Raw genomic sequence first — 144,179 nt, 5'->3', positions numbered from 1 at the left:
ACGGTAGCAAGCTGAGGTGTGAACATAAAGTACACTTGCTGTTGTGCTTATGGTGCCATGCTGCTGCACAGCACCACTCCTTGCACCTACCTACTAATGAAAGTCATCATTGCATTGTTAATTTACTCTCAAGTTTATTGCATCCTAATTTCCCATCTACACAATCCCTAAAAACAAACAAACAAGCAAAGAAAAACATTTATTAACCATTTATTAACTAGAACTATCACATCTTCTCTAGCTACATATTTAAGATTTTCACAGAATACCAGAATCACAGAGTTATTAGGGCTGGAAGAGGCCTTTGGGTAGAGGGGAAAGATCACCTCTCTTGAACTGCTCGTGATACTTTGCCTAATGCAACCAAGAATACTCTGTCCTGGGTTTGGTTGGGACAGAGTTAATTTTCTCCATAGTAGCTGGTATGATGCTGTGTTGTGGACTTATGATGAAAATAGTGGTGATAACACATGGATGATTTCAGTCATTGCAGAGCAGGGCTTACACAGAGCCAAGGCCTTTCCTGCTTTTCATGATGCCCTGCCAGTGAGGAGGCCAGGGGTGGACAAAGTGCTGGGAGGAGACACAGCCAGGACAGGTGGCCCAAACAGACCAAAGGGATGTCCCATACTATATGGCGTCATGCTCAGTAATAAAAGCTGGGGGAAAGAAGCTGGGAGTAGGGACAACCTTTAAAGTGATGGCATTTGTCTTCCCAAGAATCTGTTATGCATGATGAATGGTGCTTTCCTTGAAGCGGCTGAATATGTCAATGGGAAGTAGCAAGTAAATTTCTTGTTTTGCTTTGCTTGTGTGCATCTTTTTCCTTACCTAATGAACAGTCTTTATCTCAAGCCAGGAGTTATCACACTTCTATCTTTCTGATTCTCTCCCCCATACCACTGTGGGGGAGTGAGCAAGCAGCTGTGTGGTGCTCAGCTGCCTGCCAGTGTTAACCCACAATATACTGTTAACTGTCTCAGCAGCAAGGGCACATTGCTCACTCATTTTGACTAAAACCTGATTTTTTTTTTTTTTTTGTTAAGTGAAAAATGTTAAAATACACACGGGAGACAAAATCATTTGGATTCAGGACATGAAAAATGTCACTAGATGAGAATTTTCGTGAATATCATTACACAGCAAGCAAACTGGGATTTTAGCTGGTGTTCCCCCTCTCTCCCCTCAACGTACTTATTTATTTATTTGTCTGGAAAGAGTGACCCTTTGTTCCTATCAGTGTGAAGGATCTGAAACTGCCGGAAGTTGCCCTGCTGGTGTCACAAACTCTGCTGGGGGGGGGGGGGGGGGGAGGTATGGCAGGGCAGGGTACAGGATGTAGGGACCCTCAGGGGGGTGCGAGGATCCACACTACTGCTCCTCACTTATTTTAAAGAAACAAATGGTTCCCAGCCCAGCTAGCGCAGGAGCTGGTCAATGCAGCTTTCTGCTTGGTTCTCATTTAGACTATTTATTACAGCAAGAGTTTGTAAAATTGCTGACTCGTTAGTAATCACTGAATTCATTGTTGTTGTACTATATATCCAGAGGAGAAATGAGTTAAGCACAAGTGCAGCCTATGAAGCTGAGTAAACATATTTTTGGGGTCATTACATGGTTTTACACAGAGGTAAACACTTTCAGAAAAGTAATGAGGTCAGATCAGGTCATACTCTGATGTCCTGTATTGTGCATATATATATATATATATATATATTTAACTTCAAGATAACACTTTTGTGTTGATTCAGACAGAAAGTTTTCTGCCCGTTAGAGTGCACTTGGCTGTTGTACAAGAAAGAAAAAAAAAAAAAGAAAAAAAAGATTTTTAATAAACACAGTGTATACACGTACAATTCTAGGTTGTATTATAGTCTGCTGAATGCCACGAATGGCAGTGTTTTCCTGTAGATCGCACATACCTTTGGTAGGTCGTAGATATTTTCAATAGGGTGGCTCCTCAGGTAGCCCAGCAAGGCTTTTTTCTCTGATCCTCTGTACACATCATCCTGACTTTTGAAAAACCAAATGCAGCCAGAGGCAGGTAGCCTCTTTTTTTTTATTGTTTCTGATGAGTGGTCTTTTGGGTGAGCTCCTTCCTGAAGGATAGTAGTCATCAAATTAATGTATTAACTAAGATTCACTCGTCGTTTTCAGTATTCTGTGTTTTACCTGTGCAGCATTAAATCTTTTCATTTGCTCATAACTTTTAGAAGAATGCTTGCTAAGAAAGGCTATCTCAGGACAAAGTCCCAAATCTGCAGCTCTGATTTGCAAGTTGCAAGTCCCTGCTGGGTGCCCAGGCAGAGCAGAAAATGAAGCTACCAGACTGAGAGCAGAGAGGGAAAATAATAGGAGCAAAAGGAGTAGAGAGACTCGAGGAACTGCACAGAGAATTAGAGAAATGGGAAATGAGCCTGGAATGGGAACCCTGGAGACTGGAGGAATTGGAGGCTGGTATAGGGTTGTTTTTTTTTTTTTAAGAAGATGGGGACTGGAAACTAAAATGGGGTAAAAATGAGACAGAGCACAAGTGAAACACAGAATGAGAGTCCCCAGGTAACTGAGGCTCTGGCATAGCGGGAGTTTATGACCACTAACTGCATGCAAACGAAAACAGTAATCACAGGCCAGAGACTCAAAAAATAAAGAAAAAAATAATGTCATTTAATCTGATCCTTAAATGATTTTCTTCATATCATACAGAAACCCTGTAGCTGCAGGAGGAAAAACATCCAGAATTGCAAGACTGCATTCATCTGCCCTCCTTTGGCTACTTTTCCCCAAACTCTTTTTTTTTTTTTTTTTCTGTACTTGTCTTCCAGCATTTGTGAAAGGCGAAACAAGAATATTGTAGAGAATAACTATATAATTGTGATTCTTCCCCAGAACTCCATTCTAAAGTGCACTAAAGTACAGAAAGCACTCTCTGTGCAAAACATAGTTTGTGATCTTGTAATGAAAGGATATATCCTGCTGTAGACAGTCTGCTGAGCAAATTAAGCTAAGAGAGGAATTTCATAATTTTCAGATCCTTTGTTTTGCAACCTCACTTAATTTTATTTTCTTCTCGGGTGGTTTCTTTTCTGAAGTTAAGTTCATGTTACTCCAATACCCAGAAACCCCAAAGCATTTACAACATAGGACAACTGCTAGTACAAGCGTGTAGTCATATGTTGTGTCACAAGACTAGAAGTTAAACAGATGCTGACAGTCCCTTTCTTCCCCACTTTTTAAGTATCAGCCACCTGGCAGCTGCCAGGGCAGCTTTGCAGGGCAATGGTTGTCTTACCAGGGTTACTGCTGACAGCGCAAAAAGGAGGCAGCAGATGATACCTCAGAGGCACAAGAAACTAAATTGTGAGGGGCAAGGCAGGCAAAGCAGTGGCTGTCTGTTAACTAATAAAAAATAAAAGGAATGCAATCCTAAAACAGTTGTGACAGGCCTTGCGGGTGAGGACAAAGGCTTTGACCTTGATGCAGTGAAACAGGAAAAGCAAGCGCTTAATCACCCATGCGGCATCTTAAGCAGCTGTTCTGGTCTTAACGCAGATATTCATACAGTCTGACAATTTGGTTAGCATTTTGATTAATAAAACATTTTATGAAGAATCAGTTGTACTTCCAGGTTCTCTTTTATGTAGGTTTAATTACTTATTAAACACTTGCAGCCTTGCTTGGATTATATATGCTGAACAAATAATTTGGTCTTTCTGATATTAATCATTTAAAAAATCTTTGCATGAAATTTCCTTTCCATTATTTCACTTCAGTGTTGACATTCTGGGGTAGGTTGAATTTTCATTTTACAAAGGTGCTAGTTTTCCCAATTTAAACATAGCTTTCATTCAAAAATGCTCGTGATATAAACAAAGCAAATTTCCTTCCAGAATTATCCAAGCATACAATTTCCTAAAAGTAGAAAGAGTTCCTTATCCCCTGGTGCTACCATATTGTTGACAGGAGGTAGGCATGCTTACAAGTCTCTTGCAGATAAGGACTTGTGCATGGTAGGATTCCTAGTAATCTCCAGAAAAACAAAACAAAACAAAACAAAACAAAACAAAAAAACCCACTACATCCAGACTCTACTTAGACCAACAGGTGGACACAGACTGAGTGTTTGTGATCAGCTGAAATGAATACTCACAAACTCAACACAATAGAATCAGCCTCTAGGCTACCAGTATGCCGGGAAATAGTGGGTTGCCCTTTGTTCCCAGGGTTATTACACACTGTGAAACAAACCCAAAGATTTATCGAACAGAAACCTCATGAAAAGAAGGATAATAGCTACAAGACTCAAAGTAGCTCTGAACCTTTAATGTTGAAGCAGTTGTATCAACACTGTGTTTCTGAAGTCTATTAGATTCTTACATTCTCATATTTATATTTGATAAAATATTTAACAGCAACATTGTAAAGATCTAGTTCTTACAGCTAAAATCAGACCTTCAGGGAATGTCACTACCATTTTATGGAAGCCTACATTTCAGGTAAAAAATTCTGATAAATGACATTATCCCCAGCAGAAACCTTTGAACACCTTCAGGATTTGGCTTTCAGTTGCTACTGGGGGTAGAAAGCATCATCAACATGTATTTAAACCAAATATATGCCTTTGTGCATAACTGATATAAAAATGTTTGACACATAGCAGTTTTATACTAAACTGCATTTTAAAAAAATAATAAACTCGTTAAGAAGAGCCTCATGTTGGTGCTGCAAGGTTAGAAGAACCCCACAAGGATGAGGCACACAGCTAGTGTCACCCTCGGGGTCCCCTGGCACACAGTAGAATACAGTGTGACAGTCCCCTGGCACACGTATAGTGATATATTTTCATTGGGCACATAAGTAACATGTTGAGCTTGCAAAGTGAGTAAAGCTTATGGATACAAGAAGATTAGATCAAGTCTTTGTAAATTTATGATTGCAAATCCACATGGATTATGGAAATAAATGCATAGTCTGCGACAAGAAATAAAAATTAAAATTTGGCGATCAGATTTCTGAAGACAAAATGAAAATGTTCATGGCCCAAATGTCATCTTCTGATCTATGTATAATATTGTAGTGATTTCTAGTTTACATCTGATTTCATTTAAAATCTTCAAGCATTCATACTCAGCAATGAAATTTCAAGCCAAAGCTGAAAATCAAAAAATGCAATGTAGACAAAAACACTATCTTTGTTTTATTTATTTATTTATTGTCAAATAAATCTTAGGGAAAACATTTTGAGAAATTTCAGCCAATATTTCATCAAATGTATTCATCAACATTTTGTCTAGTGTTTTTTATTTCACATTACTTTTCTGCCTAGCATACGAAAGTGCACTTCAGCTGATGTTGAATGGAAACATGATAAAATGTCCTTTCATTGACTGAAATTAGGATCCATATTTCTCAATAAACACTGTTATTCTAATCAAAGAGAATGCATATTCAAGACACCTTTCTTTTTTAAAATGTTCATCCACTGCTTTTTCTAGTGCCTGGCATTCAAAAATAAAAATAAAATAAAATAAAATAAAATAAAATAAAATAAAATAAAATAGAAAGATCCAAGGCTGCAGTATTCAGATATTTGTTCAGGCTTCACTTACAAGAACTACCAGTAGCATTTCAATAGAAGCTGTGTTTTCAGAACTAAAGTCTCTTTAATAGGCTCAGAACAAATACACCATTAGCCCGGAAATGAAAAATGTATTAGTAAAAGTACAGAATACCACCTTCTTTGATGCTAAACTAATAGTGGAAATGGTTGTGGAAATGAGGAACAGTAATACAGTTTTAATATTTTAGCATGCTGTCATCTCATTTAGTAAGTAATATATAAGCATTTTGTACCTTTTTTATTGTGATCAATCCAGCTTTTACAGAGATTCTGTTGTGGTCATCAACATTCTATTCCTTTCCACTGCAAAAATGCACTCCACGCTTTATTTCTTTTATAAATATTAACAGACACAATATAACTTTTCCAGAAATAATCTGATCACATTTTTTTCCTGTAAATCACAGTAATAACTTCAAGGGTACATTTTTTTTAGCAACAACAAACACACAGAAATTCAAGAACAACTTATTCTTCATACAGTATGTTGAAAAATGCAGCCCTCCCAACTCAGTAAAAATGATGTATACTAATAACTTACCTTATAATCAAACCAAAAAAAAACAAACATAATTGTACAAATCTTAAAAACACACATTACTGATTTTCTGAGCTGCTTTATCTTTGTTTCTCTGCTGAGTTGTTTCATTAATTATTAGATTTTTATTAACCATAATTTCTCATTAAAGTGTTATACAAAATTGTTTTAAACACATCAGATTTGTGTGTGTGTGTGTTTGCTGATATTTTTATTATTATTATTTTTTTCCTGCATCAGGAGATTAAATTTTTGACATGAAAATAAATCCAACTTCAGATGACTGCTAGAACAGGGTGCTTAACCTTTAATAGCTATATTAATTAAAGTTTACCTCTCAGTTCATGCATTGTTTGTAGCAGGTTGCAAAATGTATGTAAAACATACATCTGTTTTAAACTGTACAACCAATTTCTCTGAGTGTATTTTGTATGTGATTCATTTGTGAACAGATTGCTAAAAATATTTTAAGAAGCAGACAATGATGATCAATTCCTTCACAAGTAACATTTCTGTTTTTCTTTTGTCATTTGATTAATTTTTTAATGAAAATGCACTTTTTAAAATTCAAAAATGTTTTCTATGAATTTAGTCCACTAAATTTAAGATAATTTTTATCCAATTATATATATAAATAATGTATTTAGCCTTTTTTTGTTGTAGAATATCTATGAGCAGATTACATTTCATGAATCTTATTTTGTATGGAAAATGCTTTTTTTTGTGTGTGTGTGTGTGTGTGGTTTATAAATCTGTGGCTTTCTTGGAAAGCTTTCCATGTGATTGTTTAAATAGCAAACAGAAAAAATATAACTCTAATGACCAGCAAAGTAGATGTGCTTTCTAGCACACAATGTACTCCCACTGCCCTAGTGACTAGAGCAGATGTTAACTCTCATCTATCCATGCAGGTAGCTTTCCTTTTGAAACCAAGATGCAGAAGAGACAGTACAGTGTATGTCCCAGCATGGAGTTAGGGCTGGATCACTCATGAGAATTCAATTTAGAAAAGATTTCTAGGTTCATGACTGTAATATGTGATCTGTTGTATTTAGTAGTAATTGCTCAAGGTACTATTGTTTATTTTTGTGTAAGCACACATATTTCTGGTGTAAATACTCATGTTTAAAAACAGTATGCACTTTGTAAATATAAAGTTAAATTTACCCAAACACTTGAAGGAACAAATTAAGAAAAAACACAAGAAAACAAGGAGAAGAATGAGTATGAACAAAACAAATTCATTTAAAATATTATTACTAATATTTACTATTTATTTTTACATGATAATGCCTGTGAATCTCAGGAAATCCTGATTTTCAACTCAGTTGGGAACGATTGCTCCCCATAGGCCCTTATAAAGTTTGTCAGGGAGTTAGGGACATTTATTTAAAGTATGTTTTATTTAATATTTTGCCATTATCTATTATCTATTTGCATTATCTACCTATCAACCTTCATTAAAATAACCCTAATATTGGGGGGGGGGGGGGGGAAGTGTCATTTTAAGGCTTGCATTGTATAGGCCTTGTGAATGGACAGCAATTTTTAACTTTTATTTCATCCCGGAACTCATTTGCACCTCTGGACACACTCAGACATACTGCTGGATATTCAAAGTGTGGGGACGAGCACACCCTTGTTTCCCCCAGCCATGGTGAGGCCAAGGTGAGTGCTTCTCTTCTTAGCTGGGAATCAGCGCAGAGGCTTGTGGATAAACAGAAACATGGTGGAAATGGTGGCAGGGGTTCATGACAGATGGAAGCACCTATCTATCATCCTGTTGGATGCAGGACAGAGACCTCTGCATAAAGACCTCACATGGATAACAACCTTGGTGACATGATGTTGCTGTCCAGATATGCTACTGCAAAGTGATAGTCCTGGTTTTGTGTCTTTTGTCTTTTGTTTTGTGTCTTTTGTTTTCTCTTCTATTATTAGTTGAATTTATGGATTAAATTTGCTGGAATTAACTTAGCTGGAATCACCTGATCTGTCATATCTTATGAAAAGAACTGCACATTTGTATCAGGCTTATTATATCATTTCATGCACTGCACAGAAAATTCTGCATAAAAGTTCCTATGGGAAAGAGGAATGCCATGACCCTTTTACAAAGAGCATATTCAGATTATTTAATCAGTTATGCGGTTTTCCCATTGCTTTGACAGTTTGTCTGTTAGTATGCCTCTTGGTGTTGCCGGACAGACCTCAGAATGCCTCTCACAGACTCTGAAATTATTGTTCTGCCAGACCTTGCAAGGGATATTCCCCAGCAGGCAGTAGTAGCTTCATTTGTTTAATCTCCAGAGGTGGTAAAAATATCATACCATCCTGTGTCTTGAGAGCCCATGGATGTTAGTGCTATTTCCCAGTTACTCAGGTAACTGGGGAATCTTCTTTTGAGGGTTAAAAGTAGAAAGCCTAATTTCAGAGCAGAGATTATGTTCTCTTTCAAGAATATTTAATGTTTATACTATCAAAAATAAGAGAATTCCTCTTGTTCTTGTCTTCTTTTTTGCCATTTTGTTGTAATATACCACCCAAGTCCCAGCTACTATGTCTTCATCTATTTTATCTGACAAGTCATATATAAAGATTCAGTTCAGTGTTTATCACAGTACGAAAGTTATAAAACCCTGAAAAATGTGGTTTCAAATATAATAGAAATGGTGACATACTCTAACCTAGTGTGGCAGTAACAGCACTGCTATAATATAAAAGGTTACTAAGACATATTGGCAGTCAAGCCTGCTTGTACTCCTATGACTGCTCTTTTATAGACATGGTAATGCAGCTTAGTTCCTGAGTATCACCTGTCGGCAAATGAGGGTACTGTAGTCAGGAAATATTCTTTCACATAAAAAGACTTTTTTTTTTTTTTTTTTTTTTTGTATCTTAAAGCACTGATAATGACATTTTCTGCTGAAAGGCCAAGCTTAGGAGAAGCCACTAGTCCAATCAGTGTGTAGTTAGATCCCTCATCCCAGAAAGAAAAGTACTATTGGGGAGGACTGCTACAATGTCTCTGCAAAGACTAAAGACAATCAGGGGTGGACAGTGCCATTAGTACCCTAATGTCTTTTCTCCAGAATCAGAGAGGGAATTACTAGGCTATATGACACTGGCATACAAAATATATAAAATATGCTACACAGAAGAGGGAGGCGATAAAAAGGATGCTGTCAGCACTATGTTCACAGAACAGAACAGAATAAAAAATGCGTAGGTGGGAAAAAGGGGAATTTAAGAATCAGTTCTTATGTCTCTTGCTAGTGAAATGCAATATTCAAGGATGCTTACACTTAATGATTACCTAAGCTACATAAATAGGCATTCAACTACTGAAATGAAAAGACTGATAATAAAATAGTGTTACAACCCAGGTGCTGGAAGGAAATAGAGAAGATAAGAAAACTAACAAATGGTTTAGGGTTTCAATAAACATTTCAGCATGGGAATATATAAAGCCTCTAATACTATCCCCACACCCCACACTCTGCTATATAAAGGTCATGCTAAGAAGCCCAAAAAGCTACATTCATGTTGGCTCCTGGGTGCCCTTCAGGTCCATGCCAGAATCATCTGCATTGAATCATGGCTCACATTCCTGCTGTTTTCTCAAATTTAAAGGTCTGAAATATTTTAAAGGTTACTTTACAGCCCCTTATAGTAGTGTTTTAACAGTGTGAAACTGATAGTCCTTGATTTTGGTGTGCTGTATGTTTTTCCTCCACTAAACTATGGATTAAGAGAACACAGAGGTGTTTAAGAAACTCCTAGAACAGTTTAGTAGACCTGTCCTGAGAGGGAGGAAAACAAAACCACACTCAGGCTCATGCATATTGATTTTGGAAATAGTCCCTGATGCATAAAATACCCCAACCCATGCCCAGCCTTGTCTTAGAAAGTACTAGGTTGCCAGGGTTATTATCATGCCAGTAATGTGCTAGCTATTAGGCACCATGAATAAACATAGTCCAATACTCCAGCTTATTTCTTCTCCTTTTTTAGCAAAAGCCTGATGATGTGACTATGGTTCCAAAAATCGTATTAATGGAATAAATTGTGTGTGATGGATGAAAAAATATTTATTTCCTTCTGTGTAGACATTTATCTGGTTTTATGCAACATCTTGCCTCCTAGAAAGACCAAAGAAAACTTCACACTCCCAGGTTCCATTCTGTTACTACCTCCCCTTCGAGCTTTGGTTATCCTTCGAAGTCCCACTCATTAACTTTCAAGACTCTAATGAACGTTCATCAGTATTAGCTACATTAGCTCTTATGTGACAGTCCCAGAGAGGACTGCCATCCATCGATGTCAATATTATATCTTCCAGCAAACACAAAAGTTATCAAGAGTAGGAGGTCCTCAGAGGCAAGACTTCATTTGTGTCATTTCTATTATCATTGATGGGTCAGAGACTTTTTACTTTCTATGCTTCCTTATAATAAACAATAGTCACTCTCTCCAGGATGAGGACACAATAGCAGGGTGAACATGGGGTTAATTATTTAGCAAGTAATTTTATTTAAAAAAAAAAAGAGAGAGAGAGAAAAAAGAATGAATTTAAGCCCACAATGTAACACAGTTGAGAAGGAGCACTTACAGGCATTTAATGCGGAGCTATCAGTTCTTCTTCCAGCATTTGCCCAGATCCTATTGAAGCAAACCTGTGGAGCAAGGGATATTCCCTCTCTACAGCTCTAAAGCTCTGCCATGCTAAATCTGGTGTTAGCTCATTTTTAGTACTGTAAACACCTGTGAATTCATGAACCTGCAGTAATGAATTGTAAAATGGAGGTTACAGAGAATGATATTGGCAGTACAAGAGATGTCTAAAATCATTTGCAATGTCTCTTACACTTTCTCCATTTTCTCTCTGTTTCCTCCTTAAGGACAAAGCTATAAATCATGATATTTTTCTGCAAGGCAAAACTATTAGTTTTTTTTTTTTTAATAATAATTTTTATTTTTATCAAGCCTTCTAATCAAAAGCAGGCATAGCCAGATGGGGTGACTTGTGAAAAGAGGGTGTGTTTTACAGACTGTTACTGATTGCCCTTATGAGGTCTTTATGTCCTTACCCAAGGCCCATCTTTCAGAGAAAGTAACAAGTACAAACCTATGTTGTGTAACAGACAAAGACAAAAAACATGGACAGGTGTTAGCTGGAAAAGAAAATAAGCTTGCTAAAGGGCAAGACTAGAAAAAGCATTTTGTTGATGCAACATGGAAAGTAATCAAGGCTTGGTGAAAGGACAGCAGGAGAGCCAATATTTGAATAGTCAAAGTTGACAGAATAAAATAAAGCATTGTCAAACCCTGAAAAGCAAACAGCTGTTGATTACAGCAGAAAATTCTCACTCTGGAGCTGGGCGGTGTGAGGAGTCATGGAAGAGAGGGCAGCTCCTTCCAGATGTGCACAGCAGAGCTGTCAAACTGCTGCATGCACCAGAAACCCAGTGGGTTCCTGTGCAAAGCCTGCTCATGGCAGAAAAAACAACACTGAACCTCAAATGAATAGATCAAGTCCTTCTGAAATCACAAAACTGGAATTTACATTTAAGAGCTTAACTGAAAAACTTGTCATTAACGCTTCAAAATTTTAAAATGCTATTTCTCAGTCTCTGAAGACAACAAGCCTTTTCCCTCAAGAGAAACAACAATTACCAAACATCAAACTGAATGAGCTTCATTCCTTCTTTTGTACTTAGACTGATGAAAGACTTAAGGAGTTGAGGTCTGACAAGTGCTTTTTTTTGTTTGTTTGTTAGTTTCCCACTCAGATTCACTAATTGTCCTCCTCAGTTTTAATGTTTAAATATTTATATGGGTCTACATGCATACATGTTAACATATGTCTTTTTTTTCTTTTTTTTCTCACTTTCAAGATGTACATCTCTTTTGAACGTTCTTCTCTTTGCTTTCTTTTTATTTGCAATTAGCACCAACACAGTCTGCAGAAATAATTTGTTCTTAGCAATGTAATTATGTGGTAGGTACTGAAATGAAATTAAGTACTCTTATAATTTATGTTGAAGTCCTCTGACCATTCCTGTTTAATACTGATACTAGTGAAGTCAAAAGACTTTAATGAAAGCAAATCTGTCCTGTTATGTTCTGTTACAGATTTAGATCAAGTAGCTCCTTTGAAGTAAAAGATTTATAGCAGCATAAAATCAATATAAGAATCAAAATCCAAGCCTATAAAATGTAAACAGTGTCCAAAATTGGCATGTTATTTAACTCAATTGATTTCTTGGTAAAGAATCTGTGAGGTATGGATGGGAAACCTTTTTTCTACAGAAATAGTCTTGAAATGCTGCCTGCTTGTCTTGGCTTTTTTTTTTTTTTTAACTTTGGCAGCAAGTGAAACGTGGTTAATGTTGAGGTCAGCGTTGTGAACTATTGCCAAACTAGCACATCAGACCGTTATTTCACCTCATTATCCAATTAAAGCTTTATTCCAGGGAGAGGTTCAGTACTCTCAGATTTCTTACCTGCTTGTCATGTAAATCAGCCAACTGAAGTAACGTGACATCACTCCTGTACTGCATCTGTTTTAAAGCTCCTTCCACTGCCTCACCCACTGCAGTTATTTTGTGTGAAATTATGGGCACACTTTTGCGTAGTAAGGTAAGGTACTGGATTAGAATTTTCAACATAAAATGAAAGACAGTCCCCATCTTTTCATAGTGGTTAGGCCAGCTGTGCAACTACCTTTTCCATGGGAATGATGCACTGCAGAATGGGGCTCTGGCACATTATAAAGGTGTGTGATGTGTGACAGCTATGAGTGAACTGGATTCATCTTTAGCCACCCAATAATTAATATTAAGGCATCAACAACTCCTTTACTACTTAGGAAAAAATAACAAATGTTTCAGGTTTTATTTGGTTTCCCATGCACAGGTCTCTTAATGGCTCTTTAGAGGCCTTAGGCTATCCCTCTTGGATAGCCAGAATCTTTTGTGTTCGGGGTTACATCTGCCAGCCTCTTTTGAATGTCTCTCAGATATAAGAAGTTGCTTACCTCCAAAGGTAGTAAATTCTTACTTTTAAATGACTGGATCAGACCCATCCACTAAGGAATTAATGCCATGTCTTTCAGATACTTGTAACAGAGCAAGTAAATCATCCTTCTGATGTGACTGTTTCTTGTATTGACTGCAGCTGTTTTCCTTTTTTCTAGGTGACTTTCAGATAGCTTAGAAAGATAAGGTGATTCTTCTCAATTTTTTTAGGAGTTTTTTTTCCTAAATATTTATGTCACATGGAACTTGAGAAAAATAAATCGTAAGCTTCTACACCAAGTTGGACACGACATAAGGAAACAGAGAGAATCCTGACCCAGCCCATCTTCCTCACCTTTTCTCAGTTTCTCTACTAACAGTTCCTCAGCTTAAATGAGGAACCTACACCCATTCGTAAGATTTACCACTACAAAAAACATGCTGGAGCTAAGTATTGGTATTAGTACAGACTTGCTCAGACTTTGTAAGTAGATGTACTTACTATGAACAGTAACTCATTAAAACACACTAAAACAACTTGTAAATATCTGTCTCTGTACAAAGAATTTGACCAAGATTAAATATTTTGGCATAATTCCTTGTACAAAGACTATCCTGCATGTTACAGTGCCTTTAATTTTAGAATAGGATGCCTTTGTGCAGCAAAGTTCTTGCCATTGTCAAATAAAAAATAAATAAAAAGTAAAACAAATAAAAAAGGAAGAAAAAAAAAAGTGGCAGAAAGGGCAAAGAAGAGCAAAAGGACTTCAGCTCCTGTGTTGGTACCGGCATATTAAGTGCATAATTCTGAGTCATGTGGCATGGATATAGGTAAACATCTATATAGTTCCTTCTTTCCATAATTCAGATGAAGGCTGCATTTACCTTCATGAGTAGAAAATAACAGGATGCAGTACTCTGAAACACTGATTCTGAGCATTTCTCTGTGTAGAGAAGTTCTCATGGAGAAATTAATGAGTTCTGAATGCAGTCAAGATTTTTCAATTAAAAAAAAAATTTGTTCTCAAACGAAAGCTAATTATAAGGTAATAGTGAAGAGGAACCTTGACTACCAGCATCTTCTGGTAATGAATATTCCTAGGGAAAACAAATGACAGTTTCTTAGAGTTTACATAAGAGGATTGCATAAGCTCCTCTATTTCCCAGCAGCTAGTTCTGCTGAGCTCCAGGATGTCTCTTTCTGGCTATCTTGTGGAATAGCATTGAGCATGATGTCAGGAAGAGAGAAAGTAATGAAAAGTGTATAGAATCATAGAATGTCTTGGGTTGGAAGACACCTTAAAGATAATCTAGTTCCAATCCCCAGCCATGGGTAGGGATGCCACCCTCTAGATCAGGTTGCCTTAGGCCCCATCCAACCTGGCCTTGAACACCTCCAGGGATGTGGCATCCACAGCTTCTCTGGCCAACCTGCTATGGTTCCTCACCAAACTCTGACTGAAGAAATTCCTCCTGATATCAAATCTAAATCTCCTCTCTTCTAGTTTAGAATCATCCTCCCTTGCCATATGATCTACCTGAGTAAAAAGTAACTCTCCATCATTTTTATAAGACCCCTTTAGTTATTGAAAGGCTGCAATAAGGTCTCCCCAGAGAGCGTAAACCTCATGAAGTTCAACAAGGCCAAGGTCAAGGTCCTGCATCTGGGCTGGGGCAATCCCAAACACAATACAGGCTGGGCGAAGAATGGATTGAGAACAGCTGTGAAGAGAAAGACTTGGAAGTGTTGGTTAATGAGAAGCTCAACATGAGACAGCAATGTGCACTTGAAGCCCAGAAAGCCAACCATATGCTGGGCTGCGTAAAAAGAAGCATGGCCAGCAGGTCAAAGGAGGTGATTCTCCCCCTCTATTCTGCTCTCATAAGACTCCACCTGGAGTGCTGCATTCAGCTCTGGGGCCCTCAACATATGAAGGACGTGGAGGGCTGCAAAGTTGATCAGAGAGCTGGAGCAGCTCCCCTATGAAGACAGGCTGAGGGTGTTGGTGTTGTTCAGCCTGGAGAAGAGAAGGTTCCAGGGAGACCTCAAAGCAGCCTTCCAGTACCTAAAAGGGACCTACAAGAAAGTGGGACAGGGACCCATTATCAGGTAGTATAGTGATAGGACAAGGGGGAGTGGTTTTAAACTGAAAGAGGGTAGATTTAGATTAAATATTAAAAGAAATTCTTTACTATGAGGGCGGTGAGGCACTGGAACAGGTTGCCCTGAGCAGTTGTGGATACCCAATCTCTGGGTGTGTTTAAGGTCAGTTGGATGGGGCTTTGGGCAACCTAGTCTAGTGGAAAAGTGTCCCTGCCCACGTCAGGGTGTGGAACTTGATGGTCTTTAAGGTAAATTCAACCCAAATCATTCTACGATTCTATGATTCTCATTCTATGATTCTTTCTGAAAGAAGTTAATCTCTGCTATAAGAATGGTTCATATGCAGTGAGAATATGGGAGCATAAGGAACTTATAGTGTTAAGCCCCATCTCCTTCTATCACAGTTAGTCAGCTCATAAGACCTGATACATAAATCCATCAGTCAATGTCTTAAATGTAGACAGCAAATAATACCTAACATTAGCATGCTAAAGCTTCTAAAGGACTGGCGGCATATATTTACATTATGAATGAACTTTCTATTTGACATTTGAAAAAGCAAGGGGAAAAAAATCACAGCGTCCAAATTCTAAATAGCAGGTATCCTTTGTTTATCAGTCTTGGGGCTATAGGTACTGGTATGAAGGTATAGACTCACAACAGAGCTATATGTATTGCAGCTGTAACAGAAACACAGTGCCATGAGAAAGAGGTATTCACAGAATATTATGCCATTCTTAAACTATATAAGCAACTCAAGTTGAAGGAAGCTTTTGCTTCATTACATCAGCAGTTGTGTTCTGACCTTTTGGCTGCAGTTGGTAAAAAAATCTGTTGTACTTGTCACATACCGGGAATTAACATTTTTCTAAACTTCAACCTCTGTGAATACTTAGTAGTTTGCAAATAGTTTTTCAATGTCACATTTCTACAATGGTGTTATGGAACAAAACTAATTGGTGTCTGTAGTGGATGCAATTCTATTCACAGCAAGATAAATTGGATTTCTAAACTGTGATTTCCATTGTGTTACCTCCATGTATCATGAGAGTTATCCTGATGTGCACAGCGGTGGGCCTACTTACTTATACAGTGAGCTACAGTTTTATGCAGAATGCATCATCTTGTTTTGCTCTCAAAAAGACAGAGGGAATCTCAAAGCATAACTGTAGACTGCCATCTGTTGAAAGGGTTTAATGAGCATACTCGCCTCTAACCAGGCCCTACAAAGAGGAGTAGAAAGCATGACTTCTGCTCACATTCTTAATGACCATTTCCAACAATATGATTAGATTCTGTACCTGTATTTTGATTACGAGGATCAATGAGCTACCAGACCTCTTTCAATTTAGCTCTGTTACCTGGATGAACAATGTTTATTTTATTTTATTTTATTTTATTTTATTTAGAATTCTAACTCCTAGCATTAAAAAGATATATAAAGCACATTTTCAGTTTTGATTTTTCATAAGTCTATTCTGTATTTGAAATAAAAGAAGAAAAAAAAAAAAAAAGGAAGAAAGAAGGTTCTGCTGATCTAAGAATGCAAAGAAGAAAAGGAAAGGAATGAAACCTGCTGACATTGCAGGCCCAGAGAGTTGTAATCAGTGGCACAAAGTCCAACTGGAGGCCAGGCACCAATGATGTGCCCCAGAGGTACCAGCAACAGAGTTACTGGGAACAAGACTGTTTAACCTCTTCATTAACAACCCAGAAGACAGGAAGAAATGCATCCTCAAGTGGCTGATATACCACAGGTTTCTGCTGCTATTCAGAACAAGCTGGAGAAATGGGCCGAAAAACACCATCAAGTTCACAAAGGGAAATACTGATCCTGTACCTGGGGAGGATCACCCCAGGCACCAGTACAGGCTAGGGTCTGACCAGCTGGAAAGCAGCTTGGCAAAAAAGGCCCTGGTGATCCCGGCGGACACCAGGTTGTATGTGATCTTTCCCCTTTACTCAGCACTGGTGAGACACACCTGGATTGCTGAATCCAGTTCTGGGCTCCCTAGTACGAGAGAGACAGGAACATACTGGGATGATGTGCTGTGGTCCAGTGAAGGGTCACAGATATGTTAATGAGATTGGAGCATCTGTTGTATGAGGAAAGACTGAGGGAGATGGGACTTTTCAACCTGTAGAAGAGAAGGTTTAGATGTGTCTTACAAATATGGATAAATATTTGATGGAGTGCAGTAAAGAAGATGGAGTCAATCTCTTCTCAGTGGTGCCTAGTGAAAGGACAAGAGGCAATGGAAACATTAAAAATAAAATAATAATAATAAAAAGAAATGAAATTCCATCCGAACACAAGAAAATATTTTTACTGCAAGGAAGATTATAAACAGGGACTCCAGAGTCCCTGGAGTCTCCACTCACAGACATATTCAAAACCGCACCTGACAGAGACCTGTGCTAGCAGCCCCAGCTCTGAGCAGGGAATTGGACTAGGGACATCCAGAGGTCTCTTCTAATCTCAGCAATTCTGACATCCTATGAAAATGGCTGTAGTGAAAATCTGAATGGTTGTAGCTCTTTCCTTAGGAGAAAGCATTGTTTTGAAAGATTAAGGTCACGAGTCCTCTTTTCCAATTTCAGATGACTAGTTCAACACTGAACTAAAAAACTCAACAACCCATTATGTGTTGTAAGAGATATCTTAGAGATTTGAACTCAATCCTGTGGTCTGAAAAATTTATGTGAACAGTATAATTCAGACTATGATTTACAGTCAGACTCTAATGTACCGATGGACTGTGAGATTCCATTTCAATTTAAAACAAAATAGTCATGTATAATGCAGAAATGTTGTTTTGAGCCCTTGTATTAAGAATGAAATTGTTGGAGGATCAGGCGGCTCAAAGGATTATCAGCAAGGATAAGGACTCCTGTTTGTCCTGGATGACAAAGAACAAACTTGCTTATAATTTCAGACCTAGTTGTTAAAGTAGCAAATGGCTTCAAACTCTCACTCTGTGTGGACACTGGCCAATGCCTAAAAACCTCTCTAGTGTAATGTGTGAATATCAGAGCTGTTTCAAAACCTCTCTGCTATGTAGGCAGCATATTTCATGCAGATAATAAGAGATACACCGTCATTTTATTTTTCTTTAACATTAATGTCAAAAACTTTAATTTTGTCACACTGATAAAGGCAGGTAAAAGAAAGCAGGTAGACGTGGGAAGCTGTGATGGATCATCAGAGTTTCAAGGAGCAGCGGTAAGGGGCCAGGATCAGTCAGGGAGTGAGACAGAGAGAGTGGGATTAGCAGGTATTTGCAGATTTTCAGAATGGCAATGGCCGAGAGTTCTCTGCTACTCCTGGTGCTAGCGCAAGGCACAGGCACCAAGAACGTGCATGAGTAGCTAAATTTTGTCTTGCTGGGATTCTCTCCAGATTCCTCCATCTCCTCTCTGCTCTTTCTCCATAACACAGGATTTGCTTTTCCATCCTAGAACCCCCCAGGGATTTACCAAGCCTTTTGGGGTAGCAGTAGCTCTCACAAGGCTCAGCTTTTCTTTACCTGCAGCAGTCACCTCACCTCTGACAGCTCTGAGATCAGTCAGTGGAAAATGAGGGAACAGAAAGGAATCGGGTAGCCTTTAAACCCCCTTCAGCTGCTGCATATCAAGAGAAGATAGAAGATAGATTGTTCCCCTTTCTCTCTACCTGGAGGAGAAATCAGACCCATAGAGCGTCATAAGTCCAAAGGGACCTCTGCAGATCTCATGCCAGCAGCAAAGTCATGGCCAACCCATGCAGACAGCGTCCATCAGAAACCACGAGCTTTTCCCACACTCAAAACTAGCTCTTTTACATGGTATTATTATGGAATATATAGTATTTATGTTTGTTCATGAAAGAAAATTAACATCATCACACTTGATGGAAAAAGGTCCTTCCAACATCTGAAGGTTATGAACAGCTAGAGAAAATTGATGACCTTGCAAACAGTCCACTGCTTCTTTCTGGCAGTACACAAACACTTCAGGAAGATATTTCTTTATCTAACATCACAGTTTATAAAAAGTATGATAGAGGTGCATATGTATATAGGACATACAAAAAGGTCAGTAAATTTATAAATGAAATCAGCTGAAATTCTCTTTATGATAGATTAAACATGGCAGTCAATATCCTAAAAAATTTTCTTCATGTCATGTAAGGCCTAAGAACATTCATATCATTTACAATAGAAGTGATTCTCACTGACACCTCATTTGATGTGGCTTAAAGATATCGATGATACTGAAAATCTGCTCACTTAACTGCCACAGCATTTGCAATATGAAATCTTAGTACCCCTTCCATTATCATGTTTCTTCATGGCTTTTCTCCCTGCTCTATATGTTATTTTTCTTGTTTCTCTCTTTTACAATCTGTGTTCATAAACTGGCACCTTGCTTTTGATTGCTTGTCATCTTCTGTCCATGCCTCAAAAAATTTTGTTTCCTGTTAACCTATTGCAGAATATAATATCAAATATAACCTCATGACATATGATTTAGAAAGATAAATAGACACTAAAAATGGTAGAAAACCTTTATTTTTTGGTATCAAACATTAGATTTTTATCCATCATTTCTGTTTCAACAAGAATAATATTTTTATAATGCTTGTTAGTATTTATTGGTTAAAAAATAACAAAATAACAACAGCAACAAAAATAAAAAGCTGTCAAAGCATCAAAGACTAACTCCATTACGAATTTAACACCAAATCCACAAGATAACTCTATTCTGTCAAGCAGGAAAGAACTGATCAAGCATAAACACTTAAATCCAAGAAAGTGATTCTTCTAAATCTTGTTTTGTATCCAAACTCCACAGGTATACAGATTTGTAAGATGCTCCTGGACATTCAGGACTGAGGGCTTTTTTTTTGTTAGCATTCATAGTTATTTGTCCATAAAAGCACCTTCATAGAATCTGTATTTATTTTTTATTTTTTATTTTTTTGTGTGTGTCTCCTTTAATATAGTTGGTAATGCACCCACATTTAGAAAGAGGCTGTTTATGTCTTCTGGGGAAAAAAAAAAGCACTGAATGTTTTACAACAATTGTTTCCTGTAAAAGACAGACATAGTCTAGAAAGCAAGAACGGGGCCGGCTCCTCACCTCCAGACTGCAGTGCCACTCTTTGTTGCGCTGGTTCCCTGTCCATATGCATCTCAAATTAAATGCTGCAGAGCTGGGTGTAGGACTCTTTCTTGTCTGCACAGCTTTGTGTACATGAAGTCTTCCAGGGTGTGAAGAGACAGGTTCTGAATCCCTTCATGATATGAAAAAGCTAGAGTATATATATGTATATATATAATTATTATTATTTTTTTTTGCTCTGAGCAAAAGAAGTGTTTTAACCTATTCTGCTCTATTCTGACCTTTTAAAAATGGTAACATAAAATCAGTCACAGAGAAAATTTTTCTCTAAAGGCTATGAAGATTTGGCCACCCACTCACACTTCAGAAAAAGTTCCTGTGCAACAGATGTAAGGCTCATAGTAATGTCACATGGAAATTCAGTCTGCTGTTGCCCTTAAAATTAATTTTCTCCTTTGTATAAAACAAACACTTCACCTGTGAAAAAACCTGATACTGGACTCACTGAGTTACGTCTCACTTAATTCAGTCAAACTAAGCTTGTTTCATCTAAAGCCAACTATAATACAAAATCACAGGAGAAGAATTAACTCCAGTATTATTATCTTTGTTATTTACTATTCAGTTTGTTTACTTGTGCCAATTTTGTGGTGAGTTTCTTTTGTCTGCTTTTCTTATAAAAATTCTTCATAACTCCTTGAGATTATTGCAATAAAATTTGGCTTTAATAACTTGCAATTGAAAGGGCATGAGGTTCCACAGTGTTCATCCAGAATGTCATCTAGATTTATCTTCTTTAATTCATAACGTGGAAAACACGTCTCCCTGGTGTTCCTCACCATCATTTAGACACTTTACAGTTATCTGTGTCAGATACAGTTCCATACCTGTCTTATTTTCAGACAGGTATCTTTTCAAGACAAGTACCAGAGATATTATAAATTTAATAACTTTAATCTTGAATTTAAACTTTAAATTAAATTCTGTGTGGGGTAGAATTGTTGTTCAAATCAGGAATTATAATTAGAATGACTTTCTCTTGACAAAAAGAGTTCTAACAAGTCCAATTTCACAGGATACACTACTTAATCACATCACCAATCTGCTTTAGATTTTTGCATTCAACTTTTTTGTTAGGCATACAAATGTCACCTAAGAACTGTGACTGTTTTAGTCATGGCAGACTTTGCTAATACTGTTATATTTTATTGTTCTTTAAACATTTAACTCTGTCAAACCCAGAATTAATAAGCTACAATTTATACAAATCACATTAAAGACCAAAACTTGCTCCCAGATTCACATGGAGAAATGCTTCTGAAGTACATGCAAGCTGCATATTTGATGGAAAGTGGGTTACAAAACAGTTATAACTGATTATTATTATATATATTATAATATACATATAATATGCATATAACAATATAATATTCATATATATATATATATATATATATGTACCTAAAAGGCTACAGGAAGCATTGGTATCTCTTTGCTTTGAACAAGACACATGGGGGATGACAATGCCTCATAACTGAATTACAATATGTAGGGACTTATATGAAGGTCATAAGCTCGGTCTATCTTGAACACAGAGCGAAGGGCAATGAATTAGATTAGACTCCTTGGGGACTGCTGACAACCTTATTTTTTCTTAAGATGATCCTATAGGCTTGAGCACCTTCAGTGACAACAGTTATTGTATGACAGAGGTGATCTACCATGAAGAGATGGATTCCAAAACACTGATGGCAAAGCTAACAAAGTATATAAAGGGCCACCAAAACACAACATATGCATAGTCCATTAGAGATGTATTTGGAGACAAGTTTTATGAAATGATTTTCCACAGTTTAGAGATGCTGTAGTTTTAAGGCCTGTTTTCCAGACTTTTTGATCTGGAAAGTTTTTTTTTTTATTTCATTTTCTTTTTTTCCACATGTTCGCCAATGGAGACTTGTCTCACATAAAACTTTCTCTTCCTTGACCTCATAACTCCAGACCATTGTTTTTGCCATCATATTTCTCCTTTCCTCTGGATCTTAAGGAAAGTCAGCTTGGGGGAATTCAGGGCAGGATGAGTGAGGTCAAAATAGACTGCTAAATAGGACTTAGGGTATCTTTAACTGATGAATGATTTCTGGACTGTGATTGAGGCATACTGGGATAACTGTGAGATAGAGATAGTGAGTGATGCTGGGGTGAAGACGGGTAATAGTGAAACTGAGGAAGCTGATAGATGCAAGATCACCCACAGGCCTGATGGAAGGGTACTAGGAGAGTGTGGAGAATTTATCCTGGCCATCATATATTACTGTGACAACAGAAAAGCTACATATGTTCTTGCAATGAAGAAAATAGTATGAATCCATAAAATACATCTATCTCTGTGTGCCAGATTTTGAAAGAAAACATAACCTCTGAGATTTGCCTTTTTGTTATTATTTGACGAAAAAGTGTTTGATTTCTAGTCAAAGTAGAGCAGATATGTATAATATAATTCCTCTTTTAACGTTTTTTTTGATTTAGATATTCTTCCCTATGCTGCTTTGACCATACCAAACTTCATAATTTTAATTAATCTTTGCCAAAATTCTCTTAATTACCATTGTGGTTGAAGTGACATTTCCACTAGAAATTTCCGTTTTTGGTATATCAAAAATTTCCAGAACAAATGGACTTTTCAGGGATGGATTTTTTTAAGTTTCAATAAAATAAATGGAAGTAGGGTGTTCCAACAACACACAAATAAACAAATAAGTCCACTAAGGTTGTTGTTGTCATGACATGTATATTCATGTCATATATATGTCATAACATGTATATTCATCTCCTCATAATCTAATACAAACATATGGCTACATTATTCCTCCTTCCTGCCAAAAATAAAAAAATAAAAAAAAAAATCCCACAACAACCAAACAACACCAATCCTACACTGTTTCTTTTAAAAGTCTCCAAATGGAAAAAAATAAATTAGGAATTTCAAAGATAAATTTTATAGAGCATTTCTACACTTATTCTATGGTTCTTGATTATTGCCATTGCAATCTTTTATTATCATCCTAGTCATATTCATACTAAAATAAATGGAAGATTTTAGTTTAATTCCAGTCAGTGCTATATCAAGGTTTCACCAAGCATTCAAAATCTGTTTAATTCTTCTTTGAAGTGCCTTTGGCAGCAATAAGTAGCTATCTCTGTTTCTTTCTCCAAATTAAGTAAAGCAGTGCCTGAAGTTCACAGTCAGAATACCATTACTGGGTCCAGTTCAACCTAAATTTTGCTCTCTAAGAGAGGAGAAGATCCCCATAATTTACTTTTATCCACATGTAAAGGATGCGAGAGGTTGATTCGTACTGAGAGCATTGTGTGGACTGCCCAGTTCCTGGCCTCCTGAAGAAGAGGCAGACAAAGCAAGAGACTTTGGACATTTTGGTTTAGCAGAATGACAGCAACTGTATCCCCATCAGTCCCCTGGTTCAGCTGAGATGATCTTTGCGTGCCATATGAGCCCTTCATAAGAAGCACAGTGCAGTGTGGGCTGACAGACCAGAAGGTCATGTTCTTTATTATTCTCATCTTATCATACCCTTGATGTTAAACATTTCCATTAACAGTCTTTAATTTATAATGCCTGAACCTTTAGAGGGTTTGTCTCCTTGAGCATATTAATGTGTACAAATTTATCCACATAAATTTACTGGCAAGCAAACCATTCACACTCCACTATAGGTGCCTTTAGCCACACGTTATCAGAACTTTTCCATGACATATTTATTGGGCCTTTGGAATCACCTCACATTCACTACCTACTGGAAACTTGCCTGAAAAGCTAGTTGCGTGGTAAATTCACATTAATGTATCAGACAAAATCTCTTCAAATAGTTGTGCTGCTGAATAGAGTTAGCAGTTCCTACTGAGAGTCGATAGCACACTAATCTTCCCAGCATTTGTTTTATCACCTATTGTTATTTTAATACAAGTCTGAGACTGAAATCAGGATTTGTCTCCACTGGGTTGGACACTGCAGAGACATACACAAAAACACAATGCCTATAATCAAAAGCTTACATTCTTGTAACAAAACAAAATCACCACCACCACCAAACAACAACAAAAAATGAGAAACAAACACAAACAAAGTTTCAGGAAACTATATAACACACAATCAAATTTATCATGATAATGACTTTCACATGCAGTGTTACTTGGTGTGTGATTTTAGTCCCTCATCTGTGTTCTGAAGCACACTTCTCTGGGCTCGTTTTAGGACTAATGGCTGTTCAACAGGACAAAAAGACCCCATTTAATTTATTTCCCTCCTAGCTGAAAGATTCAGATTTCCTAGGCTATGACATTCATTTAATGTAAGGAGAAGGAAAAGATGGTTGCAATAAATGAAAGAAGAAAAGATAGTTACAGTAAAAGAAAGAAATAAAAATAAAAGTAAGATAATAAGAATCTGGATGGGAGGGACAGGCAAAGAACGTGAAGAGAGAAAATCTTTCATCTTATGGCCTTTTATGATAAGAAACTCCTAGTTTAACTTTTTTTTAAATAAAAAAAAAAAGAAAACCTTATCAAGGTGTAATGAGAAGGGAAAATTAAAAAAAATATATTACTTGACTGAATTAGAACTGGAATGACATATCAAATAGTGATTTTTTTTTTCAATTTGTACTTATCTTTCATTTAGTGATTATCTTCAAATTAATTGAATAGTTTGTATGCTACTAACATAATGTGTTATAGTTATATAGCCGTATCTATCCTTAAAATGATGAGTAGATTTTTAATTAGACCCTGAGCCAATACAAATTTCAGCAGATGGATAATCCTATTGTTAATTATCAAAGCACTTAACAAGTGAAATTAGTACCTTAATACTTATCCAGTAGAAATTTATGTACCTTTTACACTTGCTGTGATGTAACCAAATAGCACGGTCCAAGACTATGGCTTTATTTTTCAGTAGATTGGAGATGAATAAATGCCCAAAACAAAACAACAACCCCCCCCCCACACACAAACAAAACAAAACAAAACAAAAAACACACCACAATCACTGTTTAACTGGTAGGATCTAATACTACAAAGTGCACTGAGGTGAAATACAGAAGACATATAATACGAAAAACATCAGGTATATTTTTCCAACTGTGCCAAAAGGTAGAGTCTGGACTTTATAGTCATAATAGCACTTTTTCAGAGAACTAAGCTTTTTGAATAATATGTTTCATTAAATGCAATTAGTTCAATGACTCTCTAGTGAAACGTAAATATAATTCCACTGCAGCCCTGCTACCTTATTCCCTGAGCAATGGGAGTCAGGTTTTTATCACCTGTGATTCCTGAGTTCCACTAGGAAAAGGTGTGGGAACAAAAACACAAGCATTTTCAGGTATCTGTATATAAACTAAATACCTGAAAGCTCAACTGCAAGTGCGATGAAAGCAAAGGCATGCTCTCTCTTCTTGCCCTTCTCCTCACTTTCCCACAACACAAACACATTGGAAGAAGGAGCAGATATAGTCTTCACTACAGAATGAATATATAGTAGAAACATGATCTCGAGAACAGTTTTCATACATGAGTCCATGCGTCTCTTTATTGTCTTGTAGATCCAGCTTTACCTTATGTCCATAAGAATAAATATTCTGGTATTTGTTGGTGTACATTTATGTTATAATAGTACTGGAAACTAGAAATAGTTGATTTGGCTTTTGTCATTGTAAGCCACTCACTATTTCCTTTGTGTTCCTTTCCTTTTAATCAGGTTTGTTTTATAACACAAAACATTACTGGAATTAATATGAAATTCTGCCAGTTATTTCTCTACTTATTGTCTGTCAGATGAAACTAAAAGCCTTCTGAAGTAAGAGAACACACAAAAGACGACTGGAAAATACTTCTGGTGTTTGGGGTTAGTTTGTTGTTTTTGTTTTCTGATGGATTACTCTGCTATTAAGAGGAATGCTGTTTGCATATTGTTGGTCTCTAAGGATTGTTTCGTTACTTCTCCCATAAAAGGAAATAACTTTCATTAATCCTTACCTTATTTCCATTAGAATCTGTTCAGAGGAAACTGCATTTAAAATAACAAGGTATTAAGATCAGAAGTGAAGTTAATTTATTGCAGTTTTCATGAAAACACACAGAGAATTCCATAGAATTTGCATAGAAACATGATAAATGCTTTAATTCTTTATTCAAAATGATAGTAGAACTCTTTAAAGTTCACAAAACCAAGGCAGATTATCACAGTGGAACAATATGTATCATGGCCTAGGGCTAAATGACAACTCTTTTGATAGCTGGATGCATGAGAAGAAAACATTTTTTCCAAGGATGTGAAAGCACATGTGACTAATGGAAGCTAATAAACAGGTTCTGCTGGGAACTGGCTGGAAACTGGAAATCCTCTTTTAATGGAAATTTCAATTACATTTTAAAAAACTATGCTGAAACAAGCAAACAAAAACTATCTTTTATTCTCTCTTCCTCCATGGTAAAGGGATTTTGAAGGTTTTACTAGTTGTTCAAAAGCCATACAGACCACAAAGGTTGGAGGCAAGGAGTAAGTTTTTTTATAGAATTAGCAGAAAACTGGATGTCTTGTGGACCCTGTTTGTGTGTGCTTCCCTTCAGAGTATCCCAGGATCACTCAGCCCAGACAGCCTGTCTCCAGAAAGCATGGCAGCTATGGATTTGAGAAAAACTACCTGACTAAACAATATCTTATGGGGAAAAAAAAAAGGAATTTTGTACTTTATTTTTTTCCAATGTGTAGAAAATTAAATTTCCAACGCAAAGTCACTCTTACTCAAAGCCCATATTATCTCTGTTCTTGATATACTTCAAATGCTGAGTTTTACCTTATATACTGAAGATTCAGAATGATGACAATGCTCCTTTCCTAACAAAAGACATTTCTCATTGAATAAGCTCACCCTTGCTGGCTCCTTTATATAGTCTGTGAGCGTTTAACCGGTCAAGTTAGTTAGGATCCGCTGTGAAAAAACACATCTTAAAATATCTGATCCAAATTTAAATTACATATATACTAAATCTTTGCTGAGATCTGGCATAGATTCAGGAATAAATGTGAACATCAATTCCAGCTACTGACTGCATTGCAACAACATTTAGATGATTTCAGTGTTGGTATTACATGACACTTCCAAGTATCAAGAGGTTAAGGAAATATTTATGTTCTCTAAATCACCTTGACATCCAGTGCTCATTTATAGTCTTGTATTTCCTGTATCTTCCAATATTTCTTGTCTTCTGTGCAAAACCCCAACTGTCCACCTCCTGGAATTTACACCACCTCAGAAGGCCTCTAGCATAACCTCCTGCTCAAAGCGGAGTCACATCTGAGCTCAGACCAGGTTGCTGAGGGCTTTTCCATTTGGGTCTTGAAAACCTCCAGGGAAGGAGATTGCACAACCTCTCAGGGCAGCCTCTTCTACTGTCTGACTCTCTCCATACTGTTTTTTTTTTCTACTTACATCAAGTCAGAATCTTCTCTGTTACAATTTACAATCCCTGTCTCTCATCCACCTGCCATATGAAGAGATTTTTCCATCTTATCAATAACCTCCTCTTAGTTCACAGAACGGCTGAGGCTGGCAGGCCCTCAGGAGCCCACCTGCTCCAGCCCCTGCCCAAGCAGGGACACCCAGAGCAGGCTGCCCAGGGCCACGTCCAGGTGGTTTTTGAAGAACTCCAAGGAGGAGACCCCACAGCCTCTCTGGGCAGCCTGTGCCAGTGCTCATACACCTGGATAAGATCTCGCCTGAGCTTCCCCTTGTTGGAAGACTGCTCCTACACCCCTCCCAGACTTCCCTTCTCAGGTTGTTGTGGCTTAACCTGGCAGGCAGCTAAGCACCACACAGCTGTTCGTTACTCCCACCCGCCATGGGATGGGGGAGAGAATCGGTGAAAAAAAAGGAAAAAGCTTGTGGGTTGAGATAAAGGCAGTTTAATAGGATAGAAAAAGGAAGATTAATAATGATAATAATAGTAGTAGCAATACTACTACTAATAGTATGTACAAAGCAAGTGATGCACAATGCAATTGCTCACCACCTGCCCACTCCTGCCAGCCACCCCACATAATTGTTCAGCATGACTCCACATGGTATGGAATATCTCTTTGGCCAATTGGGGTCAGCTGTCCTGGTTCTGTGGCTTCCCAGCTGCTTGTGACCCCCAGCATCCTTGCTGACAGGGTGGTATGAGAAGCTGAAATGTCCCTGACATGTAAGCACAGCTCAGCAAAAATTAAAACATCAGTATGATATCAACATTATTCTCACCCTAAATCCAAAACACAGCACGCTACCAGCTACTATGAGGAAAAGTAACTCTACTCTAGATGAAACCAGGACACCAGTTTTCATGAGTCCTCGTATTTAGTAACTCTCCTACCAGACTTTTAACATCAACTACCTAATATAAAAATATTTTATTAATTCCACTGGCATCATAATGAGCCATCTGCTTTTCATAAATCCTTCAGATTTTACTGGATTATTTTTCCTGTAAAGTATTAGGAATAAGGAAAACCAAACAAGTACACCTCTAGGCTATTTTTTGTGCCAGAAGTTGTAAAATATGATGTGACAATGACAAAGCAAGAAATATCTGTGGGTTTGTTTCAATGATGTAAACATCATTTTCTCTTAGTAGACTTGTACACTATTTTTAGCATGAGAATATTTTTGTTTGTCACTATACTTCTGGTATTTGCTTCCACTAGGCAGATTCCAAGCATGAAATTTGGGTCCTTTAGATGCAAGTAGGAGTTCTGCTACTGATAAAAGGGAATCTCACAGTTGACTCCATGTGAATTTTTCAAAACTATTACATGCTTTTGTTCTTTTATCTTCTTTTGTATATCAGAATGTTTTTTTTTTTATTTTATTTTATTGAAGAATTTGAAATCCCTGCAGGAAAGGCCATACTTTAAAATGTTTAACTTAAAAAAATTACTATGCAGATAGAATTTAAGTATTATTTACGTGACCAATTGGGTTAAGTTTTCATCAGCATTTGCTTGAGTTTCCATGTTTTTTCTTCCAGATGGGGAGTTACCAGGAATTCATACTGTATTTCTTGAAATAGTTGCAAAAGATGTTGTGCCAATGTGAATTGTACTGATAGGAATTCTGGGGAATGGTGCTGCTGAATGGCATAGGAGACGCTGGTTTTGAAACAGAGTATGTGTGCACACAATGTGAGTACATTCTTAATTTGCAATCATTGTATAAAATACATAACTTTGGGGAAAGAAAACCTAGATGTGTACTTTAAGTGAAATAGGGCTGACCTAAATCACAATGCTTAATATAATGGAAGACACAGTATACTGCCATATCAATGAACTATTTTTCCAGATAATTAAAGTACTCCTTACAAGGAAATCCACTATTCTATTCTTCAAGGCCTTATTTTGAAAATCTTATTTCCTTAGTTATATTCTGTTACTTTTTTTCTTGTTCTTTTTACATTTTTTTTTGAGTAAAGCCGAATGTTTATCAAGAATAATTTATATTTCCTAGGTGTCAGCTGCATTACAAAGCTGATACTGAATCTTTCTTGCCACTTGATATGCAGTCATTCCTCTTCTCATTATTACATTGCTACCCTATCTGACTTGTTTATTGTCCATTCAAGTAATTTATAAAGATAAGAAATTGCAAAAGTCATTTGGATGCCTGCAGACATCCCACACGGTAAAGCCTCAAATGGATGCAGTCTTTTTCCTGTCAAATAAACTCATGCTATATGCTCACTGTTTCTTTTGCAATCCTTGATTTTATTTAGCCTCTAATTTATGGATGAGTCACTTGTGAAGATCTTCATCAATCAGCCAGTTATTCCATCATTGGTGATGTCCTTCTCTTCAAATGAGTATCTTCAGGCAAATAAAAATAAAATAAATCTGCAATTGCATCAGATCATAAAAAAAGAGACAATAAATAGGTAAAGTTTAAAATGTGATTAAGATAGTTTCAGTAGATGACCTAAAACCAAATGAGACAGACTTAATACAATGAACACACAACACAAATCATACCAGATCAAAGCTTATTAATGCCTCTGGGAACTGTGCTGGCCTCATTCTGCTTCCTGTTAAAACTTCCCATAATAAACTCCCCACTATCAACTGGTAATGCTTGTCAATGCTGCTTGCAAACTGAAGACCAATAAGAATGGGCCAAGCCTGAAAAAGATCCTTAAAGATGAGCTGAAATAGTTTGGCACGTCAGTAGATCCACACACAGCTTTGCTGTCTTAGAACAGGCTTTGCAGGACATAGCAAAACAATAATGAGTAACTGCTACCCTGCTAATTAGAAGTCAAGCTGGAGTTTAGAGCTCTAATCAGATTGTAAATAAGGAAAGAGACATGCAGAAGAGCCACCAATAGCTCTTGTGGTGACACTTGTACAGATGGTTTGGGCACTGAGCATGGCATACTTATACATATTTATGTGCATATTATCTTGATGTGAAGAATAAAATATTGCCTACACTTCAGTTTACCTGTGAGATATTATCTTGCCCAGAGGCTGTAGTGGGTTTACGTGGCAAGGTTTTGGTAGCAGGGGGCCATAGGGGTGGCTTCTGTGAGAAGGATCTAGAAGCTGCCCTGTGTTTGCTAAGGGCCCCACTGCTGACCAGAGCTGAGCCAATAAGTGAGGTTGTTTTGCACCTCTGTGAGAGTATATTTAAGACAGGGAAAAAAAAACACTGCGCCACACAGCAGCTGGGAGAGTGAGAGGAGTGAGGAACAGCCTTGCAGGCGCCAAGGTCAGTGAAGAAGGAGGGGGAGAGGTGCTCCGGGTGCTGGAGCGGAAGTCCCCTGCGGCCTGTGGTGAGGACCATGGTGAAGCAGGCTGTCCCCCTGCAGCCCATGGAGTACCACGGTGGAGCAGGGTTCCACGCTGCAGCCCGTGAAGGAGACCACGGTGGAGCAGGTGGACCTGCACCAATGGAGACTGTGGCCTGTGGAAGACCCCTGCCGGAGCAGATTCTGGGCTGGACCTGTAGCCCGTGGAGAGGAGACCATGCAGGAGCAGGTGACCTGGCAGGAACTGCTGCCCGTGGGGTATCCAGGTTGGAGCAGTTTGCTCCTGAGGGATGGACCCCGTGGTACGGACCCATATCTGGAGCAGTTCTTGAAGAGCTGCTGCCTGTGGGCAGCCCACGCCGGATCAGTTCAGCAAGGACTGCATCCCGTGGGAGGGACCCCACAGCACAGGGGACGAGAGTGACTGAGAAGGAGCGGTGGAGAAGCGCTATAGACTGACCAGAACCCCCATTCCCCCGTTCCCCTGCGCTGCTCGGGGGGAGGAGGTGGAAGATGGGGGGGAAGGTGCTCTTGGTTTCTTTCCTTTGTTTCTCACTTCTCTAGCTTGTTAGTAACAAGCAATAAATCTTACTATCTCCCTATGCTGGGTCTGTTTTGCCCGTTACAATAATTACTGCGTGATCTCCCTGTCCTTATCTCAACCCTTGAGCCCTTTTCAACATATTTTCTCCCCGTTCCTCTTTGAGGAGAGGGAGTGAGAGAGTGGTTGTGGTGGAGCTTGGCCACCCACCCGAGTAAAACCACCACAGAGGCAAAGAACGAAATCGGGGGATGCTGCTAGAGAAGACGATGAACAGAGATCTCTCTGTGGAATCTCCTAGTCAATGACTAGCAACCAGGCTATTCCATGTGAAGAAGTTACTGGCCTAATACCCAGCTATACTGGAGAATGTATTTTACGTGCTGGTTTAGAGAATGTGTGAAGGGGAGCATCAGACATAATTGTTCAAAACAAACCTCTGACAGAAAGAGGAGAGGCACGGGTTTTCTCTTTCAGTCCATTCATGGACCTAACCTGGATCTGCTGGGGCTGCAGAAAGAAACCAGGATGAGGAGACGGATGAGGAGTTCTACAGGCAGCTGGCAGAAGTTGCAAAATCATCAGCGCTTGTTCTCGTGGGGGACTTCAACTTCGCAGACATATCCTGGAAGCACAACACAGCCCAGAGAAAGCAGTCTAGGAGGTTTCTGGAGAGCGTGGAAGATAGCTTCCTAATGCAGCTGGTTAGAGAGCCTACCAGGGGAGGTGCCCCACTAGACCTTCTGTTCACAAACAGAGAAGGACTGGTGGGAGATGTGGTGGTCGGGAGCTGTCTTGGGCAGAGTGACCACGAAATGGTAGAGTTCTCTATTCTTGGCGAAGTCAGGAAGGGGACCAGTAAAACTGCTGTCTTGGACTTCCGGAGGGCTGACTTTGAGCTGTTCAGGACACTGGTTGGCAGAGTCCCTTGGGAGGTGATTCTGAAGGGCAGAGGAGTCCAGGAAGGCTGGGCACTCTTCAAGAAGGAAATCTTAATGGCTCAGGAGCGGTCTGTCCCCACGTGCCCAAAGACGAGCCGGCGCAGAAGAAGACTGGCCTGGCTGAACAGAGAGTTGTGGCTCGGACTTAGGAGAAAAAAGAGGGTTTATAATCTTTGGAAAAGAGGGCGCGCCATTCAGGAGGACTATAAGGATATTGCGAGGCTGTCCAGGGACAAAATTAGAAAGGCCAAAGCTCATCTGGAGCTCAATCTGGCTACTGCCGTTAAAGATAACAAAAAATGTTTTTACAAATACGTCAACACAAAAAGGAGGACTAAGGAGAATCTCCATCCTTTACTGCATGCGGGGGGAAACTTAGTTACAAAAGATGAGGAAAAGGTTGAGGTGCTTAATGTCTTCTTTGCCTCAGTCTTTAGCGGCAAAACCAGTTGTTCTCTGGATACCCAGTACCCTGAGCTGGTGGAAGGGGATGGGGAGCAGGATGTGGCCCTCACTATCCATGAGGAAATGGTTGGTGACCTGCTACGGCACTTAACATGTACACAAGTCAAAGGGGCCGGATGGGATCCACCCGAGGGTACTGAGAGAACTGGCGGAGGAGCTGGCCAAGCCCCTTTCTATCATGTATTGGCAGTCCTGGCTATCAGGGGAGGTCCCAGTCGACTGGTGGCTAGCAAACGTGACGCCCATCTACAAGAAGGGCCGAAGGGTAGACCTGGGGAACTATAGGCCTGTTAGTTTGACCTCAGTGCCAGGGAAGCTCATGGAGCAGATTATCTTGAGTGTCATCACGCGGCACTTGCAGGGCAACCAGGCGATCAGGCCCAGTCAGCATGGGTTTATGAAAGGCAGGTCCTGCTTAACGAACCTGATCTCCTTCTATGACAAAGTGACACGCTTAGTGGATGAGGGAAAGGCTGCGGATGTGGTCTACCTTGACTTCAGTGAGGCTTTTGATACCATTTACCACAACATTCTCCTCAAAAAACTGGCTGCTTGTGGCTTGGACTGGCGTACGCTTCATTGGGTTAAAAACTGGCTGGATGGCCGGGCCCAAAGAGTTGTGGTGAATGGAGTCAAATCCATTTGGAGGCCGGTCACTAGTGGAGTTCCCCAGGGCTCAGTACTGGGGCCAGTCCTCTTTAATATCTTTATCGATGATCTGGATGAGGGGATTGAGTGCACCCTCAGTAAGTTTTCAGATGACACCAAGTTAGGTGCGTGTGTCGATCTGCTCAAGGGTAGGAAGGCTCTGCAGGAGGATCTGGATAGGCTGGACCGATGGGCTGAGGTCAACTGCATGAAGTTCAACAAGGCCAAGTGCCGGCTCCTGCACGTGGGGCGCAACAACCCCAAGCAGCGCTACAGGCTGGGAGATGAGTGGTTGGAAAGCTGCCTGGCGGAGAAGGACCTGGGAGTACTGGTTGATAGTTGGCTGAATATGAGCCAGCAGTGTGCTCAGGTGGCCAAGAAGGCCAACAGCATCCTGGCTTGTATAAGAAACAGTGTGGCCAGCAGGTCTAGGGAAGTGATTGTCCCCCTGTACTCGGCTCTGGTGAGGCCGCACCTCGAGTACTGTGTTCAGTTTTGGGCCCCTCGCTACAAGAAGGACATGGAGGTGCTCGAGAGAGTCCAGAGAAGGGCAACGAAGCTGGTGAGGGGTCTGGAGAACAAGTCTTATGAGGAGCAGCTGAGGGAGCTGGGATTGTTCAGTCTGGAGAAGAGGAGGCTCAGGGGCCATCTTATCACTCTCTATATGTACCTTAAAGAAGGCTGTAGCGAGGTGGGGGTTGGTCTATTCTCCCACGTGCCTGGTGACAGGACAAGGGGGAATGGGCTAAAGTTGCGCCAGGGGAGGTTTAGGTTGGATATTAGGAGGAACTTCTTTACTGAAAGGGTTGTTAGGCATTGGAATAGGCTGCCCAGGGAAGTGGTTGAGTCACCATCCCTGGAGGTCTTTAAGAGATGTTTAGATGTTGAGCTTAGTGATATGGTTTAGTGGAGGACTTGTTAGTGTTAGGTCAGAGATTGGACTAGGTGATCTTGGAGGTCTCTTCCAACCTAGACGATTCTGTGATTCTGTGAAAGATGTGAAGGAAATTACACATTTTACTGTTTTAATTAACTTGTCAAGATGCCCTGTTCCAACTAAGACATTTTACCAACACATACTGGATTAACAGAATGGAGGAATTCTGGTACCAGCCCTGAACAAAAGCTCTTCTTGGTGACTGGGGAACCACAGTGAGACACCTTTACCATCCCACATGTACATCACTTACCAAGCACATGGCAACTCTGTAAGCAAAGAGTGATGCAATGAAATGTGGATGAAAGCAACCTGACAAGTGTTGATGACACTCGTGGAGGTCATATGCCTCTGAAGTACTAGGAAAGCCATCCCACATAATGGACACATTTCCTAAGAGTACTTTCATGTCCCATTTCCCTAAAATTCTGCAATTCCATTTGATATGCAAGATGTCAGGGACAGAACCCACAAACAGTGTCTTTGTTCCTCAGGACATAGCATGACACATGGCACTAAGTGACCTTCAGTCCTAGAAGCAATACTTTCTCCTTCTCAAGATTATACACCACTCAGCAGATGCATGCAAAGAAATTGTAGTATACTGTTAAGTATTCAGGGGCTGGCTGTGTTTTCACAGCATTGGTTAGAACCAGGAGTCTTACAATGTTGCTCTGTTTCAGAGGGAATTCTGGAAAACACAGGAATTTATATTGGTAAGAGAAATTTAATGGAAGATCAGAAAATGGCACCTCACCCATATATTTCTGCAGAAAGCAGGTATCTCTTTTATACAGTATTACAATCTTTTATGGTTCTAAGACCCTTCTCTTTCCCCCATTTCCTCCCATCTGGTGACCAAGCACACAGGGCACTGCTCACCAGACTGCTTCATTTCTATGCTGTGTCAGAACTCCTCCACCCTCAGTCTCTTTATCCAATGCAAACATTTAAATGCTTAATAATAGCTGGGGGAGAAAGAAGGGAATTTCCAATCAAAATTTAAGCTAAAGTCCTGGCTTCTTACCAACCACTCTAATTAATAATAAGGAAAAATATAAAAGATGGAATTTCTAAAGGCAGTATTTAAAGGAGTTAATATGTCTTTCCTAGCCAGCAATCATAGTGCCATATTAAGAGCCCAGACAGCTAAGAAAGTCACATAGAAGGGCAGATGAAATCTTATTAAAAAAAAATCATATTAATTTGCCATGTTAATGATGTGTATCTGAACAGTTTCTTCAGACTGGTAAGCCTGAGTCAGGGTTCTCTAAGTGTACAGAACATTTTTGTACATTTTTCTACAATGACATTTTTTTGCAATATGCCACACTGCCTTTGGATAAGTGTATATGCATGTCAGAGTCCTCTGAAATGAAGGTTTATGTTCACAAGCCATAGGCCTAGGAAATCTTTTTTCATTTGTAGGAAGCTAGTCAGGAAAACCTGCCTGATAAGAGAGACATAGATTTACATTTCATGTGGGTCTCTTTGTTGTAACCATGATGGACCATTAAAATCTGCTTTTATAAGGATGGGCACTGAGAAACATGGTTTCCTTAAGTGTGTGTATGCGTGTGTGTGTGTGTGTATACACTAATAAATACTAATCCAGTCGCAGGCACCATAAACTGCTTCTTGCTGTAGCTTTATCTATCACCCTGTAACAGGTGGTCTTCAGTATTTGGAACTTATTTACATCTATTTGAAATTCTTGTTTGAAAGCAAAACTAGTCCTGAGGGAAGGGTTTTGCCTGAGTGCTGTTTTTATGTGGCCATCCCCAGCTAGCACACTTGCCTCCTGGCCTATAAACCAGTTTTGGAATATTATTCACAGCAACTAGCTAAAAAAGTCAGTTTTTACTTTATCATTCATTGTTTGGTTCTATTAATGGATTTTAAGCTCATTTTACAGCACATTTTCAACACACATATTTACTAGTCACTAGACAATAACAATTGTTTAATAACATAATTAGTTCAGCTTCAATTTGCAAGACATATGACTTGAAACCATATGATTTCCAGGTTTTCAGAAATTATTTTAAATTCAGGCTGTAAAAACTCTATGCCATACTAAATGGCAAGGCTGGGAAAGAAGCCAAAGATGCAGTTTAACATTTTATGATTAAAAAAATAATAATCTTTTTCAAACTCTGTTCAAATCCTGTTTTAATAGACAAGTTTCTATGAAGATATTTTAGTATAAAATCTGTGAAGGCTAGTCAACACAGGATGAAAATGAAACAGAATCTGGTGAGTAATGTCCAGACTGTATCTTTCAAGGACCATCTGCTCTATGTATACAGTATGAGAAGGTTCAAAAGGCTCCAGCACTGGTGCAGCAACAGGAAGGACTCAGCAAAGCAAGTTATTGTAACCAGTGGGTTAGTGAAAGATGCTTTGAAAGAGTTGAGTGAATTCAGCAGACATCTACAAAACCAGGACTTGCTGCATTTCATGTTCTGCCCTGAAGGGTGCATGTGAATCGCTTTCTCAGCTAAAGCCCCCTTAGACTGATTGCATGGACACACCCATTTCACCAATGCTTATTGCTCTTATTGTTCTGACTGCTTCTCACCTTCAGCTTCCCCCATCTAAATACTTTTAAAAAATTGTTTACATGAATAGCATCTATCTTAGGGAAATACTCAAAACCTAAGAGTGAATTTTTGGTTGTCAATGGGCAACTCCTCCTATGTTCCCTCAGGATGTACATATAACAAAGTCAGTTTTCAGAGAGCATATTTCTCCTGTGCAAGAGAAATTTCATCTGTTGAGAGGACAGCTTCAAAGTCAGTACTCATTTTAAGCAACTACTTGCCCCAAAGAAGCAACTACTCTGGATCTGTAGTATTAGAATGATGGTGCTCAACTTGCTCTGTGGGTATTTTCAGCACTCAAAAGAATTTAAAGGATGACCCCAATTCCTTGTGTAGGAAGAAAGCACTGCTCTTTGATAGATACTCATTAATCAAACACATGGGGAAAAAAATAATAAAAATGTAAATACATTTTGAAATACGTCTAATTTTTTAGTGCTAAACTTGAAGAAAATTATATGCATATTCAATAAGCACTACGTGCATAGATGTATCCTGACCAAAAGCCTGGTGAATTCAGTTGGTTCATGTGGAATACATCCAAAGTTTTTGATTTGAAAGTTGAGCAGAATTCTACCTATGAATTCATGATTTCCATCCATGACCACACTACTCAGCTGCAATTTTTATGATTCCACTACATGGAACAGTTAACATGATAAAACTTAGTGTGAGAGAGTCTTGTTCTCAAGGAACAAAAGAATGTTTACTTCCAAAATCTTTAAGCAAGTTGATTTTATGTGCACGCTCATTCACTCATTTGCTCCTAGGTTTTATTCACTCACACACTCATATCCACTTATGCACAAGCACAATGCATGTACTCCCAGGTAGTTAGCCCACAGAAGAGCAGGGGATGATGGCTGTCAAGAAATGTCTGGGGCTCTTCTTGATTGGCAACGATGAGCTAGTCTTTGGACAGACCTTTCATTTCTTTCAGGAGCTGTCAGGTCTGATGGGGTCTTCCTTAGTTCAAATTTTTGCTTGTTCTTTAACTCTTGGAACATGTTGATTAGACCCATTGTCTGCTTTCCCTTGTCTGGAATGTAGGCCTGTAGTTTATTTTGATATTGGGGCAGAGGGAAAGGAAATTCTAAATGAGTTATGCTGCATACTTGGTGCCATCCTCCTGGTGTAAGGGTACAAGGCCTCCTGTTGGCAAGACTTCTGTACTGGGATCTTATCAGAGTGCAAGGCCTGTGATTTTGACATAAGCATCTCATTCCTCAATCTTATTGCTGGGAATGGGGTGCTGGCAATCGGGGCCTGGGGCCATATCAACACAGGCCATTCATTCAGCCTTTCTAATCTTTCCTTCTGGTGCTTGCACGCACTTTCCAACTCCCATTTACACTTCATTCATGCTAATCTTAATATATCTCTTAGAAATCTCTGCAGCTTAATAAAAGTTGTCAAATATGACATAAAAAAGGGAGGTTTTCTCATGTACATAAATTCTTTGAAATGCTGACCAACAGCTAAAATAGGAGTTTCTTGGTGGTTAATGGTGCATTTCTAATTCTTAGTATCTTGCTATAGGTGTACTTATTTTATTTATTTTACATCTTACTAGATCCTGCTTTTCAGTTCCTATTTAATTTAATAAATATCTTGTTTATTTAAGGTTGATCTCCCATGTTAGAATTTTACTTTTTAACTCATGCTAAACTCTTACCTTTTATAATCTGAAACACTGATTTATAACGCACTTTTCAGGAGTAAACACATTTTGAGTTTCCAACTCCATTTTCTTTTCTCCTAATTATTAACAGTGTAGGGGCAACACTATCAGAATGTGTGTAATCTGTTGTTAGGTGCTTTGAGTTTGCTTATGATTATAGGACACACCAAATCGCTTGGTAAATTTGCATGTTAAAGAACAGTACTGATACAAGTCTTGTTGATCAATAAGCTTCTCTTAAGTGTCAGTAAACTTTTCTGAATCACATAAACTTACAGTTTAAGAATTAAATAAACTAAAATCTTCCTTTACTCTTTCTGTAACAGAAAATTGAAAAATCTGTGTTAGGTAGACTTCGAACATGATATTTTCTGTCTTGCTTCCCTCAGCTCCAGACAACCTAACTTATCCTCTTTAATTTTTGCAAGTGTGGCAAAAATCTTCATTAAATCTCTCTCTTTTTTTCCCCAGTTTTAGACAGGAATTGCTTATCACTTTCTTACTTTATTTGCTGAGCAGAATGGAACAAACATACCTGACTTTATGCATAAAAATTCTGAAAATGCACTTTGTGATAAAGTGTGTTATGTTATTAAGAATTGTAAAAGTATTACTGCACATCAGTTTCATTATGTAGCTTATTTTAAATGGGGCAGAATATTTTAATAGTCCAAGAAAAGACATATTTTATAATCCAAAACTGGAGATATATCTGTAATTTTTTCCATAAAATATGCATGAATGATTTTCAGCTCCATTTAACTAAAGTGTTTTGGAAAGTCTTTGCAATAGCAAATGCAAAAAATCTCAGGCAAGATGGGAAGTAATATGTTAGTGTGGTTAAGAGTAACTTTTCATTTTGCCGTTCAAATTTTGGACCAAGTATTTCTTTAGATAGATAGAAACAGTATTGCTTTGGAATGTGACAGAATGATCAACAGGTATAAAATTGCAAACTGTAAGAAAATAAAAATGATGTTCAAACATCATAAATGACTCAAAAGTCATTTGTTAATAGAAAAAAAAAAAAAGAGAGAAGTATATCCACCCTTGAATTGACTACAGAGCCTCCAGGAACTATCAGTTGTTGTACAAGTGGATGCAAAAGAGAGTGTTGGTGTCCTGATCAAAGATCTACTGAACACTGAGTGAAAGATAACACAAGACACTAAGGCAAAGCAGGGATTAATGGGTAGTGCCTCGTGCAGATGAGAGTAGTCTATGGTATGCAAAGGTCTCAAAATCCATAAGGTATCAGCACCTGCAAGAGTGCATTGCCTTCTGCCCTCCTCTCACACACCTACTATACAAACTACATCACACTTTTCCTTTGATGTTATCCAGACACAAAGAAGCAGTGCTGAGGATGGCAGAGTTGACCACATGCTTTTTGAAATACGGGGAACAAGCCTGGTTCCAAAAATCGCACAAAGAGCTACAAATGTAAATAATTGATGAGACCCACCAAAGCACCTTACAGATGCTAATAGTAACTAACCTAGCTGAAACAGGGGAAGTTGTTACACCAGAAGCTGACGGTTAGGATCTCAAGCTGCAAGCAGAATTTCCAATTGTACAGTCATCCCACTTAACTCAGGAATGAGTGTCTCCAGTGTTTGCTATGATCACTAACTAGAGCTAATCACCTCCAGGGAGCTCTTCATCCTACCTAAAATCTTAATCTGTCAGGGCCGGGGCTCTTGGAAGAGAGATTATTTTTACAATAGACCAGGGATAGAAAATAACAGTCCTAGACAGAGTTCCCAGTTCTGCTCCATCCCTAATGAATTTGTGTAGTGGTTTCACACTGACGGGCAGCTAAACTCTACCGCAGCACTCTTTCACTCCCCCTCCTCAAAGGAACAGGGTGAGGAAATATGATGATACAGGGCTCAGGAATTGAGATAAGGACAGGGAGATCACTCAACAATTACCCTCATGGGCCAAACAGACTTAGGGAGATTAATATAATTTATTACCTATCACTAGCAGCCTAGAGAAGTGAGAACTAAAAGCAAACTAAAAACGCCTTCCCTCCAACAACCCTCCCCTACCTCCTACCCCCAGCAGCACAGGGGAACAGAATGGGAAATGGGGGCTGTGGTCAGTCCACAATGCTTCTTCAGTCTGTGCCGCTCCTTCACGGTCCCTCTCTGCCCCTGCTCCACGCGGGGTCCCTCCCACGGGATGCCGTCCTTCCCCAACTGAGCCTGCGGGGGCTGCCCACAGGCAGCAGCTCTTCAAGAACTGCTCCCACATGGCTCCGTACCACGGGGTCCATCCCCCAGGAGCAAACTGCTCCAGCACGGGTCCCCCACGGGCGGCAGCTCCCCCCAGACCCCCTGCTCCTGCGTGGGCTCCTCTCCACGGGCTGCAGCTCCGGCCCGGGGCCTGCTCCTGCGGGGGCTCTCCATGGGCCGCAGCCTCCTCCAGGCCACATCCACCTGCTCCACCGGGGGCTCCTCCACGGGCTGCAGCGTGGAGATCTGCTCCGTGTGGGACCCATGGGCTGCAGGGGGACAGCCTGCTCCACCAGGGGCCTCTCCACGGGCCGCAGGGGAACTGCTGCTGCGTGCCTGGAGCACCTCCTGCCCTCCTGCTGCACTGACCCTGGGGTCTGCAGGGCTGCTTCTCTCTCCCAGCTGCTGTTGCACAGCAGTTTTTTCCCCTTTCTCCAACCTGCTCTCCCAGAGGCCCAGCCAGCGTCGCTCACTGGCTTGGCTCTCGCCAATGGTGGGTCCCTTTTTGGAGCCGTCTGAAGCAGGCTCTACTCTGACATGGGACAGCTGCTGGGCTCTGCTCACAGAGGCTAGCCCTGCATCACTCCTCCAGCCACCATTGCTCCCCAAAACAGCCTCAAGACTTGCAAGGTTTAGTCCTCTGTATTTCAAACAGCAATGTTTTTGCTATCAAATGTTGTGTAGCTGCCTCACAAAATTTCTACATCTTAAAACGTTGTCAATATATAGATTTTTGTCAATGTTTGAAAGGCTACCTTGATATATTCTGTTTTCAGATGTTATAACAAGAAATGAAGAAACACCATGAGAAGCCTAACATTACACTTCACATGATTGGTAGTATTGAAGTGAAAACACAATTATACTGTCATCTTACTTCATTTTAAAAACCTGAGCAATACTATTCATGGAAAAGTGGGACTGAAAATACAGCAAGCTGAAATCCAGATAGTAGAAGAAATATAACACATGCATTGGCAATGCACTATTTATTACATGCTAAATTGCCTCATTAACATGACTTTTTTTCTGACCTTGAAATATCACAGTAAATACAGAAAGGTAGTTCTGCCTCAATGTTTGCTTGATTTTTGTGTTTTATGTGGAAATTGACAAGATATCTGTGATATCTGGCCATTTTAAGTGTCTCTGTTGCAACTCCTTGTCAAGAACATACATTCAGCTTAATCTTCAGATAAGTAATGTGTGAAAGAAAGGTGAACTAAACAATACTTGAGCAAATACAGACTAGACATTGATCTAAAATTCAATTTCCTAGGATGAGAAAAATATCTGAGGATTAAAAGACTATACATTTGGCATGCATTTTGCATGTGTCACCTCTGCGCATAACAGGTTTTACGATCCAAAAAGCGAAAGTCACCACTACCCTGAACATAGACCTAACATTTGCTTTCTTGTATAAGTGGCAGATCAAGGTAGTATGTATCACGACACCTGTTTGTTCCCCCCCCCCCCCAAAAAAAAAAATCAGAACACTTGTTTCTTTTTATACTTCTACTATAAATGGTGGTTTAGTTCCATTCTATCCACTATTTAATTGGTACAGTGCTAGCCACCTTGGATTCAGAATTTAGCTATTTTAGTGTATATAAATCAGGTGACTAAGAATTATGTCAACAATGCTAAATATTACAGTGTTATGACCATAAAGGAATGAATGGAATAAAATTATGGAAATATTTTGCAGCTAGTAATTAATTTTATTATTATGGATGATGGTGTTGGTGGGTGATACTTTCTTTTTTTCTTTCCACTCAGTAGGCAGTTAGTAGTCTTGAAGAGCACTTGGCTGATTTCCCCATGTTACTCTCCTCCAAAGGCAAAATTAACTTCAAGAAGTAAGATACAGTGCGTGACAACAACTGGGATAGAGCCAAGGTGTGAATGTTCTAGGCATATTGCCTGGATATATTCAGATTTCAAGAAGCTGGTGTCAGCTTCACTGAGTGTTTCGGCAGATGCTTATACTGTGTTAACAATTTACTCAGACCAGAATCCTGTGGTAGACACTGAATTAGCATTGTTTGTTTGTTTGTTTGTTTGTTTCCCAATAAAAACTATTAACAAAAACTTGTTTCATATATATATACAAAAAAAAAACAAAAACAAAAACAAAACAACACACAACGCTTGTTCAAAGTCTTGCAGCATCAGTATTACAAGATAAAGCTTCAATCCAACTCCCATTTGATATTCTAAGGACCTTATGTGGGTATGCATATTTTTGTATCTGTGTGGGAGAGAGAGAAGGAGAAAGAAAAGGAGAGAGAAAGAGTGTGTGTGTTTGCGGCTGCATATAAAATAAAAGGTACATAGAAGATAGTAAAGGGCAGTTTAAAAAACAGTGACATTGAGCTGTTGATTTGAAACTGAAATAAATATAAAATATAAATATCTCTTTGATACCACAGGAGTACGAATATTTTATTCTAGACCAAAAAGACACATACAGCAATGCCAGTAACAAGACATTTCATTTACATGTGAATTATATTCTCTCTCTACCCCAAGAGTTTTTTTTTCCCGCCTGAGGAGTATATTTGAAGATAGCATAGCAATGCAGTTTGCAAATGATATTTTTGAAGATTTTTTTCACAGTGAGATTGAAAGGTATTAAAGTCATTAATTATCCACAGATTAAGATATGGATTTATAGAGGATATAAAAATCAATTTGTTGAGAGAATGTGAGGTAAAGGCTGTAGGATATTTATTTATTTATTTATTTATTTTTAGGAGGGGAGTTATCTTACATATTATTCTAACATATGAGAGCTGTGATTATTTTCTAATATGAGATTAGTATACTGTTAGTATAGTTTCTAAACTGAATTATTGGGCTTCACTGAAGTCCTTGAGAATTTTTATTGCTAACTTGAATAAGGTCATCACTTCACCTTTGACTTTTCTCACTGATACATCTGATCTACAAAGTTCTAACAAGTGATACCCTTTTCAATTATTATTTATGTTAATATGTTAATTAATAGAATATAACAGTGTAATATTGTTCATATTGTTCTCTTCCCCTCATCTCCTCTATGACATTCAAAAACTTTTGTTTCATCATACTACTGTGCTGGTTTTACCCAGCTGGGCAGCTGAGCTCCACCACAACCGCTCTCTCACTCCCCCTCCTCAAAGGGAAAGGGGGAGAAAATGCGATGCAAAGGGCTCAGGGGTTGAGATAAGGACAGCGAGACCACTCAGCAATTATCATCATGGGCAAAACAGACTCAGCATAAGGAGATCAATGTAATTTATTACCTCTCACTAACAAGCTAGAGAAGTGAGGAAAAAAAAAAAAAGTCCTTAAAAAAAAAATAATAAAAATGTATATGTCCTCCTCCAAGGGCTGCAGCGTGGAACCCTGCTCCACCATGGTACTCCATGGGCTGCAGGGGGACAGCCTGCTCCACCAGGGGCCTCTCCACAGGCCGCAGGGGAACTGCTGCTCCTTGCCTGGAGCACCTCCTGCCCTCCTTCTTCACTGACCTGGGGGTCTGCTGGGCTGGTTCTCTCACGTTTTCTCACTCCTCTCTCCCAGCTGCTGCTGTGCGACATTTTTTTTCCCTTTCTCCAACCTGCTCTCCCAGAGGCCCACCCAGCATTGCTCACTGGCTCGGCTTTGGCCAGCAGCGGGTCCCTTTTTGGAGCCGTCTGGAGCTGGCTCTGATCTGACATGGGGCAGCTGCTGGGTTCTGCTCACTGAGGTCACCCCTGCAGTCGCTCACATAAACCTTGCCACGTAAACCCAATACAACTACACGTACTGTAACACATGAGCATCTTTCTTTTTTTCTGTCTTATTGTGCTCTGCTGAAGCCCCTGAGTTTTGTATAATATTTCTTGGATCTAAGAAGGGATAAGGTGGTAATAAACTCTTAATATGTCATCATAACAATGAATGTAAATTGGGGATTTGTGAGGTCACCTGATATTTGCATGAAGTAGAAATATTAACATACTCCTAAAAGTAATAGTAAAAATATTTGAAAATGGTGAGGATATTTATCATTTTGCTTTATCTGTAAAGAGATCTTAAAGCATTTTGTAACCACCATATCTTTGTTCAAATCTCACACTCTGTGAAATTGTATTTATAAATGTTCCATGTGGTGTATGAATGGCTGAGCCTAAGTGAGAATTTAAGTGTGAATTCTTGAAAATTGACTAATCAAACCCCACAACACTTGCTTGCCTTTTGGCAGAAAAAGATCAGCTTGCTCTTTGATTATGTTACCATATGCAACGTACATGCATAACTGCATGCATACACATATATGTACATCTATTCGTCTATCGACAGTTTCTTCTTGTAAGATAAATTAAACTTTTCCTCTCTCCAAGTCCACTTATCTAATTATCACACTATAATGAAGTAATGCTGTTGAATGAATTTTTCATGCCAACAGTACGTTTTAAAATATCTTGGGATGTGTTTTCCTCGTAACTAGTTTTTATAAACTGAGATTTAGAGAATCCTTAACTGAATAGTAGAAATGTTTTCCATATTACCTAAATTGTATAAATCCCATCTTATTTCTTTGTAAATTTTATAAGTAAAATAATAGGCCTATAGCAACACTCCAAGAAATCAGACAAAAGTGTTTCTTTCTTTCACTTAATAAACTTCCAGTTTAGAAAAGAAGAGCTGTTTCTGCAGGTATAACTTTCTTTTTACTAATAATGAACACTTCACAGCACATTTCATCTACAGTTTAAAAGGCAGTTAAGCATGATTATGCTCTCCTTTTGGTGAGAAGTGCAGAGAGGACACCATAACCATTGCCAGCCTGCAGAGCCAGGCCATATCACTGACAAGGCTGTCTTAGCTTACAGTGTTCCTCACACCTTAGTTATTAAACAGTCTGCCTCCCAGAAATCAATTTTTGGAGGGCAAAATATATAGAGTGCCTGCCAGTATATGAGAGGATTGTTTATATTGATCTTTCTTGCAACACAGTTTTCCTTTAAGAAAAAAAAAAAAAAAAAAAAGAGAAGATGATCAGTCAGTGAGTGCCAGTGGATTTTCTTTAAGGGGAGTTCCAAGGTAAGCAAGATCTCAGAATCATGTCCTAATTCACCTGATAAGTTCAATGAAGTAACACTCATCACCCACTTACTGTAGTGGTACAAAAGGAGATGTAAATTTTGCTTCAGAAACGAGCTAAGTACAGGCTAAATACAACACAAGCTGTGTTGTTTTGTGTGTTGAGCTTAAAGCTTTGAGACCATCAAATGAGCTGTGTTCATATCTAAATGTTCCATACCGCACTTTAACATGGCTTAAACCACTGTAAATGGCAGTTAATGGTTCATTATGAACAATCTAATTAATTTGTGCTTTTTATCTCAATAGTAAATTACTGATGAATATTTTGGATAGTCTTTTAAAAGAAAAAGGGATTTAATATGTATGAACAAATACAAATTCCAAGTGAGTATTTCTTTTTGTATTTCTTTTATCCATAACTTTATGTCATGAAGAAAGAAACTGATGGGAGTACTTTACTCATCACTGACAAATTTACTCATCCAAATGCTGAATGAACAATGCATGATCAGAAGATATTACTGACAAGGACTAAAGTAATAACCACTTTCTATATCCACATGACACTAAACGAAGTGTTCATTTACTCAAGATATTATATTCATAAATGGTGAAGCTGAAAGGTCTGTAAAGCAAAGACTGGTTGCCAACGAATTTTTTGTGCCCTTTACACTACACAACAACAGATTTACACCTCCCCATAATTCCCATGAACATTTTACTATCTGCTCCCTTCATCACAATACTCACAGCTTCTTCATCTTCAACCATTGACTTCAAAATTTATTGTGTGCAACTTGTGGACCTCATGGTACAGCCTTTTTCCATGTAGATCTATAGGTATCTTTCAGATAAGTGTATGGTGATAAAATGTGGTGTTGCCATCAGAAACCTGATAATATCAGATACCATCAGATCCTATACCACAAATAAAAGTATGAATATGCTGGGACATCATGAGTACTATGTGGGCCCTCTGTGCAGCTAAGCAGCTCGTGTGTAGTTAGTCTAGTTAAGGACAGTTTTATCAGGTCCACAATGTGTGAGCAGATGGCTCTGCAGCCCCTACATAGTGATCAATACATTTACAATGCACAGTCCATACCCAAGGACAGTAGATTGGACTAACCAAGCATGCAAAATATAGTTGACCTGAACACAGACAGCTGTCGTTTGTCCTGCTACTGTTTTGAGTGGGCTGCTGGGCACCCAGAAATCCCAGAGAAAATGGCTAAAGATGGTAGGATAACAGGCAGTGAGACATAAAAGCAATCACCTACTGCCAAAGGCAGTAGCCTTAGCAGGTGCATATTCCCTCATCATCTCCTGAGGAAATTTGGATAGGATAACTGTAAAGTTACAGGCAGGACAGACTATAAAATTGCAGTGCAATAATTACTGTGTGATACAAACTCTTATATTTAGTCATTGTCTTAAGCTACAGTAGTTCTCATTATAGAGTCAAAAAGTAGTTAGATTAAAGCAAGTAGTATAAACATTGTAATAAATTCTGTTCTATGGCAAAATTCTTACACAGCCTGTCACTAAAGATCTTCATGGCTATCTAAAGAGAGGAGTTTGGACTGTAATGTCTCTCACAAGTATTTTTCTCATGCTCTCCATGCTTAGTGTTTCACCTTTTCAGATTGATTTTATCATTTTATTTAGTGTTCATCCTTAGAGAGGTCCTAGCAACAACCACCTGGTATAGTATGGCTATAAAATATTTCTCAACATTTGTTGTGTTAGGTTAACCATTAAGATCATTATGACACTTCCTATTTTCGTTATCACAAGCAGAACTGGGATGGCAAACCCTGTAACATGCTAGCATATAGGTACAGATTAATATATTCTCCAAATAAATGACACATTGAAATGCAATAGAGTACACACAAAATATGGTAATATACTAGAAGATGCAGTATCTATTTTTTAAACCATGCAAATTGCATGTTTGTCTCAAAAGGCTACAAACAGATGGAGTGTTGTGTTCAGCACATTTCTTCAGAGTTTCTAAATCTGCCTGATGGGAATTCCATTACCTGCACCAGCTGTACAGGTGACCTCTTTGACTTCTACTTGCCAGACTCTGAATATATGACGAAGTGCTGGCTTGTTTTTAAAATAAAGTATATGCAAATATGGACATATCTGACATGTTGCTGTAGTGCCTATTTAAAATGTATGCTCTCTGGTTTAACCCTTGCACCCATAATTATAAAGTGTTTCAAACTGTCTATGCAATAAAATGTTTGTATGTCTTTCTTTTTGGTTAGTACACTTTTTTTTTTTCCTTAATCAGAATTTATTAAGAATTCTAATCTAAGAATGGTTATTGGTTGTAGATCTAATTATTGCAGAAAAAAAAACCAATGTATTGGAAAAAGTCTCTGTAATTATGATAATACAGCTAACATTTTTATACATTAATTTCTACCCCTTTTTTCCCGGTGTTATGCTTACCCTCCCTCTGTTTCTCCACGATCTGAGGTCAATGGTTTCAGCCTGGTTGCAGTGGTAGGTGTTAGGGTGAGTGTCAGTATCCGGAGTTTTTTTGCCAGGAGAATGATGCTAATGCTGATGTTTTTTTCCTCCTCGCTCTATGATATACGTGCAGTATTTATCACTTATTCTAACTGTTACCCTTAAAAGCAGTTTTGTGCAGCTCCAGGTCTGCATTTCTTTAGCAGAACAAGGGTATGTTGTTTATTGCCATGGGGTCTCCAGTGCCAGTCTGTGCCCATCTTTATCACCCTGTGCCTGTACCTTAATGCGCTGCACCCTTCCCCTCTACTTCTCAATGCTCTTGCTATCCTACCCGTCTGTATTTCTCTATACTACATCATTATGGCAGTCATAAATACCTCACTATACATGAAATTACTGCTTATTGTTTTTATTTCAGTAAAACTATGATTGTACAAAGATAAAGAAAAGTAAAACACTAGCTACAACCTCCTGATCTTTAGAATTTTTGTTAAAGCTAATCCAAGCAAAACATGAACAGTTCACACAGGACAAGCCTGACAACTCTGTTCGGAGGCCTTGAAAGCTCAGTTCAAAACCTATAGCCAGATACTAGCAGTATCAAGACGGCATTACAGGTCAACAGGGTCACAGAGTTGTGCATGTTTTGTAATTATAACACTATCTCAAGAAAAACCACCAGAGTTTATTTTCATTTTGTATCATGGCAGTTGTCTCAGATCACTGTGCATTGTATCAAATTCCTCTGCTGAACTGTCTGGCAAACTTGCATGCTTTAGATTTTAACAGAGCTCTTCTAATCAGTGTGCAAAACGTATCCCGACCTAACAAACCCTGTTGCTGCCAAGAGTCCTCTTCTATCTCCAATACGCAGTCTGTAGGAGAACTGCCTCCCTGCTACTGCATCAGCTGGGACGAGAAATTAGCACAGGAATGTGAAGACAGGTATTCCAGGCAACCTTAGAAAAGAATTGAGAAGGAACTGATGTAGCTGTTACATATCAGAGAGAGAATTCATAAGTGTAGAATTATCAACACATTTACCTTCATTTTGACAAATCACATCACTGAGATAAGTGTAGAGTTAATTTAAATACCGGGTGCCTAATAATCTTCATGAAATTTCTAGATGAAATGTCAGATTTATTGTCTGAAACAAGCTCTACAGATCTATCCAAGATCTGAAACATAATAGATTTCCTCTGGCTAACACTAACTCTCTTTTTTATATTTCTCACTACTGGTGAATTTAATAAAAGTATCAGGTAATAATAATTCCAATCTAGACTTACAAGGATCAGGTAACTACTTCTGGAAAGTATTCTATAGGCTTTGCAGAAACAGTTCAGTTTACAATGGTATAGCAAATGCAACAGGATGCTATGTTTGCAGACCATAAAAAAATTGAGTAAAAAACTAAGATTGCTACTATGAATTTGAAATATCAAGCCAATCTTGAGCCTAGCATCATCTAGAAAAGTGATTGTAACATTTTTATTACCAAGACTAGAAATAGCAGGTTTTCCACACTTCCTACAGTTTGACATCTGAAAGTGAAAACCATAAGTCTTTAATTTACTTTGAACAATATATTTATTTTCCACTAGAAAACAGCTGTAATGTGCAAGAATTTATCTGCCTTTAAAAGTAGCTTTCACCAATGGCAGTTTAATCCCTTCTTAGATGGCAAACACTGAAGGTACCTGTAAAAGAAATTGCATTTTTCACACATAACAAGGCAACTCAGTATAATGGAACCCAGGTGTTAGACTAATTTCTAATTTAACCATAAATGAAGAAAAGAGAAATATTAATCCTCAATGCAAGTTGTTGTGGTATTATAGAATCCATCATAATGAAGAAATGACCCCACTGTGCACAAAGGTTACCTGTACAAATGGTATGGTATTGACAAAAATGTTAATGAGTATGTGTGGCAGCAGGTAAGCAAGAGTTGGCAGAAGGAAGCTATTGTGATAGGCAGATAATTACAATGGAAGTCATGTCTTCAGTAATGACTAGGATTCACATCACATATCTTTTCAGTCACAGTACAATTTTGCTAGCTCTGTTTATGGTAATCTATGGGATTATTTGACAGCAAGGTGACACTGTGACTTTGGAACAAATTTCTTTCACAGACAGCACAATTACTGATATTGTGACATTCAATTAGCTATATCGCTGCTGTATAATTTTGATTTTAGAAAATATACAAACATGAGGAACGTTTTTCATTAGTACATGAAGTTCTTTGGTTTTCCATTTGGATTTCATCACGCTACAAGCTTGATCTTACTAATGCTTAGGAATTGGGAGAAATTTAACAGCTCTGCATCTTTAACCATTCAGCTGCAGGACTGATAAAGAAAAAGGAAAAAACGATGCATTTTAAATATATACTTTTCTAAAAGAGAAGTAATGTCGATTTCCAGACAAAGCTTATCTGTGTTGTGAACTCTAGTAAATAACAATAAATACGCATTATGCTTTTCAAAAGGGAATTCTCTGTCAGTAGTTATTAAATCATATGCCAGGCCAAATCCCCAGCTAATCTATGTACCTCAAACTTACAAAATAACTAGGAATAGAAAAATGTTAAGGTGAAGAATCAAAACTGTGCCACCCATTCTCCCCTTAGTGGAAGCAACATGGGTAGGACAAGACTAACAGCAGATGTGGTGAATAGCTCCAGAAGTTCCACCATATCTTTTGCCCATGGGAATAAGCTAGGTCTTACTGTGGGTATTTCATTACAAGACCAGAGTCCACAGCACCCTGTCATTACTTGCATGTAAGTAAATAGCACTCTACTATTACAAGTCATAAAAGATGTGCTTTGGCAAACAGACAGCAACTTTCAAAAAAAAAACAGTTTTCTGTTTGAAATTCATCAAGAAATGCCTTATGCAAAAAAAAAAAAACCTTTCATTACTGGGTTGTTCATGAACACTTTTTGCTTGTGTTTCATGGGCATGCTTTGGTGCCTGAACTTGTGTGATGGTCCACCAAAAGCACATTTTGTTATTTAGTTCTTTCAGTTCTGTCTTTGGCTAACCTAATCTTCCATAACTACCTCACCAAAAATCTCTCTTGCTTCCTTACGGTATATCTTCACAAATATAGCATCATAAATAAGATTTTTATTTTGCAAACAAAAATAAAATAAAATAAGAATGGGTATGAATATATCAGAGGCAAAAATTTGCTTAGAATACAAAAAAATTCTACAAATACAGTATTTTACTATCCACATAGCTTGTCATAGTAGTGATTTTTTTTTCTTTGCTGTAGGTTTCACAGTCTAAAGTTTATGTTGTTTGCCTTCTTTATAACTCTGAATCTTTATGACATGTCCATTATTTAAGACATAGGATCCAAGCATTAATCAACAAGCAGCATTAAGGTACAAGTAACTTCTAATCTGCATGATATCTGCATCTTTCCTTCCACTAAATTTGTGTAAAAATTTATACTGAAAATGGATTAGAAAAGTTCGCTTAGGTAACTTATTTATAGTCATGATATGGAAAAAATAAATTGCTATCAGTATCCTATTATTTCCACTTCTGTTCAGTAATTTGTGACTTGAATGAATAAAACCTAAGGCTGAGATGGGATGAAGATGCTGCTAAGATTTGTTGGAGCCGTGAGAACATTATGCCATTTCTCTCCAAGGAGACAGGCTGCAATCATAATGATCTTACATTTGTAGAGGGTTTTTCAAGCCAAAGAACCCCCAAATGCTTTTAAAAAGTGACAGATGATATATAAAAATCTTTCCATTCACCCCTGAAGTTCAGCAGCCTCTGTTGCGAAAGGTTTTTAAGACTGTACAGTAATGTCTCCTTCACTTTAGGACAAGGTATGACTGCTATAAGCAGGAAGAGTCTCAGCAGGCTGACAATAGTGCTTCAAATGGAAATGTGGAGACCACTGAAGTTGATATACTACTTAGGAAGTGTGGCACATTGATTAAATGACCTTCCTTTTGTGTTTTGAGAGGACTGTACATCCAATAACTCACTGAGTGAGTCCAAGTGCACTTGATGCACTTAGAGCACAGTTCTTCAAGGTGCTGAGCACAGTGGTTCACAAGACAACAAATGGTAAGTCTGTAAATATGACATGATTAAAGGTAAGTAAGTGCCTGAGTGCTCTGCTGCTCAGAACTTGCAGAGCTCTAGGAGTCTGTGTCCCTGAGAGCCTGGCGTTCGTGTCTTGAAACCAGGACTCCTGAAGGAGAGGAACAGAAAGAGTGACAGAGGTTGTGGAGAACAGTTCGACTTAGTGCCGCTGGCAGGCATAGGCCTTGGGCAAGGGCGAATTTCAGCAGCTTGCTTCTGCTTATCTGTTATACAGACTTTGTGGGTGGAGGTCTGCGAGCTTGGTGAGAGAGGTTGCCAAAGGAAGGAGAACTGTGGTGGCGGTATGACCCTGTTTATCTATATGCCCCTGAAGGCAGCAGTGCCTGGAGTGAAATCTTTTGCTTGATTATTTGTAAAACGAATATTAAAATTACACACACACACACCAAATATGATAATGAGCTTAATGAAGTACATGCTAAACATATATGACTATTGTACTCGACTCAAATCATGCTAAACGTCACCCCAGGGAGGGGCGGACAGATAAGGTTAGGATACAAAGGAAAAGAGGAAAGTGTAGAAAGAGAGAGTGTTAGGAAAAAGCGTTACACTCAGGAAAAGGAAGACTGGGGGGAGAATAAAAAGATATTGGAGACCTGGAAGAGGCAGTCAATGGGCTGTGCTCCATTCTCCACCACCAGGACAGGGAAACCTTCTTGGTAAGCTCTGCACCTTCGCCCTTTGGTGAGGAATACTCAGGGTAGTATTTTGCTATTATCATATATTAGCACCATTGCAGGAAGTGTTATTTATCAATGGCGATTCAGAATCCATTTTTATCTGTTGCTTTATTAAAAACTTTTACCTTTGCAAAACTGTCTCAGTGAAAGTCCTTGGCAGGGCTCTGAAACAGACATATTTTACTCTGATAATGTGACAGAGGTGTCAGTATTTTTTGCTTGCTTGGTTCACAAAGACAGAAGGAGGTAGTTCCCCTCAAAATCCTTTCTCTCACCTATTCCATAAGAATTTGCTTTATGGGGTTACAGCTGAAGAGGACAAAAAGCGTTCTGTTAAAATAAATAAATAAGTAAATAAAAGGACTAAAACATACAGGAAGAAATTTAGACAATACCTACCTCTCAAAAAAAAAATATCTATGTAGATGTTAACCTAACTGTAGAGATACTTATTTCAATATACTCCTCCAGAGCTCTACCAAAGATTGTACAAGAGGGAGGTCTACTGTAAGCACTGCTTTAAGAGGCATCTCAGGTGGAGACAAATGTACTTAAAGACTGATATCTGCTGCAGCCACAGCTGCTGAAGGTATGTGTTGATGGAGAAAGCAGCAGAAATCTAAGGAGACTCTCATGAGATGAGAAGCATGTCTTAGGGTCTCAAAGAAGCAAGAGGGAGAGCTGCCAGAGGGAAGGGTGATTTTGGTAAGGAAGTCTGTTGCCCTAGTCTTCTCCCAAAGTTCACGCACAGGTTCCTCAGCCATCTTTGGACAACCTCAGACTGTTGATACTCAGACACCACTACCTCTGGGACCAAATCTGCTGCATGTTACATCTGTGTTTGGGTTAGAGTTAGGTTCCTTATGTTAAACATGTCTTGAAAGGTGACAGTTATGTGTTTCAAAAAGCATACAGAAAGGCCAGCATGGCAAAACAAAGCAACCTAAAACTGAAGTAGAAGGCACATTAAAAAAAAAAAAAAAAAAGTTGTTAGATAACTCATTTACATAGCAGATGGCTAGGTTCAAGTACCTGCTTACCTAAGGGTAATGGACTTTCATCTTCCACTTCTCCAGGGGATGCCCCAGCCAACAGGTTACAGCCTAATGAGGCTATGCCATACTGCAATTCATTATTGACTGACCCAAGGCAAGGGGAAGGACTCTCTGCAGTTTATCCTGAGAAGGAAAGATCTGCCTTTTTTTTTTTTTTCTTTTTGAACATCAGCTGCAGTATGGTGAGTACTTCAGTTTTCCATAGTAGATCCACATTATCAATAAGCTTTCAAACTATTGAAGAGAAAATCCCAAAGGTTCAGTCAAGCCAGCTAGCTGTCCCCAGGAAAGCCTGTCTGAGTGAACCCAACAGAAAGGGAGGCTTAATGTGACTTCAAACCCTTCAAACTCTAGAAAATGTTTTGATGTTGCAACCACAAGCAAAGGATTTTATGGCAAATGATCACTAGTCCTGAGTATATCAGCAATAGTTTTCTGGTATTTAGGTGCTGAAAGGAGCAAAATGTCATGTAAAGATCAAGTTACAAAAGTCGAAATGTCACAGGAGGGATTATTGCAGTAGCACTGCACATGTAGTAGGTGCTGTACTTCAAGGTGATACACAGTGTGCAAGTTACATTTCTGGCCTCTCTGAGACGTGTTAGTGGGTGACAAGAAAATGTCTTCAGATTTTCTACCCAAGCTAGGCAATCAAAAATGATTGTGAGTAGTATGATTTCTAAAAACCTTCCCTTGACAAGGACTCAGCTACTCTGCATCCTGGATTCATTGACTGAACATAGGAAGGCTTCCTGAGCCCTTATTTCTGAAATATGCAGCATTTCTTTCTTTTTAAGCAAAAGTTAGAGAGTATTTGAACCCAAATTTCTCACTGCTCAAGAATGTCCTGACTATGTCACTATTGGTACTTGGAAAACAAGGAAGGGACACCCTTGGTATGATTTTGCATAGAGTCAGTAAAAGTGTATAGGAGCCAGAAAAAAAGTAGATATAATAGCCAGTCCTCTTCAGTTAGTGGCTGGCAGACAAATTCACTCCACCAGAGGCATTCAAAGATCAGAAGGAAAGGGTTGTTATGTTAAAGCTGTCCTTTTACCTCTGCTCTTAGCCAGCAGTCAGAAAAAGCAATTGAGATGAAAATGTGTCCCTGTGAGCTTCTTTTCTTGTATGCCCAGCCCTATAGGTAATTAGTCTCCTCTTTAAATCAGATGTCAGGCAGCAGGAATGATAGCTGAGGGTAATACACATTCTCTGATACCCAGGAATGCTTCTCAGATCCCACAGATGAATATTCAGCCCTGCCACAAGCTTAGTCCAGTATCAGCATAAGGCCAAACTGGTAATCCTTAATCCCTGCCCTTGTTTCTTTGCTGAAGAAACATATTCCCAAATGGATTCCCAAATGGATTCCAGCAGTGTCGAACCAGCAGAGAGCAAAGCCAAGCAGACCATCAACCAGCACCAACAATGGCTCAGCAAGGAAGGCAGAAGCATAAGGGCAGAAGAGGGAATAAAGACAGTCCAGGTCTAAGTGATCAGAGATAAATCCACTGTTGGGATTAGGAGATGGAAATCAACAGAGGCTATTGGGATGAGATACCCCTCATGCTCACACGTATAACATAGTGGATAGGTTTGCCAAATATCATTTCCTTTCCATTCTCCTGTGTGCACTGGAGATGCACAGTGGGAGCAGAAGGAGGTAACTCGTAGCAGGAAGAGAAGAAAAAAACACACGCATGGGAGGAAGTTGAGGAGGGAAGTGGGGTGAGCGCAATGTGTTCATTGAGAAGAACCTTTCTTGAACAAGGAGAAAACAGGAGGACGAAAACAGAGATGAAGGAAAACCAGTCAAATGTGAAGTGTTTTGGGGAGAGAAAAAGGTGTCCCTCTTGCTGAGGCAGCTCCACTTTGCTCTGGGAGGGAGAGAGGGGAAACCAAACTTTTGGGTAGCAAAGGCCGCTGCTCCCCCCGCAGCCATCGCTCTGCCCAGCTTGTCACCCAGCACGGATTTGTTTACAGCCTTTTCCCCAGCTGACGCCTGCAAGTGGGGAACATGGTTATAAATCCAGCAAATCCTTCAATGTTTTTTACTTAACATTCAGTGGAGCAGGAGATGAAACCAAGATCTCTCTTCATTTATTTGTTCCTTAAACACTAGCACACAGAGTCCTTTGTGCATGCCCTTCCTCTCTTCCTTTTCCTTCTTGCCATCTTCTTTTCAAGCAAAGTGAGAATAATGGTTTCACTCTCCCAAACTCTGAATGGATTTCTCATGTCCCATTTAAAAACTATGTTACAGAAAACTATTGAATAAAAAAGATGATAGAAAGCTTAGTTTTCTAGTTTTCTTTTTGATCAGGCTTACAGACAAGGTACAGAAGGAATGCTTGTTAGTGAATTTGGGTGGAGTTCTGGTGGATAATAAACTCAGTGCTGAACTCCTCAGCTCTAGCAAGAACTTCCTGCACGTGCCCTGAAAACTTATGGACACCTCAATTGCATTTTATATCATGGTTGGATTTTCCTTCTTGCTTATGATTTCTGTTTTTGTCCCTTATAATTGCTAAAATTCTCCAATGCAGTTTTGCAAAACTACAGTCAACACATGCAGGCTACAGTTCTAATTCTGGCACGTGTCCATGCAGCTGAGGAGCAGGTACTAAAAACTAAAAATACGTCTGCCCAAGGAAGTATTCGGTGAGATATGTCATGGCTAGCACTTCTTCTCCAGGAAAAAACAAACAAACAAACAAACAAACAAAAAAAACATTTTTTTAAAAAATTACTCTCCTTTGTAATATTATGTCTCTTTACTATTTGGATAATGTCTCTTTTTATTTATTTATTTTTATTCTTTATTTTTTCCCAGTTAGCATTGAAAAGCAGCTTCAGACAGAGACAGGGCATAAGCAGAAAGAACCAGCACTTCTAATGCTTTAGAAGACTTGGATGCTCAGCTGGCGTTTGACACTTCCACAAACAGAGGTATCGGGATGGCACTGGACTTGTGGAATTAATGCAGAACCAGAAAAAGTACAGCTTTGAGTCAAAGCTTCCAAATATTTCATAAATAAGAGAACAAAATTAAAATATAATGGGAATTCAGGCATGAAAAATAATGAATTGAGACAATGTGATTTGTATGGTTCTGATTACTGATGATGGGTCTTCACAGCTTGAAGTTTAGGTCTGCAACATGCACCACAGCATTTATCTAACTGCCCCTGCAAACATAGCCACAATCCAAAGCATCACAGATAGCAAAATTATTTCCATATATGTCTTGAGGTGATCTTCTAAAGGAAGGATATATTCTGTAGAAGCAGAAACTGTGATTGAAATATGTATACTTTTTAATCTACTTTAACATTAGAGTTATGCAAATTTGATTAAAACAGAGATTTCCACAAAAACGGATCTGCACACTGAGCAACGGCTGTGTATGGTCTGCAGGTGGCTTTCTGCAGGAACACGTTCTTCCACGCTCCTTCAGCTCCCTCTGCTGGCTAGTCCATCCCCTATTTTTCATAATTGTAATGAGCTTTTACTCATTTTTTTAAAAAACTCTGTTTAGATGAGAAAAAATGATGCAGATTAAAATTGCACCTAAAGCAATGAAATGATTGCTGAATTGATAAACAGCATGCAAAAAGTTTCTTATAATTACTGTCCCTCATTTTCTTGGGGAATGACAAGAAGCCCATCAGACTCTTCTGATTGCTTTCCAGTAACTCGGTGTAACTGTAATCTATCTGCTGCTTAAGCTGACATATCCTGGTTATGCAATTTTATATTTATATAATTTTATATCAGTATGATCATTTATTTAAATAATTATGCCTTCATATAGCTAAGTGTACTCTTTATTACCAATGTCTCTTTCAGGCATTTCTGGAATACTTTCTTCCCCAGATTTTTATGGCATTCATCTATCAAAAATGCTAAAGAAAAGAAGCTGCAGTTTGTATTCTTGTATTCCTGTCTTTATTGCTGTTTTTTCATTTCTAGACAGACTTGACAGAGCTTGTACCAGATAGCTTATACCAGATTTACAGATAACTGTAAATATTCAACCATCGTGTTGGACAAAAAGCAATATAAATACAAAACACTCAAACACACACACATTCATTGAAATAGACCTTTGCTTAATAAGGTATAATGAAGGGAAGGAAATATCTGGCAGAATATACGTTAGAAGTATTATGAAAAACTCAGTATCATACTGACTAAAACGGGGATCTGAAAAACAGTAAAGGTTAAGGGAATATTAACATACAAGATTATGCTGTTCCAAGGCATCTCTGATCTGCAGGGGATTTTAGAAAACCCAGAAGGTCTAGCTAGATTATATCAAAGATGGGAAGCTTAGAATTCAATGTGCAATTTTCTCCATAGGTATGTAGGGTATTATACCCATTTTTTTCTGTTTGGATATTCAGCTGTGTGATTATGTCAGTCACTGATGGAATTACCTTGAGAAAATAAGATTATGAAATCTCCATGTGAAATTCTGCAAAACTATTGAAAATACAGGTTTGGGGAATCTTGGGCAAGACGTTACTTTCTCCAGGACAACTAGGATGACTTTCTGAGGGATATGCATTAATGCTTAGCCCCAGAAGCAATGCTACCTGTGGGTGTGTATTATGCTACGCCTGGGAACAGGTGTAATTCACACATAATTCACCACGAACAGAACAACTCAGGCAACTCAGGCTCGATCAAATCTCCCAGGCACTGTTTGGATGTGTTGCTTTGTCCTTTGTGAGGGCAGTGCTTACATATAAATTTTTCCACAGTGTTTTATTGCTGTTCAGGAGATGGTGGCAGATCACTGGCCCTGCTCAGGGGGCAGGGGAAGTGGCTAACTTTGCCATCATCTTCTTCATGCAGCTTGTTCTTGAGTGACAGATGAGGAGAGGGCCCACTGGGCTCGAGGCTAATTACATGACTGAATCCTTTTTAATAAGGAATCACAGAATTACATTCAGATCCAAAGGATGTGAGTCTTGTGCCCCACAGCAGCCAGATCTAGCAGTTACGTATTGCCTGAAAAAGCTTCATACTCTGACAATAGCCACAGCAGTGAAAGAGAAAACATTAAAGGTCATGCCAATGAGTTTCATCCCTGCAACAAGAAGGAACATCATTTAACATGAAATTCTCCGGCTGTTCTGTGATTACCAACTGCAGCTCCTTCTAGGTCTGCCTTTCCCAGCACCGTGCTGTTCCAGTGGTTACTCCTTGCCCAGGAAGCCTAACTCCTTGCTAAAACCCCAGTGTGCAGGGTAGCTCTTACTGCTGAGGCATAATTACCTGCTTCAGAGCCAATACCAGAGCTCATTTCTGAGGGACAGACTCACCCAGCCTTGCCAGTCACAGCTCAGTTCAGCGCTGGTTATATCACACAGGCATCTCGATTTAGAGCAGCAATAGCAGCCAGAAAACATAAAGCTGTGCACTGGTGACTGAACAGCATGAAATGGGGTCCAGCTGCTCATCTGCTTAAATCAAAGCAAGCAACAGCTCTATTATGTGCATTTAATTAGGTCCTTATATATTATATCATACCGTTTATCCTACTGTTTATGGTTGCCTCTCAAGCACTTCTGCTCTGCTCCCACACTAAGTATGCATGCAGATGCCAGCCATTAACAGCTCTGTTTGTTCTCCTCGTGCTACGTATTGTTATATCTGAACGTCTTCCTCCATTTAGTGTCACGGGTGCCTGGTGTAGACTTTAGCTGGTCTTTTAGTAGATTATAGACAGTCTTGTTCCTAGCCCAGCGTCTAGATGCATCCCTTTCTACACACTGTTCAGCATCTCATTCTTTCAGTAGAACAGCTACAGTAACTACAATACCTATTTTTTAAGCCTTCAGAGTACTGCTTCAGCCTCCATACTGCAGAATAAAGAAATAAAGTCATCCCTATCAAATTAATCAAGGAAAAATTTCTTTCTGATCCCAGATTTGGTGATTACTTTAACCTTGACCATGTGAGTAAAATATGCCCAACTGGCAATAAAAGGATTTAAGATCTCGAACCCATCAGCTTGTCCTAACTCACATACTTGTTAACATGAGTAATGAGTATTACTGCAGCCTCCCTGGTGCTGCAGGGGAGGACAATGAAGAACTGGATACCAAAGTTATATATTTTGCAGGGTTGAGAGGAAAAAAAGAAGGTCAAAGGGTCGTTGTTTCCTTTACAAATTTTGCCAACGACAAGCAGAAATCCTAAAATATAGGATTGGTGCATCAGAAATAAGATACAAATAAATGTGAAAAAAAAAACAAACCACAACCACAGTTTTACTTCAGCCTTTTTTGAATATTCAAGAACTTAATGTTTCTCATTCTGGGCTCAACCCTTTCCCTAAATTTTCCATCCTCAGTATAAATAATGCACGTTCCTTGTCCTTTATCCTATTTAAAACACCTTTAATCTCCAGCTTCTAATTTCCTAATTAAATTTGCACTGTCCATTTCATAACTATTTGACCTTCTACCATGACTTACATTCCCTCCCCTGATATATTTATGGAGTCATCACTTCCACTCTCATACAGTTTTTCTTGCTTTCATTCCAGACCTTGTTGGGAGAGAGAAATGAAGAAAACAAAATGCACAGGGCCAAAGAAATAATGAGTAGAGCCACAAAATTGTGACTCCCTGGTGGAAACATTCTCCTGGGAGTAGGAGAGTGAGAACCTGGGCTGTGGGACCTGGTCTCCCAGGGCTGCTTTTACATTTTACATTAAACGGAAAACAAACAAAATGTCTGTATGTATGCAGCTATTCTTCCAAGTAATGAGGGCTGAGTTCTGGGCTCAAGGTGCAAATTTGCATGGCGATATTATATGTTGTCTGAGCACATCCAGGAAGCAGGTGGCATTCTACCACTATTTCCATATAGTTTTAACTCAACAAACAGCAGGACAGAGAGTTGCTTTTCTTTTGCTTTGTTTTGTTTTGCCTGACTGAATTCAGCGTGAACAAAATATGATTGGCAAATTCTTGTGCTCAGGGCCCCAAGTTCCAGGTACTTTATCTATCGCTGTACATAGAGAGGTAAATTAAACATGCCTTGAATGATTTTCTGACAGTTAAGGCAATTCACATTGATATTTTACAACTTTTTAAATCTCCAGAGGATATGCATGCAAACTGTCTGGCAAAAATGTTCCCCAGTTTGTGTTGTCTCTTTAACCGTGTCTAGGACTTATACGTAGAAGTGACTGGATTGCCTGTCACCAAAGGAATGCCTTAGTCTCTAAGTCCATGGGTTAATTTCACACACCGAGTGTTAGCCCAACCCCTACATCTTGGCTGGATTTCAGATCCATCCCTTTCTGGTATCTTTTATAGGCTAATTTAGACCCCGCTTGCATGTACATTTGATAGAACAATAGAATCATGGAACAGCTTGGGTGGGAAGGGACCTTAAAGACCACCCAGTTCCAACCCCCCTGCCATGGGCAGGGATGGCACCCACTACCACTAGATCAGGTTGCCCAGGGCCCCATCCAGCCTGGCCTTGAACACCTCCAGGGTTGGGGCATCCACAGCTTCTTTGGGCAACCTGATCCAGTGCCTCACCACCCTCACAGAAAAGAACTTCCTCCTAGCATCTAATCTAAATCTCTCTCCCTTTATTTTAAAACCATTCCCCCTTTTCTACCACTATCTGCCATGTAAAATAGTACTCACCATCTTTTTATAAGCCCCCTTTAAGTACTGAAAAGCTGCAATTAGGTCTCCCCAGAGCCTTCTTTACTCTACGTTGAACATCCCCTGCTCCCTCAGACTTTCTTCATAGGACAGGTGCTCCAGCCTCTGATCATTTTTTTGGCCCTCCTCTAGACCCACTCTAACAGGTCCAATTGGTATGGAAGATCCCTTTGGTTGGTTTAGGTCAGCTGCCCTAGCAATGTCCCCTTCCCATCTCTTGTCCAGCCCCAGCCTGCTAGCTCTTGGCAGGGGGATTGGAGGGAGTCTTGATGCTGTGCCAGCACAGCTCAGCAATAGACAAAACACTGGTGTGATACCAGTACTGTTCTACCTACAGGTACAGAGCACAGCACTGTATGGCTGCTGCACGGAAAGTTAACTCCATCCCAGCCAGACCCAGTATACAAGGAGAGACTGAGAGCTAGGACTGTTGTCTGGAGGCAGACCTTATCAACGTGCATAAATATCTGATGGGGCAAGGGTGGAAGCAAAGACTGAGCCAGTCTTCTCATGGGTGCCAAGGAAAGGACAAGAGGAAATGGGCACAAACAGAAATACTGGAAATTCCATCTAGACACTTAGTATGTTTGTATGTATCTGCATGTGTGATCAAACGCTGAACCAGATTACTGAGAGGTTGTAAGTGTCTTCAACCTTGCAGATATTCAAACTCAACTAGACTTGCTCCTGAAAAACCTGCTATAGTTGACCCTATTCTGTGCAATGTGGTTGAAATCGCCTCCAGAGGTCACTTCCAACATCAGCAAATTCTGCACAGGAGAACTGACACCACCAGTAAAGAAAAATCCACTCAGACCTTGAGGTCCCATTAAGTTTGTTTGGCATTCAGTATGAAACAATAAAAATCAGAGGACTATTTGCTCCTTTGTGGATCTAGGTATGCCATTTGAGTCTTAACCCGGTAACTGTTATAGCAGCTATACCTACAAACCCTTTGACTGAGGAGCCACATGTCCGTTTTGTCAGTGAACTGTACCTGTGGTAGAATCATACCTTCAAGAAAAAGAGGAAAATGAGGCTTTCTTGTGTCCAAGACAATCATTATAATACTTTGTATTTGGGAATAACAGACAGTTTCTCTAAGACTTATTACGGAGTTGGCAGCTTCTCCCTTCCCTCAGAGGAAGAGTTGAACTTCCAGTCTTTTTCCTACACTGTCAGGCAGGTAAGTTCCATACGCTATTTGTGCAAGACTCCGTCTGGTGGACACTCTGACAATGCTTATCCAGCCTGTAGGTTTGATCCTGTAAGCAGGAGAATTGTCAGTCAAGTTTCTAACAAGCAAAAGGGCTTTATGTACCTGTACAGTTAACATTAGATGAGGTGGAATTCAGAGGTGCTCAAAGACTGACTTCAGAGACAAGTGGGGCAGTTCACTACATTTGGGAATTAGCCCCAGTTGTTAAATACAGGTCCAGGAGCTTTTAAAATGGGCTGATGAAGATAATCAAATTTATGACTATGTATCAAAGATGGTGGAAATTTAAAGATTTTATGAAAAGATTTGTTCAATAACAACAAAATTTTTAGAAACCAATTCCTAGTCAGACCTAACAGAATTAAATGTGCATTGAAATGTGCAGATCATTATCTGCTAAGTCATTTGGTGTAATAAACGAGCTTGTTGGAATAACAGGTGAAGAAACACAGTTTTTAGTCAAGTTCATTTACTTCATTTACCTCGATGGAAATTGGCTCCATGAAAAAGTTTACAAAATGAACTGATGCATTTGAAAGAATTGCCCCTTTCCACCAGCATTGTGGGGGTAGATTGTAATTCCAGATACTATAGAACAACCAGCTATTAAGATAGTTTTTCACATTTTTTTCCTCTACAAATTAGCATTGTAGCGATCTCTGTTCAGAAAGTCTTTATAAGCACGTCTTGCATCTGCTTTACTGTGCGGGATTCTTCCAAATGGTTCCAGATCATTGAAGCAGGCATCAAATACTTCATCCACAGCTTTTTCCGCAGTCTCTCTGCTAACTTTTCGAACAGCCAGAATGGAACGAATTGCTCTGTCTCGTACACAAGTCTAAAGTGGGGATTAGAAAAAGAAAATGTCGTTATTTGAAAAAGATAGAATAAACCCATTTTTTTCCCTTTTAAAAAAGATTTTGTCAAGTATCAACTCCTACTACATGTGCAATAATTTTGGGTCACAGAAGAGTAAAATAACATCTACAATAAGCATTAAAAGACATTTCTGTTCAAATTTGTTTTAAGTATGTGTTTTAGTTTTCCATTGAATACATAAACCTCCAGGTAAGAAAAGGATATTCCTCTCAACAGGAAAAAAAATAAAACTTGAGATTTGTTGTGGGTACCAAATATTTGTACAACTCGACTTGCACACAAGAGAAAATATGTCAAAAAGAAACATACATAAATCCCAGTTAGTACTTTTCCAATTGAAATGCTGTAAAACATGAAGGAATGACTCCTCTAATAGTCTTTATTTTGATACCTCTCTTTATGACTACTTTTGCTTACGCAGTTTGTCTACTAAAAGATAAAAACAACGTTAGCACCTCCAGCTACAAGCTGACTGCTGCTCTAGAATAAACAAAAACAATTATTTGGGGCTCAACCTGTAGTCTTCACTACAGATAAAAAGAAGCAACTCCTCCAAGATACACGTGGTGTGACTGGTACCCTCTGTTCTTGACACCTGGTAATATGGTTGGCATAACCAACGGTAAGGCACACATGCACAATATGCAAGTGTGCTGGCCACAAATCACTCTTCCCCCTTTCTCCCCACCTCTCTGCTGCCAAGGTATGGGGGCACCCATTCGCAGGGTTATTAAGGCCATTAGCATTATTAAGACCCAGGTACTGGGTCGTCAGCATGTGGTTACACACATGAGGTAACTGCACAAGCACATGCAGCATTGGGAACCGGGACACACAGAACAGGAAACTGTCTACAAGATCATGCAACAGTGAGCACTAAGTGGAAGCCAGACCAGCACTGCTGCTGGACAGCAAAACCCGTGAGTCCTCTGGTACCTCCACTGTCATCTTCCTGGAGGATTGAGTGAGTGGCTCATGTTCTTTTGGGTCAAGTCTGAGTCTGGGTTATAATTAGTACACTGCTTATTAATCAGAATTTGACCCGATCTGCAGAGGGTCCAGGAGACTGACAAGTCCGTGTAACTAAGAATTCTAGAAATTCTATGTAACTGTAAGCTACACTAAGTAGCAGAAATTGTAGATAATAACCTATGCTGATTGCGAACATATTATGCAACAATAAAGTGCAAAAATAATATCTAATTATAACCAAAACCCCATGGCCAGTTGTCATTCTTTCAAGGATCTCTAAAACAACCTGCCTGTCCTCTGTAGTGTTGGGTGACAAATGGCTATTTAGACCGCTTGTAATCCAGTTTTCAAACGCTTAGGAGTTTTACTGCCTTAGAGTATTCTTGCTACGTTTCTCGCAAACCCTGTTTTTGTTTGGTTCTTATTGACCATCCATTGTCAGTGGTAATGCTATAGGACATGACTAAGTACTCTGGCATTTCACTTCAACAAAAATAATAAAGGTCTTTAGAAAAAATAATAAAAAAACACTATGAACCATTAAAGGTTAATTAAGCAAAGGTTGATTGAGTAGCAGGTCCATGGCTTATTCACAAGCAATGGTCCTGTCACACTACTGCTCTGCAAAAACGGAATTGCTGGGGAACACGGAAGAGATGAACAGTAACAAACTGATGATAATAAATATCAAAAACCATCCAGAAGGAATGCTATTACAGACACACTTTTCAGATATAAGTGATTATGAAAATTATGAAATTAAATTATAGACTAAAGTTACAGGAGTGGCCTGTACCCTGAGTCTATAAAACACCAGAAGGAGCTAACAGTGTAAAGGAAATATGAAGGTGGGAGTAAGGAGGAGGAATAGGCAAAAATAATGCAGAAAATTCAATATTAGGAGGCTTCTGCTTTTCAGTGAAGTATTCAGTCAGCTGCTACAACTGCAGGACAGAACAGGAACCTCAATGCAGTTTCCTGGCCAAACCAGACAAGATCAGGCTCCTTACACATTTCCACGCCCCCCCCCCCTCCCCCCCCCATTAAGAATATACTCCTGTCAGAGCAATGTGAGGAAGATGCAGATTACTCAGCAGCAATCAATGTTTCATGCAGCTGCAGTTCTGTTCTCTTCTCATTAGTAGAGAGATTTAAGAAAGAATCCAGCAATGGTAAATACACATAGAAAAACTGAGTGAGAGGAGCCAAGAAAGAGGCAGTAGGGAAAAAGACAAACATCCTCAACAGCAAAGTAACAAAATGTACAAACTGGACCTAGTTCACATCCGAACAAGAACATAAGAAAGAAAAGGTGAGGGGCCTTGAGGAAATTGAGACGTAAAGCAAACAAGAGCTCAGTGGGGCTTAGTAACATCAGAACAAAATGAAGTGGGAGAAATGCAGGGCAGATAAAAGTTGTACAACAGTATTATGGATTCTCAGACATCTACTTCTTTCTGCAATGAAAATATCGCAGAAAGCGTAAAAGGCAGAGATCAAATATGTAAAGAAGGCTCATAACAAATCAGTAGACGTTAATATCTACGGTCTTTACCTGATGGTGTGCTTTCAATCCAAATTTAAACCTGGCTATTTCATTCATCAGCGTACAGTCTCCACTGAGATTAGCAGCTCGAATCTATTGAGGGAAAAAAACACAATGAAATACAAGATCAGAGAAACATGTGGAAATACAAAGTTAAAAAAATAAATAAAGATAACTTTTTTTCTCAGTATCTTTCTGTTGGCTGCTGATAAAGAATATTCCCATTCCACTTGTACTTACTACGTACATAATACCCTTTTTAACCACCCACTCAACCCCAATGAACACGAAGTGTTACTGTTCAACCTGTAGGCCCGTAGGTGCCTACAGGGCCAAAGGCTCACATATTCTCAATGCTTAAATGAAGGAGCAGAAAAGATAATACTTATATATACGGAATATTAAAAAAACATACAAATAAAGATTCTCCTAAAACCGTCTAGATTAAAAACTGATACAAGAGTCTGGAAGAAACACAGGTACTTTTCAAAGAGAACCACCTGCGATACCCAGAAGAGCAGTAATCCAGCAATTATAGAGAACGGCTTTACTGATACCATAATAATTAAAAAAGTGAGATAACTTTTTATCTATAAAAAATATAAAGACGATACATGATGATGTGAAACTTTTCCAGAGCAAATATGAATAAAATACATTTTTATGAAATCTGATCTGTTCTGTATCAAACTTGTCATGTCAATCCTCTTAAAACCTATTTATAGATGAAACCAGGGCATATGTTAAGCCTGGAATCAAATATGTTCTCAAAAAAATACACACCAACTCTGTAAAACACCTTTATATCATTTTATTTTTAAAAAGTATAGTTAAGCCATCTAATTCACACACTGACAGAAATGTAGTTTCACAATATTAATCATAATGCAAAACTTTTCTGTGGTCAAACAACAGGAATTACATCAGAAATCAGCTACAGGCACATGAATACACACGTTGTGTACATAACAGAAATCCTTACTAGCCTGTGTTCACTGTTTAATTTCACCTCCTAATGCATCAAATTTCTGAGGCCTTTCAACGTGCATATCCCCACATCCTCTGAAATGGACATGGAGTCATAACTAAAAGTATTATTAGCAACATCACAATCAAAAAAAATGTGAGAAGACGAGGTTATTGTTAACAGAAAAGTATAAACAAAAACCTACTCAACAAACAGATTGTAGGAGAGAAAAGGAACACTATAAATATTCAATTAAGATGTGAATGTGTTCTAATCTCCAACTATTCTCATTTGGTAATAACCACTTCTTGTTATGCTTCCACGCACAGGGACCACATTCTACTTAGTATGACACTGACATTATTATTTGTGAAAACAAAATATTTGTTCTCTGATTGAAACTGTTTAAGTTGATCAGACAGAAAGGACAAAGCGTATTAAGAGAATTAATCAAATGAAGTTTGTATAACAGGATACCTAATTAAACATGAAGCATCCCTAATAACCAGCAGCAATGAATTCAATGACAATGTTAGGAGCATTTTAACTTACCTCTGAACAGGCTAAGTGTTTGACGTTTTTAAACCAGTCAACATGTGCACGGCAGTGATCAAAAGCGTGTATCAATTCATGCGCAACCACCCGGTTCATATGGGATTGCTGGCGAATATTGTTCTGACACAGAACAATCTGTAGAAGAGATACAGGTAGTCTTTTCACCAAGTTTCTTAGAGACCCAATGCAGAACACCTACAGCAATTAGACTCTTTAGATCAATGTTTTTTAATATCAGCAGCCCCACCATTCTTCAATGTACCAGTAGTGCCAGTTCAATACCATAGGACACCTTTCACATATCTTATTTTCATGACTAACTCAGGTATCAGCATGAATAAATCCAGTTCTTTTTTTTTCATCTGGGAACAGAACACTCAAAAAACTGTAGCCTTCTGTAAGATGACAGTATCTGGTTCGGTGCCTACCTGAGATGTGGCAGAATCAAAACCTCCACTGACACAGCCATCGCAGTTTTCGCAAGAAAAGTGCCGGTCATTGAAGACAGTGCTGAAAGGTTCAAATGAACAAAGTTTGGGAGAAAGTTGAGGAAACCTGCTAACTCCGTGTCATACAGATGTTACTACACAAAAGAGGATGAATTAGTTTACATACCAACCAGATTGCTTCATAGCCGCAAGAAGCAGTTGAGCATATGGATCTAGAAAAACATTGCCGCAATCAATTTCTCTAGAGAAAAGTTTTGAAAGTCATCTATAATTAAAATATGGTGACAGTCAGGAAAGGAAAGAAGCGCTATGTATGCAAACTCATGCTTGCTAGTATTCAACCTGAACGTGATACAAATGCTCCAACCACCCCCCTACCACCAATGTCACCCACTGAACCACGTCCCCAAGCACCACGTCCAGCCTTTCCTTGAACACCCCCAGGGACGGTGACGCCACCACCTCCCTGGGCAGCCCGTCCCAACGCCTGACTGCTCTTCCTGACAAGAAATGTCTCCTCGTTCCCAGCCTGAACCTCCCCCTGGCGCAACCTGAGGCCGCTCCCTCCGGTCTACCCCCAACCAGCGGCACGTTCAGGGCCCTTACTCGTCTCCAGGCTCATCCGCAGCATCAGCTGGCAGCGGTTGTGGAAGGTGAAGAGGCTGCGCACCAGGAAGCTCTGCGGCTTCTTCTTGCGGTCCGGGAAGAGCCGGTACCCGAGGTCATCCTCCTCCTCCTCCCCCCGGCCCGGCGGCGGAGCACCCCCCTCTGCCGCCATGGCCGCCCCCCGCCCCCCCCTTCCCGGCCACCGTCCCCGGCGGCAGGGTAAAGGCGCATGCGCCGCACTCCCCTGCTCTTCCTCCTCCCCCTCCCGCTGCGGGGCCGCCGCGGGGCGGGCTCCGGCCGGCAGCGTGCCCGCGCGGTGCATCGTGGGAGGAGGCAGGGCCGCGCGGCGACGGCGGCCGAAAGAGGCGGGGCGCGGCGCGGCACAGGTGGGACGCGGTCGGGGCGGGGGGGGGGCGGCTGGCGGGGGTCTCCCCTTGGTGGCGGCCGCTCGGTGCCTGCCGCCGAGTGGTGCCCGCGGGGGGGTCAGTGAGGGGCCCTGGGCGGTGGGGTTCAGAATCCGGGCATAATGTGGAGCACAGGAGGCTCCCCCTGGGCACCAGGCAGCACTGCTGTGCCGGGAGGTGCCTGAGCCCTGCCACAGGCTGCCCAGAGAGGCCGTGGGGTCTCCTCCTGGGGGATCCTCAGAACCCACCTGGACGTGGCCCCGGGCAGCCTGCTCTGGGTGTCCCTGCTTGGGCAGGGGCTGGGGCAGGTGGGCTCCTCAGGGCCTGCCAGCCTCAGCCGTGCCGGCCTTACGTTATCCGTTAGTCTGAAACCCTTCAGAAGCTCAGAAAATAGCAAGGTTTAACGTACCATTAGATTTTTAGATGTGAAAGAATGTTATTTTAGTCACTGGTAACGGAGAAAAAGCATCTTCCTCTAGGTAGCGCTGCCCGCAGAGCCTGGTGTGCCCGTGCCAGGTGTGGTAGGGTTCCCCAGAACTGCCTGAGTGCTGTGGAGACAGTTCAGTACACAGCAACAGTAGGTGGAAAAGCTAAAACACCCGTTATACTTGAAAATACATTCAAAAACGCATGTTTTTGGCATCATCTGAAGTTTCTTTCCACTCAGTTTAAAATAGACCAAATAAACAGAAGAGATTAGGACAAGTATATTGCTAAGGCTAAGCGTGTTACCATCTGTGCGCGTATTAGTGAGCAGCACAACTGATGCATCAGCGTATGTGTTCGGCTGCGTACTCCTGAGGATGGGAAACTATTTCTGTTCGGGTAGCATTAAATCATTGCTAACCACGTGGTATGTCTTAGGCATCTTTTATGAGACTGCTAGCTATAATTATGGGCAGTGCATTGTGTTGCAGAAGTCATTACCTTGGGCCCGTACATTCTTATATTTCCATGCTATTATGTTATTGACTTCCACAGTTGTGTATGTGTATATATGAATATATATAAACAAATGAAAATAACTTTATTCCTTTTTCTGTCACAATAACTTTGCATGCAGTATCTCCATAAATAGCTTCTGTTTACATGTGAGGATTGCAAAGGATCCTGAAGCTCTTTCAGTCAAGAAGTTATTAGCAACTATTCATAGTGCTTTTGATAAAGTTTGTATGTAGTTTCATCATGAACTAATGAATCGTGGTTGTTTTCAACGTATGTTTGCTTCATCCTTTCACTTACCACTTTTTTTTTTTGTTGCTGTGTGCTGTTGGTCCATTTTTTTTAAACTACAACCAATGATTTTTTAAGGTTACTTGTTACTCATGATTTGTCGTATCTATGATAATAAAATGCCTTTCACTTAAAGAAATGAAAATGAAGATGACAAAATTCACAAAGACATCTAAGCATTAAAAGCTATTAAACAATATTTTCAGGACTTAAAGGGCTGTGGGTGTGTAGAAAGAGCACATTTAAATAATATACCGAGTTACCATTCATTAGTCTTCATCTATATTATGTATTACCCTCATGCATTTACTCTTTCTTGTCCTAAAAATGCAGAAATTGCTTTGGGGGTTGGTTTGTCAGAAGCTTTGTATATCTTACTCTGTAGTTGAGACTTAACGTGAAGTTTTCTTCATTCTGTCTTCTGGGAAATACTACAGAAATTGCTTTAAACTGATAATCTTAGTTATCCATTATCGCCTTCAGGACTTCCATTGACTTGTTAAGTGCTATAACGTACACTAAATTAGAGCATGACTTATTATTTGTTCTGATATATTTTATCTAAATTATGTCTTCTCTTTGTTTCCCTCCCACCCCCAAGACATTTAACTTGTGTTTCTTTATAGTCTCTTGCTATCTAATGTTTTTACTGCAATATATTAGAAGCCCATCTTGCATGTAAGTCAGGTTTCTTCATTTTGAAGGAGCTAGCTTCCTTCAGTATGTACTTTCAAATTCTCTTTAGGAAGTTTTTTTCCTTGAAATTTGGCAGGTTACAATGACTGCACCAAATAAAGCACTGGAGCTACAGCTGCAGATAAAGCAAAATGCCGAAGAGCTGCAGGATTTTATGAGAGAACTGGAGAGTTGGGAAAAGGATATTAAGGAAGTTGATTCTGAATTAAGGAAACAAAGTGGTGTTCCAGAAGAGGTAAAAATTGATGGACTTAGATTTTTATTAACTCAGCTATTCATTATATGATAGTGTTTTTAATAACTTCTTGATCAGTTCTTTCTCACCCCCCATGTCTAATGAAGAGTCAAGCTACAGAAAGATACTCATTTTGCAGATGGCTTATTTCAGAGAATCCAGTTAACTTCAGCAAAATTACATGTGTTAGCTTATAATATTTGGGTAGATTGTACGATCCCAGCAGACTTGTTCCTTATCTGAAGTAGATCAAGGATTCCACTGCAAAACTGTTCCACCAACAGAGCTTTGGGGTTGTAGCTTCTGGAGGTCATGAATGCTTGGTGACAATAAATGTTTAATCAGTTCCAGGTAGACCTAGGAGAATATTTCTATCTGTAGCATCACTGTTATTTATTTATTGTGGCCTTTTAATATATTAATGCTATTTTTTCAGTGATACTCTGCAGAAAGTTGTGTTCTAAAACTTAACTTTATATCATGTATATAATACTTGTTAGTACTATATATTGAAAGATTTATGCTTGTCTTTAGTGGTTTTGCAGAAATTCCTGAGAACAACTTGCTTAATGGATTTCTAAAGTTAAACTAGGCAGCAGATATAGATATTATAGAAATAGAAATATTTCTATATATTTCCATTCATATTTAGAAATATAAATCTATAGATATTATAGAAATATTATTAGAAATAAATACTGTAGAATATTCAGCACAAGTGAATATTGTGTGTCTGTTTCGTAATAAATTACTTATTTCAATCTAGAATTTACCACCAATTCGAAACAAGGCTTTCAAGAAAAAGAAGAAGAGCAAAAGTAAAGTCCCATCAAAGACAACCACTGAGGAAAACAAGAAAAACAAAATCAAGTCTTATGATTATGAAGCATGGGGAAAACTTGATGTGGTGAGTCAGGATATTTTCTTATTAACTTAGTTTTCTCCCTAGGTGCTTCTGTTTTGAAATCAGATTTACTTACTGTGCTGGATACTGTATGAACGTAGAAAGTAGCTTTTTCCCCAAAAGGGGTTAACTGTTTAAAATGTGGAATAATGAGAAATAAATACTATAGCTTCCTATTGATTGTGTTTTCATCCAGCAGATTTCTTTTCACTTAAAGTCAAATGCAATCTTTTATCAATAGGCCTGTTAAAAGGTGATAAATCTTGTAGAATACAAGATTAAATGTGGCTGTCAGTATTAGAAGATAAAAGTCTTGTTTGTGAAATTTAGAATGCAGAATGAAGAGGACTTGAGCAGTAGAGGTTTTTAAACAGACAACTCATTTTCTTAGTCTTACTTGATTTATTTTGTATTGTTAAGTTATAATGAAGATAATAAATTATTTTGTCTGTTTTCAGGATAAAATACTGGAAGAACTTGATAAAGATGACAGTACTCATGATTCTGTGTCTCCAGAATCAGACTCTGAAGAAGACGGAATTCGTATAGATGCAGAAAAGGCTCTTGCAGAGAAGGAAAAGGTAATAGCATTATAAATGTTTATTATCTACAAAATAGTAACTTGGATGTAGGAGCATCTGTGATTTGTTTTAAAAGATTGTCTGCTGAGATAAGAGTTCTGCTGGAATGTGCCTACTCTTCAGATTTTTTTAATGTCTGTGTTCCTGACCATTATTCCAACATATAAAATTCTGACTGCATCTCTGTTTCTCCTCATCACTGATTGCAGCAAAGGCTGTCATTCTACTTAATGTATGCTTGTAATGATCAATGTATTGATGGATTTTTTTTTTCTTCATTAAAAAATTGGACTGCTCTATAGAATTGCTGTATGGACCAAATATGCTTACTGGAGCACAAGGTATAAATGCCCCAAGTGAAATCCCCAAGAATTTAAGATAACTCTCTTTGTGAGGCCACTGTCTCTCTGAATGATGGAGAAACTCATATGTCTCCACTGGCTTGGTAATAGGAAGTTGGTACCAGTTAAGTTGTACCCTATTTTGCAAATAAAATACAATGAGACCTATCTTATGATTCACCTTTTTAATGGGCGTAGCAAGGATTTCTTTGGATAAAAAGTACAAATTCTTTGGTTGCTTTCAACAAGATGTTGATTAAACTTTGCCTTTGGGCAAGATTATAAGTATACAAAACAGCTCTTCTCATCGTGATTGTTCAAATCTGGGAGGAAGAAATAATATATGCTGGTCATCTGGACAACATTTAAGATGTGTGGCAAACAATTTGCCACCTCTGATAGCATTTCTGGAAGGAAAACTGAATAAATTCTGGTCTTTAGGTTTTCTTGGTATACAGGATGCTTATTAGGCATGTCGTGCTCATCATCAAGGGCCTGTTGGAACTTGTTACAGACACATAGTAGATCTTGGACTCAGCAGTGTTTCTTTGCAAGAAAAACGAACGAATTCCCTAAGGTTCCCACATCATGTTTTTGTCCTACGTGACAGATTCAAGCAGCAGAGACATGTAGTCAAGCCAGGATAATAACTTCAGCCCTAATAATTTCCTCTTCAGAGTGAAAGTAATAATTTATTGCCTTGTGTCTTTTAGATGCTTTCTTGCAAATATCTCTTTATCTAAGACAGGAATACCCCAAAATCAAACAGGAGCAGTACCAACAGTACCAAATGACCAAGTAACACTCCTTGTTGGCATAGGAAAATAACAAAAACATGCTTTGGTGTTGTGTGACTAGTGAAAGCTTTACCTGTTTGTTCTGTGTTAATGCTGCTTTGGTTTCTAGTGTTACGAAGAGTTTCATTTGTATGAGAGTTCCTTCCTCCCAGTCTTGAGCCTGCTAGGAGCCCAATATAATATTAGAAGGTTCTATTAAATCCTGTTGCATGCTGAATGCTTCATATCTGTGACCTGATACCGTTGTGGAAGTCTTTTCAGGACTTTCCCCAAATAGTTAGTAACTAGGAGAAATCTGAATTGTAATAATACTAGGTGGAATGAATAATGAGCATCAGATCACCTGAGCTCCATCAACGTGTGAGGTAGATAGTCTAAGATAGTTATGTAGAAATTTATGAGGTTCTGAGAAAGTGTATTTAAAAACAACCATCTGATACCATCTGCCAGTCCATACTCTTCTTCAGTAGAATTTCTTAGTGGTTTTGTTTTGTTTTTAAATTGTCTGCATGCAAGACATCTGCCTACTTTCCCTACTGCTGTGAAATTCCCAGATGTACAATCTTCATTCTACACAGAGGAGAAATTGAGATATCTGTGACTGTTATCATTTTGGCAGCAGTGAAGGAGATGAGGGTATTTGAGATAAAAGTTGTGTCCAAAAAGAGATGCAAATTAGACTATTTACCTAGGAAAGGGAGGATGCCAAATCTAATCTCTAAAATGTGAAAAAAAAAAAAAGAACTTCAGTAAATTTCTGTGGCAGTTCAAGCAGCTTTGTATGTGCTGCTTCTATGTTTGTAGAAATGACCTACAGATACTGAAAATTAGCATAATAAGAACAACTTACTGTATAAATGATGGTAAATATTTAGGATAGACTATTTAGTATTTTAGTTACAAGAAGTTTCACAGTAAAGCAGTAATTTGTGAGAGATGTTAAAAAAACATTTGAGCATTCTAAAATACAAGCTTTGATTACTGATTTTTGGTTAAAAAAGAACAAAAATGTATCTACACAGTAATTTGTTAAAATTACTATTTTATTCCTATTTACAGGGTAACAACTACTTTAAACAAGGAAACTTTGATGAAGCTATAAAATGCTACACTAGAGGGATGCATTACGATCCGTACAATCCAGTATTGCCCACAAACAGAGCATCTGCTTTTTATAGGATGAAAAAGTAAGACCTGTATTGTTAAATCCTTAATACTTTTTTCTTTGACATGCTACCTTCAGTTTTCTTAATGTGTGTGTGTTTTTAACTTTTGATTATCTTACGTATCATACTGTAATATGTAGGTCTATGTAAGGCTGGTTTCAAACTTGCTTTGCAGTTTCAAAGTATAATAGGAATTGCTGTGACAAGGAATCTGGTAGTCTCTGTCATCTGTTTTCGTTCTGTCCTTTCATGCTTGAAGTTCGCCACCTTCTGTGTTACAGCACAAGACTTCAAAAAAAGGAAAAAGAGAAGTTTACAATCCAATTTGCCTTTCTGGTTCTATGATCTCTGTTTTTAAGGCTTTAATTTCTTTTGGGGGAAGAAAGGGTATGGGGGAGTTGGTTATTCTTTTTGTTGCAGTAGAGATTGCTGACATCTGTTTTCCTTTCCTTTCCTCATGTGTTCTGAATCAAGAGTTGTTTAAACACTTGTTCCTATACCCCTTGTGAAGCCTGAAAAATTTTCACTTTAGGAAGGACCTATAAAGTTTTAGAGTAACTTGCTGAGGTTTTGGCTTTTGTTTTCTAGATGTGTTCAAACTAACTCACTCTTTTTTTTAATAGGTTTTCTGTTGCAGAATCTGATTGTAATTTAGCACTTGCTTTAGATAAAAATTACATAAAGGCTTATTCCAGAAGAGGGGCTGCTCGCTTTGCTTTGAAAAATCTTCAAGGTGCTAAAGAAGGTGGGTTGTCTTTAATCATTCCTTAAAAAACGTTCACACTGTTTACCTGTGGGCTTGCCTAAAGCTTGTGTGATTGGTGTATTTGGCATAGGAATTTAATTTTCATATTCTGTAAACAAAAATAATGAAATACCATATTGCATATTCTTCTGTGAAGGTGAAATTCAAGCAGCAAGCCTAAATGATTACCCTAGGTGTCCATAGTTAAAGAATAATTTAGTATTAAATATCGTAGAGTAATGTGTTGTTTGTAATATCATGATTTTCAGGTAACTACAGAAAAGGGTTATCTCCAAAAGAATGCTCTTATTTTATACTGCGGTTACAGGCCTGTAATTCATACCTAAAACGTTGTTTTCTGATCTTCTCATAGATTACGAAAAAGTTTTAGAGTTGGATGCAAACAACTTTGAAGCAAAAAATGAACTGAAGAAAATTAATCAGGTAATAAGGTTGATAAGCCCCAACATAAATTAATACATCCTGTTTAGTTTGTATCAACTTATAACAAGAACTGAATTCAACACAATCTCATAGGCTTTTTCTGGCACTTGAAATTCTCTGAAGTCAAAATCTGTAATTTAATGTCTTCTAGTTTTGGAGAGTATGCATACATCAGTGTAATGGTGGGTTGGCAGGTTATGACTGGATGTGTACACCAGCCTCTCTGGCTTTATCTTCTTCCATCAAGTGTTTTTTCAATTTCTTGTGTTAATTTTTTTTTTTTGTCACATCTAGTATTTTGGTACAAGGTAGCAGTACATCTGAGAAAACTGATATATTCTCTTGGTAGCAGAGTAAAGCGAAACTACTAGCCTGCTTGTGGTTCCACTGCTTGCTGTGCTATGCCAGACCAGAAAGTCAGTTTAAGCCTAGCAGAACAGAAACTCTGCTGCAAGTCTGACCTTTTTCATGACAGGGAAAGAATGCTTATTATTATGACCTTACTAAAATGTAAGAGTATCTAGCATTACCTCTTCAACTGTAGCTTTGAAAATGCTTGATAAAGCTTATTTTCAAATGAAGACCCCAAGTCTTTGATAATTGAAGAAACTGAAAGTAACTGAAGAATCTGTGAATCAGGATTATATAGACAGTTTTCATGGATCATTTTACACTGTGCTGCAAAAATTACATATTTTCTATTTCCCAAGTAATATTCTGACTCGCAGTCCCTCACAGAAATATGTTCTTGAGAACAGCTTAGAATGATCTCTTCAATTTGTGTTCAGCTTACGGTAGGAACATTTCTGTTAAAATGCTTGGCAGATTTTTACTTCTTAAAAGTTTAGAATTTATTGTAACTTCTGTTCTGAAAATGTGTGAGGGAAATACCTACTGAGAAACAACATCTTTGCAGGCTCTATCATCAAAAGAAAGCTCAGGACAGAAGGAGTCTGAAAATGCAGTTAAACCAGAATTAACAGACAAAGAGAAGAGGTGCATTGAAGACGAGCAGCTCAAGCAAAAGGCTGTTACAGAAAAAGATCTCGTAAGTTGCAACTTCCAATGGAAGAGGAGAACTAGCAAGCTAGAGCATTGTCTTGTGCTGTTAGCTATGCAAAAAGCTCAGATTAAACTTGATTCTGTCCTGAACATCATAAATAGTGTGTGCTTGATATACCCTTAATTGCTGTTTCAAGCTCTATTGGTGGTGGTGGGCAGGGGGAGCAGGGTTCAGTTCTGTTTGGAATCTTCCGGGGGAATAATTATACAAGGTTGCTTTTAGAGCCTGATTTGTACATGATAATTGGTACATCTCACATATATGATAAGATAAAACCAGAACTATATTTTACAAATAGCCCATTTGTCCAGTATTATGTGCATCTTGACTCTTGTCCAACTAGGGTTGTAGACTATTTTTTTCAAACCACTGATGACATGGTGAAACATAGTTATAAGAAGAACTTTAAGGAGTACAGGCAACAATGACAAATAACATTATTTCTGGGTATATTATCTGGACTCATAGTTGACTTGTTGATTTCTGTCCTTCCCCACCACTGCAATTAAGAAATAACTTTACCTACTAAACTATAATTTTCTTACTATTCTCTTACCTACTTAACTTCTGACTTTTTATCAGTTTTCCTTTACTGGTTGTAAGAGGTTAGTATGAAAAGAATGAAAGGATACATTAGGTAGGTAAAAGGAACAAAAAGGGGCCACAGTAATAAAATGCTATTAGTTTTGGCTACAGAGCTATTAACTTTGGGTACAGTGTGGCTTATAGTGCACATCAAGAGTAAAGAAATAATATAGTTTTGTCATCTTCTCTGCTACTACTTTCCTCATTGGCAAAAAAAAAAAAAACAAAACAAAGGCTGCAATTTGGACTCAACAGGATCAGTGTTGCCAGGAACAGGACCACAGTCATTCAACTCTGCTGTCAACAACACACTGTACTAGTCTAAAATTTCTTTGCTGTGGCACCTTTGTGTTCCTTTTGCCTACTTAATCTATCCTTTCATTCTTTTCCTACCAATCACCTTAAACTGTACAGATAGCATTTTTTTTTTTAAATCCTTGAAGTACTGGAGAAAAATTAAGAGATTTTTGTGGTCTGCCTCCAAAAAGCTAAGATACAAAAAAAAGTCATAAATACCTATCTTGAAATGTGTGTTCTTTGTGATCCATCTTCTTGATATTGTGCCCTTGTCTACTAAAAAGTAAAAACAGCTAATTGCACTACGTCTTTCTCAACGTTACCTTTTTTCCTAACCTAAATATAACAGGGTAATGGTTATTTCAAAGAAGGGAAGTATGAGGCAGCAATAGAATGTTATACACGTGGTATAGCAGCAGATGGCACCAATGCACTTCTGCCAGCAAACAGAGCCATGGCCTATCTCAAGATTCAAAAGTAAGTAGGATTGCATGTACTATACTGTTTCTTTATTTCTAATATAAGAAATTCTCTATCTGGTTCTGAACTAGGAGGAAGGATGATCCAGTGGGTTTTCACCCAAGTTTCATTAGTCACTTGTTCTAATTTTTTCTAGGATTCAGTATAGAATAAATCATACAATATGGGAGTTAAAACCAACCAAATATGTGGGATCTTACAACGTATTTCATAGGAAAGAAGTTCTGAGAGAATAAAAGAACATCAGTTTGAAATTATAGTGAAACCTAAGTGAATTTTTTTTGAAGTTTGACTTTTCATTCTTTCACGTGTAAAATTCTACATATTTACCTCTTTCAAAGGACCTACCCCTTTGTCTTTTTTGATTTTAAAAACAGTCAGCTACTGAAGTGTTGCCCAGTATGAAAAAGTAGATTGCAACTACTAAATTGAAAAGGATTGGGTAGGAGCTTTCGCTTCTAAAAGAAGTCATCTATAAAAATATTTCTCTAATGATGTGTACATGTAATTTCTTTAATTTTCATTAAACTTTTCTCACATAGTCCAGTAACCAGTAGGAAATGCATACTTTCTACCAAATGAGCAAAATTCCATATGACCATTTTTGTAGTCTTTGAATTTTGCTTTTTTTTTTTGTTTTGAACTCCCATACCAACAACGAGTCAAACCTTTTAAATTGATGATAGCATGAGAAGCAGAGAGCTGAACGTTTTATCAGTCACATTTTCTAATGTGTTGTGGCTGACCATGTACAGACAATGCACTGATCTCAAATTATGCAATTATAAAGTAGGCTGCATGGGTACTATTTCTGTTGAAGCCATAGAGGATACCATAATGCGAGTAATGTCAGAGAGTCAGAGGAAGTGATACTGTACTTGAATGGCCACAAAGAAAACTGAGAGTGTGAGATAAATCGGTGTGTTGTTTACACTTCAAAGAGGACCCAAACATGAAATGCAAGAAAAGCTCATTGGTATTCTCATCAATTTTATAGGTTTGTGAGAGCTGCAAAAAGTACTGTTTCTGTAAATTTAATGATAGATTGAAGGAGGAGAGAAGAGGAATGAACGAAAATACTTTAATATGCACACAGTAGAGTCATGATCAAACATAACTGGAATGACGAAATTTGATCTTACAGTGAAAGCAAATGACCTTAATACAAGAATATGCTGACTTGTTCTTAATGATATCAGAAATCATATGCTCACTTTTATTTTATATTTTTTATTCTATGTTTTGGCTCAGTGGTAGATATTTATTTGTATATAGGTAATTAAGGTCTTCATATTTTAACTTTTGTGTAGATTTGCCTTTTAAGTTGAAACTACTTATTTTGAAACAGATTATTAATTTTGTATTATTCTTTTGCTGAGATATGAAGAGGCAGAAAACGACTGTACACAAGCTCTGCTGTTAGATGCCTCCTATTCTAAAGCTTTTGCCAGAAGAGGGGCTGCAAGAGTTGCTCTTGGAAAGCTAACAGAAGCTATGCAAGGTATGACTCTGAATTAGTATGTGTGATGGGTAGAAGGATGTAAGTAGAAAATAAGTAGATACGTAAAAGGAGGTCCTGATTTTTGTTTTTAATCTTCAAATAGCAATTAAATAATGTGCTAACTAACTGAGGTTTCAGTGCAAAAGTTAAGATAAATGGGCTTTGTTTTTCATTGAATATGTATAAAACCTTTTATATTGATATTCATGTGATAGCAAGACAGGTTTGTGTGAAATTACAACAATTGCTACTTAATAGTAATAGCTTGAAAAATTAATTTAAAACTAGATTAGGATAGATATTAGGATGACTTACCTGTCTTTAATTATTTTATAGCTATGAAAACAGATGGAGGTATAAAGATTTGCCATTGGAAAAATTGAATTCACAAATTTCAATTTGTAACTTGAAATGCGTACATTTTCCATATGTTGTCTTTCATTCAGATTTTGAAGCTGTTCTGAAGCTGGAACCTGGAAATAAACAAGCAATAAATGAACTCACTAAAATAAGAAATGTATGTACACCAATGATTTTTTTATGTAAACCTACAGTAATAGTTTTTTCATTCTTTATTATGTACATTTTAGCAATTATTTCTGAAACTTACAGTCTTTCTAGGAAAATTACTTTTTTTTTTTTCCAGGAATTAGCTGAGAAAGAACAATTAGCTCAAGAATATAAAGAATATCCTGCAGTATTGATAAAAGAAGCAGAAATAAAGAATATAGTGAAACTCATTGATGATCCATTACTCCTGAAATCAACAGTGAGTTTTTTTTTTAAAAAAACTTTGTGAACTGCTATCTATAATGATGGAAAAAGTAGAGTTTAAGTTACAATCCGCTTCTTGCATCTTCTGATAGATATATCCTGCATGTGGAAATATCAAAAGTTCAGAGATTTACTTTTGTGATATTTTTTCAAGAATGTAACTTCTGCGTTTCTGTGTGTGTTCAACAGTATCCATAGTGTAAACAGTGCTATACAGGAAACATAGTATATGTATATATCAATAGTATGAAATGAGGAGGCAACTCCACAACCCTCTCCTGAGTCCTAACATTATAGTTGAGAGTAAATGGGTGACAGGTCAGTCTCTCATGTTTGACTGCAGACTTGAGAAAGCTCTGGGTAACTGTCCCCTTTCTTTTATCAGCTGTTTCCAGTTCCTATAGCAACTACTGTAGTAACAAGGCATGTTGTGCATACCTATTTCATATGTTGGTATCACTCAGGGCTACTGCAATAGCTTCGAGCATACAGTTTCATCCATGTATGCTGGGAAATAGCTGGATTATTTTTTTTCAAGAAGCAACATTTTTAAAGTCTGAATTATCATTCTGACTATAACCACTGATGGGTTACATATGATAAAATATGATGATACAGAGTATGCATTCTTGTGTAAATACAAAGTGTGTTCAAAATGTGTGGCTAGTTTTAGTAGGAAATATGTGATTATTTTGATACCTTTCTTTAAAGTATTATATGCTTTCTATAACCAGATACTATATTAAATACATATACTATTACTATCTTTAAAAACCTAAATTAATTTATTGTGAAGTAGCTGAAATAAGACAACTGATTATGTTCAGTTTTCAGTTTGGCTGCTAAGTTGAGATACTACGTGGCTTTTTTTGTGTAATTCTGTAAAGGTAGAACAAGTACAGATTAAGTATCTGTGTTCTTTGTACTGCCCAAGGGAGAACTGTAACTGTGCCTCATATCCAGTAGGCACTCTTAGCACAATGATGAGATGGCATATTGTCAAAGCAAACCATATATTGTCTGTTCGTACCAACCATACAGGGCTTTTGGGGCATAATTTAAAGCAGTTTGCAAATTGTTTTGAAGACTTGCAGAGGGATTATGTTAGAGCTGGGCAGAGAAATCTGCCATCTCTAAAAGTTTAAATTGTTGAATATGTTTAGTTTAACCATGTATATTTGCATCGATATTCGTAGAGCAACTTAGATTCTATTCATGTTCAGCAAAGAATTCCAAAGTTCCACTAACTGGTGCCTCATAAGACCTAGGAAGGTGGTGGTAGGTGATGATCAGAAATAATGGTGATCATGCAGAGATGAAACAAACAAGCTGAAGCATTTTAATTACTCAGCATGTTCTCCAGTGGTAGGATTAATTACCTTGTGTTGTATGTAACTTGGTCAGCCAGGAGGCCTGAGTTACAAATATTTATCATCTCAAAATATGAAGTTGAGAGATAAGGCATATGTTTATGGGTACTTCTTTGTTTAGCTAAATTACAAAGCTTGATCAGGTCATTGGTCAAAATATATGGTACCCTTGCCCACTCAAGCTTTTTAGATGGGGGGAAAACCCTCAAAAATTTTTCTTTTTTGTTTACTGGAAAAACAGAATACAGATTCTGAGATACTGTAGGGGTACGCTGGTTTATGACAAATTGGGCAAATGATCATATAAGACTTCCCATAGAATGTCATGAAGTTTCCTTTTTTTGCCATTTGTCTTTACTGAAAGCATCTTCTGTGTGTTACAACAAACATGAAACTGGTTATGATTGTTTAATTATAAACAGCAGTTTATCTAGTGCCAATACAGTGTATATTTACACTGAAACAAAGGCTTACATGCATGACATCAGGTTTGTGTTCTGTTTAGAAGCCTTTGCGAACAATACCCATTGAAGAAGTTGATGACGATGTGCCAAATAGCGATTTCCCCAGCACTACTTCTTTCCTTAATAACTGTACAAATCTGACAAGTATTGAAGCAACAGAGAATCTGGATCAGGATGATCACTTAACTACAATGGACATTCCAAAAGCAAAGCAATTGAAAATAGAAGAAATCACTGATACATCACCATTAAAGTAAGTATAAAAATTCTGATCCTCTTTTAGAAAGGTATATGTAGTTGAAATATAATCTTCATTCTCAAATTTCTACATGCGATGAGATATATAACATAATTTGGGGAATTTGAATTAAAAAAAATGTGCAAAGAAACATGCAGTTCTTACACGTCTGTCTCTTTGATCAAGTAGTGGTAGAAACAAGTATGGTTTATTAGTGTCATATGGAAAACTCGTAGTTGCTCTTAGATTTCAGAGAGGAAGAAACTTGTAATATTTTCCCATATGCCATGTTCTCTTCCTTGTGCACTGTATCTTTCCTTTCTGTGGCTTGTATTTTAATATTTTAGAGTAGATTCTTAAGCAGAATTCAAACATTCTTTGGACGCCAGTTATGTGAGAGAAAAGGAACAGGTCACAACTCTGTCACAACAGTGTCACAAGAGTGTCACAACTCTCCTGAGCAGATAGCTGATAACTTTAGGTTTGCTCAGGGTTCCTGAGTTCCACTATGTTAGCTGGATAAACTCAAGTCTGGCTGAAGTATAGAAGCAGCTAGCCCAGCTTTCTCCAACTAAGTGTCACAACTCTACTTGCTTTCTGCTTAGGAAAGGCCTGTATGCACCATTGTTAATCTCATTGTGTTAATAGTTGATACCTTTTATGGAATCCTAATTGAAGACTTTGTGAGGACCGTTTCCTCTTTCCTTTTTCAGCTCAGTCAGATGGATTTACTATGAGGTGTTGAAGAAAAAAGTAAATTTCTTAGTCATTTTATAATTTCTGAAAAAATAAATGGACTTAACTGACAAATTAGGACAATAGGACAAAAATAGCTCCACTGTAACCAGTATTGAAATTGAAACAGTTTGCTCACTTGCCATGGGACTGTGGTTTAACCTCAGATGAACCTTCAGCTCAGTCGGATAATGACAGAACAAGGGGAAATTGTTTTAAAGTAAAAGAGGGGAGATTTAGGTTAGAGGCTTGGAGGAAATTCGTCACTCAGAGGGTGGCGAGGCACTGAAACAGGCTGCCTAGAGAAGCTGTGGATGTCCCATCTCTGGAGGTGTTCAAGGCCAGGCTGGCTGGGGCTTTGGGCAACCTGATCTAGTGGGTGGCATCCCTGCCTATGGCAGCAGGGTTGGAACTGAATGGTCTTTAAGGTTTCTTCCAACCCAAACCATTCTATGAACCTGTCAGGCAGCTAAGCGCCACTCAGCTGCTTGTCCCCCTCCATGGGATGGGGAAGAAAATTGAAAGGTAAAACTTGTAAGTTGAGATAAAGACAGTTTAGTAAGACAGAAGAAAATAAATCAAAATATAAAAACACAAGTGATGCTAACCATCAGCTGACCAGTGCCCAGACAGTACCCAAGCAATGTCTGCCTCCTTGGCCAGGGCCCCCCAGTTTTATTGCTGAGAATGCCGCCCATTTGGGTTAGCTGTTCTGGTTGTGTCCCTTCCCATCTCCTTATGCCTTCTCACTGTCAGGTTAGCATGAGATGCAGAAATGTTCTTGACTCTGCAGTTACTGATCAGCAACAACTAAAACTTCAGGGTGTTATCAACGTAATTTTCAACCTAAATGTGTTTTAGCATCATACAAACTACTGTGAGGAAAATTGACTCCATCCCAGCCAAACCCAGGACATGCGGTTATTGTTTTGCATTATAAAATTGCAGAAAATGTAGTATTTTTTGTAGCTGCATATGGTAGAAATCTGTACCATAAAATGCAGAAAGTTCTCTCTTTATTCCCAGGAAGAGAGAACTGCTGAGTGTATTTATAAGTACTTATAGTTTTTCAGAAAGGATTAATCAAGTATCTTTTGTATGCTGCATTATTTTTTGATTTTTTTTTTGTTGTTTGTTTCTTTAGATACTTGGTTAAACTAAAATACATTAATGTGTAAAATTTTGATGGTATTTTAGATCTTTTAGGATTTGAAAGGTCTCCTGTTAGGTCTCAGTGCAAGATTTCCTTAAATGTTTTCTAGATTACATATTTTGAAATCTCTCTGCAGGCTTCCTGCTAGTGTGAAAGGAATTTCTTCAGTGTTGCATCCATCTTTCACTATGAACAAGCAGGCAGAAAAAGAAATCAAAACATCATATAGATCTGCTTCTCCAGTCCCTGCCATTCCTGCAAACTCTTTCCAGCTTGAATCTGATTTCAGGAAGCTGAAAGACTGCCCAGAAAAACTGTATTTGTACCTGAAGGTATGAAATGTAGTATTGTCTGACAGTGCTTTGATAGCAACTTAGGTGAAAAGGGTAGCTATGTTAGATTGTCTTAGCAGTGTGAAATACTCCCTTTCTTTAATTGCCTTCACATAATTATAAGTAGTGTGATCTGCATCTGAATAGTTCTCCTCTTGTGTCTGACTTTTCACTTACCTCATGTAGAGTAGAGTCCCTCTATAATCTGTCTTCTTTTAAGCATAGGCCCTAAGTCTGTAAACACGTGAATATGTCAGTAGCAAAGTGAAATACTATTTTTTTCAAGTGAATGCTTCTAGGGTAATCAGACATATCAAAATTCTTCTCTTTAAATTGAAAAAATACTTGAAACACATCAATCTACTTAATATCTGCTTCTGCTGATGTGTGTGTGTGTATATATATACACGTATATATTGCCAAAAATTGTTTAGAATTCTTTTTTAAAAGAATGTAACAATAATCTTCTCAAGAAAAAATTAAAACCAGACAGAAGTCATAAACAGTAATTTGTCTTTGTTTTCATGCACTTCCAGTATTGCCCAAGACATCCTAAATATTTATTTATAATCCTTATGACTCAAATGTATTTTTTTGCCTAAATAAAATACCTTTCTTAATTCTCCCAAAGCAAATAGAGCCTTCGTTTTATCCGAAACTGTTCCAGAAATCCTTAGATCCAGACTTGTTTAACCAGATACTGAAAATTCTACATGACTTCTACATTACGTAAGTTAAGCTCCTCTTTTGTTGTATGTTGCTTGTTGCTATTCCCCTCCTTCCCCTCACCTTTAGGCTGACAAAATTATTTAGAATATGTAGCATTACATGAGTCAGGGTACAATACTTGGAATGATTTAATTCTTCCTTATTAAGAAATTCAACGTATCTTGAAAAGTCAGAAAAGTGAGGAAATAAATAGCCTCTACCTAGACCTAGTTACGTATTAGTAACATTTAGTTAGAATTAAATAATTTTCGTTCATGTTACTATGTATGTCCCATTATCACATATGGTTGCACGATATTAACTTTGTCTATTATTAAGTTCCTGAAGCTAAGAAATGCATGAGGTTTAATTCTTCTATGCCATGCCTATTGTGATACACTCTGAATTCTTAACTATCTGCTAGAATTTTACAGTAGATTGTCACTGCTTTCATATTAGAGCTTCTAGCTCCTATACGTTTACTACAATTTGTTCTGAAATTTCTATCTGTGCTACCATTTGATTCTTAAAGATCATTTACCTGTTGGAGGCAGTTTGTTACTTACATGGATTACGCTGTGAGCATGCATTCAAAATGCTGATAAGTCCTTGTTTTATGGAGAAAGGTAAATGTAAATGAATGCTAGGCTTTTTCTCAGTTTCTGTAAATACACATCATTTGTGTGAGGAGGTATGGTCCTATATTTGTGGTATGACTTACAAAGGCTAGGAAGCTTAAATTGTTTGCAGTAAGGTAAAAGACGTTTGTTCTGGAGGGTGACAGAAAAAGTTATGAAAGAAAAACACTTCTAGTTATTAGTATTTGTAGTAAAGATGGTGCCTGCTTACTACTGCCTCTTGTCCAGAAGAATGTAAAATGAACAAAATCTGGGATTTTGGCCTATACAGATAAAAACGTTAGTAGCTGTAATGAGGTGCTTGTTATGGCAAGGTGAAAGCATTAAATCATTTAATAGCTATTCTGTACATTAACAGCAATCATTTTGCATCAGTCCATTTTTTGTACTTCTCTGCTCTTGATCTGTATTAAAAGGATGCTTGGATAAATATTTGTATTTTTGGTTCTCTGCTAAGTCAGTGGAAGAATGAACAAGAAAGATGAGAATGGGAAAGGAGTTCCATTGGTCCTTTCATTTCCTGAAGTCTTTAATATTGCTTGCAGCTATTGAATCTTTCTAATCAACAGTAGTTATTTTTATGTTTCTAATAATCTTCTCCAGGAAAGAGGAGCCATCACTCATCCTTGAAGTCCTCCAGAGGCTATCTGAATTAAAAAGATTTGATATGGCAGTAATGTTTATGTCAGGCTCAGAGAAAAAAAGTAAGTAGTTCAGTACCATCTTCTAAAACTTGGTTTGTTGATACTGTATTTTGCAAGAAAGGTGCAAAAGAGTGCTACTCTTGTTTATTCCCTAAAATAATAATTTAAGATTAGTTACTTGTCTATTTCAATGATTTTTGATTGCTTTAGAAGCCAATATGAAAATGTTATTTTTCTTAATCTTTTGATCATTTATAAAAACTTGAAAAAATACAGCTAAATCCTTCTGGTTTTGTCAGTAATACCACCACATTTTTATTCTGATAAAATAACTTCTCATTACCATTTCAGCTTGTAGCTGGCAATGCTACAAATTTATGAATTTGTATGAAGGCTTATATCTCAGGTCAAGGTATACCAATTACAGTTTTCACAGCTATGACCACTTCAGCATTTTCACAACTATGACCATTTCAGCAATTATGATTTTAGTGTTGGCAAAAAGAAGGCAAGTGTTTCTAAACCTCTGATCCTGTTTGCCTCTGCCCTGTTCTTGAGGCGTCACTTAGATTAGTTTGCAATCCAGGCTGACACTGGCTTGAATTCCAGGTTTATAAAACTGTGGTTTTCATGTCAAACATTTCTTGATTTACTACACCGGACAGACTATGTAACAGTGAGACACTCACGAGCTAAACTTTTCTTTAGGAACAAGTAATGTTAGAGAGTAAATCTACAACTGAGTTTCACTAATAACCATTATAATTTGAAAATTTTGTTATGTGAATCTCCTTAAAATAAAATTACTTGTTTGACTTACTGAAGTGCAAGTCAGTTCCACTCAGGAATTGCCTTCACACCATAACCTGATGTAAGTTTTATCTGCCATCTGGCATTAACTTTTATCTCCCGCATTTAATGGTGTAGTGCCAAGATAGTAAACAAAATAAAATCTGTCTGTTTACGTTGTCAGTATTGTATATACATTTAAGGAAATGTTGTTAGGCAATTCAGGAGCATCAAAACAGAGGGCTTCACTTTGCTACTTTTCTTTATCCTCTGAGTAATTCTAAAAGCTTGCTCATATTTCAGCTGTACAACGCTGAAAACCCTTACAGAGGAAAGAGTTGGACTAATTTACATTCTGACTGTTAATTGCAAAAATAATGGTTTCTGTTGGGATTTTCTTTTATAGTTACACAGGTATTGTTCAGTCATGTGAAACACATGGGATTGAAAGATACTCAGGTTGAAGAATTGGAGAAGAAGTATGGCATTTTCTCTTAGTGAGTTCACTGACATTACGCATGTAAATTGCTCTGTTTCCACACTTGTGTCATTTGGAAATCAGCTGAAGAGGCCTATAAGGACTGGAGTTCTGTTGCTTTGGTATAAGTGATGAAATTCTTAAACTTGATTCACCGAATGGCAAGTAGCTGGAGAAAGAATGACCGGGTTCTGCTGGCATGTTTGCTTTCCAGCACCTGAGACAATACAGATCTACATACTTCAGTGGAATCAGTTTGCCTAAAAAAACAATTGGATGGATTGGCATTCAGGATTACGACTACAGATGGAGATCTCTATTAGAAAGAAAAAGTATATTTATAAACATCTTTTTTTGGTAAGAATCAAACGGTGTATATTACAAACTTGCATGTTTTGTTCTTTCTTTCTTTTTTTTTAGAAAATAAACTAAACTTTGAGTTGAAAATACCAAATATGTCAGTTTTTTAACTCCAGTGCCTAAATCACTCTTCTCCAAGACAGACCACGCCATAACGCATAATATGCAGAGAACCTGAGTTACAATGAACAAAAAATTCCAGAATTCCTTTACTTCAGCTTATCCAAAAGCATTAACAGCTGAGATATTCCTGTAAACCTCAACTGTAACTGCAGAATAGAAGAAAGTCAAATACTATGAAATTAAAAAGTATAGAGAAAAACACTTTTGTCTTTGGAGAGTACTTTTACAATAATCTTACCAAATTTATTTTTAGGGTCTTTTTTTCCTATCCACGTACAGTTCTTAAGAAGTGTCAGAAAGCTGAGCAGAATATCTTTCCAGTATAAAGAAGACAAAGGCATGAAATCACATCATTTTCTTAGATATGAAATAGCATCAGGCAAATGCGTAATAAACTGTTCACATGACCAGAAGAAGGAAGTAACAGCACTTATAAATACACTTTAAGACATAATTGTATTATTCAAGTAATGGCTGCCAAAAATTGGTCTGTGTTGTAGACTTGACCAGTATTTTTCATCCTGTTGATACATTCTGTCAGCTTATTTTCATTCAAACCTTGTGCTTTCCTAATACTTCTCTGCCTGTGGAAGCCTTCTGACATTACTGCTTTTGTTTGGTATAGTTGTGGTCTTTTCCAGAGGAATAATTAAACATAGCATTAAAAAGAGAGTTCAAACTTCAAAGAGGGATCAATGGGAGAAGGTATGAATATTACATGCTGTGTAGTTGGTGTTAGAAAACTAATTTTAAAACATTCACAGCTGTGTAACGTTTCAGATATAATCCAGGGAAGAAACATAACTGAGCTACATTCTCAGGCTGGCTCGAAGTAGCTGACATGAATAGAGCAGTAGATTCCTAATGTAGCTCTGAATTAGCCCTGGAACAGAATTAGCACTAGGACAACAGCCAGTGTTGTTAGGGAAATGAATGAGCCTTTATATAATGCTGTTTGCAGCTTACCTACCACGTGAACTGTTATTACTAGGTGTGTCCCAAGTTACTAGATAACTGGCTTCCCCCCCCCCCCCCACTCCCTGTTGTAAATCACTTTTGATAATGTATCAGAGATACTTCTGTAGCTAATAGATGTGTTTTTTTAAAAAAAGTAGTTACCAAAGTAATTTTATACACCTTTGTAGATATAAAATAGCCTCTAATGGACTGTTATTTTTGTTGTGTAATCTGTTCAGTGACCCAAGAACACAGTTGTATACCTGACTAGGTTATACTCAGAGCATTTGGTATGTTCTCAGAAGCTGCTGCTTAAAGGCTGTTGGAGAAAAACAGGTGATTCAAATGCAGATCAGTAAAAGCAAGATGATAACAGAAAGATATGAAAACTGTAGGTCAGGAGTCGCTTAACTCTACCTCATCCAGTCTGCTGTGCTTTTAATGAAAACAAACTGCAACGTTTGGTTTCTGGTCCCACTCCTACTTTTATATAGTTTCATCTTCAGGATTTGTACATGAGGAAGAAGAAGGCTGGTTGAAAGGAAGCTGTTCACACATGTAGAATTTGTTGGGGTGGATGGGTGGACCTGGTTCATGCCACTACTGAATTTAGGCCACCAAGATTTACCTTGCGTATTGCACTCTACCCTAGCTTTCTGCTTATATCTCTAAATGCAAGATCTGATGGTTGCTTTTCCATGCATAGAAAGCATGCAAGATGAACACGTTAAGAGAGCTGCAAGCTTCACTTCCTCCAGGAGATGGCAGTATTTTTCCCTTCTAAATTGCTATAGGTATTACTAAGTCTCTGAACTGAAGAGTTTAATGAAAAATGGAGGAAATTCAAAAATCTGAAGTAAATCAAGTAAATAATTATTTTTGGAGGGAGCAAGATTTTATTATTTTTTAATTCAACACCCTCTTAGTGGCTGTATTTCTGTCATATCGGGGGGGGGAAAGTCTAAGGTCAACAGTTTATAGAAACTTAACCATGGAATAGCTATGTCCCAGTGCTATGCTTGAATGCTGTGGCATTTAATGCGTTAAAAATTGAGGTCATATTTATTGCCCTGGCTGATTCAGACTTAACTTTTGAATCTCGTTGTGTGAGGTGAATCTGTACAGCTGATCATTCGTTTTTCTTCTCAGTATTAAATGTTACAGTTTTCTAGACCACTTGCTATTATCATTTTTACTCTGAATATTGTCGTCCAGTAGATCTGGAAGATATCCAAATTCATTATTTTCTATTTATCACCTAGGTGAAGAGCGAGAATGTCAGTGGAACTGATCCTAGGACATTTCTGCAAAACATTCTTACAGCTCTCTGTTTTCACAGTAGACTGTTTTTTTAATTCTTTCTGATAATTCTAGCTATCTGCATTCATACGGTAGTATTTTCATGTGAGCCATGTTTCTCTGTCTTGTTTATAAGGATGTCCTGTGATAATCAGACATCAAGATACTTCATCTACTATTTGTCATTAGACTAATGTGAAAAAGAGGGTTTTAACATAACTTATTCTTGGCCAACTTACGTCAGTTACTGTGGAAGGCATAAATTAATATAGTCTGGATATTTGTTCCAAAATATTTTTTTAGAATTAAGAATTAATGGTCTTGACTCTGGTCAAAAAGTCCTCACTGCTTCTCTTCTCCATTGCCTTTCTGTTTAAAAACAGATGATGTCAGTGTGCCAGTTCTCAAATATAGCTATTGCTACTGCTTTTGATGCTGCCTCAGCCAATTTTTAGCCTGTCTTATAGTGAAGTCTTTTGGGGCCTAGACAATCTGCAAAAATCTAACTTCAGGAAACTTACATTTGTTCTTCTATGTTCTTTTCTTTTACTAGACCTTTTTTTGTCAATGATACAGTGGCTTGTAGTTGCCATCACTAGGGAAAACTGAAATGGAAACAGCCATCAAACTGTTCATTCATTTTCATTCGTCTTGCATAACTAACACTTCCCTTGATGGTGTTTTTGTTTTTTTATTTTTATGCAAATGCACTTACAGAGCAATCTCTTGTCTACTGCTTTTTATTTTTTCCTTTTTTTTTTTGGTTCTGTTACTGTGCCTGTGTTTTCTTGTTGCTCTTAATTCTTAAATAATTTGTCCTAATTTCCATTACTTGAATGCTTTTCTCTTCTGAGATTGGTGAAGAGCTCTTTGTTGGTTAGGCTTGTCCCTTTTTACACTTGCTATCACTTCTTTCCATTGACATAATCTAAGCTTGTTATCTTGATATTTATTTGGGAACTGCTGGGTATCTTATGAGAGATATTTCCTCCCATGAAAACTTACTGAGCAGCGTTAAAACAGAAGAAGAGGCAGACTAAGTGTATAAAGTTTTTGAAGTTGTGCTCGGGTGCTGTGATGTCTAGGCAGCTTGAAATCACTTTACCGTCACTATTAGAATTCAGGGTATTAAATATACATTCCCCTCTTCCTCTCCTGCTGTCCTATATGATGACAACTGTAACAAATGTTAGCAAAGAGGGGGACTATGTGAGTCTTCTGTCATTAGATTTCTTTCAGCAAATTAGTGCTTTTCTAAGAAGAGCAACAAGGGCCTTAATACAGCGCCGCATATTTGTTGATTCTCACTTCTCCTCAGGCAAAACTCGCCCTGTAGATTTTTTCATAGCAGCTATCAATCACGCTATTTTTCCTTCTCTGATCCTACAGAACCAATGGTGTTCTGAGCTGCACTTGAATAACTGCTGCCTTTGCATGATCTTCTGGGAACTTCCTTAACATGTATTTCTTAGGGTTATGTTATTCAAAGTACAGAGTTACCTTGCAAAAGTGATTGATTGGTCTTGATGATTATCCTTGAGAGAGCAGAAAACTAGCCTGACCCCTCAGGAACGCATCCTGTGTTTGAATCTAGTCTTCGTTTAACATTCGCAGATGCAAGTCTGCTAATGTAGTGGGTTTACGTGGCAAGGTTTTGGTATTGGGGGGCTGCAGGGGTGTCCTGTGTCAGAAGAGTCCAGAAGCTGCCCCATTGTTCCATAAGAGCCAGTTTCAGCTGGCTCCAAAGGGACCCACAGCTGGCCAGAGCTGAACCAATAAGTGATGTTGTTTGTGCCTCTGGGAGAGCAGATTTAAGAAAAGGAAAAAAAAATGCTGTACAACAGCAGCTGGGAGAGCAAGGAGTGAGAAAATGTGAGAGAACCAGCCATACGGCCCCCAAGGCCAGTGCAGCAGGAGGGCAGGAGGTGCTCCAGGCACGCAGCAGCAGTTCCCCTGCGGCCTGTGGAGAGGCCCTTGGTGGAGCAGGCTGTCCCCCTGCAGCCCACGGGTCCCACACGGAGCAGATCTCCACGCTGCAGCCCGTGGAGGAGCCCCCGGTGGAGCAGGTGGATGTGGCCTGGAGGAGGCTGCGGCCCATGGAGAGCCCCCGCAGGAGCAGGCCCCGGGCCGGAGCTGCAGCCCGTGGAGAGGAGCCCACGCAGGAGCAGGGGGTCTGGGGGGAGCTGCCGCCCGTGGGGGACCCGTGCTGGAGCAGTTTGCTCCTGGGGGATGGACCCCGTGGTACGGAGCCGTGTGGGAGCAGTTCTTGAAGAGCTGCTGCCTGTGGGCAGCCCCCGCAGGCTCAGTTGGGGAAGGACGGCATCCCGTGGGAGGGACCCCACGGGGAGCAGGGGCAGAGAGGGACCGTGAAGGAGCGGCAGAGATGAAGTTTCAGGGACTGACTACAGCCCCCATTCCCTGTTCCCCTGTGCTGCTTGGAGGGAGGAGGTGGAAGAGGGTGGATTGGGTGAAGGTATTTTTAGTTTCTTTCCTTTGTTTCTCACTTCTTTCTCACTTCTCTACCTTGTTAGTAATAGGTAATAAATTTTTCTAATCTCCCTATGGTAGGTCTGTTTTGCCCATGATGATAGTTGTTGAGCAATCTCCTTGTCCTTCTCAACCCTTGACCCCTTTTCATCATATTTTCTCCCCCTTTCCCTTTGAAAAGGGGGAGTGAGAGAGCAGTTGTGGAGCTCAGCTGCCCACCTGAGTAAAACCACCACAGCTGAAGACCCTGGAATTACATTAGTGCTTAGTCTGGCCTTACCAGCTTTTCTGATTAGGAAAAGGGAAAATAAGAATTTTAGAATAAAAGGTGAAATTGTTTTTCGTTGTTGTAGCATCTTTTGAGCATACTGTTCAGCCTGATTGCAGCGCTGAAGATGCATGTGTTTTTATACGTCTGTTCCCTTTTTGTCCTATTTCACCTAAACTCTCTGTATGAGATCTTTTTAGTTATGTGCCACCTTGTTCTGAATCCCTCTCTCCAAATTTCAGTCTGTTTTCACTGCGTCCTTCCTGTTTTCAATCAGGTTCAAACATTCTTCTCCACTGCCTTTTCTTTCCTGCAATTAGTTGCAAACAGCTTAGCCCCTACAAGTATCATTTGAAGTCTCCTTTTAGTTTTCTAAAAATTTTGGCTCAAGTCTTGTTTCTGAAAGCTTTCAATAGCTCTGCTTACAGACTCCATTTTGTAGGAATCTCTCTCTAGTGTCTGGCTTTATAAAGTGAAGGAGGTACAGCACAGAAACTAAGGAAATTCCTTCTATTTATTTTTTTCTTGCTTCCTATTCAAGTGGTTGCCAAATTCAGTTGTGGTTGGATACACTGGAATCCTTTACTTTCTGCTAGTATTTAGAAAGCAATGTTTGCTTTTCAGACTTCTTTTTATCTTCAAGCTATTGTTCTCTTCCAGCAGCTGTTAAATTTATAAAGTTTATTGTGACAGGGGAAAAGATAAATTTGATTTCTTGTCCATTTGTAACAAAAAACAAACAAACAAAACCTCTACCTGGGCTTTAAAGCAAGAAGTGAACCATTAGGCACAAATACTAATTATGATAACAAACAACTGAGTATGCAAAAGTCTTTGTCCTGATACCTGATGAGATAGGACAAATTGATATTCTGTATATATATTGTCAAATTCCTGCCTTGTAGCTACGTTCTTGGACAGGTCTGCCCCAAGGATCTGAGCAGTAAATCAGTCTCTGTGAGGAAAACAGCCAAAAAGAAAATGCGTATATATAATATATATTGCAAGAATAACTGCTTGTACTCCAGGTTGCAAGGACATGTACACAGAGACAGCTTCCTCCCTAAAGAATCAATATTACTAAAGATTAGGAAAGGAACAACTGGAAATGGCTGGCTTGCCCAGCTGTGGTTCTGATGTGAGAATAGTACTTGTATTTCTTAAGTCAAAATCCAATGTCTTTGTGACCGTACCAGGCGTAGTACTCAGTTTGATAAGTGATGCTTCAACTTGATTTGTAATGAATTGCTATTACTTTTGGAAAAATCACACTTTCTCTTTAGAAAAGCATACTGCGGAGTTTTGGTTGGGAGGTGGAAATGCTGCAAGTTTTTTTCTGGAAGAGTCTGAAGTTCACTTTGTTGAAATGAAAAGTAACGAGGTACTGCTGTACACCGAAGCCTGTGTGTTACACCATGTAGCACACAAGCCTTGAGGACTCCAGTTCTGTCTCTGCACTTAGGTTTTCTTTGCATTTTGTGATTGGATTCTGCAAGCATTAATAAAGCTCAAGGAGAACGTTATCTGGACATGCAATATCACAAGTGAAAAACAGGCCCCTCAAGCCTTGCTTTGCTAACTGAAATACTATTTTGTTGGTCACTTCACACTCCTCTTTTATGGTGCCTGTATTTTCTGCACTGGGAGCATGACACAATGCTCTCTTTCTCTGGGTCCCAGACTCTGTGTGCCTCATTCAGCTCAGTGGCACACCTGAGGCTGGAGCACAGGACACCTGAGCAGCAGAGATGGTAAAGCTCATCTGAAACAAGGGAGATGGCACAGTGCAGCAGCAGTGCTGTGCCCTCAGGAGCACATTCATTGCCTGGCCTATGTGCTTTCATTTCCTCCTGACCTGGATTCAGGCTGTATCAAATGATCTTATGTATCTGCAGCACCGGGATTCAGGTAGCTTTTGAAACCTGAATTATTTCTTTCAGCAGTGATGATGATAGGCCACAATGAATTTGTCTGAACCCTAAAGTTAAAAGCAGCAGCTAGAAGTAGATTGACCCCTTACGCTGTTTTGAAGCTGTCAAACTGGCTCTGCCCTCTGAGACATCCCATGTCCCACCTCAGCTGCATTTGAAATACTGCTGCAAGTGACTTGATACTGCCTGAAAATGGGTACAGATGCCAGCAAGAGGGGACTTCCTTGGCTGGAGACTTTCTGAGGAGCTGAGAGGCAAAATTTCTGTTTCATTTCTTTCATTCTGTCTTCAATTTTAAGTACAACTTCTGGCTTAAACAAATGCTTTGCAGCTTGATCAGCTGTTTGCATGCTGTGCTCAAACAAACTGCATTGCGTACTTTGAAATACAGAGCCTGCTTTCCTGTTGTCTTTTTGGCATTTACAGCCAGGTGAAGCTGATGCCTCTTCCCTGAAGTGGACGGGGAAGGACTCAGCTGCTCAGCTACGAGGGAGGAGAAGTGGTACATCTCTGAGCTGCCGTGGAGGCAGGGCTGCCAGCTGGCACAGCATGTCACGTGGGGTGCAGGAGAGATGTGTTTGTACCAGGGTGAGTGTCAGCTCCTTCCCGTGTAATGCAGGAACTCAGCGACAGGGATGAAGAATAGGAGACATGAATTTCCATTTCACAAGATTCAAAATCAGCATTTTTAATGCTTTTGATATTTCAGTCTCAACTTCAGTATTCAACACATCTATTTCAATAAAATCTAAACTTTCATGAACATTTTTAACATGAAATCTGGAGAAGGTAGGAACCGAATGAACCCCACTAGCACACTTTGAGCCCTCAGTCTGTCTTAATAACTTCAACTTGCTTTCCTCTCTAAGAATTACATTTTGTCCTTGACTTTGTCCTTTTGTTCTCTTGTCAGTTACATATGAGGTTTTTATGAAGCAAGCTGTACTAAGGACAGATTCCTGCAGTCTGTGTTCCCATTATCAGCCGTGGTCGGAACAAGTTTGCTGGTGCAGAAGTGAAGAAGAAATTTGGCTTGATCAGGATACCCACATACCGCATACAAAACACCCAGAGAAGTTTTCAGCTGTCTTCCTATAGGGTTTCCACTAATAGAAACAGGAAGCCATGGTACCATACAGCCAGAGATCTAGTCTCAAGGCATTTAATAAGGCTTCATTCTCTAGTTACTGTAATGCTGATGCAAAATAGCGTTGTAGGGATCAGCTTTAAAGTCCATTGCGTTCAGACTAGGGGTCTTGTTTGTTTCTAGTCAGCTACTGAGGATAACAATGTAGGGCTCTTCATCCTAAGTCAGTCAAACCTTAGAACTTGAGAAAAAAAGTTTATCATTTCCAGTTGCCTAATGCATGAAACAGAACTTGTTTTAATCCTTATTTCTTTCTCCCCTGCTGATTCCCTCTGGGCTGATACTTGCCATCCTTCAGCCTGCCTGTGCTTGCTCTCATTGCCAATTCTTGCCTGGGTATAGCCCATGTGTCTGTCAGAACAAGACCTGAAGGACATTTTGAATGGAGCAAATTAAATCTGAACAATAGACTAAAGCAGTGTTTTCAGGTGCCTCAATGTCTTCCACCTCCATGTGTACAGAACGCCCTCAGGTATAGTACTGTACACTGACAAATTTCAAAAGTTAACAAGATGGTTATTCCAAACTGATGAGCATCTTCTGGGAGTTTGCCAAAGACACAAGTGACAACTAGATGCCCAAATGGCTCTGAATCTCATGAAACAAAGCATCAGTGTGATGCAGCCTACTGGAGTAGCACTAGGTCCAGCTTTACTGCTGACTGCAGGGACACTTGGACTAATGACTGCTCAGGAAAAGAAGGGGAAAAAGGAACAAGGCAACAAAGCGAGGGATGTGCTCAAGCCTCTCCATCATTGTTTTCCATGATTATAATGAATTGCCCCATGCTGAGAATTGCCCTATGCCTCAACATTTGCAGGAGAAAGTAAAACTGCTTTCTCCTGATGGGGAAGTCAGCTCTGTTTGCAGGGGAGTGGGGGCAAACTCCCTGGTGCAGGAGTGCGCTGCACCTCTTGAGATGGCAGGAGGTTCTTGAAAAAGCTAGATGAAAACTGCAAATTAGGAGGGAAAAAGCCTTACAGCAACTCTAGGGCTCATGTGCTGAGTGCTACTCATTGAAGATTGTGTTTGATGAAATTTCCATGAAATATCCTTTTTCCCTTTATAATTACAGAGCTGGCATAATGATTTGAGAATATCCACAGACTATTCATAAAGTGAATTTTGTGAAGGAAAAGCTATGAACTGTATTTGATTTGTTTAATTTATTTGACAAGCTTTGAGTCTGACCCAGCTTGGGGGCAAAGATGTGCTGGAAGGGAAAGAGAGCACAAGGCCTTTATCTTCACTGAATTATTTCTGCTGGCAAATAAATCCTTTGGCTCTTCAATTATTTCAGTCCCAACCCAATGTTTGTTTCCTATTACCCAGACCTGGATCATCTGACCTGTCATGGTTGTTTTTCTCTCTTCAGCCTAATGCTAAAAATGAGAAGCTCGGTTCCCCTTCTTACCCGACAGCCTGCTGATGAGGCGAGTTTTGATAGGAAGTTTTGGAGCTACACAGAATTGCCATAAAATTGAATTTCCGGTGGAAAATGATCACTGCTGACAGCTAGGGCACAAACTGGAAATAGGTCTTCCAGGCTAACGTGTTTTGGGACATTGCTGTTGCTATTAAAAAGAGTAGCACACGGAGAGGGTGTGAAAACCCAGAATAAACAGACAGATAGAAGGAGACAGTGGTGGCCAACCCTTGGCTCACGGGCAGCCTCTCTCCCCTGAAATGACTCACTGGCGCTATTCGGAGTCAAAGGAAATAAAAAAGTTTGAGTCACGACCTTCTGCTCCGACAGGAATAGCAAATTTTGCTACAACTCCTTGCTTTTTCTGGGCTTATTTATCCTGGAAGAGTTGAGACGCCTTGATAGCTGATGAAAAGATTTCTTCTGCTCACTGATTCATTCTCTTAGAAAATGTAAAGTGTGCGTATTGCTTAGTGGATAAGTAGGATTCACTGGCTGTGCTAAGCCCACTGGACCACTTTTGAATACAACCACAGAAACAGCTCTCCATCTTAAAAGAGTTGGAGTAGAATCACACTGTCAAGCAACCAAAAGGCTTGGGACATTAATTATGCCCAAAGTGATACTTAACCTCTGTTCAGCCTATATGTGTATTTTCTATACCAGGGTATAATCTTTAGTTACATGCTACACCAAATTACTTACTTCTAACAGCGAGGCTCTGAATATATTTATTCTCCTGTAGTCAATGGATTTTTTGAGACTATAGCTTTTTTCCAGGAAGACTTTTGGTGCCTGTAGTTAGCTGTTGAGAGAGTAAAGTGTCACTTCTGCAGCACAGTACATGTTTTTAAGCTTTTTATAATATAGTTGTGAAAAAAAAATAAATCTTAACAATGAGTTGCAGCCATAGGAAGGCAAGTAAAGTGAGCCTGGTAGCTCCAGTTCAGCTGGTTGTTAAAAAATTCAGGATGGCATTAATGACAACCACGCGCACAGTTATTCTGTTCTCCTTGTTGAAGTAGTCTTCTGTTTCCTGGCTATTTGGCACCAGAGAGGTGCCTGTATGACCGATATGCATGTGTGTGTGTGTGCTGGTTTGGCTGGACTTCATGCCACACAACATTTGCTTTATGTTGGAGAGACTGGGAATGAAAAATCATTATAAAACCTACAGCATCAATATACATTTTATTAACATTTGGGGTGAGTTGCTCTTATGGATTTACATTATTTTTCTTCCGGTTCATTTTTGTTGTTCCTTCTCCCCTGATTTTCCTCCTTACTTTTCTTTTATTCATAAGTACTAATTAAGTGTGCCTATGAGCCGTAACGCTTTGCTAATGAACAAGCCACGGGCTTTGTGGAGGCACCTCAAAAGACATGGGAAGAACTGCTTCCAGCTGAGCCAAACCCAGCACATCTGGTGTCAGTCAGACGGGGAGAGAGGAGCTCTGTTTAATAGCCTTTTTGAGAATCGCCAATGCTGGGGGTTAAAAGAAAGCCTGCAAGCAGTGAGAGCATCGGTGCTTGGCTGCAGCAGCAGCATGGGGTGAGTGTCTTGCTGTGAGCTGCATAGGTGAAACCACTGAGGCTCTGCAGACTTTGGGTCTTGCCTGAAAATACACCACTTCCAAGAAGAGAGTAATGTCTGAGGGCAGAGCGAAAGGAAAACGTTGCAGGGAACAGCCAGCACAGCAGGAACATGTGGAGTTAGTGTAATTGGAGGTGTGTGTGAGTGCCTTCAGATGAAGGAGCATTTAAATGGAGAGGAAGGATGAGTCCTTTTCTAGGAAAAGGCACAACGGGAGAAATGGGTTGGCTCACCGCCTCCGCAATGACAGCAAATAAAATGGCTCTGTATTTCCATCCCTTCTTTTATAAGCAGAGTCAAAAACAAAATTACATCATGCTCTTCAGAGTTTTTACATTCTGCAACATAATAGCTAGAAAATGGCACTGGTAAGAAATCATTTTGTTCACAGTTTCCTTATTTTTTATGCATTTTAAATGAAAGACCCCGTGTCAGACTGCCCTTACAATATTAACATAAATAAAAGTAATGGGAAAGAGAGAATAGAAATCGACTTCCATCTGGAGAAATTAAAATCTTTTAATAGAATGCCAAATGAAATTGTTGTTATGAATAATTCTGTAGCAGAGTAAAAGAAAGGCTGTTTGATTTACAGAACTTCTTGCTTATCATTAATGGCAAATGAAGCAAACACAGTTTCATTGCATGAAGGAACAATCTTCAACTGGCTTGAACCATTACGCACTCCACTTAGCCCAGAGGCTAAATGAGACATGCCGCAAGAATGAATGTTATGTAAAATAGGCACAGGTTGAGAGAAAGCTGCAGGAAGGAAGCTGCACGGGGGCTGAAAAATGCCTTTCATAAATTTCCCTATTCCACCTTGCCCAAAGAAGAGGGCCTGGAGGAAACCCAGCAGCATCACTTCTCAGAGGGTAGAGCCTTGTGCATGGCGAGCAGCAGCCATGGCAAGCTGCAGCAAAGAGGGAAGGGGATACTGGTGGGGTACAAGGGAGCACCAGGAGCCCACCATCCTCTCTGGCTGCCAGACTAGTGTCTGACTTTGTCCACCTCCACACTTGTTGAATTCACAGTAATTCTTCCTGTGGAAAGCCGAGCTTGCTAAACAAAAAGAATGAATGAAAAACACCGCTTTCAAGCACAGAGCAGCATGTCACACATTCCTCTCACCATCTGAGTGTATCCAATAGCATATGCAGCACACGTTTCCCTTCTGTGGTTTCGGAATGGCTTTTCCTCAGTTAAATCCACCTTGTGAAAACATGACAAGTATGAATCTTTCATGATTCTTCCGTGCTTCTTTGGACTTCACGCAACAGTCTTCTTGTTCATGACATGAAGCAAAAGCAGTACTGCTATTCCTCAAAATGTTCTTTTATTTGTGATCATAAATGGACAAAAAGCAAAGCAATAAATTGCTTTTTAAAATAGCTTCCACCAAAGGGGTCTTCATGCCAAAGAAAAAAGGTTGATGGTTAAAAGATGAGGTTAATAGAACGTGTGATCACACCAAAAAGTACATGGTGACTTTCTGCTTGATTTCTAGGCTGTGCTGCAAAAGCCAGCATTAAAACTGATATAGAAAAGAAAAACACAGTCAGGAATTTCTAGTCAGGAGAACCTGACTGCCAGCCTCATGATTACATTTGTAGCCTGTAGGGTTTTGTTTGTTTGTTTGTTTGTTTTCTTTCTAAATCATCTTTAAGAGTAAGAAATATACAAACACTTTTATAACAAATAAAATGGGGCGAAAAATTACCATAAGAAAAAACAAAAACCAAAAACCCGACAACACAAAAATAGCAACAAAAATAATAAAAGTAAATTAGGCTGAGCATAGTGAAGTGTGCCCAAAAGCCCAGGCCTTGAAAGTAAACTTGGTTAAAAACAAAACCTGTATTTTTACTTTTCAGACAGTTCTACCCTTGGCTTTCTTTACTGGTACAACTTGCACTTGTGAGACACGATGTACTCAACAGCTATTGCTGTTATATGTTCTTATTTAAGAGGACTTGATATTCTAAGATATAAAAATTCTAATATTCCTGCTGGAGTCTCTCAAGTAATTTAATAATTTTGCAGTTTAATTATTGAAATAATTTTGTTGTACATTCAGTAAGTTCAGCAGTGTGTAGGTGATGTGAAGGTTGTGATATATGTGTATTCTCAGTGGTGGAGGAAGCATAAACAGTCATAAGACATGTTGGCTCCTCCACACATAGCAATTATGGGGAGAGAGGTTTTTTGGAGGGCCAAAAACCCAGAGTGTTTTAGTTCCTTGCAGTGGGTATGTACAGAGCCACCAAAACCTAGACAGTGTAGATCTGTGCGACCTAATTGCACTGAAACTAGTTGGGGATATTTGTCTCTCCTTTCAATAGGGCCTGATTGTTTAGTTTAACCATACCTCGGGGGAAAAACTTGGAGACCCTGTGTGCTCCCTAAGACCCCATTGGATAAGAATCCAAATGGGAAGTCCTGATTAAAGTTTCTTTCTCCATCCTTATAGCTCAAGCCAGTGCCCTAGAGCATCCTAGGACTGAGGCTCTTAAATCCCTCTGAAAAATCCTCTTTGTATAATCTAGTTAAAGGTCTTTTTTTTTTTTTTTTTCAAAATAAAATTCCTGTTTTATATTAAGACAGGAACTGAGATGCCCCAAATTTCCTCTCTGCTATAGGATAATAGGAATTTATTTCACTCATATTTTTGCATGCAAAGGGCAGCACCTTCAACAAAACATACTGTTAGAGCCACCCTTCTCATGCCACCTGAAGATTACTCTATTGTCTGTTGGGTACAGCAGGAGTAAACTTTGACAGGTGGAAAACTTGTATTCAGATTTATACTATCCCAAGTATGTTTGCCCTGACTGTTGTCTTATTTACCACATCAAAAGGAGATGTCTTACTCTCATAGCCTTCTTTTTAGAAAGAGAAACAGTACCTATAAAGGATTTTTAAAGGCACTGAGTTTTAGCAGGGAACTGATTGCAAATCCCAGGCAGAGACAGAAAGTTCAGCCAAGCAAAATGGTGGGTGGTGCTTTCTTCAAGGGAGTGCCACTTAACATGTGCCTCATTCTATGCTTTTTAATAATCATTTTAGAAGTTTTTCTCTTCATGCTTCCCAGACATGACACACACCAGTGTACACTCAACTAATAAACAGCACAGAAAACACTGTCTGCATGGGGAAATCGTGCATTACAATGAACACTTACAAGAAGATGGAAATACTAGTCACCTCAAGCACTTGCTGGCATAGGTGTTTGTTTACTATGAAAAGCTGTGGAAGAAAGTGACAGAATACAAAGATTCAAAACTTGATCTCTCACCACTTGCTGAGAGCAAGTTTCATGACTACTTCATAGTTAACTGCATAAATACTGGATTGATTGCTAGAGCTGCAGTCTCCAGCATGTAGGCCAGGTATATGTGAAGTCTTGTGCTAATACTGAGACTGCAGATGGAAAACAATCTGCAGTGTTACCTGCAGAACGTCACCTTGACCAATATTAAGTGTACCTGTAGCAGTCTGTCTTGGTGTACACGCTGCCTTCCTGGCTTGTGCTTGTATCACACCCTCTTCTCTTCCCATCTCAATTCTTATTCTTCCTGTGGAAAGGAAACTCAGGTCAGATTCATGGGCAAAAGGAACACACAGTAGCTTCCAGACAGTTCTCCAGTCTGGATGGTCAATCAAGGGTAGATTCCCCCATCTATCTCTGACAGCAGAGAAGGAAGAGCGGTGATGGAAAACAGACAGTGTGCTGGGAACAGGAATATGTGATGTCCAATCTGTTTTTAGGCAGTAGGAATCCATGCACAGACATAAATTATCAGAGAGAGAAAAAGCCTCAGCATCAATGCCATGTTCAATGCGTGGGAGAGCCTCAATGCCAGCTCAAATATAGCACAGCAAGCAGATGTCTTTACTACACCAAGCATACTTAGACCTCCCTGGATTTGCAGCGACAGCCTAGAATAACAGGCTTTTTCATTCAAAAATTATAACAAAAATCTATGTTGCCACTCACCTTTTATGTAAGCAAAGGAGGCTACAACACACACACAGTGAGAGATCTGCAGAAAAGACAAAGGAACAGGAGAAATAAAGGAGGAAGGAGGAAATTTCCATTCCTCCCCTTGAAGCCAGGCTTCTTTATGTGAAAGGATGCAAAATTCCTTGTAGCCAAACTCACGACGCGTACACTAGAAGGGTAAGCTACAAGACAGGTGGCTGCATAGACCTTCAGATTTCAAGGGTAATGATAAATCATTTGAAGTCTGCCTGATAGTTGGCCATGACTGGTTAATACTGGGGCTAATATAATTTAGTGTCTTCGCCTGGACAATGTGGTAGAATCTACCATCAAAAAGACAGTGGATTACATGAAATGAGAATAGCAGTTGACACACTTAAGGGCAGAGCTGCTATTCAAAGAGATTTCAACAAGCTGGAAGAATGGACTGGCAGGAACCTCATGAACTTTAACAACAACCTATGTAGATTCCTGCTCCTGGAATGAAATAACCCTGTGCAACAACACAGACTATGCAGTGCTTGGCTAGAAAACACCTTTGAAGAAAAAAACCTCCAAGTTGTCTTGATGGACAAGAGTGGACAGCATGTCCTTGTGGTGAAGAAGGTCAGCCTCATAAGGGATTAGCAAAAGTGCAGCCGGTAGGTCACGGGAATAACTTTTCCTCTCTATTTACTAGTTGTAGGGTTCCATCTGTCCTACTGGGTTCAGTTTGGGGCTGCTAAGCACAAGAAAGGCATGAATAAACTGGAACAAGTTCACTAGAGGCCTCCAAGCTGTTTGGGGCTAGAGCACTTGCTCCATAAGGAGAGGTTGAATGACCTGGGCTGGTTCAGCACAGAGGAGAGGTGGCATGGGGGGCACCTGATCGCTGCCTTCAGCTGCCTCAAAGAAAAAAGTAGAGCCATACTCTTCTCATGGATGTACAAATAAGTGTCCTTGCCTAATAGGGTAAGAGGCAATAGAATCAAGTTGTAACAAAAATAAAAACAAACAAAAAAATTGCAACTGCATATATTGAAAAAAATATTCACAGTGAAGGCGGTTGCACACCAGAGCTAGTTGCTCAGAGAGGCTGTGAAAGCTCCAACCTAAGAGATATACAAAAGCTAACCAGAGGAGGCCCTGAGCAACTTGATCTAACTTCAAAGCTGGCCCTACTTCCAAGACCTTCAGAGCTCCCTTACAACCTGATTTTTTCTATGATTTTATGATTCAAAGGACCCAGGAGAGAAAGGAGGCAACATAAAACCTGAATCCTTGATATAATATTCAAAATTTCCCCCAGGAGAAGCAGTTTCTGGGAGGCAGATAGTCCCAGTGTCTATCTCCATGCCTGATGGCAGAAGGGTCCACATCTGAACCTCATGAGTTTAATACCAGCCCTACATATTCAGAGATAATTTCTGTTCCCAGCCTTCAAGTGCTAGTCTCCTGCCCATAAAAATCTCACATTGTGGATGTTGTTCCTATGAATAGTTATTAGGGAAAACTTTGGGTCTGTATTAAGGTGACTGACAGTTATCCCCACATTACCAGACATATAAAGATATCTTAAAACACTTGCTCAATTTTACAGGAGAGATTTTCACAGCCCATTTCACAATGTTTGTATCTTTCAGCTATGAGCTATAAACATCATGTCAAGTTTCTGGAAAATATTGCTCCGTACCTGTCCCTCTGGCTTTGAAACAGCTCCCCAGAGTCACAGAAAATTGGTAGATAAAGGAATTAATAAATGCATAGCAACAAAAATTACTGTGAATACAAAACAAGGCAGCAGGAGAAGTAACTGTCATATTTACTCCCTCTTAGCCTTCTTCCTCTAACAGACATTGCAAGAGAGATTGTTTAAACTGATGGTTTGGCATCAAGTTCTGTTGAAAATATATTAAAACTCACTGGATATGGCACTGCAGACTTTGCAGACTGTTTTTTTTCTTCCCACTTTGCCTCATTTCATTGCAATGCGGATGGACTACCTGAATGGAAAACTGAATTTCGTATAAAACCCTTTGATGTTTTAACGTGAGAAGCTACCACTGAAGAACTCTTAGGAGCAAGACACTAACATAAATTCTTTATTGGGATGTTGTCATTAAAAGCAATTCTCCTTCCTATTTTAAAAATGTATTGCTGGAAAAAAACATTGAGGTATGAAATGTTCCTGTTTTACAATGATCCTGAAGGTATAGAATCAGATTTTTCTGACAGATTTACTGTTTTTAATTAGAATCAAAACTGCAAACTAAAGTCACAGTTATAACAAAATCTTAAATGTGTGTTAATATTTTAAATGAGTCATCTGAAGCAGTCTTCTTTGCCCAACAAAACAGGTCAATACTGAATATTTGATTTCAAAATACAAATAAAACTAAAAATATTGACTTAAATATAAAATATAATGTATATCAGCCAGGCACAGAGGAAATAGACCAATGCAGGACAGCAGCAATTCTTATCTTTTTATTAGACTGTTAGCAACAAATATAAAGAATGCTGAGTGCCTGATGTGAGGCCTCTCGGATAATTTCTTTTTGTAATGTAAAAGAAAATCAATGATTAAGGTAGCATTTCCTGAATGGATACTAAAACTACTTCATCTTTTTGATTAATCTCTCAGGCATAGACTGCAGTTTGCATTAAAAAGAAAATCAGATCTGAATTTACTAAGCCAAAAATACAGCCCTCTCCTAGTTACAATGTATGCTCTGTGCTCATCTATGGCCTGCATCACATGCTAAAGAGAGGAGAAGAGTTCTGAGCTGCACTAGGAGCAATAGCCTCCAGTTTCTTTCTCCTCTTGCCCACCATCCCTTGACCCACCTCTTAAAGTGCATTCACAGCTGTTGGTGAAATTCTTCTTGTCAGCTCCATTACATTGCCATGCCCATTATCACATCTGACTGGAGCTGGGTTGTCACGGTTTCCTCCAGGGTTGCACCTTACTCCAGAGACCTGAAGCCACCAAGGCTGCAGCTGTGTGGCTCAGGACCACTGTGTTTTCCATCACCTTATGGGATATCCCATCCTCAACAGGAAACCAGAGTTCTCTTCCCTGTCACTATATTGAGACAAATAATTGTGTTCAGGTGAAGCAGACTGCAGGAAGGCATCTGGATGTGATCTGGAGATGGCAGGAGAAGATTTGCCACTCTTTGATTGTGGTTCATAAACTCCATTGCATCACCAAAAGGGGCTGTGCCTAAATTTTAGCTGGATTTGGGTTTAACTTCCAGACATCGTTTTTTGTTCTGGTAGGTTAATGAGCCCTCCAATACCTAAGGTTTTTTTCCTCTCAAAATGTTCACTGGTAATGTTTAAACTGTCCTGGCAAGTTTGATAAACTTGACAGATCTCTATAGTGTCTCCCAGCACAGCATCTTTTCCACCACAATTATCTTTTGATATTTAACATAGAGATTAAATTATCAGGGAACACAGACAAAAATTAAAGTAAGGTGTAAAGTTTAGAGCATCTTTTATGCATTCAGTTGTAAAAGCCTCAGGATAAGTGTTTATCTTGTCTTTTCAATACCTCCCTCTGCTCAGATGACATGCACATCAGTGTGATGCTTGGGTTTATAGGTCTTGGGAACAGCGCGCCCTTCATCTAAGCTTCCTGTTGAGGTTGTCTGCCACATCATGAACCAACAGTGTTTCTTAGCTGGGATTAGCTCCCAGCACCCCTGTTTGACTGAGGTGCAGCTCAGGGCAGCGAGTCTTGCTAGCAGAGACCAGGCAAACACCAGAACTGTGTAGTGCTGGCTTTGCATCACAGCTCATCGTCTCTGCTGGCAAGAACGGCCAGCTGACACGGGCACAGCTTTCAGACTGAAAGCTGTCTGACTGCACAGTGCCACATGGATGTGGATGTGTTGAGCTGGGCTGGTGCTGGCTGGAGTGTTTGTGAACAGACACTCCTGAGTTTAGGAGATCAGCCAAGAAGGAGCAGCTGTGCTCAGTCAGGAGCCCAGTTTGGGCCACTCTTGACAAGTGGCAGTGTAAGTTGCTGTAAGTAATCCATTATCGTCCTTGTTTGTCTTCTTCCCGTGTCTTCCTTGGGAGCACTGCAAAAGCCAAAGTTTACATAGCTCCGTTCCTCCTTGGCAATCTCCTTGTCCTTTTGGAAATTAATACTAAGTGAAGCACAAAAACTGCATGCTGCAGGCACGTTTCTATTAACCTTGTCTGTTCATAAAACAAAGAATAGAGCAAAAGGCAGTTTTACCTTCAGCCTCTCCCTCTGAAAATTGTACTACAAAGGCACACATACATATCTGTGTTGATTAAAGAACATATGGATGGTATGAAACAATCCAGAAAATGACAGCACTTTACTGGGGTCCATGCTAGCATCAGAAAAACCCGCAGCCTATTTCTGATTAGGACTTGTGCAGTGCCTGTAAAAGGACAGATGGGACAGACAGGGTTGGTCAGAAGCCTCATGATCTATAGAAAAGACCAAGAAGCTTTCAATTCTGAACCCCTCTCCTCCATCCAAGGGTTTGGGGTTCATCACCCTGAACCTCTTTCAGATCCAGATGCCTGTGACAGTTTTGGCACAAGACATGCCAAAGACAAATATGCAATCATTTAAAGGCTGGAGAAGCTTCACAAGTAGAGAAATTCAAGTCTTTCCTTTGGCCTAAGAGACAATAACTGAAAGTCATATCTCCTACTTCCTGGTCCAATGTCCTTGTTGTTGTCTTTCTACCTCTTGTTTAATTAAACTTTAATTAGTCTGTTCAAAAGAGGATGCAGTTAACAAAAGAGATTATGAGCCTTTTTCTCTGCTCCCTTTGTCAGGGTGTCTCATAGTTTAGTGATCAGGTGGGATATGGAGATTGAATTTCCTCAGAGAAAGGAGGGGGGTAGAGATTTAATGTGCTGGGTAATTTGTCGCATTACAGATCTACTGAATATAAAAAAGATAAGGTGCTATTTTGTACTGTTCCCAATCTGACTGGAGCATGGCCTGAAGACAGATTGGGCAGAGTTTTGTAAATCTGAGCAGGGCTAAAAGCAGAGAGGTGTTGAAGTACTCAGGACTGTTAAGACTGAGGCATCTCTGAGAATGTCGAGAATCAATCAGCAGGCCCAAAGAAGTGAGAAATACAGGGCTGTTAAGCAGGAGCTGAATAAAAAGTTAGTTCTCACAGTTGTATGTCCCTTGGTTCCACCCAAGCCTGATTTTCAGTGCTCAAGTTTATGACTGGACATAATTCATAGTCATTAAGCACAGCTCCTTGAAAAGAGTGAAATCTGAAGGCAATTTATGCCAGATATGTGACATACTGTGGAAAAGCAACTGAGCTGGAGTGATTTCTCCAGAGTCAGATGTTCTGTTATACTGTTATACCCTGACCAGGCACGAACATTTGATAGGTTTGTTCAAGTCTACTGTGCAGGATCAGATTTCTCACTAAGACATCTCCATATGGTTAGCGCTATAATATAGTAAAGACAAACAAAAATCTCACCAATGGAAAATCATTCATAAGAGTATCTTTAAAAAAAGCACTCTGCTGTCTGCATGTTATCCTCACTTATTTTAGGAGTTAGGTTTGTGAGGAAGGCTGAGGACCCTCTGCTTTCTGGCAGAACAACTCTGCTTAATTAAAACAATATAATTTGGACCAACAGTCACAAATCAAAAAATAGATTGTATAAAAATAAACCAGATCACAAAACAAGAAGACAGGTTTATATTTTTCACCAAATCGGATTTTTATATCTTTATCTTCACCAGTGGCCTCTAATTTACCCATTTTATTTTTTTCTGCATTGCTGTTATGTGTGGTGACATCTAGATCACTTCATGAGCAATTTTCACATTGCACAGAGGAATAAACAGCTCCCAGAACATATCAGAGAGACACCTCCTCTGTATAATATTTTCATGACAAAGTTAATTCTTGCAAAAATAAATTGGGAAGGGAACCTCACAGAAATTATTGTGAAAACTGAACTCTTGTTATATAATTCCTTAAACTATCTGCAAGGTTTTAAAATATAAGTGTATTTTCTAGATGAAGAATCTGCCATATTGGCCTAAAACAACTGACCAATGCCTTATCCATTCCTTTGACTTTGTAGAAGTTATTTTCTTCTTTTATTGGAATTTCTTAATCAGTTATCTAAGGAATAAAAGCTAGGTACTCGCCACATCTCAGGATTTTGGGTGGTTTTAGAGGGAATAAGTTTGTTCTCAAGTAATGTATAGCCATACCAACACAAAATATATTTGGATATCACTTCCATAAAGTGTGATAAATGGGATCAGAAAACTTTATATGCAAAATCAAACATTTTCCAGTCTGATCACCAGACTTGTCAAACTCCTAAACTCCTTTGGTTAAAGAAATGCAGATAACATTTGTGATCCTTTTGTGACTACCAATAATGATAGGGTGGAGATCATATTTCTAAGGCCCTGAGATAATTATGAAAGGCTTGAATCTGCCCAGAAGCTGTAAGACTAAGTTCTCTTACAAAAGAAGCATGTAATCATGTATAAAGCAGCTCCTGAACCTCTTCAGCTTATAACATAGCATGTTCATAGATCCCAGAAGAAGCTTTGATTCAGCTGTGTAGGCTGAGACTAAAGAGCTACACACACGGTTCACTTATTGTCACAGAGTGGGTGGTGTGACCAAGAGAGGTGGTGGTAGGCAGGCAGGCACAGTAACCAACCACTTCAATTTAATCTGCCTTTGTGTGTGCAAATCTACACCCACAGCCACACAGTCATGTGGAAAAGAAGACAATTTGCACTTTAGAGTGCAATCCTTACAGTTACTTCCCATCTGGTAGGATGTGCTTAGCACCATGCAAGACCTGATGGCAGCAGAGGAGGAGAAAGCCCTCCATCACTCCTGTGTAACTGGCCGGTTGCTCTTACAGTGAGTTAAATCAGCATGCAGGCTGGGTTGCATCTACTCTGGTACATCATGACATAAACTCACTAATTAAAAAAATCAAGGGCCATTATTTATAGAACTGATCTAATGGAAAACTTTTTCCCTAAAATTGTGGTTAATCACTCTTGTACTCCCACTATGTGTACCAGCTCTGCAAGATGAATTTTTGTTAAAAATCACAGCCCTGTCCAGCCAGAGATACATTCATCTCTTCTGCTGTGATTTATTTTTACTGTTTAGTGTCAGTATTAAAGAAGCTTCTTAACACTTCTGGAGCAAGTGAAGATGTGATAAAGAGAATGGCATCTTTTCCCTAATAAGCTGTCATTACGTAAATAACTGCAAACATTGTGCAACTGTTGCTTTCATACAATTTAAGATACTGCAATATAGACATTATTTCAGTGTGTGATTTTTAAATCTTCTTCCAGCTTTTATAACGGTATCTGTCAGATTACAATTTATAAATTCTATTTACTGTGAAGAAAACCATTCATTACACTCAATTGAAATGTTTAAATAATGTAGCCACTTTTCTGAAACTTTTCTAATTTACAAGTTATTTGTCTTTATTCATGAAGCCTGTAGATATGCAGGTAATTTTAATTTTTAAACCTTCAAACTCCATGAAAATGAGTCATTCCATCCCTTTTCTCTTTCATCCAACATCTATTAGCTTCTTAAGAGAATCATCCTGATAAGAATATCTGATTATAGCACACAGAATACATTTCCAACATTTGTTTATGCCAATGTAGGGGAAATAAATTTTTAACTTATGAATATATGTCTAGTCCAAACATGACTAAGAAATGACACACATTTACACAGCCACAAGATATCTAAAGCATTTCCACTTTGACACAAGAAATATGCTTGAGAAAAGAATGCCATGAAAATACTAAATAAAAACTTGTGGAGCCAGAAATTAGATGGTTACAGTCCTGTTGTGAAAGAGTGAGTTAGCCAGCAATGAAAACTTACCTTTGTGCTGACAGCTGCAAGTCAATACAAAACTAATATCCTTTTCTATTTTTTCTGTTTTGTTTTGTTTTGGAACCAAAAAGGCAAGGTTAAAATCTATCTTTTGCTCTCTGGACTTTTAGAAATAACAGCTGTTACATGAGCTGGTTTCACCATAATCCTTGTGTTGTTAGAGCTCCCGTTAGGGAGCTCTAGCACTCAAAGGGAAAGTAACATACCTTCAATCTACCTTCTGACATATCCAGGGAGGGAAATCAAGCACAGCATTTCCAAAGCTGGGGACTTTTCCTTTACAGACTTTGCTTTGTCCTTTGAGAACTGAATACCTCTTCACATGAAAATAAAACAAAGTTCACTTTGCTCTGCCTGAGGGGTGGTGAAGTATAGCAAAAATCTGTTTATATTGAATAAAATCAGAAGTCTGAATGGCAGCCTACCAGTTTAAAACACTATGCAAATGACATAGGTGAAAGGTACTAAATAATGTAGGCTGGAGGCTGGTCTCTGCAAGGCAGCCAGGTAATACTGGAACCTCACAGCTAAATTCCCTTCCCCTCCCAGCAGCCTGGCTACATGCAGACCACCAGCTGGGAGTGCCGTAGCTGACTATATTCACTGTTGTCTTGGGACAAAATAAGATACCACGTTGGCACCAAAAGTGCACCAGGTACAATGCTGGCTGCCTAACATTGCCTGCTCCTTGCTGTTATTTTACTAAAGCAGACTTTTAGAGGAGCTACAGAACAAGCCCAAAGCTCTTCTGACAGTGAAGTAAATCCCATTGCCATCACTGGAGTACATTATGGGAACATAACATATTTCCAGGAGGTTTCCCAAGTGATAGAAGGGCTAAATGTTAAACAATCAGAATAGTTGTCAGACCCTTTTTGTTGTTTTTTCTTTTAATTTCTATTTCAGCTAAAATTCTTGTTCTATGACAAAAAAATCACTTATCCTGCTTAACATGCTTAAGAATCACTCAGCAAAAGAAGGAAGAGGTGTGTCTGGTAAAGTTACTCTGCCATTTCAGCATGTGAACCTTCAGGATTTGAAGAGGGTTGGCTGAGAGAGGAGGTTAGTTTTTTTCCTCTTATTTTCGCCTCAGTCCATAATTACAGTTGCTACCAAAGACTGCATCAAAGACATTGCGTCAAAAAGAGGCGATTGACTTTAAATTTCTATTTCCTCCAAGGTTTATAAACAAGATGTTTATAAGAAGGAACTTTATTTTCACTTGGTTTTCTTAAAATACTTAAATTGCTTTCCTTTTAAAGAAACCACAGCACCATTGATCATGAATGGTGTTTGTTTGTGTGAAGATCTATACAAACCCAAAGGTTATACTTTGAGGTGTCCAGATTACAACCATAGTTGGGAGTCTGCTGTAAGCAATTTGGGTAAGTGCAGAAGATGTTTCTGCATGCTTGCTGGAGAGGTGAAGCTGTGTGGTGTTCTGGAGGGTTACTGATGGAAGTGAGAATCTGTTATGTGTTCTAGAAAAAGGTTGCAGACTATGAACTGGCAACATGCAAACAAGACAGCTTACTACAATGCAGTCTAGTTTAAGTCCAAATTTCATGGAATTGAGTTGAGTTCTACTAATAGCTTGGATCCCCCTCCCCCAAAAAAAAATAATATATTATCTATTTTTGATGTTTTTGATGCTGCATTAAAAAAAAAAAAAAAGTCTAATTGAATCTAATTAAACCAAATGATGAAATATTTTAAAGAGATTTCATTTATTCCACACCCTGGACAATCTTTTTTTCAACCTCATCATTATTTTCCAGTGGGCAGGGAGAGGAGAAAAGCTGTTTCCATAAGGAAAAAAAATAAAAACAACAACAACAAAAATGCAAACAAATGATCAAGAAAAAACAACAACAACAACAGAGAGAGAGGAAAGCTCTTCATGTTAAAGGGCTTTTCTATCTTATGTTTGGCTATTGATTAAAAAAATAATTTTCACAATACTAACACTGATAATGAGACTAAATTTATATGGGTGGCAATCCACAGTCTTGCTGTTTCCAAGATTAATGAGAGGGAAAAACATCTGGTCCTTAATCTAGGCATATTTTGTATCATTCCTGTAAACCTGTGTTGAGTTTTGCCCTAATCTGTGATCTCCCCACTCCACCCCATCCCCCTAAAAAAGAAAAACACCTTCTGGATATATGTAAAATATATCTGGATATATACACTTACTTATATATAAAGTAAGTGTAAACATACCTTTAATTTTCATTTATATAAGTATTTAGTATATCCATATACTTGCTCATACAGTCATTATTACAATCTCTTGATAATGAAAGAATTAGGATCTTCTGATCATGAATGGAAGTTTCCAAATGAACCAAGAGGGTATCAGGAAATAAATTAGTATCTGGATAAACTTTCTGATTAAACGAATCTTGCTAAAAGCACCAGATGTGAAAAAGACAAAAGGCTAATTGTCAGCACCAGTGATGCTAAGTAAATGTTTGACTTACTGATTATAATGAAAGGCTGCTGTTAGTGGGAGTTCTGTGAAAATTGTTTGTTCTTGAATTATTGTTCCACAGTGAAAATGCTGTTTAGGTGGCATATTTTATATGCAATTATTTTCTCTACTTATTGATATACAGCTAATTTGGCCCAGGAAAATGTCTCTCATCACAAGTTGAGGTTTTGCACTATGCAAGTCATTTTTCTATAAACAATATTGATTATACTAATAGTAGTTTTTAATTTTAAATCTTTACACAATGTCTAATTTGTGTCCATTAGTCATCATCTTGGATACATGAACTTTCTTTTAATTGCCACTGAATGTCATTTCCAAGCTCAGAGGGTTTTATGAACAGTAGGTCTGAAAAATCAGTGGCTCTTCAGCTAGTGAACCTCACAAAATGCTCAAGACATAGAAGATTCACCAAATGGTATGATTTAATGTTCATAACAACAACAACAACACACCAACCAACCAACCAACAACAAAAATAAATAAAAAAAACAACGCTAATCTATAAAAAGGCCCAGCTGAACTGTGTGAATACAACCAACAGGAAGCATAAGGTCTTCTCCTGCTGCTAATATTAAGTTCAAAAGACCTTCCAAATATATATCTTTGACATGTCACACATTTTAATTCATGTAATTGAATCAGAAGAAAAACTACAAAAGACTATAAAGAGTGGTAATGGTCATGGTCTTATTGGTCATGGTTATTGTTTTCTTAATGGTGTAAAATAAAAATTAAATTAACAGCCTTGATATTTTCAATATATAGAAAACAGCATGACTTTGGTTGCAGATTTTGACTTGTTAACCATGTTAATGCTGTGCAAATATATGGAAGTACTCCTGAAGAGAAAGTGAAGGGCAGACTGTTCTTTCAATGGTTCTGTTCTCCTGAAATCCACTTCATCACATCTTAGTATATAAGGATTTTTGTTTTCCACCAACCTCATGCTGCCGTGTGTCTCATGGGTAAGGTCTAGCCTCATGACCAGCTGCATTTAGTATACTCTGGAGAGTAAATTCTCTCCTGGCACTTTGTCCTGGGGTATTTTTAATCCTACACCACATTCATAAGAGGTTCCAGTTCTCCTATCTAAATTGCCTTCTGTTACTCTCTGTCATAGCTTAAGTCCTCCTTATGGAGCTCTGAGGAAAGGTTTGATCTCCATTAGCTCAGGCTCCATTAGCTATGTACACAGACATTCTGCAAGATATGCAAAAATTTACAATATAAAGTAATTGTTGGCTATCACACCCGAATGCTACAAGGGTAGGCTTCAGTGTGCTCACTACCCTGAAGAGACCCACTTGAAGAGGCTTTTCTGGGCTGAAGTGCCAGTCAGGAATGAGAGAGCTGACCTCTCCTCTTGGCTCATATCCTTCATGCTGATGAGTTAACATGTTCTGACTCCGTCTTTCTTTCTTTAGGGTTTTATTCCTTTTTGCGTTGCTGCTTTTCACCTTGAATCCTTCAGCTGCTAAAGATCCCTAAATCACGTATCTCCATCTGCAGTTTTACCCTTCTTATCTTGCATGATTCCCCCTACAGATATTCCTATGGCATTTTTTAGAGCTTAGTAAATTGCTTAGAAGTCTGCGACAGGTTTATACAATGGGGACATGTCAGAAATAGGCCCAGGCCATAGGAACACAGACAGCTGAACCCATGCTGGGGATGGTCACAGAGCATGCAGGTTGTATTTCTTTTACGGTGTGTCAAGCTCATAGAGAATTCAGAAGCTATTCTTCTACTGAACAAGATATTTTATTAGTAAGTGTATTGCAAGAAGTGTCTTCCCAAAGTATTCTCCTGGAGAAAACGGCTGCTCATGGCTTGGACAGGTGTACAGTTCTGTGGGTGAAGAACTGGCTGGATGTCTAGGCTCAAAGAGTCATAGTGAATCAGCAGTGTGCCCAGGCAGCCAAGAAGGCCAAGGACATCCTGACCTGCATCAGAAATAGAGTGGCCAGCAGGATAAGGGAAGAGATTGTCCCCTTGTACATGGCACTGGAGAAATTGCACCTTGAATATGGTCAGTTTTGGGGCCTGCTCTGGAAGAAGGATATTGAGTTGCATGAGTGTGTGCAGAGAAGAGCAGCAAAGCTGGTGAAGGTACTAGAAAACAGGACTTATGAGGAGTGACTGAGGGAACTGCAGTTGTTTAGTCTGGAGAAGTGGAAGCTTAGGGGAGACCTCATTGATGTCTACAACTACCTGAAAGAAGGTTGCAGTGAGGAGGGTGTCAGTCTCTTTTCTCAGGTGACAAGGGATAGGACATGAGAAAACAGTCTCAGATTGCACTGGGGAGGTTTAGGTTGGATATTAAGAAGAATTTCTTTACGTGGGTGGTCAAGCACTTGAATGGGCTGCCCAGGGAAGTTGTGGAATTCCCATCCCTGGAAGTATTTAAGAGACATGTGAGTATGGTGCTAAGGGACATGGTTTAGTGATGTGCCTTGGTAGCTCAGGTTGACAGTTGGACTTGATAATCTTGGAGGTCTTTTCAAGTCTAGATGATTCTATGATTCTGAGAAGATTACATGTATGTGCTGGTTTTCTTTCTCTGTGTAACTATCTATAAAATTTGTGATGCAGTTTGGCCCCGACTGTACAGCAGATATATAAAAAGATGGCTTCTGCCATCACCTTGACTCTAGGATTTGGGAAAACGTCTCACAGTCATACTGTGTTGTTGGCTGATTCTCCATTTTCCATTTCCTGGTATATTTCAAGACAGTGCCCCAATCTTTTTGTTCCAAACTGACACCATGATCCTCTTGTGTGATGACTTTTACAGAGGCTTCTCTGAAAAAAAATAAAACACACATTGTTGAAATCTGTAGGGGAAAAAATGACCACGGAGAAGTAATGGCTCTTTGGTTTATAACCATAAAAATGCTTGGGGTGGCATATGCATTTTCTCATTCAAAGTCTAATCATAGCAATTTGTGTCAGTCACGGAAGACTGCTTGGGGTGGATTCAAAATGTCACCTGCCCACCTACTCGGCATTTAAGTTTGCTGTGCACTGTGCATAAGAGTACAAAATAAATGGGTATTAAGTTGGCATTTTGATGACTCTGGGATCTTTAACAGGCACAGAAAACAACAGAATCCCTTGGTGCCTTTACACATGGTGTCATGTATATGTTGAACAGAAACACTGGAGGGTGTGTGAAGGGGCTTACTAAAATGTTCTTTACTTTCTGTGCAACTGAATGAGATGAAGCAATTTTCTCAAATGTATATTTTAGGAGTTTTTCATTGTTAAGTAGAAATGTAAGAAGCCGCAAAATTAGGGGAGAATGTTGATTTCATATCTACACTATTAATCACTCGCAAAGGGGTCTGATGGAGAGTTTACTGGCCTGAACAGAAAGATTTCCATTGTCTGCAAAGTGTTATGCATCAATATTACTATGCTAATGACTACACTGAGGCAATGGCTACCAGTGTTCAAGGATTTCTGAAGCTGATATCAGTTCTTGGCAGAAACCTATTATTTGTATATCAATTATGGTAAATAAAAAATACAGAGTTTAGCAAATAGAGATGTTGTTAGCCTGAAGTGTCCCACCGAACTAGAACATTTGATTCAAAGGAGTAACACACAACAAAGAAATTACCTTCTCTGAATCTATTGCTATGATATGTACAGTTTCTACACTGCTAAGAGATGAAATGAAAAACATGCTTTCTTACAATGTGACACCTTCATCAATATTCAAGTAGAGACCTTCTAGAAATAATTAGTTACTTCTACATGGGTCTGAATCAAAGTCTAACTCTGAATATTACTAAAGTTTGGCTGAAGACATTGTGAATATTATCTCTTCTCCTCTGGGAACAATCAAGTCTGTCTTTGCATTTTGGAGCTGTCTTCTCTTTCTTCAAATTAGTTTAATTAGCTCCTGCAAACTGAAGATAAAATGGCTTGCAGAGCTGTCTCATCAAGAGGCAACTATGGTCAATTTAGGTCATTAAGATCCTATCAAACTCTCACACTACTGCTGTTCTCAGAGGAAAGGATTTTATGTTATTTTATTTTATTTTAACTCAGCAAAATCTTACAGAGAATAAACAGTCCAGATATTAACAAGGCAAGAGGAACTGTTTTAAATTCAATTTAGATACAAAATGCAGGAATAAATTTGGCCCTATCTCTAGTCAGACCGTTATTTCGCAGAGCCCGGACACAGAGAAATAAGAGCCATACAAATGTAGAGTAATTTAAATCTAGAAGTAGCACATCTGTAGAACTTGGTAGAGTTCTATAGGTGAGGAGTTAAACTGCATTACGTAGCATGTGCCATGTTCCTCTGCATGACAAACTATGATTAATAAATGTGAGTCTTAAGAAGTGTTAGACCAGCTGGAAAATATTTAGATGGCTAAAGTTCAGGTAGGATTCTTCTCAACTTGAATATCAACTCCAATTGCAATCCCATCTTAGGTACTAAATTCAAAATTAAAGTCCTAAAAGCTCAATGTCAGCATATACCTAAAGGCACTATCCACTTCCCCTTACATACAGAAGTTCCCTCATCATCTCAGGGCTCTGACTCCTCCCACAAAGCAATCACGACTGCTAGTTTCCATCTATCTCTATACACCTGAAACTGATCCCCCTGAAAGGTTTGGGGCAGTCCACAGGAGTAAGTTTCAGGCACCATACCTCATATTACAGGGTGTCTGCTTCAGAAATACTCCAGTTCCACCAAAAATCACAACAAGCATCATGGTACTTTGAAAGAAAAACAGCTAACTGTGTTATGGTTTCCCAGGCCTCTTACAGCTTTGTGAAAGTGCTTTTTATAGGAAATAAATGTCAGTTTTGCCCTTGCCAATAAAAGGTTGAAAGCACTTGTCAGTGACAGAATATGTTGTATACTATTTTATATTCTCAGTATAATCAAAAAGTGGAAAGGGAAGTTAACTCAGAGAATGAGCTGGCTATGTGTTCATGGGAGAGAAGATGCTGGTAGGGCCTCTTTCTAGAAGTCATCTACCTGGTACTGCTAGTACATCAGTGAAGCATGAGAAGGCATTAAAATCTGACACCACCATACTGGAAAATTCTTGGACTTTACACCAGTGTTTCAGATCATGACCTACATTTTGTTTCACAAGCAATTACAGCTGCCACATCACTGCAGTTTCCCTCTCCTTGTCCACAGTCTGGCTGCATCCAGTTTGTGCTTCAGAGGGATTTAGCCATCAGCCAGTTCCTTTGATCCTTGAAACGGATGGATGAATGATCTTTGCACTGGTTTGGACTTGATTTCTGAGCACAGAAGATCCCTTGAACAGTTCGTGCCACTAAGTCAGCAAGTCAACACATATAAATCAACTGAGGGGGATTTGCTCTGAGCTCATCAAAGCATGGGATTAGCCTTGTATGTTGTGGGACTCTACTTTCTTTGAATTCTGGTTGTGTTTCATGTTCAGATGAAACATTTGAACAAAGGCATCTGAAAGGGCTGAGGCTCAGCTGCTTGTGTTGATTACTCAGATTACTCCACTGGGATCACTTGGTTTTCCCTTGCAACAAAAAACGAGCCAAGTGCCACTCAGTTACAACCCTTGTTCAGGTTAAGAGTTGTGGGCCTCGACAGATCCGTCATTAGACCTGTTCTGCATTTTGATTTATATTCTATCCAAAAGTATTTGGTTCTTTTGGCAGCCTTATCTTCTTAATGTCCTTTTCTTTCATCTTGGTGAAAAGCGTTTGTTCCTTCCCTATCCCCCCCACCAGTGCATGGGGTAATCCACTCATTCACCACTGCAGAGAGGCCTCCTCTGTGTCCCCTTGTCCTGGGGGCTATGCTGGAAGACATCCCCTGGACCCCCAGCCCCAGGTCTCCAGTCCTCCTCCTCAACCCACCACCCTTTTCTGCTTCCCTGATCTGCTCCTCTGTGACCCCCTCCCTAAACTGACCATGTCTACTAGAGGCCATCCATCTCAAAACTGGGCCTTGCAGTCACCTCTAAATGTTTGTGCTCCAGTTGCTCCATTTCCTCACCCTCACGTCCTGGCCATGTCATGGCCAGGCACCAAAAGATATGGTATCTTGTCACACACAGGAGCCTTTAATCACCTCACAGCCTTCACTTGTACCTCGGCTCATGGGTGGCATATGAAGGAATTTCCTTCATAGGTTGATGGGCATGGGCACAGCACGAGTGTCCCTGACCTTTCTGTGGTAAAAGGGAGATTCTGACACACAGGTACCCCAAGTGCTTCAGGTCACTCACTGTACTACTTCAACGAAAGGTGTGTGCTCTTGGAAGTGCTTTGCTCGGTGTCACACTACAGCTCCTCTGCCGCACATGTCTAAGCCACCAACCCTCATGCTCCTCCTTCATTGTCCCCCATCACCAGCTATCTTTCCTCCTCATGTTTCATTTTCATTAATCCCTCTCCTCTTCCAGGAGGGACTGGCATTTTGGTTAGAGATAGGTTAGTCCACCACCCTAAAAGGAGACTGACAAGAGGTCTCTCTCTCTCCCTCCCATGCACAGGAAACAGTATTGACTGCAGATGCTGACACAGCTCTTTGTCCACCATTGTTCCTCATGTTCCAAAAGCCTCTTTACTTTTCCTGTTACTACAAACGTCCCTTATTTTTGGCATTCCTCCTTCCCTTCAAAAGAAAAAGCTATGACAATCCATTCAGAAAAAATGTGAGAAACAATTTCATCCCACCATGAAATTCTGTAACTGCAAGTACTGCCTCCCAAAACATGACAAAACCCTCCAGAAACAAATGTTCAGGAAAACCTTCCATCCATACATGCCTTTGTTTTGACCAACATGCACCTTCATATTTTGGATGAATGTTTCTTATGTTGCAATCATTTAGTTTCATAAAGAAATGTGACTGCTTTTAATGTAACATATTTACATAAATAATGTTAAATACTCTGAATGTATTGAGGTTACTTTAATCCATAATTATTTAATAAGTACAAAAAAGCTCTAAATTAATATCATTATTTGAAATGGAGGCTTCACACAGTTCAGATAAAAAGTTATCGTTCACATCTATTCTTTACATTCTTCTTCATTTTTTTTCAGTTTGATAGCCAAACATTTGAATTACTCACAAGGCAGAACTAATAAAATTTATATTATGATTTAGGAACATATTATAAAATAAATAAAATAAAATAAAGATAACATGAAATAAAATAAAAGGAATTACAGTTACTGTTACTTTGTCTTTTAAAAATATTATCCCATATTTCATAGCTAGTGTGTTCTTTAGTCTCCAGTTCCTTATAGGCACCTCAAAATTAAGAGTAAGGTATTGTTTTGTGCTTTAATGATACCTTATGTCTGATAGCACTGAAACTTTTCTAAAGTGCTACACTTAAACAGCTGAGAAAGTAAGAAATTAAAACCCAAGAATTTCTGTGCTTTTTGCCTATTCATTTTGTGTTGTAGTTTTTATTTTGATGTACTAGAATTGTATTTGAAATGTCTTGTTCTTCATGTAGAGCTCCTCTGTTCTGAATTCCCACATTCATATATATCTGCCACCTCCCATCACATTTTTGTACTTCCCATCATATTGTTTTACACAACCAAACTGTGTCACAAATAGGAACCACAGAAATCTGATTCAAAGCTTTAGTTTGAAGGCTGTTTTCTTTAAGGAATTTTGAAAGTAAAGTTCCAAAAAGACAAGTGTGGTTCAAATTCTAACACTGACTTGACTTTTACTTTTCAGTTTCATATTACATGTATTAAACACAAGGTGGGAATTTGACACAGAGGGTAGAGACTAGCTTGGCATAGGTCTGGAAAGGTTGTGGTAATGTAGGTTTCTATCCTACATTAAAGCTCTCCTGTATTCCTGGAAGGCACTCCAATAAAAATGAGAGTCCATGCAGATAAGAGGTAGGTGCCAAGAGCAGACAGCAGATCCCTGTGGTAAAAAGAACATGAACTGAAATATGAAAACAGAAAATAATTGACTATGTGATGGAGTATCTGGATATGTACTTCTGAGAAGAGTTTGGAAAGAGCAGGGAGAAAAGTGAAAGTGCCATAATGAGGTAGGGTCATCCATGAGGCAGACCCAAGCAGGTCTCTGGTAATGAGGACCACAGGCAGAACCACCACAGACAGATGACAATTCTTGTCAGGAAAAAGTCAAAGCTGATCACAGGTTCAATTCTCACAGCAGCAGTGATGAGTGCAGATGCACCAGGTGCTTTTTCACAAAGAGAGAGACTAAAACCCACAATCCCTTAGTGGATGAGCCAGACACTCTGGAAGGAGAGGAAAGCAGACCTCAGGCAGGAACAATTGTTAACGTTTCCATTGTTTTATTATAAAAGGAAGTTCATGTGATGAAATTAAATTGACAAGAATAGTTTAACCGCGGTTAAATTGCATTCCTACATCTTAACTTTTCTGTTTCTGAAAACCTTTTCCTAAAATCAAACGTCAAGAAGGTAATTTTTATGTGATTCATGCAGATCTTTTCTTCTTTGCCTCTATTTTTTATTCCCCCCCCCCCCTCCCCCGACAGAATACTTCTCTTATTGATATAATTGGCAACACTGTCATTGATTTCAGTAGAAGGAGGATCCAGCATAGCATAGGTGGGTTACTGAGTTTCCATGGGATATCCATTGTCACAATTCATTTCCAGTATCATGCAGGCCTATTACCGGAGCACAAAGTACCATATGACAATTACAGCGTTAAAGATCAGTACATTGCAATCACGTCCAAATTGTCAGCATTAGCGTAGAGAAGTGCTTAAAGAGAAAACTGCTCTGTTGCAGAAAAATGCATAAAGAATAGAAATAACTGGATGATTTTATTGTTCAATAATTTATGCAATGCCTGATTTTCTATAGGAGACCATCAGGAATTATCTAAACCATCATATTCACTCTAGTTAGTGTTTCATGTAGTTCAAATTCATATAATTCTTTATTGAAGCTACCATGTGAGCTCCATAAACCCACACGGCAACAATGCTAAGCTTTCAAAGCACTTTCATAAAACAACTGTACAGAGTCCATTTCAAGCCTCGGAAATGAATAGCTATTTTGACAGCCAAGGCAGTGATGCTGAGATACTAAGAACAACTTTCCACATCATTAAACACAGCATTTCCCCCTTGCTAGAGCAGCTGATAATAAAGGGCAGGCTACTTTTTGCCATGACAGCTTCTCAACAGTTCATTTTGTGGTTCTCAACAGCTCATTTTTTCGGGTATTAATCAAAAACGTCTTTTAACCTTTCCATAAATGATTTTTTTTTGTTTGTTTGTTTGCATAATGGTCCAGGTATAATGTTCACCAAATTGACACACCATGACAACTGTATTACTGCAGTTTATTGAATTTGGGATTAGGTACATTAATCTTCCAAAAACTTCAACCAGTTCAAAAACCTAACTGCCTTCCCAAACACAGCCTAAGTGTGTGTAATGACACAGCACAGTCAGTGTGGTATCCCCAGCATACCTCTTCTTAACAGGAAAGCTTAGTTTAACATCCTTGTGGGCTATTTACCTTCAGTGAAATCACTGAAATAATCATGAGAGCTCATAAGTGCTTTCTGAACAGCTGAATCAAAACTAGGGATCTTTATGAAGAATGACAATCAATCTCTGAATTTATGGACTGAAAAATGAAATTTCTTTCTTTGGCCCTGTTCCAATAGGTGAATCTGGAAGAGCTTTCTATTCAGACATGGTTTAAAACACTGCCTGCACCCACAAATTGGCCTTGTTCACCCAAAATGAGAGTCATGAGAATGGACTACTGTGTTCCAGTCATTTTCCATCTGTATCATTACCTGTTTGTTTGAATTGATTTTCAGCTCAAAAGAGGCATAAAAGTTTAACAAAACCCCAGGTCAGGATAGCTGCACCAGGATAAATCTGTGCATGCTTTGCCACGTTTGTATGTGACCTGATCAGAACAGCATGATCCATGAACAAGTACTTGGACCTACACTAGGAACTCCAGAGCTAAAGCTGAATCTGCACATTGTACATATATGATAAGGATGGAGCATAAGGAAGAGCTGTTTGGACATCAGGCTTTAACCTGCCATTCAAATTCTTTGAGTTCTTTTTCTTTGGAGACAGGGGCATACTTGCCTATGGAGCTCAGCACTAGATAACAATAAAGACAGACAAGGAATGAAATAGGAAACAAAGGCCACGTATGCAAGCCGCACAGTATGCACAGCAAAAAAATTGTGTTATGAAAGAACAAGCATGAAACAAGTGCACTATTTTTTTCTGTATTTATCAGTTTAAGAACTTGCCAGAAAGAGATCGTGGGAGATGATAAATAGTTTGTCTCCTTATTTTTATTGAGCATTGTAAAGTTAGTACTGTAGGCTAAGAAGATAAAAGTAGGAGATCTGAATTCCAATAATTTCCTGGGTATTGTAATGGTGCAAACAAACTGAATTTTCGACAGCAGGGAACACACTTGACAGGGTTGAGTCCACTGAGATATGAGCATACTGATTAAGAAGATATTGCATACACTGTTTACCTACATCCAGGCTGAAAAATAAATGAATAGAAAAGAACATTTAGTACCTTTTGAAACATTAACTTTTAAGGGTCCCATAAAGTGCTGCTGTTCTTAAAGAGTGTGAAACAAAGACTTACCATCATAAGCAGCCTGGGATTTATTCAAATGAAACATTTTCCATGTGTAGAAATTCACAGTTTTATCATGGGAATGATTTGTTTTCTCTTTGAGAAAGATTTGGAAATTGGTGAAATTTAAACATGCAATTGTGCAGTTCAGAATTTTTATTAAGGAACTTCTATTTACATTTACAAGACATAAAACATAAGAGCATAACTGTAAGTTAATTATGTTAAGATATTTTTAAGATATAGAAAAAAATACAAGTTCCCAAAGTGCCTGAGAAGAAATATATTTTAACTTGAATTCTATGTCCCCAGGATTTTGGGGACATAGATTAATAAAAATAAAAATTAAAATTAATCTACATATATTTTGGAGAGGTCAAAAGGACACAAACATATAGGATAGAAAATAATTTTCCACACAGCTACACACCTAATAGTATTTCCCAGCTTCTACACATCAGAGTTCAACCCCAACATTCATTTCTATTTAAAGACAAATTACTTATTTATAGTATTTATAATGAAGATAAGCAGAAACTAGCAGAAAAAAATAACATTGAAGTACTTACTTGCAATATCAGTACTTGGATATCCGGGACAGAAACTTCATCCAGCCATGCGCTGATCCTCTGATTTCTGAAGCAGAAACTACTATTCTTCTGGTACAACTACTGCGGCCAAGTCTAGGAATAAAGCTTCATCACTACACAAAAACATTTGATGTTGATGAACGAAAAATGAATTTCATGTCAGTGCAAGTGAAATAATTCAGTTCTGGCCAGGAAACTGTCCTTGATGTGAAGAATAGCAAAGCAGATACTTTGCAGGGTTGATAGGCTAACAGTGTACTTTCAATTTTATGTTAAAAAGGTGAAAGAATAAAGGAACACTTCATTGACCTTTATCCATCTCTTACCTTCTTCTTATATTTTTTCTGCTTCAGTCCTCTTTTTGGCATCTTAATAAATCACTTGCAATCACCCAAGTTCTCCTAGGAAAACCTCGCACCTACATGTACTTCATTCCATGTCACCATTCAGAGTTGCCTAATATCCAACTTTTCTGCAGTCAGTACTTTCCAGTAACATTCATAAAACTCTGTAGACAGCAGACACTAAAACAAATTGCTTTCAGATTTTTCTTGATTCTCTTTAAATTGTAAGTTGCATATTCTCTACTAGAGATATTTCTAGTCTCTAGTCCATCTCTTTTCTCTCCTTATTTTGATTTTATTTTTATGTCCAGCAAATATCAACTTCAATTCATCCTCCATATCTTTTAGGTTTATTTTCTTAAAAAAGTATACTGTATTTAGCTTGGAAGTAGTGAGCTATAAAAGATGATAGCAGGTTCCTCTTGAAGCATTCTCTGAAGTGATTATAAATCTCACATAAAGAAAATGTTCTCTCCACGTCTTTGTGTTTTAGAATCTTCTTTTTTTTTTTTTTTTTAATAGAACTGTGTTTCATTTCCACAGAAGTTGAGAAGCCTTTTCTAGTGAATGCTGCTGGGCTTCTCTACCTCTGGTGCTCTCTAAACTAGATGTAATATTGACTGCATTCTTCATATGAAAAGCTTGACTCTAATTCCTTCATAGCAATTAGAAAGACCACATGGCCAGAAAACATTGAATGGATGAGTTGTCTGGGTGAGTTTGAACAGAAGTTACAGCGGGAAGGACAAAGATACATGTTAAAACAACCCCAATGCTGCCCACCAGTGACTCCCCTTCTCCATACAGCTCCCTGTCCTGAGGGATCCTAAAAGCACAGGGTGCCTCAGCTGGCCAGATGCACTCCTTCCCATTCCTACACTGACACCCATTCTCCTGGCTCATGCTCCTGCATGAGCAGCCCTGCTTTTGCTGATGCCTGACACATGAACCTACTGTAAGCACCTGCCTCAAAAGTACTATTTTGACTATTTATAGTTTATGAGGTGCACAGTTCAGATGTAGACATGAAAAAGAATCCCACTTAAGGTGATAAATAGTTACCCAATACTTCCTAGAAATTACTGTATTTGATTTAAATAACACTAATTCTCTAGAAAAGTTTTTTTATTTTATCAGTAATTTGCTTCAAATACCCTTCATGGCCTTATATTCTTATTTGGACAACTATGAGATTCTCTCTTTTTTTTTTTTTTTTTTTAAATTGATGGTCTCCAAAATGATACACTGATTATCTCTCCCCTTTCCTTGCAGTATTCTGTAATTCTAGAATTCTATCCAGATCACCCTTAATGATATTGTGAGATCCCTGGTGTGTTTTCCCACAAAACCATTCTTCAGCGCTCTCTCCATCCTAACCCGAGATTCATTAGTGCTACCCCAGAAAAATTGGCCTTGCCTAGCTTTCCTTAAACAGAGACTTCTCTTTTCTATACCACATTTTGTAGGAATAAAACACCAAGGTCGTCCCCCCATTCCCCACCCCCCATTCTCCCCTCCCCTGACTTTGGCTGATATCACTCAGCCTATAATACAGCTCTCAACTTTTTCATAGTTGGCCATGTATCAGGTGGGAGTAAAACTTGCTTCCTGCTAGAATTTTAACAGGAATTTTGTCAGAAATTCTTTAAATATTTTCAACAAATAATTTAGAATGTTGAAACTTCAGAAGTTTAAGGTTTTACTGCCAAAGTCCACTGACTTCACAATCTCAACACTGGCAAAAGGAAGAAGAGGAAATATGGAAGACATGCACAAGCTCATGTTTTCCTTTTTTTTTTTTCTTTGCAACAAGCAGCAATCTCCATAAATATTGAGGCTAGGGGGAGTAGGGAATGTCCCATAAACAATTGTGAAATTTTTTCTTCCTGATGAGTTTTTCCATTCACTTATCAGGAATAATGCTCTTTACAAAGTTTATTCATACTCATCAACTATTCAATGTCCAGTTTAATCACACTCTATATACCACATTGTGTAAGAATCTCAGATATTAAATAGTCTCACAATTTAAATCACATACATTGACATGGCTGATTTAATAGTTTTTTGTGCTTAAAATGTGATGTTCATTTTATACTGTACTAGTAAAAACTAAGCATATCTGTAAGATCTGGATAATTAAGAATGTCTCAAGCCTATTGTTGTTGTCATTGGTACAGCTCCTATTTAAGGGTTTACAGTAAGGATGAGAGAGGTATCCTTTCAGTATTTTGGATTGTACATTAGATTGTACAAATGAAAGTATTACCTATTTCGATTTACGTACATAGAATGTAAGACAAGGTCAAGTAATTGGATGGTATATAAGTCAGCATCACAGCAACTGAACATCTGCTTGAAGGTCTTAAACACATATGTTGTGTTTAAAACAGCTTGTGATGCTACTGTCTCTAATTGCTAACAACTATTTGCCAATAGTAAATCAAGTTCTGTTACCGTTTCTCATAACGAACCTTCACTCTTTATACGTAGGTGTCTTGCACTGACTCATGGATCCTTCTACCTCTAACATGCCTACAGACACCAAAATCTTCCCAGAAGGAGATTAAGCTTTACAGCACATCAAAATAACTCACATAGCAAGAAACAGTGGGAGTAAAGATAATTTTATATAGTCAGATTTAGTTGTAAATTGTAACGAGAGTTTAAGATGTGACAAAAGGCTTGGTATAATATGAATGAGTTGTGTAAAAGAAGCTCTGATGATTTTCTTACTAATGAAAACATTTGAAAACATGGGAATCATGCAGCATAGTGAAGGATGAAGATAATCAAGATTCTGTGATAACCCCAAATCAAGATTCTTTGATAACCCCAAATGTGCTTCCTTTCAATGATTTCTACAGAGCATCACACTTCCAAATATATCATTTCTGTTTACAGCAAGTCACTGCCAAGTTGCAAATTTGAGGAAACATTTATTTCATATCATGTAATTGGTATTTTGCAAATATGACTTTATGGGATGATAAGGATATAGGTAGCCATTATCAAGGGTGGTGGGGACGACAACAACAACACACAAATGAACTGCATTTTTTTTAAAAAATTTTGTATTCATTTTTCTTTGTAGATAGTTTGCTTTTGGCTGCTAAATGTTATGGTATCATTGTAGGAAAATAACAATTTTTAGCTATACAAATTGAGAATAAGATGTTCTTTTAGCTGCCACAAGAGTTTGACTGAAAAAAATCCCATAGAAACCAAATGCACTTAGCTTTTAATCATATACAAATCACTAGTCTGCAACCGTCACAAGATTGCCAAGATAACAGAGACTACAGCAAGTAAGAAATTGGTATCTTTTCAGATAGACAAGAAATACTAAAATTATGAGGACAGGTAATATTAATTGGGATCGACTCCCGCATTGATGTTCATTGGCTGACTATGTTATAAACCAGTATGCATTTAAAACACTCACAATTTTAGGAAATCAAACAAGCAAGTAAACAAAATGTCCATACATTTGTCTTGTAAAAGATGTTAGGGACAGTTTGACACAAATGGCTTCTTTGTATTAGCTAATGTTTACATATACCATAGAAATAAGCTAATGGCTTCATCAGGCTACAAAATCAAGAATCTAACATGGCTATTTTGGTTTCTTTAAGCATTGTGACAATTTGACTGTCCAGGACATTACCTGCTGAGGAATAACTCTTATCACCTTCTCAAAGCTTATTTGAGCAACCTTCTGACATTTTGACATTTATAAAGAACATGATGATCTCAAGAGAAGATACGTATTTTTGGTGCAGACAGAAGGCACTGTCATTGTACACTACTCATTCTGACCTGTTTCAAATAATTTTGTACACCCAAAATAAGCAATGAGCAATGTTAACCTTTATGTTTCTCAGAGAAGATACCAAATCCTGTCCTATATTCTTCAGCATATAATGGGATAGGCAATACAATCAATCCCTCTACCTTTCGAACACAGGAAAAAAAAAAAAAAAAACAACCTTTTTAGTAGCCTAGAGATATCAAAATGCTGTTGTTATCTTCCAGGCAAACCATCACAATAAGAGCCTTATAATACTAGAAGTGTACTGGGTCTATGAAGCAATGTTTCAGTAGTGAAGGGACAGTGCATGGGTAGCATCTGGGAGAAAGGACCAGGAACTGCCCCCATTTTAGGCAAAATACAGTTCCAGCTGACTCCAGTAAACCTATCCCAGGACACAGCTGAGCCCATCAGTGAATTTGGTTGTGCTTCTGTGAAAGCACGTTTAAGAAAGGGTAAAAACCACTGCAGAGGCTGTGAGAGAGAAGAGTGATAAAAAAAAGTGAGAAAAACAATTCTACAGACATCCAAGGCCAGTGAAGAAGGAAGAAGAGGAGGTGTTCTATGTGTCAGAACAGAGATTCCCCTGCAGCCTATGGAGAAGACAATGGTACAGCAGGCTGTTCCCTGCAGCCATGTGGAGTAATAGGGTACCACAGTTGAGCAGATCTCTGTGCTGCAGCCCACAGAGGAGACCCCGGTGGAGCTGGTGGATCTGGCCTGAAGGAAGCTGTGGCTGATGGAGAGCCCCAGTGGAACAGACCCTGGGCTGGAGCTGCAACTTGTGGAGAGGAGCCCCTAGTGGAGCAGAAGGTCTGGTGGGAGTTGCTGCCCATGGGGGACGCATGCTGGAGCAGTCTGTTCCTGAAGGATTGACCCATACTGGAGCAGTTCTTAAAGAGCTGCTGCCTGTGGGAAGTCTACATAGGATCAGTTTGGGAAGGATGGCATCCCGTGGGAGGGACCCCATGCTGGAGCAGGGTAAGAGAGTGAGGAAGAGGGAGCAGTAGAAATTAAGAGTTATAAATTGATTGCAATGTCCGTTCCCCTCAGCTACTTGGGGAAAGGAGGTAGAGGATTCAGGAATTAAGTTGAGTCTGGGAAGAGGAAGGAAATTATTATATTTGTGTTTGTTCTTCATTATCCTATTTTGTCATTAACTGGCAATAAAATAAATTAATCTTCCCAAGGTTGATTATGTTTTACCACAATAATTGGTAAGCAATCTCCCTCTCCTTATCTTGACCCATGAATTTTTTATTTTATTTTTCTCCCTGTTCTGCCAAGGATGGAGAGTGAAAGAGCAACCTGGTGGGCATATGGCAGCTAGCCAAGGTCAACTCACCAGAGAAGGCAATTTAAATTACGTGTAAGAAAGACAGAGAAAAAAGGTGTATGTGAAAGTGGTTTCTGAAATAAATGTCTGGAATTTTAAAAAGTCATGTCATCAGGCTACAAAATCAGGAATCTAACAATTCTGGCAGAGCAGTATCATTTTCTTCTTTTTCCAAATCAGTAGTTAGAGTCAAATGAACCATACATCTTTATTTGAACCACTTTTAACATTTCTTTATTGACTTAAGTTTTAATTAATTTAAATTTTGACCCACTTTTGAACAACTGGCACAGAATTTGTTTATCTTGACTGTTTCTAAATGTAAAGAAGAATAAACAATGAAGCAGACAAATTCCTACTAAGATAAAATTTTAGTGCCTCAATCCTTTATAAAGAGAAACAATTTGGATGAAAAACTCTCTGAATTCTCAATAATCCTTTTCATAGAATTGATTTCTTTTCTTGATTCTCTGTGCTTCATATCTGTCATATATAATTCTAATGACAGTGGCAGGCAGTATTAGATTACATGGAATTGAAACAATAGTTGCATAAATCAAGTGAACAATATATTCAGGCCTTAGTTCCAGCATTTTATTCTTGCTGGTATTAATGGGAATTACATATGCATATCAAAAGAAACAAAGAGTGCAACCGACCTGCTCAACTTCATTAAACTAAGGTCAAATCCTCTCATACATACCTCTAGGGAGTCATTCATTCCACCATCCCAGACGAAGTTAGACTAATATTTAACTAAACTAATATTTAACTTCGTCTGGGATGGTGGAATGAATGACACTAAGCAAGTCCTTGTCCATTAGGATGATTCTAGATAGCAAACTGCAAGATAGGTACTGAAGATGAGTAAAGATAAATGTGAGGAACCCTGAACTGAGTTTTAAACCTTGAAGATGTTCACCTTCAAGAAGCAAGCTCTGGCTTCACAGGGAGAGTACAGAGCTGCGGTTGACATCTGCAGGGAGAAAACAAGAACAGCCAAAGCACAAATTGAATTGACATTGGCCAATGTTCTGTCAGACAACAAAAAAAGGCTTTTTTAAAGTATGCCAACAGCAAGAGAAGGTCTAGGGAAAACATTGGACTGATGCTTGATGAAGATGGTCAGCAAACAATTAAGGACGAGGAAAAGGCGGAGGCATTTAATGTCTTTTCTGCCTAAATTTTTAAAGATAGATCTTGGGCTGCCCGGACCTCAGAGATGGAGGACCATGAGTGGGGGAGCAGTGACTTTCCATCTGTGGTGACTGAAATTGTAAGGGACCGTTTGTATCAGCTGAATGTTCAAAAGCCTACGGGGCCTGAGAGAATTCACCCCAGAGTACTGAGGGAGTTAGTGGATGTTACAGTTGGACTACTCTCAGTAATTTACCAAAGGTCTTGGGAGTATGAGGAGGTCCCTGCTGACTGGAAGCTAGCCAACGTTATGTCAATCTACAAGAAGGGAATAAGAGAAGACCCAGAAACTGCAGAAGAGTTAGCTTAATCTCAGTGCTTAGAAAAGTTATGCAGAAGATTATCCTGGGTGTCACTGAAAGGCACTTAAAGAACAAAGCAATTTTCAAGTTTAGTCAGCATAGGCTCATGAATTAGTAATTTGATATTCTATGATAAGGTCATTTGCTTGGTGGATGAAGGGAAGGCAGTAGACATAATCCTTCTGGATTTTAGTAAGGCCTTTGAAGCTGTCCCTCACAGCATCCTTCCAGACAAATTGTCTTACTGTGAGATAAAGAGGTTCTCTCTATGCTAGGTGATGAACTTTCTTGGCAGTAGAGCTTAAAGAGTTATAGTAAATGGGCCTTCATCTGGTGGGTGAACTGTCACCAGTGGTTTTCCCCAGGGATCAATACTAGGGTCAGTTCGGTTTAATATTTTTATCAATGATCTGGATGCAGGGCTGGTGTGCATCCTCAGCAAGTTTGCTGATGACACTAAATAGGGAGGTGTTGTTGACTCCCTGGAGTGATGCCTTGCAGAAAGATCTAGATAGATTGGAGCAAGAGGCCTTGCAGAAGGATCTAGATAGATTGGAGCAGTGGACAGTCATCAACAGCATGACATTCAAGAAAGAAAATGCTGGGTTCTGCACCTGGGATAGAGTAATGCTGTAAACAGGCACAGACTGGGAGATGAGGGACTGGAGAGCATCTCAGCAGGAAGGGATCTGGGGGGTGCTGAAAGACAGCTGGCTCGAACTGATTCAGCCTTGGCAGCCAAGAGGGCAAACCACATTTCAGAGTGCATTAAAAACAGCATAGCTAGCTGACCAAAAGGTGATTCTCCAACTATTGGTGGAGAGTGTGGCATTGGTGTGGCCTCACTTTGAATATGGTGTGCAGTTCTGGGATACACAATATAAAAAGGATATTAAAATAATTGAATACCGAAAGAGGAGGGCAGCAGAGCTCATAAAAGGACTGGAAAACATGTCCTATGAGAAGAGGTTGAAGACACTTGAGTACCTCTCAACATGAGAGTTCTGCCTTCAAATTACCACTGTGTACCATTATGCTCTGGTTTAGATTCACCCACTGAGTACAAAGTATGTTATTTGAAGTTTTTGTAAAACTGGACACAGAAGCGGAAAATTAGAACTCTAAAATGTAGGATGTTTGAAATGGATTGTAAATCTTATTGAAGATACTAAATCACTTTTGTTACAGTTTCTCTCATTTATCCTTGTCTGCAGATGGCAACAAAAAGAAACCTGAGTCTTGCAGGCAAACAGCCTTCTTTTGAAAAACATCAGCCAAAAGTGTAATTGGAGGAAGATGTAGTTTTCACATGAAAACAATGGAAACAAGCATACATTGAAGATAAATAGATTCTAAAGTACAGATTTAATGTATTACTTCTTCCTGAACCGGAAGAGGTCCATATGTGGTTTTTTGTTTGTTTTGTTTTGTTTTTTTCCTCAAACTTGGCTAAATTTCTTTTAGACATCTCTGATGTTTGTAAATGGAAATGAATTATGTCCATTTTCTTCCAAACTACTCCAGTGCCCAGGAGTACTCTAGTACATATTTATTACATCCTGCGTAAATGGGAAGCCTGCTTTTTGAAATGTTTGTTCTGGCTTTTCCTAGAAGAGAAAGCTAATGATACTAGTATAAGCAGCTGATTAAAGGGGTTCAGCAGTCCCAAACCTGTTTTGCTATTGAACATGTCTTTCATTTTTCTAAAAAGAAAAATAAGCATAGGTTTTTAATACATGACTCTAGAAAAGAAAAAGTAGGATCCTTCATCTGAGCTGTCTGTATAATTCAACTTAGTTGCTGTGCTTAGGTGGACTGCACACTTTCCAAAATATAAGCAGCTCTCATAAGAATTCCATTTTATTTGCTTAGTTACTCTCAAGAGAAATAAACCACTTTTTTAATGAAAAGTGGAAAAATGGCAGAACCCTTACCAATGGCTACCAAATAGAAAATCATACTTTTGTTAGTCACTGAATTCACATAATTGAAAGAATTATTCTCTAGGAATATTAGTGAAGTTGCCATCATGGTATCAAAATACGATTACATCTACTGATCTTCTAAACCTATTCCAAAACCTATTGAAACTGATGGATATTTTTAAAGAGATTCAGAAGACTAAGGAGATGTTCTGGATCTGGGGTTATTACTTAGCACCCCAATGGATGAGGCTCCTCACCATTTCGGAACTTGTTGGATGTTCCAACAGTAGTGGACCAATTGGCTACAGCAGGAGAACCTAAAATATAGCAATCATTTCACTTGTCCACAGTCTTGCTAATGAAAAGGATGGATGTTTCCAGAACCTTTGACAATTGTGCAAGGAGGAGAGGAGACTATGTGCATAGAAAGCACCTGACTTCCCACCTTTCCAGGCTTGTAACCTAAAAATCATATCTGTACAGAAGTTTGCCTCAGCACCAGGTTGGGGAAAGTAGATCTGAGGAGAGTTGTGCTTGTTCACATCCACCCTGACATAACTCACATACAGAGATTTTAGCACTAGGCATCACAGTTAACTTTGCTGTGAAGAGATAACCCAACCATAAAGCTGTTTTGCTGACTTTGCTTCCATGTCAAAAATGCCATGGTTTCTGTTCCAGTAATGGCCAACATGCTGATCAGCTCACCCTTTCATTGGCTGCCCAGAAATACTGCAATGACTTCTCTGCTATCAGTGTCTAATCTAGACAAATTTAGCTCATATACAGAACTGTAAAGAATGCCTTCACCTGCAGGTGGAATATTTTTGCTAACCTTGCTTTTTCCACTACAAATACAATCCAAACTGAATTCCTTTTCTTATGAATTAAACCCTGCAATACTGTTGTCAGAGTCCTTAGATGAAGATCTTTCCAACAGATCAAAAGACAAGCTGATCCAAAGGATTTAAGGCTTCTCTGGAACAGTGTCTCCATTACATGTGGATATAAAGGAAACTAAGTTAAATTATCTGTGGAAAGACTGGATTCAATCAAATTATTTCTCTGCTTCAAAATTATTTCTTCACATCTGGATTGTGTGGTGCACACAATAGAAGAAAAATGTATCTTTTAAATAGAAAACAGAGGTGAGACTTTAGTTCTTTGGGGGAAGCTAGCAATCCAGAACAAGATGGTGCTGTTTGGCACCATCTTTAAGTTAATAATTCTTTCTAATTTTGAAGCCTTATTTATCTCATTATAGGTTAAAACACCATAACATTAGGCAGTAAAATCATATGAAAGATAAACTTTGGTTTTAGTGAGATTCTATATTAACCTCATTGTCTTGAAAATAGTAACTAGGTAAGAAACATTGTGACAATCAATCCTTACCTTAACTCTTTTTTCCTTAAACAATCACCAACAAGCTAGATATTTTTGATTCTTTTCACCTGGAGTTTTATGTATCTGCAAACACATTCAGGAAAGCAGCTAGGAATTAATTAATTAAGCAGAAAACTTAGATTCCTCTTTATTCCATGTAAATAAATAACTTCTCTGTCAATTAAGGAATTATTACCTGTGTCTGTCAATACCTTCTCTATCAAAATAAGGAATTAATTACCTGAGTCTGCTAAAGGAGTATATAAATCTTGTGATGAAATGACCTAGTATTTTTCAAGTGATGAGAAAAGCACCATTGTTATTTTCAGAATTGCCCTTGATAAAATAAAATAAAATCGAATAATATATTTTTTCTCATGAAAAAAATCTCACATTTACTGAGTAACTAAATCAATACTTTCCAACATTTTTGCCATGCTTGTAATTATTCTTTCAAAATTTTAAGATCACCTGTTATCTATTCTAATACAGTGGGCTAATTTGGGAAAACTAGTGATCTTCAATGCATGAATGTTTGTTTCATGAAGTCGCAATATCATTGTTTAACTCAATATTGTGTGAGTCAGCCCCAGGCTGAAAAAAAAAAAAAAGGCAGAAAGAAAGAAAAAGAAAGAAAGAAAGAAAAAAGAAATCATTATCATTGACAGCAGAGTTGTGCCAGGACTTTTGGATATATTGGAAAAAAAAAAAAAAGTCTGATGTTGAATAAATAAATAAATAAAGGAAAACAATTTCACCACCTTTATCTGCAAAAGACAAGTCAATATAAACTGACAAAAATTCAAAATAGAAAAGTCTGGATCAAGATGACATCAACAACAAAAAAAGAGCTGTGAAGAAGTGGAGAAAAGTGAGAAAGAAGTATACAAAGTTCTTGAAATAGAGAGGTACTTTTCGATGAGGGGACAAGCAAAGGTCAAAGCAAGCTAGATGAAAGAAAAAGAGATAAGACTTCAACTTTCAGAGGGATTGATCCGAGGTAAGAAACCCAAGAGAAATGGTTTTGAAACCTGAACAGACACTTGCACATACCACAGGGAGCAGTCCACAACAGTAAAGAAAACTTCACATGTAAGTGCTGACATGTAAATTGTCTTGTATCTATTTAACCACACATACTCTGTAACACTGAAGTTCTAAGAAAAGCTGGATTTAAGCGACTTGGAAGAATGAGGGGGCCAGTTTGAAGTTTAGTGCCTCAGTGCTTCTGATGGCCCTCTTTTCAGGAGATGGTGCAAGTCAGAAGATTAACATGCCAATCATTGATCTGTAAACAAGTAGGATTATTCTACCTAATTCTAGTCTTCTAAAGTAAAGGGCTCAAACCAAAACAACCATATAGGTTCTGGAGAGTCATCACTATAGACAGACAGCACAGAGAGACTCTTTAATGAAACTCAGTAGCAGTATGTTGCCCCCCGGGGTTAGAAAGTGATGACTAACCTTCTGAAAGTGTCTGTCTCTCCCTGTTGACTACAGAAAACCAAGCAACTAGGTAGGTTCTCTCTACCTATGAAACAAATTAACTTAGGTGAGTCAAGTCCTAAACTGAAAGGTAGTATTTGGAATTGCTGTGACTTGAAAAATTTGAAAGTGTAGAGGGTCCCTATGTGTGACCAAAAACATCCCATGGCCAAGTTTAGTGAACAGCAGTGATCTAGCCTTTAGCATTACCTAAATTCTAAACTACAGTGTTATTGCAATTTTAGTAATATTGTCTTAATTGTGCTCTGATTATACTTTTCACACATTATTCTCCTTGTATCTCTTTTATTATTAATGAAAATATGTGTTTGAACACTGGCAAAGTTTCTGCCCTCTTCCAGTCTTTCATACTTGATTTCACACAGAGAAAGTCCCTACACAAGAATGGGCAAAATTACCTGCATTATCTACTCAGATTTGGAATGGCATAATGAGAAGAAAAATCGCACAATTATGTAATGGTCCTGCCAAAACCAAATAACTTGAGTATCTGAGGCCCAAACAGATTTTTCATGTTTGCATAACACATTTTACAAATGTCTATGTTATCAGCCTTAAAGGACACATTCAATCATTCTTTCACATACTCATGAGTTTTAAAGAACACAGAAGTACCAGTACTGTGTGGTCTTAGATTGCTATTATTCTGTGAAACTTTGGAGCATTAATTACATGTTAGCTTAAAAAAGCTACATTTTGATTGTCATAGAATGAATCAGATGTCAAAGTGGTTTAAATTTGACTCAAATTCAGAACCAAGCCAGTAGGCACAGGGAAAAATTATTGCATCCAAAGTGCACATATGCATCAGGTACCTGAAGGTACCTGAATGTCCCTGAAGCTGAATCTCCCTCATCTACTTTTTTCTTCAGACTCTTAGGAATGTTTATGCAATTGCACCTTTTTGATCTTTGCAGTTTTTCTCTTTTCTTGAAGTTATTTCAGGGGAAGGACATTGTCCTCCATTTATAATTAGTCTCTAGTGTACTAAAGTCTGAATATGCTTGTTCCAATTCAAGGAAAATAAATTGTAGGAGAAAAATATCTCAGTTGTTAGGTAGTCTTTATGTAAGAAAGTCATCAAGTTACACTTGATGTTTCTTTCTGGACTGCTGCTTTTTCCCTGGGGAGATATGAAACAGGACATTGCCTTAAACAGATGGTTGATGCCTTCTGAATTATTTACCAGCCAAATCAGTGAGAAGCTTTTGCTGCCATGAGAAAAATGAGTGAGCTGGAAGCTTTCCTGCTCCTCCTTCTCTTCCTCCTTCTCCTGTTAGAAATGGACAGGAATGGTGCTGCTATTGGCAACATCGAAGCCTGCAGAGGTGGAAGTGGAGGTTGCAAAAGTGAAACCTGGATTTTAGAGCTACTGAAGAACAGCTGTCCTTACATAAGAAATATGTTTATGTTCTTCAAATTTTACTGCATCCAGTTTGGTATCCATCTATTGCTGTTAGATATGGGATAGGAGGATACACACACACAGGGGAAAAAAAAAAATCTAGATGGCCTGTAAACGTATCTACATAGCCTGTGTATAAGCAGTCTACATAAAATTGCTTAGATCTCATTTTTAAAATGTTGTGAGGCCACAGGCTAATTACTTTGAGCCAGACAGTCTGCAGTGGGTTATTTTCAAGACAATATAGCAGGAGAGACATTGTAAGACAGAATTGCTCCATGTACTTTGTATTATTTTAAGGTGCAAGTGTATAGCCTACTGTAATGCCTCAGCGTATGCCTACCATTACAAGGAGGAACAGTCCTTGTGCCAGTGCCATCAGGACTGGAGAAATCTGCTCTTTCCTTGACAAACAGAATATTCAAGCAAACTTCATGTACAGCAGATCAAATGATCTTTACCCCCAAATTTCCAGACTTTCAATTTCTAAAATGAATATGAAACCTAGATAAAAGATGGGAAGCCTAGAGTTGGAGGTAAGGGAGCTACCCCTCAGTCCTCCAAAAGGTCTGTATTGTTAGAAGTTGTGAATTAAAGCCAATGAAGTTGATCACAGCTGCAGGAGCAAAACACCTCCTCAGGATAAGACCCTGCGTGTCACAGCTGGCCAGCTGCAGCCCAGATGGTGGTGCTGAGTGGTGCTGAGCGGTACAGGAGGCAGCTTTCCATGGTGCTGAACGTCCTGGGCCTACACCAGGGGTGTCTCTCTACAAGCTGCCAAAACACAACCAGTCCCAGTGACCCCCCCCCCCCCCCAATCAACCATCCCCATCATGCACTCCTTGTCAGTGCCAAGCAATTTACACCAGAGGGTGAGGATCCAGAATGAACTGCACAGTGTGAGACAAGCAAGTTAGTTTTGCTTAGCTTGTAATCAATCCTCGTTCCTATTTTTGTTTTAGCTGAACAACTCATGCATCCATCAGCCGTTGGACTGACTGCCAAGCTAAGTAGGTACTGCACAGTGCCATAGTCCACAGAAGAAATGCCAACAATAATACTACTACTAATAAAAGTTCCATAACAACTGCATTCACAGGAAGAAAAAATAAAATCTATAACTGTTCTGTGCCTCTGAACACAAAAGGGGCCTGGACAGAGACACCAGACACAGATAAAATATTACCAGTTCAGCTGTATCATACCTATTCAAAGATAGAAAAGTTTTTTTAATAAAAAGAGTGTCACTATGCGTATTCATGACCACTAACAGAAGTTGGACCTCAAATGGTATAAGACCTTGACACTGCTATCAAGAGAAAGATGATTTAATTCAACCAATCTACTTTTTATTTCCTCCATTGCTCCATCATTTGTCACTCTAGTCTTTAATCAGGCCTTTAAATGTTTGAAAGTTAAAACTATTATATAATCTTTTAGTACGACTAAGACTAGGGAAAGAAGAATCTTGCCACTTCTGTGTTCATGTGAGAAAAGCTCAACGTGTATTATTATATTATCATACAGATAAACAAATGGAATTGTTCTGCAGAACTGATCTTCTGAGTCATGAATGGTGTGACTTTCTAGTTAGTGCTCAGATACAACAGAACAGAGATTAAAGGTTAAAAGCATTTACCTGGCTAGACAGGGGCTACTTTTTCTTATAAAGAATTAGTTCAATTTATGTCAAATAGGCATATAAAAATCTTCTTATTCACTGATAGATTTTGCAGTCTTTTGGACCATAAATCCTAACACTAATTATGACTTTTAAGTTTTGCAAAAAGCTTTTGGCAAATACTAGAATGAGAAATGCTCAGGAACAGAAATGAGCAGAACAGAGACACTAACAAAAGTCCTTGTTTCTGGATAAAGAAAGCATAAAGACAAAAATCTCCATATCATTCTAATATTAATTCGCTTGCCTGTAAATTAAGCCAGCCTACACTGTTATTATTTTCTAATTGAAGAAAAATGAGGCTATTTACCTACCCACTGCAATGATTTATTATTTATAATGATTAAATGAGTAGCAACAGAAATCTGGTGTTAAGAAAAGAAAGAACCATAAACACAGATGACCTTTTGGCATCCTATTATTTAATGCAATGAAAAAATTACATAGCTTTAAACATTTCCACAAGGTACAACCCTTTATATACAGCAAAGTAATTAAGTACATGCTGAATCTTACTAATCTGGAACACACTTAAAATATTTGAAGAATAAATATATATTGATGCAAATCCTTATAATAGTCAGGCTTATATTGAACAAAAGAATAAATCAGCAAAAGGCAGAGAACTCACAGGTTCTCTGCAAAAATTTTTGGTTAGATAACATGTGGAAATAATCTTACACGTGTGCAAATACGACCCACAAATTTTCTTAGTTATACACTTTCTTGGTAGTTTGCTTTCAAGTATTTTGTTAAAATAAGCTGGCCATAGATCCAGATGATCCTTCCAAATGACCCTAAAAGCTATCATTAATGAAAGCACACTGCCTGTCTCTATTATTCTTTCATTATTGTGATGGTATGTAAATGATATTCATTAGACTGTAATGCTTTTTCCTGCAAATCTGCCTTGGGCAGATTTTCCTGACTTGTTTTTCCCTAGATGTTCCAATGACTTTACAGGACTTCAGCATACTTCACTGACTCTGAAAGGAAACATTGAAATATATTAGTAGAAGTTCTATGCTAAATATTTCTGTATAATTTGAGTAGACAAAGATAAGACAAACTGCTCTTGAAGTGAAATAGTTCAGTAATCTGTGACACACTAGATATATGGACTGTCATGAGGATACCTGGATATTGCAAAACAAAGATAAGGAGCCACGGTCATGTCGCTGGTAAGCAGTATTTTGCAGGAACAGAATCTAAAGAGTTCTTTTAGAGGGCATTGAGACTACAAACTTAACTACAAAATACAAAGTGCTACCTTCTTGTACAGGCATTAGGAAAGGTACTGTCTTTATTCACCAATTTTGTTCAAGTTTTACTTACGAGACTAAATATAATTATACAGATTAAGACCTTAATTGTTCAAGACTGTAGGCAGCCTATTCTAGCTGGAATCTCTACCAACTAGTAAAGAGGTAGGCTTGCATGGATTTCTAGGTGTGGAAGTATGTACCTGTATGTAATGATGGGCTTGAAGCTCTTGTAAACAGGAAGTTTTCCCTTAGAAATAAATAATAATAAAATTAAATTAAAATTAAAATAAAATAAAATAAAATAAAATAAAATAAAATAAAATGGCAAATTGAAGCAAGTATTATCTTTTTTTTTTTTTTTTTTACCATCTCTCTGCTTCCCCCCTGCCCCCTCTCCCCCCATCTTAAATATCATCATTTTTAAGTCTGATGCATGATTTTTGTGGAGAGCTAATCTCTACATATTAGCAGAGAAAACTCAGACCTACAAATTGATGTTTTTTCATGTTCCAAACACACCGAAATTAAAACAAGAACAAAACAAGACCACAACAACAAACACAAGATCTGCAGTAACTGGAAGAAGCAACATTTTCAATTTGAAGATATCTTTTTCAAATGAAAGAATGACAGACGGGTACAGAGGTACAGATGTCCAAGAATGATGCAATTCCCTTCAAGGTCCTGACATTAATCATTCTGTTGTACCACTGATGGACTGACAGCCACCCTCCTTCACAGCCTTCATTCTGATTAAAGTCAGTAAATACACAACCAAAATTTCAGAGTTCATTAAGAGCATCATTTTTTTTTGCACTAATGTAGTAAGCATCCTTAAGTTTATTTAAAAATAGAAGTCTGCCTTCTAGCATCTATGAAAGTGAAAAATGCACTGCTAATTGTCCACCCCACCAAAGAAAATGCGTTCAACAACCTGCAAGGGTATAACGGTTATATGATGTATGTACAAGCTCAGTGTGGCTGGGACTGTTGCAAACAAAAGTAGGACAATCACATATAGATGGAACTAATTTTAGACTATGGTCTGCCAGATTTACTCATATCTTCACTAGGATGGCTGCCAATACTTTGACATTGTGACAAACATAATCAAGGAAAAAGCTCATACACATTCCGTCATCCTTTCTGCTACAGGCATGGTTAAGCACAGACAAACTTAGGAGGAAACATCTAGGGGATGTTCATACACACATGCATGAATGAATCTGAGGATGTTTATATTTAAATATTCTCCATACACATGCACATACATACGTTATATGTTAAAATGGACCAATATAATATATTGATATCCAAGATATATACTGACTC

The 144,179-nt window shown here is 38.6% G+C and overlaps 2 protein-coding genes and 1 long non-coding RNA gene across 8 annotated transcripts; 1 reads left to right on the top strand and 2 right to left on the bottom strand.

Annotated features, from left to right (window-relative positions):
• Positions 1–64,129: 64,129 nt before the first annotated feature.
• On the bottom strand, positions 64,130–69,973 carry ATP23 (ATP23 metallopeptidase and ATP synthase assembly factor homolog; the record flags this gene model as incomplete). Of its 3 annotated transcripts, none has more annotated exons than XM_080553227.1 (6): positions 64,130–64,515; positions 67,084–67,167; positions 68,594–68,731; positions 69,025–69,106; positions 69,212–69,284; positions 69,652–69,973. In XM_080553227.1, the coding sequence occupies 6 exons, from the start codon at positions 69,971–69,973 to the stop codon at positions 64,312–64,314; spliced, it is 903 nt and encodes a 300-aa protein (XP_080409353.1). In that variant the 3' UTR covers positions 64,130–64,311. The 3 variants fall into 3 exon arrangements, with proteins under 3 accessions (XP_080409353.1, XP_080409351.1, XP_080409352.1); XM_080553225.1 differs by having other exon boundaries at positions 69,212–69,257; XM_080553226.1 differs by having other exon boundaries at positions 69,212–69,310; positions 69,652–69,791.
• On the top strand, positions 69,918–89,893 carry RPAP3 (RNA polymerase II associated protein 3). 3 transcript variants are annotated; one of them, XM_080552931.1, is made up of 17 exons: positions 69,918–70,037; positions 72,061–72,219; positions 72,986–73,126; positions 73,582–73,704; positions 75,902–76,029; positions 76,632–76,753; positions 77,127–77,197; positions 78,114–78,245; positions 79,492–79,619; positions 81,002–81,123; positions 81,570–81,640; positions 81,770–81,892; positions 83,776–83,984; positions 85,994–86,189; positions 86,821–86,918; positions 88,139–88,239; positions 89,375–89,893. In XM_080552931.1, exons 2-17 carry the CDS (start codon positions 72,067–72,069, stop codon positions 89,464–89,466), a joined length of 2,010 nt encoding a protein of 669 aa, XP_080409057.1. In that variant the 5' UTR covers positions 69,918–70,037; positions 72,061–72,066; the 3' UTR covers positions 89,467–89,893. The 3 variants fall into 3 exon arrangements, with proteins under 3 accessions (XP_080409057.1, XP_080409056.1, XP_080409058.1); XM_080552930.1 differs by having other exon boundaries at positions 83,773–83,984; XM_080552932.1 differs by having other exon boundaries at positions 70,019–70,880; positions 83,773–83,984.
• Positions 89,894–92,820: 2,927 nt separating this feature from the next.
• Positions 92,821–108,800, bottom strand: LOC308177065. Of its 2 annotated transcripts, XR_013938840.1 has the most exons (3): positions 104,524–108,800; positions 104,220–104,284; positions 92,821–102,572 (listed from the first exon to the last, which is right to left on the bottom strand). It is a non-coding gene; the product is annotated as an uncharacterized lncRNA (long non-coding RNA). The 2 variants fall into 2 exon arrangements; XR_013938839.1 differs by having other exon boundaries at positions 104,220–108,800.
• Between the last annotated feature and the right edge of the window lie 35,379 nt (positions 108,801–144,179).

Source organism: Anser brachyrhynchus, assembly GCF_964034855.1.
Source record: "Anser brachyrhynchus genome assembly, chromosome: 1".
Lineage (NCBI taxonomy): Eukaryota > Metazoa > Chordata > Aves > Anseriformes > Anatidae > Anser > Anser brachyrhynchus.
The sequence above is the reverse complement of the archived record's forward strand: the minus strand, read 5'-3'. Positions and strand labels throughout refer to the sequence as shown.

Bases quoted from the DNA above. Each gene is read 5' to 3' on its own strand.
- RPAP3 (XM_080552930.1), top strand. From the start codon at position 72,067: ATGACTGCACCAAATAAAGCACTGGAGCTACAGCTGCAGATAAAGCAA. The intron at 73,127-73,581 runs GTGAGTCAGGAT...GTCTGTTTTCAG, and splicing joins CATGGGGAAAACTTGATGTG to GATAAAATACTGGAAGAACT. The intron at 88,240-89,374 runs GTAAGTAGTTCA...TTTCTTTTATAG, and splicing joins GTCAGGCTCAGAGAAAAAAA to TTACACAGGTATTGTTCAGT.